The sequence below is a fragment of the Poeciliopsis prolifica genome, unplaced genomic scaffold, assembly GCF_027474105.1.
Source record: "Poeciliopsis prolifica strain line A6 unplaced genomic scaffold, Auburn_PproV2 SCAFFOLD010, whole genome shotgun sequence".
Taxonomy (NCBI): domain Eukaryota; kingdom Metazoa; phylum Chordata; class Actinopteri; order Cyprinodontiformes; family Poeciliidae; genus Poeciliopsis; species Poeciliopsis prolifica.
The window spans coordinates 12,467,513-12,611,691 of NW_026562385.1; the positions used below are offsets into that span (position 1 = coordinate 12,467,513).

The 144,179-nt window shown below is 39.6% G+C and overlaps 4 protein-coding genes and 1 long non-coding RNA gene across 7 annotated transcripts in view; 1 reads left to right on the top strand and 4 right to left on the bottom strand.

Moving 5' to 3' along the window:
* Positions 1-2,177: 2,177 nt before the first annotated feature.
* Positions 2,178-39,339, bottom strand: LOC129363584 (uncharacterized). The gene is made up of 12 exons (XM_055035774.1): positions 39,210-39,339; positions 16,275-16,333; positions 15,517-15,582; positions 13,868-13,921; positions 13,674-13,751; positions 13,438-13,567; positions 11,921-11,944; positions 11,621-11,668; positions 6,365-6,388; positions 5,851-5,886; positions 5,644-5,756; positions 2,178-4,604 (listed from the first exon to the last, which is right to left on the bottom strand). The coding sequence occupies exons 2-12, from the start codon at positions 16,302-16,304 to the stop codon at positions 4,512-4,514; spliced, it is 696 nt and encodes a 231-aa protein (XP_054891749.1). The 5' UTR covers positions 16,305-16,333; positions 39,210-39,339; the 3' UTR covers positions 2,178-4,511.
* A 1,542-nt stretch (positions 39,340-40,881) lies between these two features.
* LOC129363585 (uncharacterized) lies at positions 40,882-46,411 on the bottom strand. Its single transcript, XR_008606326.1, has 3 exons — positions 46,321-46,411; positions 46,047-46,183; positions 40,882-44,867 (listed from the first exon to the last, which is right to left on the bottom strand). It is a non-coding gene; the product is annotated as an uncharacterized LOC129363585 (long non-coding RNA).
* Positions 46,412-79,728: 33,317 nt separating this feature from the next.
* Positions 79,729-92,957, top strand: LOC129363516 (sterile alpha motif domain-containing protein 9). Its single transcript, XM_055035638.1, has 5 exons — positions 79,729-79,736; positions 84,395-84,463; positions 85,207-85,861; positions 86,272-86,551; positions 88,447-92,957. The coding sequence occupies exons 1-5, from the start codon at positions 79,729-79,731 to the stop codon at positions 92,064-92,066; spliced, it is 4,632 nt and encodes a 1,543-aa protein (XP_054891613.1). The 3' UTR covers positions 92,067-92,957.
* Positions 92,958-95,408: 2,451 nt separating this feature from the next.
* On the bottom strand, positions 95,409-117,371 carry cpt1a2b (carnitine palmitoyltransferase 1A2b). Its single transcript, XM_055035052.1, has 19 exons — positions 117,263-117,371; positions 113,512-113,654; positions 111,228-111,367; positions 110,381-110,558; positions 110,125-110,226; positions 109,547-109,684; positions 109,173-109,250; positions 108,538-108,645; positions 107,931-108,018; positions 107,649-107,844; positions 106,616-106,804; positions 106,025-106,130; positions 105,607-105,723; positions 103,624-103,788; positions 102,523-102,651; positions 102,030-102,185; positions 101,421-101,534; positions 99,703-99,795; positions 95,409-99,297 (listed from the first exon to the last, which is right to left on the bottom strand). Exons 2-19 carry the CDS (start codon positions 113,650-113,652, stop codon positions 99,169-99,171), a joined length of 2,367 nt encoding a protein of 788 aa, XP_054891027.1. The 5' UTR covers positions 113,653-113,654; positions 117,263-117,371; the 3' UTR covers positions 95,409-99,168.
* A 2,175-nt stretch (positions 117,372-119,546) lies between these two features.
* LOC129363156 (serine/threonine-protein kinase BRSK2-like) overlaps positions 119,547-144,179 on the bottom strand; it is a 30,067-nt gene continuing 5,434 nt past the window's right edge. Inside the window, exons 3-20 of one of the 3 annotated variants that reach the window (XM_055035049.1) lie at positions 143,245-143,330; positions 142,959-143,099; positions 141,999-142,115; positions 141,515-141,548; positions 141,345-141,413; positions 138,130-138,276; positions 134,664-134,695; positions 133,686-133,850; positions 133,074-133,171; positions 131,997-132,147; positions 131,846-131,906; positions 130,081-130,681; positions 129,436-129,484; positions 128,544-128,667; positions 128,350-128,451; positions 128,104-128,212; positions 126,337-126,426; positions 119,547-126,080 (exon numbers count right to left, since the gene is read on the bottom strand). In XM_055035049.1, the coding sequence (XP_054891024.1) occupies positions 125,848-126,080; positions 126,337-126,426; positions 128,104-128,212; positions 128,350-128,451; positions 128,544-128,667; positions 129,436-129,484; positions 130,081-130,681; positions 131,846-131,906; positions 131,997-132,147; positions 133,074-133,171; positions 133,686-133,850; positions 134,664-134,695; positions 138,130-138,276; positions 141,345-141,413; positions 141,515-141,548; positions 141,999-142,115; positions 142,959-143,099; positions 143,245-143,330 (2,409 nt within the window). In that variant the 3' untranslated portion in view covers positions 119,547-125,847. The remainder of the gene's footprint in view (positions 126,081-126,336; positions 126,427-128,103; positions 128,213-128,349; positions 128,452-128,543; positions 128,668-129,435; positions 129,485-130,080; positions 130,682-131,845; positions 131,907-131,996; positions 132,148-133,073; positions 133,172-133,685; positions 133,851-134,663; positions 134,696-138,129; positions 138,277-141,344; positions 141,414-141,514; positions 141,549-141,998; positions 142,116-142,958; positions 143,100-143,244; positions 143,331-144,179) is intronic. The other 2 variants (XM_055035050.1, XM_055035051.1) reach the window with 2 other exon arrangements.

The following is a 144,179-nucleotide window of genomic DNA, read 5'->3' on the forward strand; positions in this document are numbered from 1 at the left end:
AGTGATAGGACGACACAAGTGGAGTGGAATAAATCTTTCACAAATAAAAAGCGACTTGAGCCACAGAAATTGTCTGACACAACTCCCAGGACCATTTCGAGTTTCCCCATCAGAGACTTGAAAGCTGACTGTAAAGACAGATGGATGCAAATAGAGTTTTCCCTCTGCATCCCGAAGGAACAGATAAAGCATCCTGAGCCGTGGATGTGCAGAGCAGCAACTTGAGAGGTACGCAAAATTAGAATGATAGATTCGTTCTGTAATTTGAACGGGACTTTTTCACAGATTTTGTTTGAAATTCCATCTGATCGACACACACAAGTATTTCTCTTTGTTGAAATACAACGAAGAGAAGTTGTGATGGAGTCAAATGTAAGATAAATCAACGCGCAGCGGCACACTAACTTGGAAACACGATGAAGTGCGATCAGAACAGCTGCAGTCGTGGATCAGTCTAAAGGTTTGTTCCTGTCTCTGGTGTTTTTATTTATTACACTGAAGATGTTACTGTTAGGTTCAATTGTACGTATTATTATCAAATATTTGTTGTTTCATGTACCTTTACAATGTTTTTTGCCTCATGCTTTTATTTGCTTTGTTTCATCTTAGCATTAAGAATGTTTCTGTGCTGGTGAATTACTCTGATTCCTTTCTCTGAAGGCCTCTCTGAAGAAGAGCAGCTTCCTGCAGGGCTATCGCTCAGCAGAAAGCTCTGCATCCTTGACCTGCTAGATAGCTATAGAAACATCACCGTGAAGATGCACAAGTTGCTCTGTTTAACCCTGTGTCTGGAACAGGATAATCTAGTGCAAGATACCTTGTGAAGGAGTTTCTTAAAGAGACAGAGGCCCAATTTCAAGACGTCAGTTTGTGAAGTCAAATTTTAGCATTTTCCTAACAATCGAAGGTAACATTGTTACGCAATATTTCTCTAAAATTTCACCATGTGCCTGGAAAATACATAAAACTGACAATAACAAAATTGGTGTTTTTTTTCACAAGTTAGAGTGATTTGTTTTTAAGGGCTTTAACCAATTCAAATCAGTTTTGTTACTTTAAAAGGAGAAGATTTGTTTGCAGTACGAGCAGTCTGACAGAAGAGCTCGGACACAGAGCAAATTAAACTCACTTCTCCAGCTTCTACTGGAGGCAGAGGCGTCAAGACCTTTTAGAATAGAATACAATAGAATAGAATTCAACTTTATTGTCATTGCACTGTCACATGTACAAAGCAACGAAATTTCCACAAACTAATAATTCCTTGAGTGCGGAATTTTGAGAAAAAAACGATTTCGGAATGAGAAAGAAACATGAAAAGGTGTAAAGAGTGGAGCACTATGAATGTCTTATTCATGAATAAGAGTGGAGCACTATGAATAAGAGTGCTCCACTCTGCATGCAGACTGGGAGTGCATTGAGCACTCCCAGTCTGCATGCAGAGTCATGTTAAAATACTTGAGTCGAAAACATGTTCTTCTGTTGTAAAAAACAACCAAAAAAAAAAAAAAAGGAAAGAAGAAACCCAATAAACCCAGACGCTGAACAGACAGACGATGACAACATGGTTTGTTTGTATTTTATCGATTCTTTATGCTTATAAGATCATTCCTTGTTACAAACAAAAAACAAACATTGATCACACAAATACTGTTGCGCTGGAAGCATGGTTGCTCTACTTTCTAATATAACCATTTCGAAACAACAAAACATCTTTAAAACATTGCACTGAAATTATAATCTGAAGTTGTTTTAATGCACATATGCACAGTTGATATGCTATACAATTTGTTCTCACAGCTGAGCTGTCACACAGTAGCTTCACTTTTTTTTTGCAAACCAGCTTGAGGCACATACCGAGTTAAACGTTGCGCTTGGAATCGAGAGTCGGCATTTCAGACATTCACATTCAGCAATGAAAACAGTTTAAATCTCCAATACAAATAAGAGCTGCAGAAACAGGCTGCCACTGTGCAGCATCCAGAAACCTTTATGTGTTTTGTGTTTCGATTTTTATTTGATCGACTGACACAAAAGCATTTTATTTTAATTTAATATTTCAAAAATAGGAACCTGGGATGTTTGCCGTTTATTTGACACAAACTGGTGAAACCAACTACCTTCAAAAGTTGTGTGATCGCAGAATATAATCCCAGCTTTACGTAGCTGCAACAACTGGGTTGTTGTTTCAAAATGCTAAGCTACAGTACAAAACGCTTCTGATTTTTAAAGAATAATAATAAAAACGTACACTTTATTGTAAATTACTTTAACAGTTGGTATACAGATGGAAACGATGAGTATTTTATTTTATTACCTTTACCGGCTGTCTTTACCAGGTCAGCCGGTAAAGACTGACCTGAAGAAACGTAAAGCTGAGATCCTATTGAAGGCTGGTGCTATGAAAACAATGATTCAAATGGTTAAACTTTGCAGTTTTAATTTGTAAAAAACCCCCAAAATAAACAACAACAAAAAGAACAGAAAAAAACCAACCACATTTCTGTTTTGTTTTTTTCACTTTACCGGTATAAATTCCTTTAGGTTGATCTATCACATTGAGTTCCCATAAAACAAAACAAAACACGTGGTTGTAGCTTTAAATAATAGTGCTAATAGTGCAATGTCTGATAACTAACCAAAACCTAATTAGTGCACGGTCACTGGTTGTCCAACTGAATTCAGTAAATCTGTTTTTAGTCCTACTGTTTCAAAAAGCTGCATGACTCAGACTGCAGCTGCGCCAACATGGAAAATTATGTTTCTTAATATGCAGAAAGCAATAAATAAGGTCACAAAATATATACACATAAGCTTTCTTTTCTTTTCCCTTTCTTCCTTGTTTTACATGTTTGACCACATCACAACCAACCATTTTAGTATTTTCATATTCTATATCCCCTGTGACAACGCAAGCGGAAGGGTTGCAAAGACACTTTGAGTTGACACACTTTTCACAAAATATGTAATAAAAAAATAAAACAACAACAATGGCAATAGCAATACAGTATAGCAGTATATAACTTTTCAAATAGATCATTTGAACCGTATACATAAAATACTTAATATACTGACTTTAAAGATAAAAAAAAGTATTTTTTTTAATAGCTTAACCTTATCTACTTTGGACACATTTACAAACTTCTTTTGCTGTATTTGACATCCACACTTTAAACCAGTAGTAAACACACTCATGACAAGTTGGCTAGAAAAGCATTGGCTCTTTCAAAAGGTTCAACGATACATCAATATTGTGGGAACAATGATGTCACAGTTTTGAGCTGTTTTAGAATTGTGGCACTGGAGGAAGTCAACAAAATCGTTCAGTCTGGGTCATCAGATAAGGCTTCTGCATGTTGGTGTGTAAGCTAAAGCCTGGTTTACATGGCACAATTTCAGTTTTTGCCCTGGTTTCTCTGACTGGGAGCGAGAACGCAGCCTGTCGAATGTGACAGGTAGCCAATCAGAAAACGTGGAGGGGAATCCCAAACAGTTGACGTGGCGGAACCGAGAGTCCAGTGGACATCAGAGATGATATGTGGAAACTATCATGTGCTTCATAAACATGGATGTTTATTAAAAAAATGTGAACTACGAAAAAACACAACTCACCTCCAAATCACAGTACAGCAAATAGAGCGGCTGTTCCTTTCATCCAACGCCTTTTCTTTTTGTTTCGTCTTTTATCACTACTACTGCTTCTACATCGTTATTGAGTTTGTTTATTCTAATTTCACGTATGGTATGTTGGGGCTTTTTCTGGATTTTCATCTGGAATCGGGGAGTTCGTGACTGGAATTGGTTCTTGTGGCGTGTTGCTCCTGGACAAACGAACCGATCGTGAAAACTTTAGTGAAAATTTTTACTCACGATAATGACTTGTTTCTCTGCAACAAGACAGTCCCATCTGGGGGACAATGACACCCACAATGTTGCTTTTGCACAGACCTACTTGGTCTGTGCAGTTTGAAGAATGAGCTTGGAATGGGGGAATCACCTACCGGTCCGGGATAAATCCATTCTCCTTCCTCTAAAACAAATGAATACTTTTCTGTGCTGATGTAAAAGATAAAAGCCCACTAAAATACTAAACGGTTTGTGGTAGTTTTGCAAAACAACATCGGGGAAAACGTTCCAACTGGTATGAATACTTTCACCGGGTACTGTACGGTGAATGCATTACAGTTCAGTGCACTCAAACATTATAAGCAGTTATTGGTTATTCTTCCTGTGACCATTTCAGTTCAAATAATTGAGCATCATGGGAGGTAGAGGAGCAGCATTCAGTCAATTGGAGTGACGTGACCTTTGCTGCTGGAGTTCAGCCTCCGATTGAAGACTCAGTGACCAACGCAGCTTCCTGCAACATCTTCTTTCATGTCTTGTTTTTCTTTTTTTGTTAGTTTGTTTGTGGTGGACAAAATGATTCAGAGGCTCATATCTTCATCCAGGAAAAGGGTTCCCTCCCAAAAGCGAGTGAAGAGTTTGACGAAATGAGGTCATGAGTTTGGTCCTCAATACACAGTTTCATTCGAGTAAGTTACGCTTTCCTCTGGGCTTTTTTCTGCCGCCGTTGCGTCTTCATTTAGGGAGATGCATTCAGTATTCTGCACAAGAAGATAAGAGAAAAAAACAGGAAGTGTCAGTATGTCAAAAGCGACAGGTTTATACACTTTCTCTATAGTCTGCCATGTAAAAACTTCAATAAGATGCAGCAAGCTTTGTTGATGAAATGTGTAACAGTTCAAATTAGATCAGCCACTGTGGATATATTTCACCAAAGTCCAAAAGAGAAAAAGTCTATGATGAACTTGAATCATTTTCATTGAAATTTGTTTTAATAACATTGTTTTTGTACATTAAATATCATCATAGATAAAACCGTGCTTTACTCCAACTCTGTTTAGATATGCTTGTTTTGGAAATATATCCCTCTCAGTTACATAATTTTGTACGCCAAAAAAATGTGCAGTTTGAAAGAAAAACAAGTACCGTAAGAGCCACAGTAGTTAACCATAATTTATTCCTGTGTGCATCAAGAAGTTTCAGTTCTTCATTCAATCCAATTTTGATGAAAGAAACTCCTTGTGACTCTGCAAGCCACAAGGAGTAAAAGCTCGGATTGCTACATAAAGCAGCTGTGTTGCAAGGGGAATGCGTTTCCTTTGCTCTGGGTGGTATTGCCATACATAGCAAATGTCTGGCCAAGCAGGCAGCCCCGTCTGCTGAGTGAACCTGACATCCCACCCATGTCAAAAAATCCAACCGATAGTCTGAGTGGTTAGTGGTCTCTTTGTGCAGGTTTGTGCAGCTTTGGTTTCTGAGATATTGAAAATAATTTTTTGGTCACGCCCCCGCTCCCCCATATGTTGCTCCAAAACAAACCAAAGTGGGCTACATAGTTAGTGCTTAAAGTTTAGTTTGGCTAAAACCAATTAAATCTTTCTGTACAGTAATATGTCTTTTACTCCTTAAAAAAGAAATATATATAACCATTTAACTCTCCGAGATATTCATTTTTAAATGAAGATAGGGAAATAATTCAAAGTATTTTTAGGGATTGTTAATTTTTGGGTCGCAGGCTGAAGCGTTTGGGAACTCCTGCATGAATGTGTGTTTTTGCTGGTGATCGGTGCTCAGGCTCACCATTGCCTTCTGCTTCACGTTGAGTCTCCGTTTCTGCTGGAAAGAGTTGAGCCACTGCATGATGTTAACCACGACGGACAGTAACAGCAACACCAGGACGAAGGCGGTTGGCCCTGGTTTCATGAATAGATGGGAGAGAGGTTATCACGCAAATCGACTCCGATCTGTATTTGTAGATGTAGCAACAGCAGCAACAAAAACACTTACATGTGATCGGTGGGTCTGGTGTTTGTGATGGCGAGTCTGAGGAGACAGAGATTTTGAATGATGAGCACGACTAGGCTACGAAGGAATTCATTGAATGTTTGACTTTCCCTGGGAACAAATCATGCAATGCTTTTTGAAATAAAATTCAGCAAATTGTAAGAAAAAGATACCTCAGTTTTATTGACATTGCTTAACTTTGCTTTCATTTTTCTTTCCAAAAATACTTTTTTTCACAAGCTATCAGTAATGGAGAATTAGCAGTGAGAAAATATTTTGTTCTGTTAGGCTTTTGAACTAAAATTAGTTTAATTTTCACCACAATTGTGAATTGTGTATAAATTCACAGAACATAAACAACTATTTGACTTTCCCCAGACAGAAAACATACAATATGTTTTCTTTTAAAAAAAATGAAAGTTACTGAAAAGGAAAGAAAAAAGCCCGTAGCAGTTCTAGGGATGTTTAAATTTGTTCTTTCCTTTTTATTTTCTTTGCAAAAACACTGAGAGCTTACTTGTTATCTGATCCGCATGAGACGCTGGAAATGACAAAAACAGAAAACAATCATGTTAAAATTTTAAACAAGCTTATTACAGTAATGAGATTATTAAACTGTTAATAAATAATATGTAATCAGTGGAAAAATAAGTAATAAAAAAATGCAGAATCATCTCTTCTATTGGGCATTTTCAGTAAAATTAGGGTATGGTTCACAACAAATGTGCAAAGTGGAGCTAATGCAGCATGAATATGGACATATGTGACTATATGTCGGAAAACCATATAGTCATGTTCTCTTTGCAAACTTGAAAATTATTTTCAAGTGCCTACTTGAAAATAATTATGGCCACAAAGTAATATACAAAACTGAGCACATTTTAAGAACTTCAGCTAAAAGTACGAATTATTAATTTAGCTATGTTTGTATAGCAGAAGTTTATGGCAATTTCTTATTTAATGGAAGAACCACAATTGTGAAATTGTGTTTTTTCAACCTCAGCTGGATAATATGACAAAGTATTTTGCACAATTGTTATAAAATTGCGCAAATGACAAAATCGCAATGACAGAAATACATTTGCTGATTGGGATTAAGCCAATTTTTGCAATAAAACATCTTTGCGCTATGAATAGCGCAAAGACGCTATTCATAGCAGCTGTATCAAAATAGATATATTTTGCCAAACTGCACTTCTTTCTTTTTTTTTTTTTGCATTGTTCTAGTGTAGTGACCAAAAACAATTTCTTTAATGACTACAGCAGAATATCAACTCATTTATATATATATATATATATATCAACTCAAGAACAGCACAGAGGCCCTCATCCTGGCCGCCCAGGAACAGGCCCTAAACACCAGGTGCAAGGAGGCCCCTGAGACAGTCCAGCACATCACAGCAGGGTGCAAGATACTGGCAGGGAAAGCATACATGGAACGACATAACCAAGTGGCAGGCATAGTGTACAGAAACATCTGTGAAGAATATGGACTGGAAACCCCAAGATCAAAGTGGGAAACACCCCCAAAGGTGTTGGAGAACGCCAGAGCTAAGATCCTGTGGGACTTCCAGATCCAGACAGACAGAATGGTAATGGCGAACCAACCAGACATTGTCGTAGTGGACAAACAACAGAGGAAAGCCGTTTGGTAGATGTAGCAATACCAAGTGATTGCAACATCAGGAAAAAGGAGCACGAGATTGGGTGGGAGCATCTCCAAAACCTCCACTCTCCTGAGGAGTTCCTTCCCTGCAGTGGTCACTATCTATCAAAACTGTTCCAAGAAAAGAACAAATGCTGCCCATTGGCCCATACATATTGCTGAAGGAGTTAATTCTGATCCGGATAGAAAGGTGTCAGAATACCCAGTGTCAGTAGCGTATGCGGCTGCACACAGTTGGACTGCCAGTGCTGGTTATAAGGTAAAGGCAGAGTTTGCAAGCAGAAGTGCAGTTATTAAAAATCATCAAATAATCTTTTCCAGCAATGAAATGACCAAATAAAGTGGATAATCTTACCACTATTGGAAGGGGATGCCACAGAAAGGTTAAGGTCCTTTGGTGTTGCTGTATTTTACAATTGTGTTTTTCCTGTAGACTGTGTTGTTAAAGATGATCTTGACGTAGTTGTCTGAAATTTTGTTGATGTAGTTTCCTGAGGTGACGTTAACTTAGTTGTCTGAGAGCTTGTTGACGTAGTTATACTATGTGACTTTAACATAGGTTTTGCTGACATTGACGAAGATTGGCTGGATCTTGTAAATGTAGTTTTCCAACTTGAATTCGACGTAGTCATTGAAGATGGTGTCGATGGAGTTGTCGGAGATGATGTGTTTGACATAGTTTTTGGAGATATTGATGTGGTTTCTGCAGATGCTCCATCTAAAATTACAAACATTTCAATAAGTTCTAAGATATGAACGGAGAATAAATGATAAAGATTCACATAGAAAATGTGTCTAAAAAGTGAAGGTACAATGAACTGCATAAAAGCCAGGATTAACTTTGACAAATGGCTTAGCTGTAACAAACTCTTAACACACTGACAGCCGGAGACGGCATTGTTTTTACTGATGATGAAAGTAGCCCAGACAACATGACCTTGTCAACCACAAACATCACAGTTTGATGTTCTGGGGTTTGAAAGTTTCTTCCTTAGTCCTCTAAAAGTGAAGGCAAAAGAGTGACCTCCTGGGATTCTCTGTGGGTTCAGTGACCACAGTCTTCAAGACGTCATGTGTTTCTAAATCCTTTTTCTCCAGTTAATCTACAGACAAGCCTCTCTGTGAGTCATTCAGGCCTCCTGGTTGTTCTCCAGGTGAAGCTTTACGTTAGCTCCTGCAGTCTTGTGCCAGCCTCCAGCGCTCTCACACTGCCACTGGTCTTCTGGACTTCTTCACCACTACTGTACTGGTTGCCTCCCACAATTGAGCCACTGAAAATTAGAGTCTTAGTCTCCTTTGCTCTATCCAGCCTCATCTGAGGCATGGTTCTAGGAATGACCTCTGAGTTTACTCAGTTTTTTTCTGGGGTATTTTTGGTTTCCGGCCATCCTGCCAAGACCCTTCCCATATTGGTAATTCTCTGATATTATTTAGCCTTCAGCTCCCTCTGCGTTCTGTGAGTATTTTGTCTCCTTCCCTCAGTTTGCCAACTTGCACTTCAACATTCGATTGATTATTGTCACCTGGTTCCTTGGTCACTAAACTGACTGGTCTCTGTAGTTCATTCTTTATTGCTGATTCCTTTTTTTTTTTTTTTACGTCAAGTCTGATCCAAGTCCTGCTCTCCTTTTGTCCTCCTGTCAGTTTGTTTAGGTCCATCTGCATTTTAGTTCTGCTTCAGCCACACAATGCATCACAACCAGTTGATCTATCGTTAGCTAACAAGGCTTTGAAACCATCACCAGGGCTTGGGCAAATAGCTTAAAGGCATCATAACTTCACAGTGCATTCACATCAGCCATGTGTAGTCTGCTTTTCTGGAACTGTAGTTTGAGTCCCTTTAAAGTGTGGTTCATCTGGGGAGGTGTGAATGCTAACGTGAACCCTGGTCCACTGAAAAGTCTTGGTCACGGTTCACTTGAAGTGAAATCTGGACTGCAGATGTGAACAGCAAGTCGTTTGGAGGCCTCTCCAAACGCAGGAAGCTGACTTAAATGCAGTGGAATTTGGGAAAATGAAAACCAAAAGCAACATATCTGGCCAGCATTAGCAGGTGAAATGACTTGTGCTATACTCATAGCTGAAGAGTGTATGTTTGGCCTCATTTCAAAGACAAAGGAGAAATCCTGCAACCGCTAAAATCTTACGCCACTCCGTTTTTGATTGCATTTTGCGAAGACAGAAGTCTTCTTCAGAGGTGTTCATGTAGTTTCCTTCAGTGATTCTTGGTACAGCGTCACCGCAGGCGAGGAGAGGAAGTTTTTCAAAGGATTTGGTTTGTTTGACATTGTGCAGTGTGAAAGAGATTCACAGCAGCTGAAAATGTAACATGCTGTAATTTGGACCACTTGATGGGGACTAAGCACCATAAATGTAGGTAAACTTGAAAAAATAAGTTAGTTCTCGGATATGTTTATTTTAAATGAGTCAACATCTCCACTGAGTGACCAATAAAGGCCCAAGAAACAAAATGTACAGTAAAACATGAAAACCAGGATTAGGAAAAGAAAATCACATTATAGTTCTGATAAACTCTTGACAGCAAGTTTTACAACACTGACATGAATAATTGTATGATAGTATTAGTATTATTTTACACCTAATGACTGTAAAGAATTTCAAGAACAATAATTAGGTAGAGGTTTGAATTTATTGTGGACTTTTTGTTTTTCAAACCACGCATATTCAGAAATAATATATACAAGGAAACGTAAGATGCTTTTCTCTGATTCACCCAGGCCTTTGGAAAATGGCTTGAATAATCCTGGAAAGTGAAGGATGAATTTGGGATGATTAAGTTCAGCTTCATTTACTGCTAAATTTCACAGACGTTTGATGCAGTCTTCAGTGGAAAAATGAGACAACTTGATTACGTCAAAGGATGTAAAATAGTGGCCAGAAATTGAAGACCCAGAGGAGGAGCTCTTTTCAACAAGCAGTTAGCAGTGCCTCTGGCCACGTCTGTTTTATTGTCTTCCGTCCAGAAAACATGTTCAATTAATGGACTGCTGCAGAGCTGGATGCCCTTATTAAAGTGAGCAGGTGGTTTTTTGCTCCCCCTAAGATTATTCAACCCCATAAAATGTCCTGGTGCTTCCAAACTGCCTCCATTTACCGAAGAAAGAAATAACAGAAATCAATATCTTGGGTCTGATTCGTGCTTTGAGCCAATCCTGCCTCTCACCTCCTTTGGCTTGGCAGCTTGTCCAGCTGTGGCTCTTTTCAAAACCCTTGTCCATAGCTGGATTCCGAATGAACAGTAGAAAAATGACAACTCAGTGGAAACAGGGAACAACTGAGTTTTTGAGCTTCAAGAAAAAAATGTCAATACTTGACTTCCTACTTTATTTTTTAATTCTATAAACATTTGCAGAAATGTAAGAAAAGGGCAGAAAAAAAGCTATTATTTTTCATGTGTTTTTTGTGTGATCGAGCTCGTAGAGTTTTCAGAGACTCGAAACAAAAGTTGGGTTTTCACAATGTCCACATTTCCTTTGGTGAGCAAGTTCAAATTTATTTTAAAAAAACATTTTAGGGGCTCTGATAGCGTTAGCAAGCTGACTTTGATGTAAATTTTTAATAGAGATTTTCCCTGGCACAACATTTTGTCAGAAGAGACGCAGAGTAATTCCTAATAACCAACAACGATAATATTGTTATGCCTGATCAGTGTTTCAGTGACTATTGAAGGGTCAGGTGCATATTTAATGCTTGAAAAAAACCCCAGGAAGAAACATCAACAAATGAGGAAAAATTAAACAGTCAGTTTACAAATAGAGGACAAATGAATTAATGTAATGAAAAATTTGTGAAACGTTTTTTTTTTGCATGAAATGATCCACAGTTAAATATTAAATACAATTTCTAAAATCAATGAGATACAGTTTGTAAAGTAGTCATGAGTGAAGAGCTTCATTGCTGACTTTCTAACATTGCAATTACAATTTAGATTTAGTTGTGTTCAAATGAATGAATGAATTTATTTACTGCACCAGGTTAGAGCCTAACATGCTCATTTGCACATGCAGTTCCCCAAAACCCACAGTGATATTAAAATCCAAGCACAGAAGGTAAAACTCTGAACTACATCAAGATGCGAAAACTTACTATTATCTGAAGTGTTCCACAGACGCCTTATAGTGTCGATCCCAGAAACTGAAACGTACAGCATGGTTAGTTTATTTAGAAAAACTCCAGAAAAAAAAAAAAAAAAAAAAAAAAAAAAAAAATATATATATATATATATATATATATATATATATATATATATATATATATATATATATATATATATATATATATATACACAATTGTCAAAGAACAGAAGACAACACAAAACTCAGGAGGAAAAACAATAAAAGCTTAAGTGTGCACTGTGGTGCACTAATACCATAGTGAAGTACTCACTGAAGTGCTGACAATCTTCAAAGACTGAAAATGAGAAATATGAATATTAACGATATTACAATTAAAAATCATTGATTTACACTGAAAGCAATGATTGTCTTTAAATATTTGCTGTAATGCACTGTGACCAACAGGCTCCATTCTGCAGGTACCCCACTTATATACAAAGTCACATTTAAATCATTGTTGCATATACCTTCTTAGCAAACATATGTTTGAAAGCAGGGGCCGACTGTCAGCAGCTTTCTCATGACAATGAAATAGTCAGGGACAAATGCTGCCCAACTACCACGAGGCAAAACCTTCCCATTTTGTGTTAGAACCACAAACATCAGTGTGTTTTATTGGAGTTTTATGAGCCGAACTGGCACAAGGTTCTTCATGAGAAATAAATGAATAAAAACCACAAACAAAGGAAATGCTGTAATGCGGTGCTAAACATAGGACCCAAATACAGAGATGGAGACGGAAATTGAATTTTGATTGAATTGTGATTCAAAGAAAAAAAAAAAAGGTTGAATATAGAAACTTACAAGACAAAAAAAAACCCACAAAAAACACAGGAGCAAGGGCAAAAGACAAATAATGACAAATAATGAATCCAAAGAACATCCAAAGGAAACTCACAAACAACATGAGGTGGAACCAGGAAGTGACGGACGTAGACAAAAGGAACCGGCGAGGAGTGACCGAGAATGAAGTGCTCGAATGCAAGTTCTTGCAAGGTGTGAGTGGAAAGCAGAAGACAGACTGAGAGGGACTCAGCGAGTGGCACAGGGGGCGAGGGAGAGTACACAGGGGAACAGGAAATGAATCTAACACTAAAGACACATCATAAAACTAGAGGAGCAAAGAATAACTAGAACCAAGAAACAAGCACAACTAGAAACATAGAGAAGAACTGAACTGAAGGAAAATGGGGAAAAGACAGATCTAACCAAGATAAAAACACAAAATAATCATGAAGGCAGAATTCAATCAAACTACCAAAACAACTCAACAACCTGGGATCCTAACACTTTCAAATGTTTTCTTGCTCTGTATTTACTTCCATCCATCTTCAGTTCTTCATCTGAAATCAGTTCTGATCGGTGCACCTTTTTCCACATAAACACTGTTTCTCCTATATGACACAATAACTGTTTTTTTTCCTATCAGAGCTGCTGAAATCTCCACAGACGATCCAATTAAAGCATCGAATCAATTAATTTGTTCTGAATAGATAACAACAGGTTGGAAGATCTACTTCTTCTCTCCCCCATTCACAGATTCTCTTGGAGACCTGCAACGAAACTTTGGCTTCACTATTCGAAAACATAAATTTCACTTCTATTCTGGAGAGATAGATGTAAAATGAAAAGAACAGAGGTGCGAATAATTCTGGGCTTAATGGTTATGGTCTGGACTGGCCTTCGCATGAACACTGTGTTAATGCCACAACCTGATCTCTCTCTGTTTTGATCTCACGCTGCGTCTCAAATGATAAGGCACAATTGTTAGGTGTCATTATTTCTTACCGCTTTTTATGGCTTCGTCACTGTACTTTACGTTGCGTACTTTGGCAAACAAACACCTGAAGTGGAGCATATATATTTTGTCACTCTCTGCAGTTATGTTTGGACACTTTTTCTTCAAGTCAGAATCCTCCTAGAAACAAAGAAAAACACGATCAAAAAACATTAACAGGCGGAGAAACAAGACAAGAACAAGACACTGCCATTGAAATTCTGAGTTGTGAAAGAAATGCACTCACCTCGTCAAAGCATTCTGATTTGACATTTTTAAAAAAGTCTCGGTCTTTGTTTATCCATACAGTGCATTTTAGGGTTTCCTGCAAAAAAGAACAGATCAATGCACAGTCTTTCAAACGTAGGTAAATGTGTGACTCATTGAGACGTACAGAATGGCTCAAGATTCTCAAAGGTAATTATTGAATCATTAAGTTACCTCAAGGCTGCTGCAATTTGCTAGCGAAATAAGCTCTGTCATGCTTTTGGCGATCTAAAATAAGCACAAAACAAGACAGAGACAATATTTACAGTTAATTCTTTCAAATACATTATGAGCAGAAATATCAAGGTAAAGAAAACTCAGTAGCAGCTGATAGGGGGCCCCAGACATCCGGGGGCCCTTATAAATGGTTGAATTGTAAAACAGACCATAGATCTAAACCTGAAGCATTTATTTATTGAGAATGGCAGTGCTATTAAATATTATTTAATGCATTCAGCAGAAAATAAACGAAAAAGAAAACAACAAATAAATGATGCATTTAGGATTTAATTAGGAAGTATACTTTGTAAAAGTGCAAAGAATCATCTTGATAGTTTGACTGCTGTGTTACCATGGTTACAGTATGGCGTAGTCCTCACTAAATCTACATTTAAACACTGTTAGTGATGCTGATGCTCTTAGTAGGAGGGGCATGAGGAGCCTAAATCATGATTCTGTCTAGGGCCCCAATTTACCTTGGGCCGGCCCTGCGTGAAGAGCCGCTGAGCATCTCTGCTGTAATCTACCTGGAAGCTCCCAGGGGCCCCTTATGCCAGCCCACTGATGCTTTTGGGACATTTTGGTTCATTTAATTGTAGCACGATTGACTTTTTTAATTATTGCTACAGTATTTTTGCTGCTGTTTATGGGATATTTTGTGAACTCCAGATGCTATGGGCTCAATCTTTCTTCTGTTCACAGCCATGAACCTCCAGCCCAGATCCCACCAGCGGTGCGAACCGCCTGGTGGTAACATCAAGGTGAAACAGAGAGCCAACAGAGCGCAAACTGTGAGCAGGCGGTACTGAGCTCTGAGCTGCTTCGCAGTGACAGTCGGTACCGTTTCTTTATATCATGATATCTGGTTCTGACCCGCAGTGCTGGGACCGACTCAGGCTGGATTTAGTCCAGCACTCAGGCAGCCTGAGAAAGTTAAAGTCAGATGTTTTCTCTGCAGCTGAAGCATTTCTGTGTTTAGGGCCAAGGAGGCTTTTCCTGTTGTGACATGGACAATCACAAAACAGAGACAGTGTCCTCCAACATCAGACCGACGTTTTTAGCCACTCATTTATTTTACTGAATTATTATAGATGGCTAAATGTTACTGTTGAGAGGCACAAGCAGGCCTTCTGACACACAACTTTCAAAACAACAACAACAAAAATAATAATAATAAAAAAAAATTCATAAAGGTCACTCGGGGCATCAGGAAGAAAAGGGGCGGGGTTCCCCCCTGCACATGTCTGACAAGAAAGTTAAACGTTAATGAAATTTAATAAGATGCAAACACTTGCATCAATTTGACTGACGGGCTACACATTCAACTTTAACTTCTGGACGATTACTTTTTTGTATGTGATGAACTGGAAGCCAAAACATCTGAAATAAACAATAGAAAGCAAAACAAAACCTAAAATTGACCAAAATGCTTGTGAACACCTAATGCTACTGATCCAGACTGAGTATAAATGAACACTCGTCTGTTGTGAGTTTTACACACATCACAGATAGAAAGGATTTTAGCTATATCGTACAATTGACGGCATTTGCCTAAAAAATTTTAAAAAAAAACAACAACAACAAAAAAACAGAAAAGGACATACCTCGTCATCTATGACGAATTGATCATTACAGTCCTGCTCTGAAAGGATGATGAATCTTAAAAAAACCTACAAAAATGTAAAACAAAGTTATTATTTTCACGATAAAATCTTTGTTTCTTGGTTCTATAACAACGGTGATATAATGAATAGCTGTATTTATGTTCACGTGTGTTAAACTGAGGTAGAAGCACAAACTGGGCACTTGACAGTCAAAGATGGTTCCTATTTTTCAAGACGGCCGTCAAAACAACCTCAGAGTTGAATTTTTCTATTTGTATTAAGAATTTTGGTCTAGTTTATCGCTTAGTGACATTTTGTTTTTGAGTTCTTTTTGCGTCTACATCTTCTTAGTAGTCATTCCCCGTCCACTTTATTAGGTACAGGTGTCCAATAATTTGCCAACACAAATAGTGAATAAGCCAAAGGCCATTTGGGTTGACTTAGTAGACAGCATCACCTTCTACCAAACTGGCTTTAGCTCGCTTTATTACGTATCAGTAAAAATGACGATGATCGAATAAAACGTACAAATAAAAAAAAACAAAAATTATGAACATTATAAAAACATTGCACATGTTGAGGCCTTTTATCATTTTTGGATGCTTACCAGCTTGGAGCAGCCTTGGTTTCAGAACATTGACTGATTTCAAAATACCAACATGCATACGACGAAGTTAAAGGAAAAGGAGGAAAGTAAAACAATCTGACATCATCTTTGAAGACAGTCAGGGTTGTGTGACTAAACAAGCAATACTTACAAAGAACAAGAAAGCAGCGCAGGAACCCATTCTGTTCCGGTGACAATCCAGGTTTTACTCTGCGATGAGAGAAGACACAAATGGAGAAAACTTTAGGAACCGATGCCAAGGTGGAACCAAGTAATAGGGTGAAATAAGAAGTTCCTTTTTCTGTATTCGATGTCACGAACAACATCTGTGCTCAGCAGTGCTTCCTCAAATCTTTAATAAAAACCAGGAATATCTGCACACACTTGAGACCCCAAAAAAAGATAGTCAGTTTGTGACTGAGCTTCGCCAGAAGTTGATGAAAAACAAAAGCAATGACAAAAAAAGCTTCATCTGGATGCCGGACACACATATGACAGGAAGCTGTTTGGAGGTTTTCTGATGATCTGATCAACCTTCGACTGAATTCTCCTTTTTCTGTGACAAGCCAACATGCACACATAAAACACATATGAAAGTGCTTTCAAAACTATTGCTGCTCATTTTTATTTGTGTGTTATTTATTTATTTATTTTTTATGAAGGTGTAAAAAGGCCTTTCCAGATAGAAAAAAAAGGAAAAGCATATTTCTGGCAGCCCTTCTGCAAAGAAACATGCAGAAGGGCAATCCTTCTGTTTAGCATAGAAGGTTTTGAAATAGAAAACAGTTTCATTTCCAGTCAACCATAACTGTCAGGGTCTTGGATTGTCTTTGCTTCAGTTTGGCTTTTTGTTCCAGCATCCTTTCGTCCTGCAGTGGCATCTCCATTACAGCTCTGCACAGAGTTTTGTCAATATTCTTTTAATGTACAACTCCCCCCCCCCAGAAAATCGCAATTTCAAAATTGCTTGTTTGTTTTAAATGACACGGACAATCAAAATCATGAGTAAACAAATGCTGCGCCTTCATCCTCCAACTACTTCCTGTTTTGTTCGTAGTCTGTGCCAGTGGTAACGACCGGTTGTTGGTCACTAGACTCCTGTGATGTGGAGAAAAAGTTTCCACTGCAGTTTTGCAAAATAAACCAATTTCATCATGACCAAAAATAAAATGAAATACAAAAGAAAATTAATAATAATTTAAAAAATAAAAATAAATAACGCCTCATACCAGCAGCAAATTTTTGATAAAGAAAACAAAACCTTTTTTTTTTTCAAAATTTCCACTCAGCGAATTTATTTTCAAAGGGTCAAATTGAGCAACTCTATGGTGCAAAACGCAACTAATATTTACACACCTTTTCTCCTCCACTGCCTTTGCAGCCGATTCCTGTGTTTTTGTGCACTCGCTCCACTCAACAACCTGCATCTGTTGAATGTGGGTCCACTCATCACTCCACCAATAACCAACTATGACAATAACTGTCTCAATCTGAACATCTCATGGTTCGTGTCTCCCTGAGATTAAAGGAGGTTTTCTTTTGGACAAAAAAAAAAGTCAACAGTGCAACAAAGCAGAACCCAGAGTTGAGAGATAAAGCCTGGGTTGGCATGGCGCCGTCGACTCATCAACACCAAACCAGACTGAAGTAATCCCACGGTTTTTTTTCAAGAGACCTTGAGATCAATTGGTAGCTAAACTGCGTACTCCATAAATCACACCGAACACAGTTGTTTTGATGGGGGATAATAACTTCACAGAACCATGTATTAAAGCTCCCAAACATTCCTTTTACTGTTTTGAAGTGGGAATGAAGCTCGAGGGCACATGCTATTGAGCTGCATCAAGTATGCTGCCGTTGTTGCGATTCCCACGGCATCTGGTAGCGCCTCAGCAATTCAACGGTCAAAGTTGACGACATAATTCTGTAACTATCGCGGCTCAAGTGTGAACCAGAACCAAAGTTGAGCTGAGTTTCTCCACCTGCGACTGCAGTGCCTTGATGGCTTCCAGTCATCTAAGCATGTTGATTCTCACAAATACGCATCAAAACAAATGTTCATGCAAAACAGCCCGAGGCGAGTCATGCTTACGCCATTCAAGATTCGCAGAGCCTACAGAAAGTATTCAAACCCCTTGACAGTTTTCTGTTGCAGCCATTTGATCAAATCAAAAAAGTTAATATTATTTATCATAAATGTACACTCAGCATCCCATCTTGATAGAAAAACAGAAATGTAGAAACATTTGCACATTTAGTAAAAACGAAAAACTGAAATATCCCCCAGTCACAAGGATTCAGACCCTTTGCTCAGTGTTGAGTAGAAGCACCTTTAGAGCTGGTACAGCCACAAGTCTCGTTGGGAATGATGCAATAAGTTTTCCACATGGAGGCCACTGTGCTCTTCGCATCCTGGAGTTCTGCAGAAGTTCTTGTGGACCCTTGTCCAGATCTTTTGCCACAGTTCTGTCTCTGAGTCACTGGGCAGTTCCTTCCACCTCATGATTTACTCTGATATGAACTGTGACGTCTACAGATGGGTGTGTGTGTTTCCTAATCAAGTCCAATCAGATTAATTAAAATAGAATCATCTCAGTGAGGATCAGAAGAAATGGACAGCATGTGAGTTAAATATGAGTTTCACAGCAAAGAGTCTGAATACTTATGACCGTGTAACATTGTGGTTTTTCCTTTTTCCAGTAAATGTGCAAAGATTTCTACATTTCTGTTTTTTCGGGATGCTGACTGTACATCCATGAAAAATAACAGGAACCTTTTTATTGACTTTAGCAAACAGCTGCAATGAAAGCAAGAGTGAACGATGTAATATCTGAATACTTTCCGCATTGTAACTATCCTGCTAGCGCTTTCTAGACGACCGACTGATTCGAAAGGCCACAGAGAGAAGTGAGCAACTTCACCACAACGAGTCTTTCCACAAAGCCCTTGTTAGCGTAGCCACCGACGACGGCGGATAAGCAGATTTCCTGTAACTATTAGATCGCTTCTCCGCACATCTAGAAGCATTGATTGTCGTTGCTAAGACCCGCCTCCTGGCTCTAATTGGTTGCTTTAGTCTGAGCGGTGGAGTGATAGTTTTTAACAAATTGGCAAAAAAGAAAAAGACATACTACTGAAGCTTTGACTGAAATGTAACTGGCTTCCACTGTACTGAGAAAACTGTGGAATCCAGTTTGAATAAGTGATGCTCTGGATGTCTCCCTTCTTTTTGTTGGCCCATTGAGAGATGGAGAAAATATGACAAATGGTCATTGAACAGAAGAGCATCGTATGTGAGGTCAGATCCGAAACAAAATCAAACAGGTCTGCGTGTAACACACAGCGCCTTCCTTCCCCATCATCCCCATCAAACATCAGTTGGGAGTTCTGTAAGTGGAGAACTGAGGAGATGACATATTCATCTCATTATTTTTAATCATCAATGTTTAATGACGCCCTGCATGGAGCAGCTGAGCCCCCTCTTTAGTCCAGTTCTGCATAATGACGTCAATTTGACATTCTGCTAAAAGCTCCGGGAGGTCCAACGGAAATTCAATCCAGTAAACAAACAAAGAAAAAGTGTTTATGAGACTATTTTCAGGAGTTTGCCTCAAACTCTGGGGTCGCATCAAGGGAACATTTTCTGTATTTTCTTTTAAATGACAAAAAAAAAAGAAAAAAAGATTTTGACAGTAATATTTTGCACTCATTAAGTCTGGACACTGGCAGGCATTTTGACTTTACACACAGACTTCATTGCAGAGGCAGCTAAAATAAGTCAATACAAATTCCTTTATGGATATCATTTATTAGAAACTGAACTAAATTCGTCTTGCTGACTCGGAGCTGACAGCTTGTTGAAAGGTTATGGTTATGTTATGGTTATGTGATTCAGAAGTGCATTCCAAACCTTTGGTTGAAATGACACATTTAATTTCTGTCAAACATACAGAACAGGGAAATCTAAAGAGGATGCAGTGTTGTGTTAATTGACTCATAGTCTAAACAGAGGAGCTGCCAGATTATCTTGAGGAAATAAATAACAGTGCAGAAGTGAATAAGACCATAACAAGCGCAATGCTGCATAAACAATGCGGTCAGTCAAAACGAAGGACAAGAGAGAAAGTTGAGCATGACCTCTGCTCAAAACTGCTAAAAATGTTCAATCGGGTTTGTCAATAGAGCTCATTTCAGGAGAGTTCAAAGTGCTTCACAATGTGAAAACATAGAAAAACAATAATCAACTCATACAGTCAACAGCTGTGAAAACCAATAACAGACACATTGTGTCGTTAAAGTCATCAGAGCGTGTCATCCATTTTTGGCAATCTTCCAATCAGCACTTCAGTTTTCTAAATTGTTGCTTTGCTAAGATGGAACAAAAAACATCACTAACAAGGAGCTACGTGAATTCCTCACACTGCAAACGAGCAGGTCAAAGGTCGAACAATGACAACAAACCCCCCCAGAACTCTGGAAAATCTGGAAAAACGTTCCCTGATGTTCAACAGACTTTGGTAGTTAATGTGATTTTAGTTTCTCTAGAAAAAGAGGCGGCGACGTTGTGGCTGCTGTGTGCAAACCTCCATGCAAAGTACGCAACTCTGAGTTAATTCACTTTCAATGGAACAAAGACCATCAAACATCACAAAATTACTGTGGCAGAATCATTATGACTTTGAGTGAGCGGTGCGGTGCGATACAGCACCAACATGTGTTTCACTGTATAGAGAGTCAATTTGTTCAATTAGTTCAGTTTTGAACCGCAGAGGGGAAAGTTGATACATATATATATATATACCTGGGTGGTATATTGGCCCCAAAAATGGGGCCAACATCAGTCACCTTCTCTACATGGATGACATCAAGCTGTATGCCAAGAGTGAGCGAGACATCGACTCACTGATCCACACCACCAGGATCTACAGCACTGACATTGGGATGTCATTCGGACTAGAGAAGTGTGGGCGGCTGATCACAAAGAGGGGGAAGGTGATCCGCACAGAAGGAGTCTCACTCCCACAAGGAACAATAGCAGACATAGAGGACAGTTACAAGTACCTAGGTATACCACAAGCAAATGGCAACCTCGATGAGGCCACAAGGAAAGGAGCCACAGCTAAATACCTCCAACGAATAAGGCAAGTCCTGAGAAGCCAGCTCAATGGCAAGAACAAAATCCGTGCGATAAACAGCTATGCCCTGCCAGTAATCAGATACCCTGCTGGAATAATTAGCTGGCCAAAGGAGAGATAAAAGCCACAGATATTAAGACTAGAAAGCTACTAACCATCCCAAATCCAGCACCCTGAGACTGTACACGAGCCGCAAGGAAGGAGGCAGAGGACTGGTGAGTGTGAGAACCACTGTCCAGGACGAAACAACTAAGATCCATAAATACATCAGGGACAAAGCCTCAACAGACAATGTGCTCAGTGAATGTCTCAGACAACAGGGAACGGAGGTCGAGGTGCCGGAGATACCATCATGGGGAGGACAAGCCCCTACATGGGATGTACCACCAGCAAATAACCCAAGTGGCTGATATCAGTAAATCCTACCAATGGCTGGAAAAAGCTGGACGCAAGGACAGCACAGAGGCCCTCATCCTGGCCGCCCAGGAACAGGCCCTAAACACCAGAGCAATAGAGGCCCAGATCTACCACACCAGACAAGACCCAAGGTGTAGGTTGTGCAAGGAGGCCCCTGAGACAGTCCAGCACATAACAGCAGGGTGCAAGATACTGGCAGGGAAAGCGTACATGGAACGACATAACCAAGTGGCAGGCATAGTGTACAGAAACATCTGTGCAGAATATGGACTGGAAACCCCGAGATCAAAGTGGGAAACACCCCCAAAGGTGTTGGAGAACGCCAGAGCTAAGATCCTGTGGGACTTCAGATCCAGACATACAGAATGGTAATGGCGAACCAACCAGACATTGTCGTAGTGGACAAACAACAGAGGAAAGCCGTTTGGTAGATGTAGCAATACCAAGTGATTGCAACATCAGGAAAAAGGAGCACGAGAAACTGGAGAATACCAGGGCCTCAGGGAAGAACTGGAGAGGGCCTGGAAGGTGAAGACCACAGTGGTGCCTGTGGTCATCGGGGCCCTCGGGGCAGTAACCCCCAAACTGGAGCAGTGGCTACAACAGATCCCAGGAACAACATCAGACATCTCAGTCCAGAAATGTGCAGTCCTTTGCACAGCCAAGATACTGCAGGACCCTCAAGCTCCCAGGCCTCTGGTAGAGGACCCGAGCTCAGAGGATAAGAACCACCCGCGGTGGGTGAGAAGGGAATTTTTTTTTTATATATATATATATATGTAAAATCTTGGTATTTACTCAGATTGCAATCATACTTTTACCATGATGAAAAATCAATGGAGCAAAATTGTGAAGCAAAACGCTTAAATTAAAAATATAAGACTTTTTTTCAAATCAATATCATGAAAGATCTGTGTGGAATTAGTCAGTTTTACTAAGATTAAACTACTGAGTTGTAATTCGGACTTATTAACAGGAGTTTTCACATACAGCAAATAACATGACGTCTGACTCTGTCGTGTGCCTCAGGCCTCCATTCTTGGACCAGTTTTATTTTTGTTACTCATTCTGTCCGAAGGAAAACTCACACAGCAGACTGCCGCTGCCTCTCGTTACGTGTCTGCAGTCGTTACTCAAACAGGTTGCCGCTTGAAGGTCCCTGAGGTTCATAACTTGACACCGTTGATATATGAACCAAAGGTTGAGTGTTAATTGTATATTACGTTTTGGGCAAAACGCAGGCGATGAGTTTATAGAGGAGTAATTTATTCAACATGTTGGAACGACGTTTGCTTTTTTATGACGAACAGCTTTTTTATGCATGGCTACAATATGGTGTTATCTTTGTAGATTGTACATATACATATTTTATTTGCGAACAATACAATGTGTATTGCTCACAAATACACATTGTGAATATGTGAACAAATATGTGAACAATACATATTTGTGATGTATTGTTCACAAATACATCACAGCAAATAACCAATAATCAGTGACTGATTTCAAACTTGAGCAATAAACATGGTCTTCCTCTGACAGATTCACCTTATCGATATTTAAACATGTTAGTGATGCTGAGGTACTAAGTAGGACAGGTTTCGGGGGGTTCTGTCTAAGGCCCCATGTTACCTTGGGCCAGGCATCTCTGGAATCTACCTGGAATCAAACAGGTAGATTGTTTGATTCCAGCTGCTGGTAACGGGGCTGCTACAACAATTTCATGTTGTTTTGATGCATTTCTTAAATGTCTTTATATTTCTACAGTCTGTAAAAAGCAGTACGTTTTTCTGCTCTGGCTTTGTGAGCGAGCGCTGCCTGAGAGCAGTGCTACGTGAGCAAAAGTCACTTATTGTTTTACAAATTTCACCTCGGTTTAAATCCAGTCGTTTTCTGAAGGCCCTCAGAGAACTAAACAGACACAAAGGTCGATCGAAATTATGTTTCGGAAGTCAACGTTGCTGTCACATATTTCGGGTGAGTGTGTGTTCTTCTTTCTCCTCTCTCGTTCTCTGTGTGTGTGTGGGTGTGTGTGTGCCTGGGTGTGTGTGTGCACGTGCGTGTGTGTGTGTGTACAGAGACTCTCAAGGTGGACTACGGTGACCAGCTGCAGGTTTGTCACTTCGCCATGGAGTTTGATTTGTTTTCATCTTGAATGAGCAACTGATCCCAGATAGTACAATGAACCTCATTTAGAAACGCGTTAATCATGAGTTGGGAAAAAAAAAAGAAAGAACAACATCCACTATGAAGAGGAGAGCGTATTTCAGCAGCATGAGGCTAAACGACATCATAACTGGAATGGAACCTTGTGAGGTCTGGTGGAATGTTATTTCCATCTGAGCTGCCAGGTTCTGTCTGCTATGTCCCAACTTCACAAACTGCTCCTGTTTCCTCTCAGAAACTGCAGAAACTGCTGAGCTTTTTGAGATTGTTTCTTTTTTTTGTTGCTACTGTTTTTAACGTGCATTTAAAAGAGTTTCCCCAGAAGGGATCCATAAAGAATTATTACGTCCCATTTTTCGACAGGAGTTTTCAGCAGCCTGTCTCCACTGGAACCGACAGCAGAGAAGCGCCGCCTGCTCACAGATTCAGCTATTCCTGGATTTTCCTGTGGAACGTAACGCCAAGGATATTTGCTCAAAACTGGCCTGCTGACGTATTTCTTGATAGAGCATATTTAAAAATATTTGATCTAAAAATACTAACTGCTGATCCAGCAGTTAGCTTTCGATCAGCTAACTGCTGATCCAAAACATCAGCAGTTAGCAAACATCTGGCAAGGCTGCTGCTCTGCTGAAGCTCAAAAAGAACAATTGTATACAGTGGCTGGAGTCCATGGAGTCAAAAAATGTCTTCCGCAATCAAAGAAGCCAACATAAGTACTTACATGTTTTTTTCCAAAAAGACGGCAGTCGTGCTTTCTCTGTACTTTGAGGTTCTGTCCTGAACTCTTAGTGTCAAATATTAAGTTTCCTTCTAAAGGGGTGGGACAAACTACAAATATCACAGTGGGGTAGAGTCCAGGCTATTAAAATGATTATTACACCAAAATTGAATTACTTTTTTGATTCATTACCCCTCAAAATAGCACACTCCATATTTAAGACCCTGGACAAAATCATGAACAACTTTATCTGGGAGGGGAAAAAGCCTAAAATGTCACTAAAAACGTTTGGCACCATTTACATAAAAAAGCAAATAATTGTCCCTTCACTCAAGGAACAGCCTCAGTGTGGAAAGACCCAAAAATAAAAATAGAGGGGGAAATGATCTTTTGGAGGAGATGGCATACGAAAGGGATTGACAATATAAACTGCTTCTTCCAAAATGGCGACTTACTGTCTTTTCAACAATTTTGAGAATTATTCGATCTACACAAACAAGATTTTTAGAAGTTCTTACAAATAAGTGACTGCCTCACCAAATTCTAGAAACCTGAGGAAATCATACCCACGGAATCACCAATATACAATATCTTTAATAAATTGAAAGACTCCCCAAGACGAGTAAGTCGTATTTACAACTACCTGCTTGAGAACGTTTGCGTTTTTAATACAGGACTTAAAAAGGTATGGGAATCAGAATTAAACAAAAAGTTCACAGAGGAACAGTGGGGTATAATAGTCAAACAAATGCTGAAGCCCATGAGAGATGCGCGTTCCAAATTGATACAATTCAAAATTCTGAATCGTTTATATTGGACACCAGTTAAATTATTCAGAGCTAGGATAAGTAACGCAGATATTTGCTGGCGATGTAAACAAAGCCCTGGAAATTCACTACACATGTTCCTCATGTGCCCGAGTCTAACTACTTACTGGCAGGAGGTTATGGATAAAATCAACAGCACCCTAAAGTCAAAGTTACTCTTGACACCTACATTGGGACTTCTTAATTTCATAGATTACAAAGTCCAAATTGAAAGGAGAAAAACACAATGGTTAAAAATAGCCCTCGCCACGGCAAGGCGAATTATATTAAGACATTGGAAAGGACAAAATACCCCTACCTATACAGAATGGTATGCGGCACTCTTTACGAAAGTCCTGTTACGAAAGACTCATCCACAAAATAAATGACCAATTTGAGGTATATCAGAATGTGTGGGGACCGTTCTTAAAACCAGAGAGGAAAGGCCCAAATATTATTGGTTCAAAATAAAGACACCGTGTGTGTGAACCGTATATTTTTATTTAATTTTATTTTTATTTATTTTCTTTTGCTTTAGTTTTTTCTGTTGGCTGAGAGTGGGGGAGTAGGGGAAGATTGGGAGGGGTTCAGGGGAGAAAATGTTAAAACTAAGTTCTATTTTGTATAAGTAATTAATGCTATATACTTTAAAGTACTGATATTGTCAATATTGTCTTCATTGTAAATTTCACTGTTGAAGGACTCAATAAACACAGAAAAAATAAAAAAAAATAAATTAAGTTTCATTGCTGAATCAGTGTTGAGTCATGTCAGAAATCATGCTTTGTGGTTTTGCAAATCCAGTTTTGCCTTCTGGTCAAACTGAGGCTTTTAGTTAATGGAGCAGGCCTGGTGGGTTTCTGTCATCACTCACACAAACTCGGCTGCATTACCATGTTTGTTTTTCCTCCATATCTCCTCTGAGGGCGGCAACCAAACCATGCTGGGGTGAAGTTGTCTCGCTCCATTTCTTTTACACAAATATATTCATGACCTTTTTAATCAGGTGGGTGTATTTTGTTCAATCTCTGCATCTGAGAAATGTTGAAATTCTTTGCCAGAATCCTCACACTGCTTTTTAAAAAACATCTGATATCATTTCTGATTCACTTTCTAAGACATTTGTTTCACTGTCTTGATTTTTTTTTAAAACTATTTCTATCCACTGTAATTGCTTGTCTTGTCGTTATCTCTCCTCTGAAATCCTGACCGCTATTTATTCCAGACAACTCGAGCTCATGAAACCAAACTGTTCTTTTAAGGGTTTTAACGGCAACATTTGTTCCCATTTCCAGCTGGTGTCAAACAACCCAAAACCTTTGAGCCGCCTGATTTCCTCCTCGCCTGTGGTGGCGCTGCACTGAGAAACACAGGAGGAAACAGCATGAAAACCTCTGAAGAAGACACAGAGCACAACGTCCTTCTTCACGAAATGTAAAGAAAAACGGAGAGTTGGAGGATTTCTCTTTTGTCTTTGGCTGGAGGCCACGAGTCACTTCTCCTGTTAGTTCCGGAAACACAGACTTTTGTTTTGTTTGTGGTTCCCCAGAATGCTCTGTGCTTTAGTCCGCTTGCCGTTCAGACCGCACCAGAGTTCGCTTCAACCGAACCGTACTGAGGTTTGTAGACCAGAGTTCTTCTCTGGTTCTCCTCTGACCAAACAGAGACTACAGCTCCCCAAAACGACCGCCGGGGATGTGATGTGCCATCGCAATGAAACGAAACCATGTTTATCCTCAATGAAGAAAGTAAAACCTCTCTCCAATGTAAATTATACATTTCATCAGTTTTTGCCACATGAGGAAGCAACGCTCTGCTGTTCAGACATGTTTCGATCTCTTTACTTTCTCTTCTATTTGAATTTTTTGATTTTTCGTGTGGTGACCTTCTGCACACCTTTCAAATAAAATACACAATAACTATTACAAATACTTGTATCGATGCAAGCAAGGCCTGTTGCCATGGTATTTATGCTAATCTAAAAAAAAAAAAACTTATTCTTGCAGCAAAACTTTTTAACTTTTAGAAATTGCGGGGTGTCCGTGAAGCGGATCCGTTTTGAAAATATCAATTATAAGTTTACTGAAAAACAAACGAGGTCCGTTAAATAAACAGCTTAAAAACTGTAGATCTGTATCCATCAGTAAAATCTTCCACAGACTCAGTTAAATGTTGGGAAAAAAACCAAAAAATGTCATTCAAGTAGGGTGACCAAACATTTACTATTCTTTTTTTTCCCCAAAAAGATATTTTTAGCAAACACATTTGATCCCATACAAGAAAAAGCCACAAATTAAATAAATAAATAAATCACCAAAAACTCTGTTACTCATTCGTAGAGCAATCCTGCGTCCTCGTGGTTGTATTTGAGTCTACTGGCGTTCTGCCTGCAGAAATGTTTCCCGAGAAACATTTATAATAGGAAGTTGATGGGGGTGGGGGGAACATCACAATGTTGTGAACAAACCACAGTGGTGGCCTGGGGTGAATGGAATATCTTGTGTTTAATGAGCTAAATCACATCAGATCAGGCTTTAATCTGTTCCGAATAGTTTGCTCTTATTTTTTCCCTCTTCCTTCATAATTCTACCACTAGTTGTTTACCTGAATTCTTTCAGGCAAACTAGGTAAACTAGGTGTAAGATGGGCACAATGGTCATTGCCGCTCACAGCTCCCTTGGAGTGGAAGCTGTTTATTTTACCACAGAGTGGTTGACTTTCCATTATTCCTATCTCAATTTGATACAGTAGAAACTGCCCTCAGCTGTGCCCTCTGCCACCAGCACTCACCCCCCCCCAGCTTTAGTGATTAAAACATGATTAACGTGCCGTAACGCGTTTCTCGCAGTCGCCTTTCGGCGACAGAGACCGGTCTGTGTTAGAATCATGGCAGCAAAACTCAAAACAACCTTTCACAGTTTCCCCCCCCAAACCAGAAGTGAGTTGATTAATAAAGAGCCCCCTAGTGGACATGGGGAATAGATGTTTCTTTTGCTTTGTTCAAGGTTCAAGTCCGAGTCCATCACTACTCCCAGGTTTCGGACCTGATCGCTAGTTTTTAGTTGTAATAACTGAAGCTGTGCATTGACTCTAGATGGTTCCTCTTTAGGTCCAAATATAATGACGTCAGTTTTGTTTCTGTTCAGCTGTTCAGTTTTGGCACATCCACCCATTTATCTGTTCTAAACATTTATTCAGTGATTGGATGGGTTCAGAGTCACCTGGTGAATAAAGTTGGAGCATTGTTAATGTTTTTGGTTATGACATCTGCAAAGAAAGCCTCCCTTGTCAATGTTCTTCTTAGGCCTCTAATGAGCCATCATAACCCTAACCCGTTAAATCAGGGAGAGAACTAAAACATGCAGGATGCTGACCCTTGAGGACCGACTTTGGGGACCCCTGCTTTAGCGTTTCCTCGCGCTCTGAAGGTTTTCTTGCGTTAGCCACTGTAATTTCTGCCGTAACATAAGGGTTTCATAAGGTACGTTAATATCTCGTTGATGAGAGATGTGAGGATTTACAACCTTTTCTTTAGGACAGAAATGCATCACCGACCTACAGTATGTGCAAAATGCTAAAGCAAAACAGGTCAACCGTGGACTTTCCATCTTCCTTCTAAGATGTAAAAATGTAAGAAAGAAAAAATGCGTCCAAACAATCTGGACTTTTTGGGAAAAAAGGTATTGATACTTATTTGAGTGGATTAATTTAGCATTTAAACAAACAGACTCCAGAGATCGGAAACTAGATTCTCAGATTTCTGTAGCATGCGAGCGGAAGCTCATGCAAATTTGCGCCTAATCACTCCACATTTTACACATGTCACCGTTTATAGTTTACTTTGTCTCAATAAATAGTTTTGTTTTATCCAAAAAAATGTCTAAAGGTTTGTTGATGTATTATCTGTAAAGTAAAAGCTCATACGGTCAAGAACAATGTCAACTTACCGGCACAGAGGGTGCAGCTCCTATCTGTAGATTAAGATCAGAAAATGAGAACGCTGAGCTGAACGTGTTTGCGTGTTGAGATCAAAGTACCACAGTCACTGTGAACAATGTTGCTGCCGCTATCACTGCTCCCAGCATGATTAGGAAGTGTTTATTTACATCAACGGTGTTTGCAGTCATTTCCTCTGTTTTCACTCATTTCTGAATAACATTGCTGCTGTTATTGGACTTGTGCTTTTCCTGCACCGCGCTGATATACTTCACTGAAAATGTCTTTTTGATCTTCACATGCACATTATCGACAGTTTTTTTTAAAAAATTACATTAAAATCTTGTACAGTGTGCTACTATTGTTATAGTTTGTCTACTGCGACAGACTGGCGACCTGTCCAGGGTGACCCCGCCTGGAAGGTCAGCAGGAGAAAAGCACCAGCACCTCCTGACCCCGCCAGGGATCAGGAAGGGTATTAGAAAATGGATGACTGAAGATTTGTCCAGCTTTTTGAAAATGCATTTTCAACACTTTTGGAACTTTTTTGCAAAGCGCCACGTCCTGATGCTGCTGTTGCACCTGAATGTCCACTCTGACACAGCAAAGGCTGTTCCTATTCTATTACTCTTAAGAGCAGTTTGTTTCTTTAAGTTTGAAATGTACATTTTACAAAGAAAGAGAAAACATAAATCAACGCCCTAGTTTTGATTAGTGATACTTTTAGGGAGACACTGAACAGGAAACACATTTCTCTGCCTGCAGCATGTACACCGAGTGTACATGCTGCAATGCTAAGGCCCAGCTTGATTTTCTTTCACAGGCAATCTGTCTCATATTATGCTGTCACAACAGGTTATCCATGGTATTAACAATATTATTTTTGTAAAAGTTACATTCAGCAGCTTTTAAAGACCGCGGGGGACGGAAATCCGCAGACCGCATGACCTGGAAAGCTCTGATTTCTCGCTGTGTGCTCTAACAAAGAAATGTTCTGGACAAAGATCCACTCAAGGGGGAGGAAAAAAACCCAGATCAGTTACCTGTGCTTTCTAAAAACAAAACCGCAGAACAGCAGAGAAAACATCTGCGTTGGAGCCGCGCAGCAGAGGAAACAGACTCTTAACAGCCAAAAACAAGACTCACTGATCATGGGACGTACATGTGGTGTTCTTACCGACCAGCATGTGTCAGCATTGCAAGAAAAGGTTTGTACCTTATATGACTGCTGCGTATTGGTCAGCACCAAAGGTTGGTTACAAACATGTACAGTTAGCCGACTTGCCTGACAGCAATGTTCCCTCTAAGCTGCGCAATCGCGCACTCCTCACATATTCTCAGCGCACAAGAAAATCTATGCAACGCATAAAATAAAGTCCAACGTAAACTTGACATTGAGCTCAGACATCAGTTTTGATTATGGACCAATAACATTTTTGTTTGTACTACTTTGCGATCAAACTCAGTGAGTGGCAGGAATCCAGCCAATGATACGATACGGTTCACTTGTACAGTGGAGTGACTGTGTCACCGTTGAGATCATTCTTTTTATTAGTAAGCTCTGTGATCACATTGATGTTCGTTTTTCAGAGCATAAATTAAAGGAATGGTCTGCATTTGATATTGAAGCGTCGAGTTCAGACTTTTGACTATGAGGCCACAGATTATGGAGGCCATTAACAGTCAATATGCTGAATTCAAGTACATAAAGTAAGAAGCACACTGAGCCATCAACCTGGGCAAAGTGTACAACCACTGGAGAAGTGAGAAGGGCAGACATGAAAAAAACTGTCATTTAATATTTTACAAGAATTTATACTCTATCACAAGCTACAGAAAAGATTTCATTATGCAAAACGTGAATATTTTAATATGAACAAACAGTTATGCCTTAAAGGTGTAATGTCTCATTTCTCACCTTGGCTAAAGCAGAACTCTTACTTATAACATAGTATGCATTTCATGAACAGCAATGTCTTCTTTTCTTCGTTTTTTTTTTTATTTTAATTGGGCAAATCACTTAAACTAAAAGCAAACAAATGAAAATTGATGATGTAATTTGATGCTTTTAATAAGCCATGCAACTTTCCATGATCCCAGATTTATAATATTTGTGCGTGGCCACGCCGAGCTCACTGATGATGCTCACAGTGGTCCTCAGTGTGCCCAGGAAGCTTGTGTGTACGCCCAGACACATGAAGACACATGAACAATTAGAGGGAACATTGTCTCACACATCCATCTCCTGGTGACAGAGATCACTGTTCCCTCGTGGGCAACACAGATCACCATCAGATACCTAGAGTCATCCGTCATTTCTGCAGTGAAGCCACAACAAGCTGGAGACAGACAGTGTCGTTGACAGAATTGCTGGTGCAGTGGTTGTATAAATGCACCACTAAGTGCTATCCTTGTTAAGAATAGTACAAAGATCCATTCAAGGGAAGGAAAAAAAAACCCAGATCAGTGGTTTCTAGAAATAAAACAGCAAAACAGCAGAGAAAACATAAAACCACGTAAAACAACTTTCATAAAACACGTAAAACAAGGATAGTACTGATTGCAAGGAGAAGAAGAAGAAAAACAGCTAAGATGTAGGAAAGGATCACTTGACGTTGCTGTACTTTCTGTAAGTCAAGAATAAACGCTGTTAAAAAGAGTTCTTTGTCTTCTCATGCTTCTACCTCATCCATAATATTCCAGACATAACTGCTGACCGTTTGTCTGTCAGCGACGACGGCTAGAATGTTTAGTTCTCGCTTGGAAATGGAAATTAATGACAGAGGAGTTTTTATGCCTACCAGAAATTCCTGACCATTTCCTGGAAACACGACCTATAAAAGCAGCACTCATGCCAAATGCTGAGATGTTTATATAGAGTTATGTTTGCATGGAACACCTGACTGAAAGATATAACCTCGCCATGGTGTCGAAGTGGTTTTCACTTGGTTGTTGTTTCATGCGGTTCTTTTCAGTTTCTATTTGATCTGTCTGAATCCTAATTCAGCTGAAATTGACTCTTAGTTTATATTCATATTATGTTCTGCAGGTTAAGTGTTGCATATGTTTGACAGAATTGCTTTATTTAAATGAATCCAACATATTAAATCCCAGATATACAGAGGATAGTCATTCATAAATTAAAGTCATTTTATAAATTACTCAGTATCATTGACTTCAATCTTAATGTATAGACTAGGTCATCAAATCAGTCTGTCAACTATGTTGCCTGTAGGGATTTTTAATGTCCAGCAGGTGTCAGTATTCAGTGACATGGTATCAATACAGTTTCGCTTTGTGTCAAAACGCTTCATGACCCCTCATTTATCCATCACTAATGGTGAGGATGACACGGTGGACCCGGGCTGTTGGAGCAAATGATGATGGTTTTAGTGAAGAATTTACAAAACACAAATTTTGGGCAGCACAGGTGAGCAACAAGGCAAAGAGCTCAGACAAAGTAGAGTGAACAAGAGCAGGCCAGACGACTTACGATGTTAGAGTAGGATGACAGACAGGTGGGATTAAATGCACTGGGACATAATCAGAGGAAACAAAGGACAGGCGTGAACTATGAAAGGGAACCCCTTCATAGTTTTCTATGAATTGGTAGAAAACCCCTTTATATTCATAGTTTTCTACGAAGGGGTTTTCTACCCCTTCATTATGCAGCTCAGCATGCAGTAACACTTTATCTACTTTATTATCTCACCCCCGTTCCACTCATTGTTTCTATATCAACATATCCACATGCCATTTCACTTGGACTTTCCATGAAGCACTGCAGGTCCGATTGTCATACCCGGCTGCTAGAAGAACTCAGAACAACAGAAAACTGGGCTCTGTGTGTCTGAGTCCTGAGCTGGTCCTCATATCAGGCCTTCATGATTTATTGTAAAATTGCATTTTCTTTTTCAACATTTGTACTTGAATCGCAGCCACTGATACCACAGGTGTTTTCATTTCACTTTGGGATCAATAAAGTAATTTTGAATTTTAATACGTTCCATGTTGTATTGTGTATATAGATATGTTTTTGCCTTAAAAAGGAAAAACCTTAAAACGCAAGCATTTGGTTAAAAAAAATCATCAAGTATTTTTGCAGTAAAATCAAAATAAGTAGCATAAATCTGTGTTTCTGCATCATGGATATCATAAAGCAGTAATATTTCATTTTTATCTGCTCTGACTGTCACACATGGACTTCAGACTCAGAATATCTTCTGTGCTAAATTACATCTATTTTCTGTATAAATTAATGCAGAAAAACATTGTTGGAGAAATTGTGATATTATACATCAAATATTCGTTATTCTCATATAATCTTATAGTATTATCTTTCTTTTATGCCTTTATTAATTGATCTCATTATAGGATTAAGAATGTTTCTGTATTATTGATTTGCTCTGATTCATTTCTCAGAAGGCCTCACTGATGGAAAGCAGAGACAACCGTCTTCCTGCAGGTTTATCTCTTGATGAAGAGCTCTGCTTCGTTGAGTTACTGGATTGCTATAAAACTGCCACTGTGAAGATTCACTACACATTCTGTTAGACTTTGTGTCTGGAACGAGATTATCTAATGCAGGATAATTTGTGTCTTAGTAAATGATAACTGGCGCTGTAGCTATGTGATGAGTTGTTTCCCCTCCCTTTGTGATTAGGGAGTTGGATCCCTAATCACAGTGTCCTTGTGATTAGGGATCCTGAAAGCAATAAAAGGAGAGGAGCGGACAAATGTGCTTCAGAGCGGTAGGAGATTGTAACTGAAAGCACATCTCTGTCCGTTCTCCTCGCAAGCAAGAAAGAATCTAACTCTTTAGTCTTTCCTGTCTTTATTAATATGTGTTTTGTAGGTGTTTAACCTTAACATTTTGGTCCTTATGAGCCGGATGTCATAAACTGGACAGACTCCGGCAGGTGTGGCGGACCCCAGTGCGCACGGCAAGAGAACCTGTTAAAGGACTGGGCTCAGCCTGCCTGCTGGGATCTGAAGGTTGACGACACTCCAGGGAAAGACAAGAGAGGGTGAGTGATTCTTCTTTAAAAAGTGGCGAGTGACTTTTTAGAGAGGAAATCATTCTTCTGTGTGAGAGAAGAGTGACTTCTTCTTTGACTGAGGGTCGTTGCGCGCACAAGTGAAAAACCCTGTCAATTCTAGACTCTAACAGGTAAAAGTAGTTGCACAAAATCCGTGGACAGGTGGACGGAGCCTGGTGCTGCAAGGCTGGAGGCCTTGTCCTGTTGTGGGCAGTAACAGCGGCCCAACTAATATCTGCAGGCTAAACGGACGCGTGGGGCCAGACGAATACCCGTGGTCAAACAAATGGGCCGGCGAAACAGGCGCTTGACAAAAAAAAAGTGTGTGTATGTGAGTGTGATTGGAGGTATAAATACCACTTGGTATTTTATCTCATATAAAACAGTAGGGTTGTGAGCAGCAAACCTCTTGTGGATCCACAGGCAAGAACTCTCCACTCGAAAGAGTTGAAGTGAGAAATTACCACAACAGGTTCTTTCAATTGCTGCCCTACTGAATCAGATCTCCAGTTTCTAGGACTCCCCAGGAGTCGACAAAACTGGTCCAAATTTTTACAAAAAAAAATGGGGAAAGGGATAAGTAAAACTAACCCAATAGACAGTCTAAAATGAAACAACTGGAAGTTTATTAAAGATCAGGATCGGTGAAAAATAAAACACTTAGGTAAATGGATAACAAAGTATAATTTTGATGGCAGTCTGAACATACAGAAATTAATTCTACTGCAAGATAAAATAAAACAAAAAACAAATTCAAATTAAAAAAAAATGTACGAGGAAGGGTATGATGATGTACAATTTTGGTTAGAAGTAGCACAAAAACGAGAAAGTGGGGAGAAAGAAATTACAAAAGAAAAGAAAAAGGTTCCAGGAGCCTTTTTCCAGGATGAGGAACAAGTGATCTATCAGGAGAGGAGAGGAAGAGAAGGCTTTAGGGGCAGAGGTCAGAACCTTAGAGGTTTAAAAGGGAGAAGGGGGAGAGGAAACTACAGGCAAAGCTACTCAGGGTGCTGGTGTTGCGGGCAGGAAGGACATTTAGCCAGAGATTGCCCGGACAAAAACACAGGACAGTCAGCATTATTAAGATCAGAGAAGTTGGGGAGTGAAGAGGTCCAGTTAAATCTTCAGGATTTACTTTCTATGGACAGACCTGAAATAACCCTAATAAATGGCAAACCTGTAAATTTCCTCTGTGACATGGGTGCATGTAGAACAACATGTAGAGAAAACATTCCTGGGGTAAAAAGAATGTTTACCCCATTCATGGGGTAAACATCTTATGACACTAGTCATAAGATCAGCTGTGGGAAAATTGACCCAATTTAATGAATTAAAGTCAGTGTGGCTTAGAGATCCACAGGGTCAGGAATGTCAGCTATCCATCGTAATGTTTCCAGAATGCCTAGTAAACTTATTGGGGAGAGATGGATTCTTGCAGCTGGGGTTCTTGCAGCTATGTGCCCATCCCAACCCCTGATGGGCACATAGCAGTCAGAAATAAAAGAGGGGGATTTCTTTGTTGTCCAGGGACATGGGGAACCGCATTGCTTTTATTCATAGGACGTGCCCAAAAAACCCCCCACACAACACAGCACAAACACTTCTGGCAGGGGGGCGTAAAGCTATTTCTGCCCCACAGGATCAAATGTCTCCTAATTATCTGCACGTCACACTTTGGTTCAAAACAGTTCCTGGGCCTGATAGGAACTATGAAGCGAGACTCAACAAGGTCACCCCAGCCAAGATAACTGTGACCTATCTGTACACAGACACAAAACATGTGCCTGATCCACACACATTGTTGAATTCTCTTAGATCAGATGCAAAAGTATTCACGGTTGTAGACATCAGTAATGCCTTTTTCTCAATACCAATTGAGAAAAAGAGTCTTGCTGACAAGTTGTCAAAACTGGGTTCCTAATTATATGGAAATTGTGACACCTCTGAATAAATTAATGTATGAAAAAGACATTAATGTCTGGTGGTGCGGTGATGACAAAATTTTTGATAGATTACCTCGGAAGGTAACAGAGATGTGTGCATTAATTTCTTTATTATTGCCTGTTTCTGTTTATCCAATGACTGCTGATAATCTAATTTATGCTTTAATTGATGTTGTGCCTCAGCAGTGGCGTCAGTTGCAGAAGCGAGACCTGACCTGGAGGAATAATGATCCTACATACATCGTTGCCATTGGTGTTCCCCGTGGTGTACCAGATGAGTATAAATTGGCCGACCAAATTGCAGCAGGTTTTGAATCCACAATTTGTTGGTGGTGCACATTAAACAAAAACGCTGACAGAATCAACTACATCCATTTCAATGTACAAAAACTGGGCAACTGGACACAGGCAGGCTTCGAGGCGATGCACGAGCAGCTGGCCGCTACATCACTGATGGCTTTACAGAACCGCATGGCACTGGACACGGTGCTGGCTGAACGAGGGGGAGTGTGAGCGATCTTTGGTGAAGGATGCTGCACTTTTCTACCCAACAACACAGCAGCTGATGGCGGCCTGACGAAGGCCATTGAGGGGCTCCGTACCCTTACTGTGTCGATGGCTGTCTTTGCTGCCATTCTAACCTTGTGTGGATGCTGTTGTATTCCTTGCCTGCATTCTTTGTTTAATCGTCTCATCACTACAGCAATTTAGCCCATGGGGAACCAGATGACACTGATGTATCCTTTACTGGCAAAAGATCCTGAGTCTAACAGAGAAAGCTCTGATGAGGATTCTTTTGAGGTGTATCCTGATTCTAAGTTTTGGACTGAGTATAAACCTTGAGTGTAAACATGTTTGCTTTCTTAGAAATGGACTCCCAGCTGAAAACCGTTTGAAGTGGCTGTTTAGGAGGGATATGAAAATTAGAACAAATATGTGATAAACAGGGGGGGAATGTTGGAGAAATTGTGGTGTTTAACCCTAACAAAAATAAAATAAAATTGTAAAGTTGATGGAAAAGCTTGTAGACTTAAAATATCGCCTTTTCAGGAAACTGGTGTCAATTTTCAAGAGACAAATTCAGGCCAGCCATCCAGCCGAAACCTCTTGTCTCACCATCAGCAAACAAATCCAACTATTTGCCACCAACTCATCTTTACACCAACATCCAAGCCTTTCGTCACGTTTATATTCACAACCCAGATTCCAGTTCAGAACACAAGTGGGTAACTTCAGCACTTTTTGGCGAGCATGAGGAACGTGTCCTGATGCACAAGCTTTAAGTTTAAAAAAGAGAGAGAAAAATGACAAGACTCGTCTCAAGGTGACATGGGAAAAAACAGCATGAAGGGAAAAACTCAGAAATGCTGAGATCTGAGCTCAAAAAAGTTTCTAGAAAAAAACCCCACTTTTTTTCCAATTCAAATTTCTGTTTTTTTTTTTTTATTTTCTTCTTCTTATTTATTTATTTATTTATTTAAATCGACTCGTCCACAACGGCACCAAACTCGGCGTTGTAGTGAACGCCGTCAGTAACAGTTTGTTACTCCTTTGAACACAAGAGGTGGTTACGGCACGAAGAACTGAACTAAACAAACGACAGAAAGCAAAACTTTAAACTCGTTTTGGTTTTCTTTCAAAACACAAAAGAAAACCACGGGGAAACTTGATGTTTTATGTTTTCTATTAATTTACTTGAATATGCATCCACCATTATCTAAGCAGTCATGCGGCCAGAGGGGAGGGTCACTGAATATTTTAATAATCACCTCTTCGCTATTCATGTTTTTCACGTGACCCATTGTTGTTCATATTTATTATTTATTATTTTTCTCATTAATATGACTCAAGTGGCACATGAGGCATTGAGAACATGCGCACACAGTACGAATGCTCTTATTGAGCAGAACGTCTCAATGCTCTGCCCAAACTGAGCAACTTCAATAAATACTTTAGTCATAAACCAGAAACAAACAGTTTGTTGGATTGAAAAATATTATTATTCTTTTTTATTTTAGAATTATTTATTTGGCAGGATTTTTTAAAATGTTTTTTTTAAGCACCAGAATTTGAAAATAAAATAAAATTTTTCTCCATCTGATGATCTGGGTCTGTCTGAGTGGCTCTCCCTGACCCCCTTCTTTTTTTTTTTTTCACAGAATACTTTTACTTTTACTTGATTACAACTTTTGTCCTTTCACTTTTAATTCCTGGTGTTCTTCACTCTCCTTCCCCTCCTCTAATGTTAATGAAGCATCCAGGCCTTTAAAAGTCCCTGTTTCTTTTACTCTACTGGCTCATTTTCATATTACAAAAAAAAAAAAACAATATGAAGAACACCAGGATTTGAACCTGAGACCAGCAGCACAGTCATTTTAGATTTGTTTTTTGTTTTTTTTAGACACATGAAAAAAAAAAATTGTTCCAGTAACTGAAAAACTGCATAAAATTGCCTCCCTGTTCATCCCCTCTCCAAAAAAGAAATAAGTCTGTATATTCAGAAAGAGAGAAGAAATTTTGATTTCCATAAAAAAAAAAAGATTTCCATGATCCCGTTTTTCTGCAATGGAAATTGAAGAGAGAGAATGATGCCTTTGTTTCAGGAAGTGAAACATGGAAACGATCAACGTGTGGAGCAGATGTTTGTGATTTCCTGACTGTTCCCTGACCGTTTCCCCGCTCCTCTCTGCAGAGGAGCAACAAGTCCAAAGTCCCTCTGTGTGTCTGACTGGACAGAAGAGCGTTTCTGCAGTTCCATGCAAAAAACAAATAAAATTATTTTTTAAAAAAATCAACTGAACTCGCATATACTAGACACAGGCATCTATCTATCCTCGTTTCTCCAAGTTTGTTATAATTATTACTCTGCATCCGATCCTACGGAGAGCATTCAGAAACTCTCCAGAACAGAACCATCACTTACCGCAGATGAAGAAGCGGTTTGGTTCCGTAAAGCTTCTCTGCTGCCAGACTTTCTGATCAAACTGTCTCCCGTTTCATAGAAAACGTTAATGATCCAGTGGAGCCGTTGTGCTGCATGCCTCACTGCAGCTCCTCACTGAGCCTCTCACTGAGCCCTGCACGCCTCCTGCTCTTGTAAATCACAGCTTTACTTTCACTTTCGATGCGAAGCCTGTCCTCCTCCAAGCATGATGTCATCCTGGACTTTCCAGACGGGGTGAAGCCTACTGCGTCCCTAATAGAGGCAAACACAATGAGCTGAAGGCATCTGGAAGGGGGAAAATCTAGGGGCCTCATCCCAGGGGTCATGACCTACAGGGCTGGGGGGTCGTAGACTGAAAAAACACAACAGGTCTGATGAGAAGAGGAAGAAAAGATGTGTGTCTGGTAAATTTCCCGAAGCGTGTTTGTTCTTCATTCTGAAATTTTACTCAAGTTACAGGCGAGAATAAAATCATAGTTTTTATTTATTTATTTTTTACCAGGGTACTATTAAAATTACACAAAGTCTCAAAGGGCTTTATTCTGATTATAGAGTCGTTTCCGATTTTGTCAAGAAATCTTTTATACAATCAACAAAATTCATGTGGTCATTTTGTTCACTTAAAGTCATAAAGAGGGCCGATGGCGACACCAAAACCACAGAGGGATAAAACCAGCCAGGAAACATGAGGAGAACTGAAACAAGTTCTGGAAAAGTTTTAAATAATGGATCTGGGCTGATGGAGCCACTGGTTGCAGGATTGAGGGGATGAAAAATAAATCCAACACTAAAGAGGAACTAAACCCAAGAAACAACTGCATCAAGAAATAGACATAATGAACTAAAATGACTAAGACAAGGTCCTCTTCCAAAAGCAGGAAGAGGAAGAAGCAGAAATAGAACCACAAAGCAACATGCTGATCATGTAAATCTGGTTTTAATTCCCTTGCAGAAGCAACATAATTAATTACTCCCCTTTTTCAGCGTTATGTAACTCATGGAATTATAAAAACTGAGTTTGGAATAAAAAGAAAATAAATTGAACCTGGACTTTTTACTGGTTTTGATGTTGCTTTATCTCGCAGCACCTTAAGTTTTACTGATTTATATTGTAAAAAAAAAAAAGAAGAAAAAATTAAAAGAAAAAAAAATTGTGTTTCAGAGCTCTCAAGCTGACATGGTAGATATAAGAATCTGCTTTAAATAACTTGAAAACTGAAACAAACTCAATCCGAAGCGTCTCCCCTCCCTCTCAAACAATGTGGATTTTCCCACTTAGGCCGATTAAAAACACATGCGCACAAGTCGTAAAACATGCACAAAAATGAATGTGGTATCGAAGTGTGCGTTCACATTACGCACACATTTTAAAATGTGCAGCAGCCAGGCAAACTTTTTCAGTGGACAATATCAAAGCACAAAGCGTCAAAACTCACACAAATACAGTAAAATCTGACGACATTCAGTGTTATTCACATCAAGAAGCATCGAGTCCGATGTTTTTTATGATTTTAATATTTTATTGTTTAAACTGAAGCGCATTTATCCTCAGACAATAAGCCAACACGCGCATAAAATAAAGAAAAGAAAATAAAAGCATGTGGAAACCAAAATCCAATCTGAATAGAACTTTTCTTCTTTGTGTCTCATCATTTGTAACGCAGATTCATCTCTTTGCTCCGTGCGTCAAAGCGCATAAAATCCATTTCCATTTCATTCTCACTAAAATTGGATCAGCAGATTAACTCAAACCTGCTGATCACAAATAATCAACAGGTTTGATTGTTTTTAAGGTGATCGAGGTGTGTATAATCAAACATCACCTTGATGGAGAACATCAGGGACTAATGGAGGGATTCAGAGGGAGTGATTGATCAGAGATCATATTGATCTGCTGGTAGATGATGATGATGTATCAGTGGTCAGATCACCCAGACTGGATCTCTGAGCAGAACTCTAGAAGCACCCATGTGGCACCGGAGCAACTGCAGTCATCCACTTCATCAATGTGTCTTTAAGGACAGAAATCATCTCTATTCTGTAAATGTACAACTTATGAACATGTTTCCTCTATTTAGAATAAACGTCCACATTCCCACTCAGTGACTCTCTGACATGCTGTGTGTCTTTAAGCCCTGGCTGAATGCTCTGCTGTGCAAACAGGCTTCAGTCTCTTTTTTAATTAGGTTTTTTTAAATTTATTTTTCTTTTTCTTTTTGTGAACTGCCCTTATTAGCCCTGAAAGCACAATCCTTATGTAAGATTATTATCTTTAGACCAGTTCTGTGTCTGGTCCTGCTGGTGTTCAGTTCCTCTGAGCTTCCTGCCAACATTTCTGCTCTAACTACGACACTAGAGAGAAAGAGAGAAACTATTTGTATTTTATTAGGAATAGGAACTGTCCCAACATTTTTCTATCCATCTGTTCTCTCAAATCATTTGGGAAGTTCCCAGGCTTTCCCAAACAGCCAGAGCATTTCACAGAACGACTTGTTCAAGTGGCAAAACATGAGACAACGTCTCTCCTGCAGCACCCTCAGTTCATCTCTCAGGACTAAATCAGTGAACATGTCAGCGCCTCAAAATGACCCATCCTGGTTTCCTGGTGTTTGGATAAGTCGGTCAAATTGATGAGTTGTGTTTCCTACATTATTCTGCTGATGTTCTGTCGTAAAATAAAGTTTTTATGACAAGGCCTGTCAATTAGAATTATGGGAAATCAGTGGCAACAGACTGGATCAGATTCACATGAACGCATTTTACTGTCATTTGCAAAATTCCAGACTAAAGAAAAATAGGTAGAAATGGGAACAGAACTAAGAGAATCTGCTTGAGGAAAACGCAGGGAGAGGAACTCCATCAGCATCTAGTTGTGTGCTGTAAATCATTTCGATGACAGAAATGAGCGTTTTATCCTAAGCCTCTTCCTGTTTGAACTCTCAACTCCTCTGCCAAAGCCTCACTCCTCTTCTTCCTCCTCTCCTCTCTGGCCAAATCCTCGTCCTTCTGTTGTTAGAAACATGAAACATTGTTTTGTGGTCTGGCTGCTTGCGCTGCACACATCCCAGTTTGATATGACCCACCTTTGATCCTGCAACGAGAATAAAGTCGACTGACAACGTTTGTCATCACATTTGTCATTGGGTTTCCCAATAACTTCATCCATTCGTCAATCCAATGACATTCGACCCGAATCCAAACACCACTTCAGGCAGGCAAACCAGCGTGAAACACTGCAAATGTTCCCCGCAGAATAATTACATGTAATCTCCTATCTCATATATATAGGATCACACTCCAAGCAGGATCAGGTTGCAGATATTTAAGACTAACAGCAACCTGGATACATGGGTAATCCGGCTTCCTCGGTCCAAAAAAACAAAAAAAGACATGACTGTCGGGTTCATTGGTTTCTCTAAATTCTTCCTATATGTGAGTGTGTGTGCACGGTTGTGTGTCCTGTCTGTTTCTGTGTTGCACCTGTCCAGGGTGACCCCGCCTCTCGCCCGGAGCGTCCCTGGTCCCTCATAGGCATCTGACCCCACGAGGGACCAGAATGTGAAAAGATGGATAGATGGAAAGCTTATGACATGGGAAGTGACCCGAAACGAAACATGAGATGTACAAACTTAGAAAAAAAAACAAAGGAAAAATAATCCGCCCTCACACATAAAGCAACACAATCCGAAAGCTGGCCGGTGTTGAAATAGAATTTTAAAGTAGCACAATAGTACATAAGTTAACTTTTAGGTTAAGATAAACTTAGATACAAATCCAAACTGGGACAGCTGGTGACTCTCAGAACTTACATAAATTCCTAATCAGAAAGCAGTCTTATACTCCTTAAGGAACATTTCAGACAGGGAGTGTATTGGCTATCAGGGCAATAAAAAAAACACCAACTACTTTCTTGTGAAAGCATCTTGAGGCAGAGATAACGTTCCAGCTCCACGCTGTAAATCAGGTCGGAGCCTGGTACAAGAAGAGCTGGGGGTTTGGGTCTAAGAGGTGATAAAATTAACATTGAGACAGCCCACACAAAGGAAAAGAACACACCTCCTAATGCATATATTTAAATGAGGAGAATACGCAGTCTATAAAATGATTTTGTTTTACAGCAGAAGTTCGAATCGCTTGGTGATGAGTGAGTGGTTCCCAAAAATGCATTTTTGAATCAGGTAATATTCTGTTTTGTCATTGGGTGTTGACTTCATGATAATCTGGGTGTAAATGGTGTTCTGTTATTCTGTATGTATTTGTATTCACTTTTGGATAAAACTCTGGATATCTGAAATCTGACGTCGTATGATTGCTCTTTTCTGTCTGCACACTTACACAGACACAAGAATTCGGGACAAAGAATTAATTAACGAGCTAAATCAAGTTATTTCTCTTTTTAATTCTTAACACCGGACAACAGAAAGACCCAGGAAACTCAGGGAACAATGATAGAACTGCAAAAACACAAAGAGCAAAAATAATGACTAGTTGCTTATAATAAACACTTTCATCAATTAAATCTCTGCAACAAACGAAAAACACTGCAGACCTGCATCAAATATGCTCAAACTCAAATCCAAAGAATCTGGCAAAACCAACAATATAAAAAAACCGAAACATACAACATGACCTGATGCAGAACAAATGAATGAAGCCTAAATGCAGAGCCAAAAACCCCAACGCCCAGAAACAAGGCTGCACACCGAAACGCCACTGACAGTGTGACATAAAACAACAACAATATGATTTTAAATTAATTTAAAAGTTTCCCTCCAAACCTGACACGACTGCCAAGCAATGGGGCCATGTGGGACCAACACCCACAGCACCTGTTGGAACCCACCTGACATTTTGAACCCATCATAGTGGTTCCTTTGTATCCTTATCCAGTGAATCATGCGATTCCCTCCTGCCTGGGATTAGAGTGCAGGCGACTATTTGCAAGAGTTTAAAATGTGAAAAAAAGGCCATCATTAATCTGGGTTTGTTTTTCACCGAATCGATAAAGTGCTTCCACTCCTGGCCTTAAACCAAGCGGCAAACAGGAAGGCAAATAAGATGAACTCACATTCCTCAAGGAATTAAAAAGTCAATGCAAATGTGTTCAAACAAATCAAATCAGTGGCAGTAAAAGTTGGGCAAAAATCAAATCTCAGTCTGGCTGAAGGGCGATCTGTAAAATCGATACTTTTTAGATGAGTTTTAAAAGTTACCTGTGAACCTTAGAGGAGGCGTTGTTCCCCCATACGCTTCCATTTAGAGCTGGGAGGAACAGAAGCAGCTGAACAGTAAGGAGTTGGTTCAGTCTATTACATAAACGGTTGCTATCCCACTTTCCAGTTTCCCTTAATGAAATGTGCTTTCTGAGAAGTGAAATCTTTGCACTTTATAACTTTGTTTCTGGTTAAATTATAATTTTTTTTTTCTCCAAGTTGGTCTGCAGATTCCAGTTGAGGGAAAAGTCAGCATCTGTGTCCTTCTTGGCATATTAGGAACAGGTAAGGCTGATTAACCATCTGATTGGTTCGCGGTCCTCTGCTGGTCCAATGGTGGGGGAGTTCCTGCAGCTTCCAGGCAGCCAATCAGAAGAGGAGCTGTCACAGCTGAACCTGCATAGAAGAAAAGAGCCTGCACCGCCTCCAGAGGACGGAACAGTTACCAGCAACAGAAACAGCAGCTGTTTTTCCTTTAATGCAGAAAAGTTTAATGCATAGTAGAGCCATTCCTTGAACTGACTCACTTCATGCCTTTATATGAAACAGGAAGAGAAGCTACTGTGCAAAACTCTAGAGCTTTAAATCAAATCAAATCAAATTTTATTTGTATAGCACATTTCAGCAGCAAGGCATTTCAAAGAGCTTTACATCATAAACACAAAAACACAAAGTCATGCATCATGGAATCAACAATACATTGTTACATATTACATTTCAAAATCAACTCTAAACAGGTGTGTTTTTAGTTGCAATTTAAAGGAAGTCAGGGTTTCTGCTGTTTTACAGTTTTCTGGAAGTTTGTTCCAAATTTTTGGTCCATAGATGCTGAAAGCTGCTTCTCCTCTCTTGGTTCTGGTTCTGGAGATGCAGAGCAGAACCAGAACCAGAAGACCTGAGAGTCTGGATGGTTGATACAACAACAGCAGATCTTTGATGTATTGTGTTGCTAAACCGTTCAGTGATTTATAAACTAACAACAGTATTTTAAAATCTATTCTTTGAGCCACAGGGAGCCAGTGGAGGGACTTTAAAACTGCTGTTATGTCTCTATCTTTAGAGCAAGTCTGGTTATGTACACCAACGTATTTTGACCTCTGGCTAAGTGAGCTAGCCCACACAACTTAGCTCGACTTGAACAAGCAGAAGCCAGAAAGCCTGGGGAAACAACACCCAAGATGCGATCGGGTGATGTGGTTGCAAATGGTCGATAGTCGTTATGTGATGATAAACTACCCTACAAGTAACTGTTTACTGAGCAGGCACGTTCAGCCTGATTTATTCCAAAACAGGAAACAGAGCCACTTAGCTAAAACAAATCTAAACGTCCTGCTGGAAGATCTCGCTGGTTCTCGTTTGATCCTTATTTGCAACACAAGTACAATCCTGCTGGCAAAAGGTAAGGATCCACAAAGTTGGGATGAAAACACTGAGAGCTGGAGGTGACCTCTGGGACGACCTCTGAAAGATGGCGCTCGACACGCTCAGGTCTGTTCATTCATAACAGAACCTACATGTGATCCGTGAAGCTCCATGTGATGTTTGTCAATTCAGAACTAAGAAAAGGATATTTATCGGAACGTTGCGGTCAGGATTTACTTACCAATGATTTGAGTGACATTGAACCTCAGGTCTCTCCTCACCGCATCGGTAATCGAAACCTTTGACAGCAGTCGACTCTAAGGCATTGAGTCGCAATGCCAGAAATATGCGGAGGAAGATTATTCATGCTTCTTTAAACTGTTAGAAAAAAAACACACACACATTCGTTTCCTTCTCATTGCTGCTTACTGTCTTTAAATTGGCAAGTTACTAAAATTCCAGCAGTGCACAAAAGCTTGTGGATGTAATGTGATCAAATGAAGGGGCATGGATACCTTTTAAATGGTTTCCAAATCTTTCTTATTAACAGAGTAGTCCGTTGTCAGTCGTTCAAACACAAATGTGCTGCAGCAGAGGCAAAGCGCCTCGGGGAGGTAGGCGGGCTCCAACTCCTGAATCAGCCGCAGATGTCTCCTCTGATTGGCTGCTGGACGATGAGCGCCACGGCTGACTTCTGAATATTTTTCATGCAGCTGCTCATGTCCGTCACTGCCATGACTTATCCTGTGAACAAACTTGTTCATGTGTGAATTTCATCTCATTTCTTATTTCATGGAAATGCCTCAACTGTGATATTGTTTATTTATTTATTTATTCTTACATTAGCAGGAAAATAGGCAAAGATTTCCGCAAAATATTAATGGAAACTTATTTTTGCACTATTGTCATGATTTTTCTAGGAATCTACACAAATAAAAGAATTCTCCAAGCCTTTCTTGCTAGGAAATGGAACGCATGCTCCTCTTCCTCAAAGTTAGAACATCAAAGTTTACACACAGTCACAAAAGTCCTCTGAGGAGCGTCATTTAACTTTCATAACACCTTCCATAAAATAACGTCTCATGTTCTCTTGGCTGCTGCTGCGACTTTCACAGCTGCTTAAACCATTTCAGAGCTGAAGGAGACGGGACCCTCCAGTCAGTGTCCAGTAACTGTGGTTTTAATTAGAGCTTTTTGAAGAAAGGTGCTGTTATTTCCACCCTTTGAGACCATAATTTTACAGGTTACTGTGGGAACCCACTCTTGGGAAGTGGTATGAATGAATGAATGAAAAAAACAACAACATAAAAACAGATATACAAAAGCGTTTCACTGTAAAGATAGTTTGTAGTTCTGGTGCAACCTGAAGCAGAGTATTCAGGTTTATGTCTGGTTGAACGATGTGTGTGCCCGGTAGATTTTTTTTTTCTTTTTGGGCGGGGGCGATTTTGTTGTAATCCAGAGTGGGGCCCAGAAGGAAATCTTTGGGAACCACTGAACTATGCCATCCTGGATAAGATCCCACCGGCACTCAAAGTTCCCCTGCTAGAGGCCCGTCTGACGCTCCCCGATCTTCATCTGGATGATCCAGAGGAGCCATGGGAGAAGGTCATGAGGTCAGATGACACTTAAACAGAAGAACACAGGGGGGAGACCGGAGTTTTTGGGGGGCAATTTTCTGCAAAGTGGACAGAAGAACCGCACTTCACTGAGAAGAGGATGGATGGAGCCGGAAGCCAGGGTTTTGGTCAACAGCCTCTTTCAGGTTGAAGAGGGGTCACGTCTGCCAGCAGGATGAGGATCTGAAAACACACAGCCAAGGCAGATGAGGACTCTCTACAGAAAAATGTTGACACAGGAAGAAAATTGACAGACCACCCTCCTGTACGTCACAGTGTGGTGTCTCTTGAAAACTCTCCAAACCATCTGGCAGAAAATTCTTCTGCCCACCACAACTTTCCACAACAGATGCTTATAGCTTTGCTCGTCACTTGCACTCTTAAAGAGCCTTAAAACCTGTTAGCCATGAAGTGTTTGGTCAAGGCCTCACACAAAGCAAAGGGCAGTATTTTTTAAGAGAAAATAAACCAGATCTTTTTTTTTTTTTTTTTTTAACTTGCTCTTGCACGGGGAATGTTGGCAGAAATATTTCTTTCTCTTGGACGCTGAACACAAGCTATGAAAGACATTGAAACGTGGCGTTGTAGTTTGCATGTTGTGTTTCCCATTGCTGCTACCTGAACTTTAAGGCAAAAAAAACCCAATGTTTGCATTCCTTCAGTAGAATCAGCTCCCTCGTCTTCATCACTCCATCTCGCTTTGTCCTACAAAACAGCAGATAAGTCGCTCAAGTATTGGCTGAAATCACTCAGCCAAGACTTGAGTTCCAGATCATGCCTCCGCCGCTGTGAGCTCAGCGTTGTGTTTTCACTTGCCCTCATTGGGTAACAAGGCAGCGCTGGTGTTTGGACCAAATATTACAGACAGAAACTGCAACACTCTGCTGTACCATGGTGCCTGTGGTAATCTGTGTGATCACAGAATAAAAGCACAACAATTACGTTGATGTTTTAACATGTTTCAGATTTATATGTGTGTCCCACACACATATAAATCTGAAACATTTATATGTTACTGGCTCCAGTAACATATTCTGGGATAACTGGCTCCAGATCATTCCTCTTTTTAGGTGCAGAGATTAGTTTCTGTTCAGCTGGAGAAAGTTTTGGCACATCCACACATTCAACTGATCTGTTAGGTGGTTGGATGGGTCCAGAGTCGCCTGGTGACGTCGTAATGTAGAGGATCAGAGAAAACTTCAGCCAAGAGTTTAAGGAAATAATAGAAAATAACAACTTCTTATCGACGTAATTGTTGACTGAAAATGCAAACCATATTCCTCAGATTAGGGTGATGACCCACAGAAACCAAGAGGATCCACTAAACCGAAGATGGAATTTGACTTTCGTCCAAGTTAAGACATGAATCCACAATCAGATCTATTGATTTATTTTTTGGGTAGGTCATTTGGGTGTCAGCAGAATACGGCTATTTAGTTTGTAGGCGTGGATGCCTGATTTTCATCTTCATCGGACAGAAAAGAAATGTTATGAACCGCAGCAGGAACACCTGCTAGACAAAGAGCTACAAGCCCAACATTCACCCCAACACATAGAGAGGTCCTTCAAACCAGCTGCTGCATAAAAACACATACGAGAGCAGAGCCAGAGCAGGATCTTAATGTAAAATATGACATTAAGATCATATTTTAATGTGATCTTAATGTCACATTAAAACCTTACACAATGAAACCTTTGCTCACGAAGCTATTATCCCAAACAAGAAAATGGCTTTAAAATAGAACCCGAGGTTTTACGGCACTCCGGCTGAAAACCAAGGCAGCTTTCGATGAATTGTTTTCACATAATCCTGTGGAAGCAGTTTGGCAGAAGTGAAAACAGGAATGGAACCAAAGTTAATCAATAAGTGTGCTTTTTTTTTTTTTAATTCTGTCACGCCCAGGCACGGATGGACACAGGGACTGAACAGTGAATACCAAACCAGACGTTTATTGGGAAATTGCTTATTCTTGGTCAGACAGGCCAGGGTCAGAACCGGGAATCCAAATCGGGATCAGGCAGTCTCAGGGTCAGACAGACAGGGGGTTGAAGCCAGGAGGTCCTTATCCAGCGGGGAGAGTCAGGGATCGGGGACAGGAGAGGAATCGCTGAGGGTTTCACAACAATCTGACGCCGTGCAGGAGGAGTTCCGTCCTAATATGGCAGCAGCTGAGGATCAGGCGGATGCCGATCAGGTGCGAGTGGTCACAGCTCAGCGGCAGCTGTGACAGGTCCCCCCCCCTCAAGGCGCCCCTCAGGACAGCCGACGGTCTCCCCGACGACGGTAGAAATCCCGGACGAGCTGGGGGTCCAGGATAGCAGAACGCGCCACCCAGCTTCGCTCTTCAGGACCATAACCTTCCAGTCCACCAGGAACTGGAGACCACGCCCCCGACGGCGCACATCCAGGAGACGGCGAACAGTGTAAGCAGGACCACCATCAACAATCCTAGGAGGAGGGGGCGAGGGTACGGGAGGACACAGGCGACTAGAGACGACAGGTTTAATCTGAGACACATGGAACGAGGGGTGGACCTTCATAGTGCGAGGCAGGGCAAGGCGAACAGTGACTGGATTGATGACCCTAGTAATGGTGAACGGGCCAATAAAACGAGGCGAGAGTTTCTTACAGTCTGTTTTTAGAGGTATGTCCCTTGTGGACAACCAAACCTCCTGACCCGGTTGGTAACTGGGAGCGGAGGCTCTGCGACGATTGGCCAGGAGGCGATTGCGTTCAGCTGTCCGGGAGAGGGCCGCACGGGTCTGTCGCCACAAACGATGACACCGGCGAAGGTGATGCCGCACAGCTGGTACTGAGAGTTCCGATTCCTGAGAGGGAAACAGAGATGGCTGATAGCCCAAGGACACCTCAAAAGGGGACATACCTGTGGCTGTACTGGTCAGGGAGTTGTGGGTACTCCACCCAAGGTAGAAACCGAGACCAAGAGGCAGGATCGTTACAGACAACACAGCGAAGGGCCGCCTCCAATTCCTGGTTAACCCTCTCAGTCTGGCCATTGGTTTGAGGGTGGAACCCTGATGAAAGGCTCACTGTGGCTCCTAAGGCTCGACAAAAGGCATGCCAGACCCGGGATGTGAATTGGGGCCCCCGGTCCGTAACAATGTCCACAGGGATGCCATGAAGACGAACCACATGGTGCACCAGGAGATTGGCTGTTTCCATGGCAGAAGGCAACTTGGGCAGTGCTACAAAATGGGCAGACTTGGAAAACCGGTCAACAATGGTTAAAATAACAGAGTTACCTTCAGATGGGGGAAGCCCCGTAACAAAATCCATTGAAATGTGTGACCAGGGTCGGGACCGGCAGAGGGCACAAGTAACCAGCGGGTTGTTTGTTGCTGGACTTACCCCGATTACAAATGGTGCAGGCGGAAACGTACTGGTGTCTTGAGCCATAGAGGACCACCAGAAATGACTCTGCAATAAGGTAAGTGTTCGATGGACCCCAGGATGGCAGGCAAACTTGGAAGCATGGATCCACTGGAGGACCTCAGGACGAACACTTTCAGGGACAAACAAACGGTTCGGGGGACAGTCCGCTGGAGCGGGTTGGACCTGCTGAGCTTTCCTCACCAACTGTTCAATTTCCCAGGAGAGAGTAGCCACCACACATGAAGCCGGTAAGACACTTTCTGGTGCACTTTCCAGAGCCTCAAGTTCAAATTGACGAGAAAGTGCATCGGGTTTGCAGTTCTTGGAACCAGGTCTGTATGTTAAGACAAAGTTGAACCTTGAGAAAAACAATGACCATCTGGCATGGCGTGGAGTTAACCTTTTAGCAGACTGAATGTAAGATAGATTTTTGTGATCAGTCCAGACAATAAACGGTTGTGAGGACCCCTCCAGCCAGTGGCGCCACTCTTCCAGAGCCAGCTTAACAGCTAGCAGCTCTCTGTCCCCCACGCTGTAGTTGAGTTCAGGAGGGCTGAGTCTCCTAGAAAAAAAGCACAAGGTAGCAGCTTGTGAGCAGAGCCAGAATGCTGGGACAGAACTGCCCCTACCCCAGTGGCCGATGCATCCACTTCCACGACAAACTGTTTCTCAGGATCCGGGTGAATGAGGACTGGTGGGGAGGAAAACAGTTGTTTGAGTTCCTTGAAGGCCATTGCTGCTTCTTGGCCATGTGAAGGGCTGCTTAGTTGAGGTGAGGCGAGTCAGTGGCTGGGCAACAACGCTGTAGTTCTTAATGAACTTACGATAGAAGTTCGAAAAACCCAGGAAGCGCTGGAGTTGTTTACGAGTATTGGGTTCTGGCCACTCCACAACTGCTTTGGTTTTGGCAGGATCAGCTCTGATCTGTCCCTCCTCAATGACAAACCCCAGGAAGGTGATGGAGGAAAAATGAAAACTGCATTTCTCAGCTTTAACAAACAATTTGTTCTCCAGCAGCCTCTGGAGGACCTGACGAACATGACCAACATGCTCCTCCTTCGTCCTAGAGAAGATAAGTATGTCATCCAAATAGACGAACACAAAATGATTAAGGAAATCCCTCAGTACGTCATTAACAAAGGCCTGGAAGACAGCAGGGGCATTAGTTAGGCCAAAAGGCATCACCAAGTATTCAAAATGCCCTATGGAAGTTTTAAAAGCGGTCTTCCATTCATCTCCCTCACGTATCCTGACTAGATGGTAGGCATTACGTAAATCCAATTTGGAGAAGATGCTTGCCCCCTGCAGCAATTCGAATGCCGTGGACATAAGAGGTAATGGGTATTTGTTCCTAACCGTGATCTTATTTAATCCCCGATAGTCAATGCAAGGGCGTAATGTTCCATCTTTCTTCCCTACAAAAAAGAAGCTGGCACTCAGTGGGGATGACGAGCGGCGGATGACACCAGCAGCCACTGAGTCATTGATATAGGTCTCCATGGCTTCCTGTTCCTGCCTGGACAGACTGTACAAGCGACTGTTAGGCAGCGGAGCATCAGGCAGGAGCTCTATCGCGCAGTCATATGGTCGGTGAGGGGGGAGCGAGAGGGCTCGGGACTTACTGAAAACGGCAGCTAGGTTGTGATACTCGGGAGGAACCAATGACAGGTCGAGGGGATCTGGACTGTCACAAAAACTCCCACAATCAGGCTGAGCAGCACGAAGACAATTATCAGAACAGGACAGGCTCCAACTAACTATCCTACCTGCGACCCAATCAATATGGGGATTATGAAGTCTCAGCCATGGATGACCCAGCACCATGGGAAAACCGGAGGAAGGGATTACTTTAAATCTGAGAACCTCCCTGTGGTTCCCTGATGTTATCAACAGGGGGAGTGTCTGACATGTGACAGAAAACAAGAGAGAACCATTCAGACCCTTAGCAGATAATGGTGAACTGAGGGGTTCAATGGGGATGTTAAGTTTCTTAGATAAGTCTTCGTCAATAAAGTTATCCTCAGCTCCAGAATCAATTAAGGCTGTTAATGAGTGGGAAGTTGACTGGTGGCAAAGCTTAACATCAATAAGCAGGCGGCTGGTAGAGAGTTGGGGTTTGCCCGTGCTGCTCACTAGAGTCCCCACCTCTAATGAGCCTTGTCTTTTGGCCGTACAGGGCAGCTGGAAATTCTGTGCCCAGGTTTACCACAGTAGAGGCAGTCTCCTGTTTGAAGACGCCTCTGTCTTTCTGTGGCTGTCAGGTGCGTTCTACCTATTTGCATGGGTTCGTCGTCAGGGGGCGCTGGAGCCTGTGACTGGGCTGGCGGGAAAACAGGGGTGGCGCTGTTGCGCTCCACCGCAGGTGGAAACAGCCGAGGAAGCGCTGAGGCAGACTGGCCGGGTCGCTCCCGGCGTCGCTCACGAAGCCTGTTGTCCAACGGATAGACATTGTGATTAGTGAGTTCAAGTCTTTGGCCTCATCACTGACGGACAAACCGTCTTTTAAGGCCTCAGTTAAGGCTTGATAATATACTCCTTTGAGCGCCTCATCGTTCCATTTAGTGTCAGCAGCCAGTGTGCGAAACTCCAGAGAACTCGGCTGCACTACGGGAGCCTTGGCGCAGCTTCAGCAAGCGTTTTGAGGCATCCCCAACATGATCCGGGTGATCAAACACCGTGCTGAGTTCTTCTTCAGTGAACTGTTTAAAGGTAAGGGAGGTTAACGGTGTGGTGGAGTCAAACGCTAGCGCCCAGGCTAAAGCCTGATCCCTCAGGAGTCCCATGACATAATATATTTTGGATAAATCGGAGGCAAAGGCCATTGGTTGCTGATTAAAAACCATCCGACATTGTAACAGAAAACCCCGACATTTTGACAGTTCACCTGAGAATGGCGGGATCGGGAACATACGGACCCCGTGAACTTGCCGGAGTGGGGAGCGCAGGAGGATCGGCCGGTAAGGAGGCGGGTGGAGGAGCAGCTGCAGCTGACGCGCCTGACGGTCCTGGACTTGAGGAAAGCGCAGAGGTTAGTTTTTCTACCTGTGAGGCCAGCTGAACGATTTCCTGATGGAGAGATTGGCTGGCCGCTTCTAGTCCAGCGAGCCGATGAACGCTTTGCCCAAGCACGACTCCTTGTCGGCTTATGATGTCCCTCAGGGCGGCAGGGGGTTGCTGTTCAGTCTGGTCCATGTGTTTAATTGGTCAGATTGTTCTGTCACGCCCAGGCACGGATGGACACAGGGACTGAACAGTGAATACCAAACCAGACGTTTATTGGGAAATTGCTTATTCTTGGTCAGACAGGCCAGGGTCAGAACCGGGAATCCAAATCGGGATCAGGCAGTCTCAGGGTCAGACAGACAGGGGGTTGAAGCCAGGAGGTCCTTATCCAGCGGGGAGAGTCAGGGATCGGGGACAGGAGAGGAATCGCTGAGGGTTTCACAACAATCTGACGCCGTGCAGGAGGAGTTCCGTCCTAATATGGCAGCAGCTGAGGATCAGGCGGATGCCGATCAGGTGCGAGTGGTCACAGCTCAGCGGCAGCTGTGACAAATACTCAGAAAACAGAACCCCAAACTTTACGCCAAACATGCAGAATGGTCAGACAAAAAAACAAGCAAACACACAAATTGCTTTGAAAGCTTTTTTTTTTTGTCTCTGTGCTGTAACAGTTTATTGAAAACTGCAAACGTTAAAGATGAACAACCTTGAGGCCGGGTGACTTCAGAAACTTTCTCATGATACCAACAGGAATGTGGGTTCGACTTCTGTCTTTTGTGGTTCTGATTATTCTTTTGTCTTCCGAATAAAAACGCTCCTCCAGCTCATTGTGTGGGAGCGGTTCAGAGAAATGCCGCATTTCTCTGAATTGTAACATCTTGTGATATGAGATATAATAAGATATAAATAATAATGACAGTGAATGTTTGATGATTTTGACCATGACATTCATTAAAATGTAATGTTAATGATTTTTTTTTTAATTGTTGACTGTAAAGTGTCTTTTATGACCTTATATTGTTGTATTTTTATGACTTTGAGCGGCCTTGTTGCTGACATGTGCTGTGCAAATACACCTGGCTGATTGATTTATTGATTGATACGTCCTAGTAAAAGTCTTTATTGCAAAGTGCTGCCCTGTTGACGTCTGATGATCTGACAAGCTTCGTTCTTAAATCTTAAAATTCCGTTTTAAACTCTTAACATTGGTTGTTTCTGGAGAGACAGAGAGCTTGAATTTTTTTGTCAAGTTACACACAGTCATGATTTAGTGACCGCTTTGACAAATATGTAAAAAAAAACACATTTTCTCTGAAATGTAATAAGGAGCAAGAAGGAAGAGGTATGTAAAAGATCAGAGCAGAAGGTAAATACAGCAAAAACAAACCTGTATGAAATACAAGTACGTGAAGTTTATTCATAAAGCACTTTTCACTGACATAAAATCACAAAGAAACCAAGCATTAAATCATAAAAAGCATAAAACCAACACATGAAACAGTAAAATCAAGACATTAAAGCCTGGAAAAAGTGTTTAAACGTGTTCTTGGAACAACCAAGAGATTCAACACTTGAGAACGAAGCCCAAACACAGCAGAGTATTTCCTTAAAAGCTGAGAAAGATACACAGGAGCCTGCATGCTCTGTATGTCAGCATAAATCATTTAAACAAACTCTAAAATCAACAGGCATTGACAGTACATTAACATTCACTTTGTTTCAGCTGCTGGAAACACATTAACACTTTAACACTGGACAGTATTGATATTGCGTTTCAGCTCCCTGGTTATATTTTCTTGGCTCATACTTTTTCTATAAAACTGTTGAGTAATGGAGAGTGACTACTGTTGGGCTGATTTGATAAATGTGCTAAGCCAAGCAGCACGCCCTGCATCCAGACCACAAAGTTGTTTAACACAGCATGAGTTGTGTGATGTTGTTGAGTTGGAAAGAATCGACAGAGGAAATGTGGATACGATGATTTTAATATGAAATGGCAGGAACACAAACAGCCACTCCAGCTACTGATTTCAGCTAACACATTCTGATAAGTTGGCCTACTAGGAACCGGTATGTCGGTATTTCTTACCACTAGGGGGCAACAACCACTCTATAGCGTTCCTCCCCTTTTAGATTTCTACTGCAACTAATAAGTAGAAAAGAAAAGGCAATATCCTGCTGCCTTCACTAAAAATTTAACAATGGAGGCTTCACTTAATGCTTTATCACCTCAAAAATCAACTAGCAGTAAACTAGTTTTTCAAATTTTCAAAGATTCAGTCTCTTTGGAGGAACTCACAGGGTATCAGCGCTCCGCTGAAGGGCTTTGGGTTGTTTTAGGGGTAGATACCGATGGTTCTTCTGTTGTCTGCCCAGGTGATTCAGCAGGCAGCCGTGATGCTGTTAGGGTTCCTCTCACACTTCCTGGAACAACACAGTCTCTGATCTCTTTGGGTCCCTCCACGAACACCGGGGAAGATATAGCTGGAGATTTCTCCACGGCTTGTTTCCATGGTAAATATGTATGGTGCAGGTTCTCTGTCCGTCTTGTGATTTGCAGGAACAGCTGTGTGACGGATCCTATTTAACTCCAAAAACTGGATGGATTCTTGTGACACCAGCTGAGGTCCATTGTCTGAAACAAGTTCTGCTGGAAGTCCATGTGAAGAGAGTGACCTTCTCAAGATTTCAGTGGTATAGTGTGATGTGATGGATGTCATCGGAAAAACTTCCAACCATTTTGAATGACCGTCAGTGACCACTAAGAAAGAGTGTTTGTCTCTTTCAGCAAAGTCAAGGTGAATTTGTTGCCACGCTCTTTCAGGCCAGTTCCACGGGTGGAGTGATGCGACATCTGGCAACTTCTGCACAGCTTGACAGATTGGACAACTTTGGACCAATTCTTGTATGTCACCATCACACCCTGGCCACCACAGGTACCTGCGGGCGAGAGCTTTCATACGACATATGCCTGGATGTTCGTGATGCAGGACTTTCAGCACTCTGTCGATAACTTGGTGGGATGACAACACGTTGTCCCCAAAGTACACATCCCTGTTCTGCTGACAGTTCATGCCTGCGAATGAAATAGAGTTTAAGTGTTGGATCCTGTACATAACTTGGCCACCCATACATGATGCAGCTTCTTCTTTTTGCATCTTCAAATGCTTGTGTTCATTTGATTGTTCCAGGATGTTTGCGGCGTTCCTTTAAAAACTGCGCAGCAAAATCGGAGCTCACGTCTCAGTTCTCTGATGTTTTGAAACAAACGAGAGATTTCACTTTGACATTAAGTGGACCTGCTGGTGACAAAGATGTTCGCAAGAAATTGAACATCTTGCTTGAGTCTGTTTCTCTGCTGTGGGGAAAAGCTGGTTTCCTGCCACAGCTCACTGTAGGAGCAGCATTCAATCTGCAGAAACCACCCAACATTCAGCTGTCTTGTTGTTAGAAAGCAACAAGACATGTAGCCACCTGGCAGTTAACTGATGTTCAGAAACGTGTCAGGACTTGAACTCTGCTCACTGCTGTGAAAAATCAGAAATGGAAGTAAATGCTAGGTTGACATCTAGGAATCGACAGATAAGAATATCAGATAGAGGCAGAGAATAATGTTCCCTCTAATTGTTCATGTGTCTTCATGTGTCTGGGCGTACACACAAGCTTCCTGGGCACACTGAGGACCACTGTGAGCATCATCAGTGAGCTCGGCGTGGCCACGCACAAATATTATAAATCTGGGATCATGGAAAGTTACATGGCTTATTAAAAGCATCAAATTACATCATCAATTTTCATTTGTTTGCTTTTAGTTTAAGTGATTTGCCCAATTAAAATGAAAAAAAAAAAAACGAAGAAAAGAAAACATTGCTGTTCATGAAATGCATACTATGCATTTCATGTCTGCCCTTCTCACTTCTCCAGTGGTTGTACACTTAGCCCAGGTTGATGGCTCAGTGTGCTTCTTGCTTTATGTACTTGAATTCAGCATATTGACTGTTAATGGCCTCAGTGAATGTCTCAGACAACAGGGAACAGAGGTTGAGGTGCCAGAGATACCATCATGGGAGGACAAGCCCCTACATGGGATGTACCACCAGCAAATAACCCAAGTGGCTGATATCAGTAAATCCTACCAATGGCTGGAAAAAGCTGCACTCAAGGACAGCACAGAGGCCCTCATCCTGGCCGCCCAGGAACAGGCCCTAAACACCAGAGCAATAGAGGCCCAGATCTACCACACCAGACAAGACCCAAGGTGTAGTTTGTGCAAGGAGGCCCCTGAGACAGTCCAGCACATCACAGCAGGGTGCAAGATACTGGCAGGGAAAGTGTACATGGAACGACATAACCAAGTGGCAGGCATAGTGTACAGAAACATCTGTGAAGAATATGGACTGGAAACCCCGAGATCAAAGTGGGAAACACCCCCAAAGGTGTTGGAGAACGCCAGAGCTAAGATCCTGTGGGACTTCCAGATCCAGACATACAGAATGGTAATGGCGAACCAACCAGACATTGTCGTAGTGGACAAACAACAGAGGAAAGCCGTTGTGGTAGATGTAGCAATACCAAGTGATTGCAACATCAGGAAAAAGGAGCACGAGAAACTGGAGAAATACCAGGGCCTCAGGGAAGAACTGGAGAGGGCCTGGAAGGTGAAGACCACAGTGGTGCCTGTGGTCATCGGGGCCCTCGGGCAGTAACCCCCAAACTGGAGCAGTGGCTACAACAGATCCCAGGAACAACATCAGACATCTCAGTCCAGAAATGTGCAGTCCTTGGCACAGCCAAGATACTGCAGGATCCTCAAGCTCCCAGGCGTCTGGTAGAGGACCCGAGCTCAGAGGATAAGAACCACCTGCGGTGGGTGAGAAGGGAATTTTTTATATATATATAGGCTATATGTAGTTTTCACATATTTGTTAAAACTGTCATGTTGGGACAGTATGTTATGAGAGATAATTTGTGAAAAATCTGTTTCATGTGCTGCTCATCCTTCCTCCCCTTTGCCTGTGCTATGCTGCAGCTAGCATAGCCGGTTGTAAATGCTTATGCTGGTTAGCATAAGCATTTCAATGGCGGCAGATTTTCCAGTAATGATATGTTGTTTTTCCACCATTAGCACATTTAGCAGTGACTGAATGAGGTTAATTGACAGCGCTAAGACCCTCCTACTGGTTCTGATTGGTTGTTTTGGCTGGAATGTTGCATTACTTTAGCCAATAATAGTAATTCAGGAGGCATGTGGAGGAGATTGACTGTTTTCACAGATTATCTGTCTCAGAAACTGTCACATCATGACAGCTTTAACAAATATGGAGAAAACATATTTTTTACTAAAGTTATATACTGCAGTTTTAATAAAATACAACTACATAGCATTTTTTGAAAAGTCTGGAGAGCTCTATGTGTATTTTGCACGTTGCTTTTGACTGAGAGACATTTCAGTAATCTAAAACTAATAAAAAAATTTTTAAGTAACCTACTTGCATACTGTATGAAGACTGTTGCATGTAAAATGAGCAGTAAATATTGTGCAAGTATCAGTATTGGACCAAAGAAAGCAAGTCATTTGCAAGCCTTTAAAATTGTGACACTTTTTATGGACCAAATAGACTAAAAAAAAGACTCAAAACATTGTTACAGCAGCTGCATGGGGGCCCCAATCTTATTTTCTGTCCTGGGGCCCAAGATTCCTGGCGGCGGCCCTGCCTGTTGCTACTGAAAATAAATGTATCAAATTCGAGCCCAAAACAAACTGATGATTAGATCTTCATTACATCTCAAAACTGCTAAATCTGCCACAGCATGTGAGGGCTGTTGTTGAAGAATTAAAATTTGTTAAGTTTGGTGAGTTTTTGAATATGATAAAGCCTCCAAAAAGCCTTTTTATTTGGAGGGAGAATTGTAATAATAAGAAACAGTATAAAAACAATAGGCCTTCACAGCTCTTTGCTGCTCGGGCCTAAAAATATTTTTAAAGGGTTAGTAGAGGAGCCACGTTGTCATGACTTCCTGAAAGTTTCAGAAAGAGCAAGAGTTTTTAAAGAGACAGAGGCCCAGTGCCAAATCAGGATGGAAAACACAAACATTACAAGCCACAAACAGTAACAGTGAATCGTGATTGTAGCTAATGGTGTCCAGGATTTTTACCTAATGGTGATTTTCACCATATCAGGAAACCTGCTGATATGCTTCTTTTAGGTCTTTATTTCCTTTGAAATGGATTTATTGTAGAAGTGGTCTAATGTCTGAGGTTTTTAATGGGCCCGGTTTAGGATCATGCAGCAGCCAGAGTCTTCTGAGGAACTATAAAATCCATCTTAATACCGTAGTGGCTCATCTCTGCGGATACAGTAACGCAAACATCCAGTTTCAAATAAATAACAGCCGAGATGAAAAGCCGCCTCTGAGGTGCAGTAACCAGAGGCTGCGGTTTGTGTGCGGAGAGAAGTGGTCCGTGAAGATAGACTGAAGATGTTTCAGCTGGCAGCAGCATGAGGCCGACTGGGTCCAGGAAACGGCGCAGGTAGAAAGGGTTGTTTGGAACCGCACTTGTTAATGTTTCACACCTACTGCCCGACACGAGCGCTGCGAAGCTCAATGGAGCGTTCAGAACACGTCCAACAGGCACTCAGGCCTCAAAGGCGTTTTGAAGTTTCCCACAACAATTAAAAGAAGCGGAGCGGAAAATGAGTATAATTTTCTACATTACCGTACTTTGCAGAAGTATTTGCAATTTAGCATCGTTTTTCTCCATTTCTTTCTGTGATAAACAGTTGAGTTGCATGTTAGATTTCAATCAATCAATCAATCAATCAATCAATCAAGTTCAGTTGTGTCGCACATTTCAGCAACAAGGCGGTTCAACGAGATTTGTGTCGTAAAAACACAAGAACAAGGAATCATAATGCAGAGAGGAACCAGTGACGATCATTACATTTTGACAAGAGCCATCATCAAGGCCACCTGCACACGTCAAATATGTTGGTCAATGTTCCATTTATTATGGTTCAGAGCCATGATTTAGCTCTGAACTTTGACTGGGCCATTTCTAAACATGAATATGCCTCCATCTAAACCGGTCTGCTGTAGCTCTGGCTTTACGTTAAGGTTTGTTTTTGTTTGTTTTTGTGTTTTGCATTCTCCAACAGGCTTTCTTCCAGGATGTGACCTGTACTCAGGTCCATTCATCTCCTCATCATATTCTCTTGGCTGAAGACAATCATGACCCCAGTATGATGATGGTTCAACACAATAATAAAAAAAAAAAAATATATTGAAACTGGACAAGAACTGATGCAACCTCTAGAAAAGAGAAAAATAATTTCAACATAGAGATGAGAATTAGCAATACATTATGTCTTCAAGCTTATAATCCAATTTAAATAGTTACTGTGCCGTTTGGTGTGAACCGCAGGAAGTGAAGGAGAGTTGTCTCGAGGGGTTAAAGGTGAAGGCTACAGGGTCATCTCCAACCAGCTTTGATGCTGTAGTCAAAACTGATCACAAACTGAAGACAGAGATAAGATGAATGATAATCGAAAGCACCCAGAATGCACGCACGCACGCACACACACACACACACACACACACACACACACACACACACACACACACACACGCACACACACCCTATAAATTACTCATGCAATTGGACCAAAGTAACCAAGCAAACTCCACTGTGAATAATTTGGATACATGCTCGCAAAAACATCTCAAAGGAAGTGGCTTGTTATGGAAGTCCACCCTTCATGTATAACCATGGACACCGCAACTATAAAGATAGCACCTTGCCCTTAATCTAACAACATGACCTCACCACCATGTGAGTCAGTTTCATGGAAGTGTATCAGTTGTGGTAATCTTTAACCTGTTCATAAGCATGTAATCTGGACTGAGAGGGCGGTTCCACTGGCAACAGCGTTGCAAGTGTTAAACGCGTGGAAAATGTTTGGACTTCATCGGAATTTATTTATTATGCAAAAACTGCAATAGAAGCACTTTTTTACGCATCTCATGAGTCATGCGATCAGCAACAGGATGTTGCCACTGGCGCAAACCACAAAAAAGTCAACAGGAAGTTGTTGGAGGATTGTGGCTAATTATGGTTTTTCATTGTTAGCGGAATAGAGACAAAATTTTGTGCTAATTTCTAACATAAAACTATTTCCCATCTACACGCATTTAGGAAGTTATGTTTCCTCTGGGGATTGTTAAGAATTAAAAAGAGAAATAACTTGATTTAGCTCGTTAATTAATTCTTTGTCCCGAATTCTTGTGTCTGTGTAAGTGTGCAGAGAGAAAAGAGCAATCATATGACGTCAGATCTCCAAATGTCCAGTTTGTTGACTTGCGTAGTTCAGGCGACGTTGTGAAGAGTCAGACTTTGAACGCCTCATATGTCGGTTAATGTTTGACCCGTTCAGGTGAATAAGTTTCTCTTTTTAATTTGTTTCTGTTTAATATTTAATGTCTCCACTCAGAGGTTCTGTTTCTGGGCTCATGTTTCTCCACATCCTCCCTGTCATGGTTTTCTCGTCACGCTGGAGAAGTGAGTCTTGGCCAAAGGACTTTATAACACAACAATTTTTCCTCATAATTATGTTTTCTTTGATTATGACCACTTATGAAGTGAAGCATTCATGAGCGAGCCATGAATGCTTCACTTCAGAGAATCCATTAAAGCCTGTTGAGTGAAAGGTCAGTGTTATTTTAGACACGCTTTATTGCCTGTTATAATCATAAGTTATTTTAATCAGCTCCTTGAAATGTTTTCTGCTTGGACTAATTTCTTGGACTTGATATTATTGACATAAAATTTGGTGTAACTTGTCTTTTTGACAGGTTTAAAAAGACAAAAGACAAGACATAACCTAGACATGAAATCATAAAAGTTAGAGAAAACACTTCTACACCACGTCCTCATTGAGTCCTGTACGGTTTACAGTATTTTTTGTATTTATTTATAAAGTAACAGTGTTTTAAAGTCTACAGTACTGGGTGATGTGTTCTGTCTTCCTGGTTTTAGTCAGACCACCAGCAGCAGCGTTCTGGACTCTGAACTGTGGTCATCTGACAGATTTTTTTTTTAGGCAGACCGGTGAAGACACTATTGGAGTTATCAATGTGACTAGAGATAATCACATGGATGAATTTCTCTAGATCTTGCTGGAACATTAGTCCTTTGCTTGAAAGCCAACTCAAGACAGGCGTAGAGAGGCATCCAGGGCGTAATAAGACTGATGAATACCTTTTTCCACCGAATGCCATCACAAATGCTAAAAGCCAAGAGCCACGGGATTCATTTGGCACCCACTCCATAAAAAATCGGGGTTGGATGATGTACACAGGAATTAGAACATATTAAAGTCAACAGGGCCTCCCGGACTGCCGGCAACTCCCTGCGACTGCGGCTGTCCAACCCAGATGGACCTGGAGTCTACTGGGTTCAGTCACGCAGCGCTCTAGACTTCTTGTGGGTCACAGCGGCAAAGTAAAACGCTCCCACTTTGAAAATGCAAACCTGGCTTTCACTTGCAACCAGAGACGCCATCACCCTTCACGTGAATCTGCAGACGCAGCGTTGAGTCAGCGCTTGAGAGTCGAGTTAAAGAAAACATGAGGAGACTCTGGAGTCCTATTCAGGCATTGAAGTATATCACTTGTACTTGGAAGGAGGGTTTTTGGGAAATTGTTGTTGGCAGTTTCGCACATTTCAATATGTGCGAAACCACCGACTTTTGAATGACAAACTCAACTTTGGATGAACTGTGACGTCTCTTGCGAAGGCAGCTGTGCATCATTCCAGGAAACCATTACTTGCAAAAAAGTGTGTTGATGCTGCATACAATGCATACACTGCAGCAACTGATGGTGAAATCACACCAGTAATGTCTGAGCATTGCTGGTGTGATGGTCAGAAATCTTCTTGAAAAAAACAAGCAAAAAAAAAAACTCAGAAATTTCTGAGCTCCAAAAGTAAAAAATATTCTGGATAAACAAAAACGAGAAAGGAAAAAAAAACAAAGACACATATATATATATATATATATATATATATATATATATATATATAGAGAGAGAGAGAGAGAGAGAGAGAGAGAGAGAGAGAGAGAGAGAGAGAGAGAGAGAGAGAGAGAGAGAGAGAGTTACAAACATAAAAAGAAAAAAATCTTGAAAATTTCTGAGATTAATTAAAAAACATTTTCAAACTCAAATTTTAAAGAATTTCTGAGGTGTTTTTTTGTTTTTGTTTTGTCGCCAGAAATCTACTCCTTTTTAATTATTATTTTCTGCAATGGCCCTGACGTAATTGGCGTAGCATATTTTTCTTAATCGTTCACAGAAATACACCAGGCTCGTTTCCATGTGCCTCAGATAAGGCGAAGTTACGACGTCAGGCAAACTGCTCCACATGATGCAGCTGAAATGGCAGAGTGTGGAAAATCCCAGAACAATTTGGGCCTGGACCCCAAAACGCTTCAGCAAAATAACCAACATGTGACGTTTGAGAAATAGTAGAAAATAACTGACAACAGCTGCTCTAAGAGACACTACCCCATCTCAGTAATAAGGAAACCAAAACATCAGTCGTTTTTCTAAAAGCACAAAGGGAGACGGTGGAGTTGAGCCGGCTGGTGTGTGTGTGTGTGTGTGTGGGGGGGGGGGGGGGGGGGGGGGGGGGGGGGGGGGGGGGGGGGGGGGGGGGGGGGGACTTTACTTAAGTATATTTTGGAGTACTTCATACTTTCCTAGAGTAATACAATTTTTGACAACTTTCACTTTTACTTCACTACATTTCCGAACTTAATTTCATACTTTTACTCTGATACATTTTCAATGTGTGGTTTAGTTACTCGTTACAAAAAAGTGAGAGAGAAACGCAAATGTTTTGACCAACCTACTGACCGACTGCAACAAAGCCTGGTTGCCTGGGCTTGTTCATCACCACCAATAGGATACACAGGTTTCACCTCCCCATCTACGTCAGAAAGTCCAGCAAACAGTCTGATTGGTTAGTTCTCCGTTTGTGTAGGTTTGTGCCGTTAAAATGTTCATTTCCGAGATATTAAAATGATTTTTTAGGCCATCCAGAGTTCACCATCCCCGCATTTTGCTCCAAAACAAACCAAAGTGGGCTGGTTTGTTAATGCTCCGTTTGTGCAGGTTTGTGCCGTTAAAACAAACGCAGCAAAGTTGTTTTCAATTTGGATTTTGGCTTTTCCGATATCCGGTGTGAGCGGCGCCTAACTCAAGGTTGTCGGAGTTTCACTCAGGGAGAGTCAACAAATTTCACATCCAAACTCTCCTGAGAAACTAATGGAAATAGATTTCTTGCCTTGTGACCAACTGACACAAAATTCATGACACAAAATATTGAGTATGAAGTAGTCATACTCAATATTTTCAGTAATTATAATCTTAAAAAGTATATATTTTGGATGGCCTAAAAAATCATTTTTAATATCTCGGAAACCAAAGCTGCACAAACCAACATTTTAACGGCACAAATGGAGCACAAACGGAGCACTAACCAATCAGACTATTTGCTGGATTATTTGAGTAGGTGGGGTGTCAGCTTCACAGAGGTCTGTTTCGCTTCTCCCATTAAACACCAAGTTAACTAAAAGCTCTCCCTCTTCAGATGTCAATAAGCTGCATTTTCCTCCCAATTCTTTTTTTCTTTTGCATAATGACCAGTTGGTGCACCTATAGTGTGTGAAGTAGAGTGATTGTAACGGGTTTTTTTCTTCATGTTGGCTGCATTTTCTGTACTGACTATTTATTTTTCTCATTTTCAGCACTGACCTTACTGAAAGGGAAAACTTGAGGCTTATAGAAACTTTGTATTTTCTGTCCTGGAGGGTTTGCTAAGAAGCTGGTTCAGTTGTAAAGCAGGTTAAGTTAACCTAAAGCAGGTCAAGTTAACCTAAAGCAGGTCAAGTTAACCTTTTGGTGTAGGTAAAGCACCTACTTTTCTTAACTAAATGATGCTGTAGGTTTATCTATTAGTAGGTTTTATTTTGCCTGCACTTGGTTGTGTACATTATTTTAAGTGTATTTGCCAAGTTTACCAAAATATAAAAAATGTCATTCAAACTGCATTTGCCTTGTTTTACTTTTTACTTGTACTTTTCATTACATTACTTGAGTACATCCATTGTTACAGTAATTTCCATACTTAAGTACAAGACATTTCAGATACTTTAATACTTTAACTCAAGTAACATTTCAATCAGTGACTTTTACTTTTACCAAAGTCATATTTTGGAGTGGTACCTATACTTTTACTTGACTCCGAGATTTCAGTACTTTGTACAACACTGCGTGTGTGTATGCGTGTGTGTGTGTGTGTGTTTGTGTGTGTGTGTGTGCATCTCTGTGATCTGGTCACGAGTCAAAAAGTTTTCAAAAACAGAGGCAGAATCTGCTGTGGTATTAAGTAAACATTACCAACATAATTTATCACATAAAACAGAAAAACCTTTAACAGAGGGACTGAGATCTGTTCAGGAAGTCCACGCGATTTGAACTTCAGATGTTGTGTTGAGGCTTAAAACAGCAAAATGAATGGCAACAATGTTTAATAGTCAGGTCATGGAATGCTGGTGACGGTGGTTTCCACACGTTAATAGTTAAATATGACCAGATTGCCTCAATATTTCGAATTGAGGCTGCATGGTAAAAAATATGACAGAAAATAGCAGAGAGCCACGGCATCAATAAATATTTTCTTGTGATAAAAGATCAAATGCCACATTTGACTCACACATTTGACTCACTTTCCGCAGCGGAGCGACATCTTATCGGGAAAGGTGGAGGTTCAGCATCCTTCAATTGTTTCTGCTGACCCTCCAGTTTTCACTTCTCGATCCAAGTTGCAGTTTCCTGCGGACACAGGAAACTTTTCAAATTTGAATTTGTGCCCTTTGGCTCTCTCCTTCCTCCGTCACGTCTTTAGAAAGCCGTTCTTTGGCGAGCCTTGAATGTAAACTGCAGGTGTGCCTGATTGTGGTGAAGGTCAGCAGTAAGTGACACTGGTGAAACGTGGGCATCTCAATAGCTCTGTGTTATTGAATGGACGTCCTCCTTCTTCTTGCAAAGTTTCTTTTTCTTAATTCATAAGTTGCTTGGTGCGGATGAAGTCACCATGGATTCTAATTGATAGAGAATAAAAAGTAAAGTGCTGCAGACGTGCTCAGATAGGTACTTTGAGATACATCGATGAAAGGATGTAAAGTCTTTCAGGGAGTAAAACACTCAGGCTTTGGGTAAGAGAGGACGGTTCATTTCGCCGAGATAAATAAGTGGGAGCAACACAACTTTGACCAAAATTAATGCCAGAAGACTCGTTATTGCTAAGCTCAAATAACCGACTCAACAGATGTCTCCCGACAGAGACACTCAACCTTTGTATGAACTGTTTCAGTGCTTTAAATAGAGAAACAAAAAAGAAACATACAAATATGGAAGAGAAACGTGGAGGACGTTTGTCATAGAGCTGCCCGTCATTCTGCAGATCAGAAGTCTTATTGTACAGAAACTACAAAGAACTAGAAACCACATCCAGTTCTTTTTTCAAATCCACGTGGGCCAAATTCAAACCGTGCCAGGAAGACATTTTCATAGGTGCACTTATTAACCCTCGATATCTTTTGGTTGGTTCTGGCACATTAGTTGAATCCGTGAGTAATTCCACTGGCTCTGCCAGCCAGAGATTACATGTAAGTTTATACAATGACTGAAAAAACAAGGTTCAAGCAAAGTTTCCTTCCCACTGTGGGAAACAAGCTTCCAGCCTCGTACATGTCACCCAAAGAGTTCTTTTGGCGATAGTCCACAAACATTTCATACTACATGACTAGAAGATGTGACCAAATTGTAAAATTGTAATATTTTCCCTGTGGAGAAAAATAAAATAAATGTGAAGACATCCTGCCAGAATGTGTTTACGTTGCATAAGCTGTTCTTCTCTGTGGAGGAAATGCTTCTGATCTGTATTCTGCGAGGAAACGTTAACAGAGCGGGGATTTCAGCCTTTCCTTTTCATTTTCAGAATTCTCAGAATTGGTTTTCTAACTTAGCATTTCTACATTGTACTGCTGTAATTCAGAGGATTTGATTAGAATGGATTCAGTGGATTACTTAGAGAGGGGCTTTTTTTGTTTGTTTGTTTTTCCACAGAAGTGAATGATGATGTTAATAACTTATTGTTTATGTCAATGTGTAAACCTCCTGTGGGTTACACAGTGTTCTAGTATTCAGACTTCTGTTGTTCTGTTCTGTCAATTTTATGTTATAGAGCAAACTCATGGTCCTTTTGGACCATATCCAGATCATAAATGCTCTTAAAGGGCCGGTTGAGCCAGAGTATTTTGGTAAAGCTCACAAACTGCTCAAATTAAAAAGAGATGCCTGTGCATTTGATAAGTATGTAGTTAAAAAACACTGATCAGTCCCTCCATGATTTGGTGATTTATTTTAATAACAAAAATAAATAAAAGAATTCTCTCAAAAACAAATGCTAATTTCAAGATCCTCGCAAGGAATTTTGTAATTGTTTGCGCTTTTTTTAATGGCGTAAACGTGACTTTTTGTTACGTGCCGTATCGATCACAGGCTACAGCCTGACATCTCCACCTGCTGAGGATTTTGACCAATCTTGGGGGAAATTTCACAATAATTTTGCAATAAACTTATGTGTGAACGCAAAAAAGCAAAAAAAAAAAAAAGAAGTACTGGGCTCTAGTGTAAATTTTCATGATTTGGGAATCATAAAAAACTGGAGGGATTGACTGATGTAATTTAGCAGTAAACCGGTAAAAAAAAAAAGACTTTGGTTTTATTAATATTTAAATACAAAAGTCCACATGTAACCAATAGGTTATTCTGCAGCTGCATCAAAGTCTTTATGTGCATGTGTTTGTTTTTTTTTTCCTTTTTAATAATTTTGAGATATTTATAAAAACGAAAAGCGCTTCTTTCATTATGGGATAATGGTGTAAAAGTTTGAGGTAAAAAAACGTGTTGCATTAACTTTAGATAAAGAATATTTTTATCTTTCCTCCCCTGATTTCACAATCAATTTTCCTTCTCTTGTCCAAAATCTCAAGTTCTACATCTCACAAATTACATCATGACATAAAAAGCTCATCTCAGAAAGTTAAACTCATCATACAGAATCACCACACAAAGAGAGAAATGTTCTTGTTTCTTGTAATTTTGCACACACTTTTCAGAAGCCATTTGTGGAAAAAAAACAAAAAAAAACCAACACAAAATGGTAGTTTTTAGACTGTTTTTGAACAATCTAATTCAATATTGTATTTTTCTGAGGTGTGTATTTCTTTTGTCACCTGTAAGCTGTAACCATAAAAAAAAAAAATAATAATAATAATAATAATGTTTCACTTTCTGGGGATGTCTGACAAGAAATATCACACTTTCACACAACATTCAGATTTTTTGCTAGCATATTTTCTTTAGACTTGCTTGTTTGTTTGTTTTCATCAGTTGTCATGGTTATTTTTGATTCCTATTTATTTGAAGCACATCGAGTTTTCTAGAAAGTTCTCAATGAGTAAAAGCGTCTTGACAAATAACTCAATCATGTCAAGACACATTACAGTAAATTAGCACCACCTGCTGGTGAAGTGAGAAACTCAGCTTGAATTTGGATTCATGTTCCTGAAATTCATTTCCACTCTGTGCACAAAACATTCCCAGACTTTTCTTAAAGGTTGATTAACCAAAGATTAACAGAAAACCGTCTCAAAAGTGTAAAGTTAAACTTTACACTATTAAAGCAACAAGACGGCACCTGAACAGAAAGCATTCAAACAGCTGCAGCAGTACTGACCGCCGGATCAGACAGTCCAACTGGACTGGACTGACGTATAGGGCAGACATTGCATTGAACAACGTGACAATATTTTATTAAAATTTACAGAAACTAAACAACCTACAGTATTATTTTTGACATATTTCAATTTATTTCAAATTCAGAATATTGCTTTGAACGCCTCACTCTTCTTCTGTTCATCACTGAACCTCCTCATCCTGCACCATGCGTGGTTCTTTACTGATTTCCTGCAGCAGTTTTTAGAGTTCTTAGCAGATTTCATTCCTAATTGTTGTGAAGGCTCAAGGCTTCGGAGTAGGGAACTCTAATTCTACAGACTTTTCACAATTTACTTTTATTCTCCTCTGTTAAATATTTATTTATAAATTTGTAACTGGTTCTGCTGTTCACACCAAGTGGCTTGCTGTCCAAAAAGAGCTGTATCCACAAGAGAAGCCTAGGGAACTCCAGAGACTAATAGATGTTAAGTGGGCATGTAGATACCTGGCATGTCGCAATGTGAGAGACAGGCTTCCAGCGGTTTTGAGGCTTCTGCAAGATATTTCCCTTGAAAATAACAGTGGGGATAGAAAAGTGGAAGCAAAGGGTCTTTTGGCACAGATTGATTTTCAGTTTATAGCACTTTTAGTTACTTTTTGTAAAGTGCTCGGGGATATCAAAATCCTGTCTGACATGCTTCAATCTAGCAATCTTGATTTATCAAAAGCCGTAGATTTAGTCGGCTCCCTGACAGACACATTGAAAAGCTACAGAAGTGTAACTTGCTTTGGTGAACTACTGAGGGACACTCAAGAACTAGTAGAATGCTGCACAATCAGCACCCTGCCATTCAGTAAGAGACAGCCTAAGACCAGTTCCAGGTTTTTGGACTCACTGGTAATGACTACTGTAGGACAGAGGCACAGTGACCAAAGTAATGAGGATTTTAACAGAGGTATCTTTTATCAGATACTTGACTGTCTCACAGCTGAGCTTGAGAGGCGTTTTTCACAGAAGAATTGTGAGATAATGCTAGGGGTTCAGTCTCTAGTCCCAAAAAGCCCATCATTCTTGAAAGAAGAAACACTGTATGCTTTTGGACAGACATTTGAGTCAGATCTAGAAGATCTTAAACATGAGGTTCACCAAACCAGACGGCTTCTTCTGAGAAAAGAATAAGGTGGGTTAGAGAGACCCTCTACTTTACTTGACTTTGTTGTGTTCCTGGAACCTTATAAAGAGGTTTTTCATGAGCTTTTTAGACTTTGTAAGATTTCAGTTGTTATCCCAGTCAGTACTGCGTCCTGTGAGCGAACTTTTTCTTCTCTAAAACTGATCAAAAACCACCTTAGAACAACTGTGGCTGATGACAGGTTAAGTCATCTTGGCATTCTCAGTGTTGAGTCAAGGAGGGCACATACCCTCAACATGGATGATTTTGTGAAAACATTTTGCTTCTTCCCACCAAAATTGGAGAATTATGCTCTGTTGAACGTATCCTGGCTTTGAGTTTCCAGTATGTTGTTCCCATTCAAAGCTTATTTGACCATAGCAGTGTTTCTCAAATGTTTATAAATACCACCAGGGTAATGCTGGTCAGCTATAGTGGTATTGTCTTGCAGTTTATTATTTGGAGCCAGTTTTATTCATTTATTTATTTTTGAGGATTTGTTTTTTATCATATTGTGGGCTCTGAGTTTACATATGCATGTTCACTGTTCCATAGTGCCGTTTAATGTCTTGTTTGGTCATGGTAAATCTTTGTTAAATAAACCATTTTAGTTTAAGTGTGTGTGAGAAAATATTTGTTTCCTTTCGTTCATCATTTTTATGTGGACCCCTCTGATAAAGCCTTGCTCACCCTTTGGCCACCCCTTGAAAAAAAGTCTAGCTCCGCCACTGCTTTGGTGTGAGTCATGACTTCTGGAGGACGTCATCTTCTGAGTTTGTTTCCTGTCCTTTCATTTTTAGAACACTAATCATTTTGTGGTTTTGTAGACGCCTTTCTGATCTTCAAACAAAAGTTGATTCAATATGTCTTGCTGTTTCCACACAGCTTAAAACTATTAGATATTTTAGATCTTTTAGGCCTGAAGGAACCTTAAAATAATGTCTTCTACATCACTGACAATCCTACAGTTAACCCCCCACCTCCAAATAGGGAGTCTTTTCTGAACACTACAAGATGACGCCACACCTCACACTGTTTTAGGACACGGCCAAGGACACCACTGCCAAGTGACTTACTAAAAGTGTTGATCTCAATGTGAAAATTGATTTAAGTCAACCTACTATTTTCAGTTCAATACCATGTTTGCATTTACAGTGTGTACGCTTTAAATTACACTCCCATTCGGTCTTCAAATTCAATCAAATTAGTTGACCAGAGACACACAACAGTGGTTGGTCTGATTCAGTGCTTCTCAAATAGTGGGGCGGGCCCCCTTTGGGGGGCGCGGTGCGATAGCTGGGGGGGCGCGTGTGATCCTGGGGAACAGGCTTTTTTTTTTTTTTTGGCCGAACTAGTATAAAGTGTAATTGCGCACAGTAGGTGGCAGTGGCGCTCTCATTGTTACTTCTGTCACGTTTGCGACAGTGCAACATTTTACGACTTACAAGACAACAGGTTTGCCTTGGTTAGCAGTGTTAAGTCAACAAAAAGCTCCGACTGCGTTCTGTCTCTGGCCTCCGTTATTCAACAACCCCCAACATGAAAAAGTTTTTCACAGGATGAAAAGAAAAGCGGAGAGAGACAAAGATAATGAGACAACAGAAAGTCAACCGAAAGCTAAGAAGAAGAAATACGACGAAGCGTATTTAGCGCTTGGCTTCACTGTGACTACAGTTGGAGAAGAGGAAAGACCGTGTGTTTGCTGTGTCTAAAAATGCTCGCAGCGGACAGCATGAAGCCAAATAAATTAGCGCGTCACTTAAACACGTTACATCCCAATCACGCGGATAAGCCGCCAGAGTTTTTTCAGCGAAAAAAAAAATGTTAAGGAAAAAATGTTATGCAGAGATGGATAGTCACGGTGGGGAGTGGGGGGCGCGAATAGTTTTCTTCTTGCTAGGGGGGCGTAACGGAAAATAATTGAGAAGCACTGCACTAGATTGTTAAGTGGGAGGGTGTTCCAATGGGAAATTCTGAGCACCGGCAGCTTTATTTTGAAAGGACGACAGATCCATTGTAATCCAGCGGGTAACTTCCTGTCTCCAAATTATTATTTTTATTAAACTTTCATGTGTTGTAAATAGAAATGGGAATTATTATTGTTGCTGTTGAACATATTTAGTTCATGGGTCATTATATCTAGTATCAGTTTGGAGTTTAAAAATATAAATTAGTGGATCATACCATTGTAGGCCGTGAAAGGTTTTCCCACACTCTCGGTCGCGCTCTTTCTGTTCGGATTCCGTGGGAGAAGTTATGAAGTTTCGTTTTTGTGTTTAATAAGTGTATGTTAGTGTATTAAGTGATGGTTTTATCACAGTTTTTTTGTAAAATAATGTGTATTGTTATTGTAGTATAAATTAACCTTTGTTAAATTAAGGCTAGTAGCTAACAGTTAGCTAGCTGTTTTATACATGAAACATTGCTAACAAATCGTATGTGCATGTGCTGAAGATAGTATTGTTCATGGTTGAACAGGCGCTGTGCGGGACTTAAAAGTACACTGTTCTGATTGATACTATTTTCTGCCATTTGAATGCAGGTATGTGATGTTTCATTACTATTTATGGTATTTTATTTGGTTTTCATTAATGTACTGTTTAAGGTTAATATGTCCATGTTTGGGCTCAGTTACTTATTAATGCAACTGTTTTTATTTCATAAAGTAAATGTGTTACTTTACTTAAGTCACACGCACTTGCGCTCTTTCTGTTCGGATTCCGTGGGAGAAGGCGCTGTGCGGGACTGAAAAGTACACTGTTCTGATTGATACTATTTTCTGCCATTTGAATGCAGGTGCATTAAAATCATCTGCACATCAGCTGTTGTTTGGCTTTTCTTGCCTCAAAAAGACACAATGCAGGATTAACTACGCTACACGTGCTGTATGAAAGAGCGGAGGCATACAAAGGAAAAAAAAACATTTATGCACGCTATGCGCACCATTTCTTTTTCTATCACGGTCCTGAATCATGTGTAACTCATTTTATTTATGATTTTAACTAAAGTGGCAACATTACTGTTCAGCTCACCTTCGTTTTAGTGGGAACATTTTGATGCGCAAATCCGGTTAATACGGGGTTGCGCTGTGGAGCGGTATAACCGCAGATCATCTTCAACCAGCAGCCCTGACCGGGATTTGCTTTTCATCTCTGCGAGAGCGGAAAACCCACATTCACAGAGATAGGTTGAAGTGAAGGGAATGAGCAGGTTTACTAAAAATTTGTCAATTTTTTTCCTCTCACATCAGTAGACAGCAAGCGGATAGCTTCTTCTTCGGTTTATTTTTTCCCTTGCACCGCGCCTCCCCTAAAGTGCTCTGGCGCCCCACAGGGGAGGCGCGCCTCACACTTTGAAAACCGCCGATATAAAGGGGATTTTATTTGGCTTTGCCATTTGATTGGTTATTAATACAGTCCGACTGGGGCGTGACTCCTGATTGGTGGAGAGAAGGGAAGGGTGGAGAGAGAAGGAGAGGAGTGAGGAGAAGAAAAATGGTGAATAGCGGAGGGTGAGGCGAACCGATCAGAAAGGAAGAAGAAAACAGATTTGAGCGATAGAGAACGGGAGAAAAAAACACACTGGAGAAGACGAAGTTCGGAAGAAGTTTGAGGGACTTAGGTCGCCGCGAGAGGGACTGAACAAGAGGAGATAGACGGGAGTAGTCCGGACGAGTTCGGCTAAGCTAAAGGAGCTAGCCACTTCAAGCTAAAGAAGCTAGCCGCTTTGGACAAGGGACTTCAATCCACTAAACACAGTCCAGTGGATTTGCAGCGCTCTCAATGTTTTTGTGAAGTGCAACGCTCTCAATGTTTTGGTTTTTTCTTCGGGACTTCAACTCTTTGTTTTGTAACAGGCCTGCAACGTTTTTTCACACTCTCCTGGAGGTCGTGAGTAACCCAACTGCCAGGGTTACATTTGTTTAAGATTGTTGTGTTCTGGTTCATTGGAATCAAAAGGTGGACATTAATGTCTTCATATTTTTTGCCTTATTTTTATGTTTTGTAAATATTATTGAATGGTTGTTCAACTTTGAAGTTATAGGGGTGACTAACTAATAGGTTTCCTGTCACTTTAGTTTAATAAAGTTAGGCTGAACCATTTCGCCTAAAATTCTAAACTTTCTCTGGGTCATATTTGTCATAAATTAGGTAATCGGTGCCGCCCAACAATTGGGGTACGGGAGGTACATGGAACCCAGCACCCTCCATTTTAGTTTCTTTACATAGAATGGAAGAAGGTGTTACACCTGTTTTATCAAAGATACAACAACTTTGGGCTTCTTCACGGTCCAGATTATTAAATTATGATTACAATTATCATCTAATTCCATGTACAGATTTAACTCTAATCTTAATTTAACTGGAACCTGAAAAAGTCTAAACGTGTTAAATCACGTTTTTCATGTTTGGTATGAAAACTAGTGATGGTGAGATGAAGCCTCATGAGGCATTGAACCACTTGATCCAAATGGTTCGAGAAAGGGTTCATTTCTTGAAGCTTCATGTGCTCACGAAACCACCTACTGGCCAGGTGTATAATCACAGCCAGCTGTATCTCAACACGTGTGATGCATGAATATTTGTCTATTATGGCTCTTGGGAATGACGTCACAAAAGGTGTAGGACGAAATAATTTGTCTACATAAATTATGTACATACATATATGTACAATAAAATATTGTTGAATGTATTCTCTGTGTAATTTTTCTCCAAATAGTCGTGTCATGTGATATGGCATGTTGTGTAATAATGTTTATCTGTGGCTCTAGAAAAATGGCTTAATCAGGCAGAGGACAGTGAAAGTGCTTGTGGAACTAGGGAGGGGGCAGTGAATAGGCTAATGCTTGTGTAACTTGGATGATTTCATGCATTTTATTAAGAAACAACAATTTCTCCACAGTTTTTGGTTTCAAACTATTCCTCTTTTTTGACACTACTTCTCCAGCCTTTGAAAAGACACGCTCCTAAATCTCCGATCTCTCTCTCTTTCTCCTAAACTCTCCAAACACCAAACTAACTGTCTCAAACTAAATAACCACTATCCAAACTCTGCTATCCAAACTATCAAACCTCTATCCACTCTCTCAACTGACCCCTGGAAAATGGAGGGAAAATGCCAATTAATTTCACAAGTTTAACAATAAAACTGAACATTGTTGGAGTTTATAAACTGTTTTGGGGACGATTTGCAGTGACCAACTGACCTGACCTGCATGTTTTAGAGGGTGTGGGGGAACCGGAGCGCCCGGGGAAAACCCACGCAAACACGGGGAGACCATGCAAACTCCACACAGATGGTCTCTGTGAAGACGCAGCGCTAACCGCTGCGCCACCGTGCTGCCACCATTTTTCTGTTGGGTTGGGAGGATCTATTGTCAATCGGGGAAAAACTGTCTTTTTAAAGACAAAGTTCTGTCTTTAAAACTTTGTTTTAAAACTTTAAAGTTTTAAAACTTTAAAACCATAAAGTTTTAGAACTTTAAAACTTTAAAACTATAAAGTTTTAGAACCATAAAGTTTTAAAACCATAAAGTTTTAAAACTTTGAAACTATAAAGTTTTTGATAAATACCAAATTAATATCCTTATTCTAATTCTTTTTTTTCTTTGATTTAAAACCTAGAAATCTTTTTATTCTTTTCCAGATAGTTTTTTTCGGTTTCTTTTTACCATCTATATCCTGAAAATCACTTTCTTCTTGAGTCACGATTTTCTCAATGGTGTCAGAGTCCTTAGAACAACCTGGTTCTGATTCTGGTTCTTGTTCTGGTTGTGGTTCTTGTTCTGGTTTTGGTTCTGGTTCTTGTTCCGGTTCTGGTTCTTGTTCTGGTTTTGGTTTTGGTTCTTGTTCTGGTTCTGGTTCCGGTTCCTGTTCCGGTTCTGGTGCTGGTTCTGGTACTGGTTCTTGTTCTGGTTTTGGTTCTTGTTGTGGTTTTGGTTCTTGTTCTGGTTCTGGTTCGTGTTCTGGTTCTGGTTCTTGTTCCGGTTCCTGTTGTGGTTCTGGTTCTGGTTTTGGTTCTTGTTCTGGTTCTGGTTCTGCTTCTGGTTCTTGTTCTGGGTCTGGTTCTTGTTCTGGTTCTGGTTCTTGCTCCGGTTCCTGTTCTGGTTTTGGTTCTTGTTCTGGTTCTGGTTCTGGTTTGTTTCTTGTTGTGGTTCTGGTTCTTGTTCTTGTTCTTGTTCTGGTTCTGGTTCTTGTTCTGGGTCTGGTTCTGGTTCTGGTTCTGGTTCTAGTTGTGGTTCAGGTTGTCCAGGTTGTTCCTCGTCTGAATCCATGTTGTCATTTGATTCATCAATCGGGTCAACATGGCCGACTGATGTTTCCTCTTCTTCTTGAGGACTCGCCATGTTGGTTGACGGTAAATCGTTCGAAGATTCAACAATATTTTGCACAGAAAAACTTTTAAATTTTCGTTCAGCTGATTTTTTAAGTGAACTGATTTCTCTTTCATATCTGATTGGTCTTCATACAAAATGTCCACTTTTTACTTCTTCCATGACGTTGCTCAGTTTGTCCTGCAGGCATTTTATCTCAACTTTTGATGTTTTTTGCAGGACAGTGTTTTTCATTTCCAGTATGTCGATGAGCTTCTTTTTCTCCTCTGTGTCCTCTAGATATAATCTCCTGTCTTCTGTTATTTGCTTTCTCTGGATTTCTGCACTTTGTCTCTCGGCTTTAAGTTCGTCGGTCAGCTCCTTAATTTTTAAGAGGTTTTCTAAATTATTTTCTTTTTCTTGCCTTAGCTCCTGTTGGCATCGCTCCAGGTCTTGTTTCAGGATTGCGATTTCTTCCTCTAGGGCCTTTTTCTTCTTTCTCTTGATGAAGTTCATCCATAAAAGCTTCAGCTGTGTGAGAGCAGGAGACCCTCACTTTTCATATTTTTGCTGTATTTCTTCCTTCTCCAAATCTTTCACTTCAATCTGAGCCTGAGAAGCGATCTCATCAAATTTCAGGACTTCCACGTCTCTGAACTTCTGCAGGCTTTCCAGTTCGGCCTTCGCTCTGCAGGCCTGATCAAAATAGCCAACTTTCAGTTCCTCCTGCTTCTTGACTTGGAACTCCATCCCTTGGAGCTCTTCCTCCAGTTTCTCTCTCACTGAAAGCCTTTTGGCCTTTTCCTTGTTCAAAAGGCCGTTAAGTCGATGGATCTCTCTTTCCATATTATCGGGGTTGGCAGTAGAGCTCCTGCCTTGGGGGTGTTGGTGGTTTCCCCTCCTTGGATTAAATCCCATCATCGTTGATCTTGCACTTTTCTGAGACATTTTCTCAAACACTATCAATGAAATCGTCAATAAAATATCTCAGAGTTTGCGAGCGTCTGAACTGGTCAGTAGTATTGCGAGCAATGACAAATATGCAGAATTGTGTTACATACAATTCTGCAGTTGATGACATCACAGACGGCATCGCCAGTGACATCACAGAATCTCCCTTTGCTGGCGGTGTGACATCATTCCACCTCCAAATATCTTGTTTACAGTCAAAATAGTCCATGATTCTCTTGTCTTATGTCAGGGACATCAAACTCATTTCCATTTGGGCCCAGATCAAAAATCTGAATGTTGTGCCAGGTTGCATTGATAAAAACCAATTCAATTGTTAAAATATCAATGAATCGGTGTTTCAGCATTCAATAAGTGTTTAAAATAAAATAATATTGAACATCTTTTCACACTAATCAGTCCGTTTGCGATTGTTCAAACTTTTGCAGCACCACTCTTTGTAGATAAAAATGAACTAAAATAATCAAATGTATCTTTTAAGACTCCCAGTGATCTTGGGGTTTCCCAACAAGACAATGTTGACTGTTTTAACCTTTCACCTCCTCGCCTGCTTTGGTCACATGAGCTGCAGACTAGCAGACAAACTTTAATAAAACTTTCAATGGCGGGTAAAGTAGCAGGTCAATGGTGGAGAAACCAAAAACAACTCTGTTTCCACTGTTTGCTGAAAGAACATGGAAGATGGCGAGGAATATTTTAGTAGAGAGCATCCATCCTCACTTTTCATCAGTTTGAACCTCTGAGCTGATAAAGGTGTTATTGTTGCTCTGGCAACTGACAACATGCATTAGAAGTCATTTATTGATAGTACGATAATTATTCTTAACCAAATTAAATAACATTTACCTTAGTATGTATGCTAAGTGTATTTCTCGATGCACAAATTGTTGATATTGTTCAGGGATTAAAGGATTTTTATTGTCATATCACCCACTGGCCACCAGGGGCTCCCAAAGCGCCCCAGCCTGGCTCCAGGGTGTACGGTGGCCCTGAGGTTCAAATTGAAACCACATTTACAAAAGCTCTATAACATGAACGAAAGCACAACAACATTAATGAAAGCGTTTTAATATCACCGAGAACGTTCATGTTTATTAATAAAAACACGTTAAAGACAGAATAACTTCCGATTCAAAGTAAAAACGAGCCGCAGAGCAATCAGCCATTTCTTAGGTCTCCCACTGGGACATACCTGATCCATTTCGTCAACGTTTTAGTGCCTTCATTCATGTTTTGGCGCTTATGTAATTTGTAATCATGCTTTCAATATGCTGAAGTGGTTTGCACCTCAGGGCCTCCGTAAGGGTAGGATCTCCTGTATGGTTGAGTACAACCTGTTTCCAATGGTTATTGATCATATGGCATCTTTGGGCTGCGCTTGGTCTGGTGCCTCACTTGGACCCGTCCGCATCGGGTGGCCCAACCAGAGGCATGAAGCCCCGACAGCATAACTGCTTGGATCACTGGGACACTCAAACCCACAACGATAAGATAGCAGCCATGGAGGGGACGTGTAAATGTGTGTGTGTGTGTGTATTAAATAACCTGTTAATTATGTAGGAAAAGAGAAAATGGAAGAAAGTTGTTAACATGAGGAAACGAGCACAATGTGGAGGTAATCATATTCTGACTTTTGGTCCATTTGTTTAGTTTGTAAAAAGTTTTATAGGCTCTAATAAAGTTTTAGACTCTAGTAGCCATTATTTTACAGTGATTGAACAGGAAATTGGGAGGATAAAGGAGGGAATGACATGCAGCAGATTCCCCAGGACTGGGAATTAAACCCAGGTTGACAAACAAAGCCTATAAGTAATGTCCTAAACAAACATAATTTGCAGTCTGACTATAAAGCTGGTTAAAAAACTGATGTAGGCATTTCTAAGCCTCTTTTTCTCTTTTATACAAGCAGACAACTATAAGCTCAACAACATAAAAGCTTCATATTTATTACAATTTATTTATCTAAGAATTGATTTCTTCCTGTAACGCAGTGCTTCTCAAATAGTGGGGCGGGCCCCCTTTGGGGGGCGCGGTGCGATACCTGGGGGGGCGTGTGATCCTGGGGAACAGGCTTTTTTTTGGCCGTACTAGTATAAAGTGTAATTGCGCACAGTAGGCGGCAGTGGCGCTCTCATTGTTACTTCTGTCACGTTTGCGACAGTGCAACATTTTACGACTTACAAGACAACAGGTTTGCCTTGGTTAGCAGTGTTAAGTCAACAAAAAGCTCCGACTGCGTTCTGTCTCTGGCCTCCGTTATTCAACAACCCCCAACATGAAAAAGTTTTTCACAGGGATGAAAAGAAAAGCGGAGAGAGACAAAGATAATGAGACAACAGAAAGTCAACCGAAAGCTAAGAAGAGGAAATACGACGAAGCGTATTTAGCGCTTGGCTTCACTGTGACTACAGTTGGAGAAGAGGAAAGACCGCTGTGTTTGCTGTGTCTAAAAATGCTCGCAGCGGACAGCATAAAGCCAAATAAATTAGCGCGTCACTTAAATACGTTACATCCCAATCACCGATAAGCCGCTAGTTTTTTCAGCGAAAAAAATGTTAAGGAAAAAATGTTATGCAGAGATGGATAGTCACGGTGGGGAATGGGGGGCGCGAATAGTTTTCTTCTTGCTAGGGGGGGCGTAACGGAAAATAATTGAGAAGCACTGCTGTAACGGAAATGATTTCTGATTAAGTTCTCTGTTTTCATACTTTCATGGATTGTTCTTGTTTTTTCCCTTTTCTACACAGTTTTCATGTTGAATTGCACTTTTTTTGTTCAGTTCATCTTGAATTTGTTAGTAAATTAAGACTAAGAGAAAGATCACACAGTAACTTTTATCTTTGATAAAACCTTTGTATCCCAGTGTTATACGGAGGTTACTAACTATATGTTCGGATTAATAAAAGTTTTAATAGGTCACTACAAAACTTGAGGTAAATGTTTATTTACTAAAAATAACCCTTTTGATAACCAGGGACTACATAATCTTGTTTTGACAGAAATATATTAGTATTCTTCTTTAATATTTAAATAATATAAAGCAGGGGTTTTCAAAGTATGAAAGGGTGAGCCCCCCCTCCAAGGAACACAATGTCAGCCTCCCCCCCCCATAATCAACCCACACACAAACAACTGCCACTACAAAACACCTTCTAATTACTTTTAAAATGACACTTTATCTGAATGAAATTTAACACATGAACATTTTAAAACATTTCCTCCCATTTTAATTATTTATCAAGGCCTCTGTATGGCAAATATGCCCTTTAAAAAAAATAAATAAAAATAATTTAATTATAAGAATAACCCCAAACTCATTTTTCATCCGTTTTCTCAAACAAACGTTACATCTGAGATTCTGAGTTTAATGTTTGAGATACCAACACTGTTTTCACATCTTAACAAAAACATTTTGATCAGATCTTTGGAACACATCTGTAAATGTTGCACATTTCCTTGAAATTAAAAAAATAAACCAAAAACCATAAAAGTTGCAAAATTGTGGAGCTCTTTTTGTGGCTCATCTAAACAATTTATCTCGAGCTAAAAGAGCGTGTGTAGCGATGTGATGTTACACTAGATCAGTGCTTCTCAAATAGTGGGGCGGGCCCCCTTTGGGGGGCGCGGTGCGATAGCTGGGGGGGCGCGTGTGATCCTGGGGAACAGGCTTTTTTTTTTTTTTTGGCCGAACTAGTATAAAGTGTAATTGCGCACAGTAGGTGGCAGTGGCGCTCTCATTGTTACTTCTGTCACGTTTGCGACAGTGCAACATTTTACGACTTACAAGACAACAGGTTTGCCTTGGTTAGCAGTGTTAAGTCAACAAAAAGCTCCGACTGCGTTCTGTCTCTGGCCTCCGTTATTCAACAACCCCCAACATGAAAAAGTTTTTCACAGGGATGAAAAGAAAAGCGGAGAGAGACAAAGATAATGAGACAACAGAAAGTCAACCGAAAGCTAAGAAGAAGAAATACGACGAAGCGTATTTAGCGCTTGGCTTCACTGTGACTACAGTTGGAGAAGAGGAAAGACCGCTGTGTTTGCTGTGTCTAAAAATGCTCGCAGCGGACAGCATGAAGCCAAATAAATTAGCGCGTCACTTAAACACGTTACATCCCAATCACGCGGATAAGCCGCCAGAGTTTTTTCAGCGAAAAAAAAAAAATGTTAAGGAAAAAATTTTATGCAGAGATGGATAGTCACGGTGGGGAGTGGGGGGCGCGAATAGTTTTCTTCTTGCTAGGGGGGGCGTAACGGAAAATAATTGAGAAGCACTGGTCTGATTAGAGACAGTGCTGACTCAGCCTGGAGAGATGAAGTTCATGATGCTCCTCATCATGTTGCTTAATGCTTTTAAAGCAAAAGAACTGGTAGCTGATTTTAGGAATCCCCATCCTTTGGTGATCAGTAATGTCTGTGTGGAGATGCTGCACTCATTTCAATTTCTTGGGATGCACATATTTCACTATCTCTCCTATTGTGTCTTTCATCATTAAACCATCATTTCACGTCAAACTGGGCCACCATGTTTGCCTCACCATCATCCTTAATGTTCATTTCCAACATTCAGTCTAAATACTATATTGTCATCTGTTGAGACAGAAATGTACCGTGATTTTTAGTTTATAGCCAAAAATAACATCAAATTAATGTTCCAATCTCTGAACATGAGCTTTACAAAGAATACAGTCTGTCAGGTTCAAACAACTCAAAAAATTTAAACGCCACACAAAAAGGAGGAAGACAAGAGTTTAGATTTTACTTGCAATATTCTTACTTGCAAGGAGAGACAGACAGAAATGTTTATCTGTTACAATTTCTTGCTGCTCTGAAGCACATTCTGCCATATTCTCCCTTTTTATTTCCTTAGGGGCGGTCCCTGGTTACAAAGATCATTTTTGGTATCTCAAGTCAGTTACGTAGCACTGCTATTTCTTGAGTTATTTCTTCTGTTATCTTGAGTGCAGACATGTTACACCTATGGATTGACAGTGAGTTCAGTAATTGCAACTGCAAGGCAGGAACCGAAAAACTTCCAGCTCTGATTGAAGCATGAAGTGTCATACAGGCTGAAGTAATTTTAATTTTTGGTCTCAAAGGACTTTGAACACTGACTTTCTACTTTAATTCATGCTATTTAATCATTTAACTTCACACAACAAATACAGTGAACATAAGAACACAGCAAACATAAGATAATATACTAAATATTTCTAACACAGTCAACACTATCCAACTGGCAATTATCATTAGAATTATTTTCACTGGTAATATTCCAGTGGTGAAAGAAGGAAGTCCTAAAAACCTGCTTAATATGGGATTCAAATGGTATATGTTGATCAAACATCGCTCCGCAAACAAATTCAACATCCAAAACAGATAAACAGGAAGTAATATGAATCAGTGTTTCATTTCATGGAAGTTTATAAAAGTAGTTGTTCGCAGGTCAGTTTTACAGAGTCAAAACTTTAAAAAGTGTGCTTCAGCAATGGTATCTTTTCATACTGAAGATTTGACTGTCAGACTTGTTCTGTGCTTCAAGAGGAAGAAGACAGGCAAGTGATTCAGGTGGGTTAAGCTAAGCCTTTAAAAAAATAAATAATAATAATAAGTATGTTATAACAAGAGATTTTGTCTAATTCACATTTTGGACCACTTTATTTTATTGTCTAAAAAAAGAATATTCACTTGTGTGGTATACTTTGATGAGATCTGGATATATTCCTTCACATGCAAATGATTATTATTGTTTTCAATGTAAATTTGGTGCGTTTGATCAGGAAACGACACACAACCTAATTTTTTTTTTACAAACATCTGCGTTGAGGACCCCGTTTGACTGTCACTGTTAATCCAGGTCTTAATGCGGCTCGTTTTGTTTTTAAGTTTATTTTCCTTCGTCCCATCAGCAAACAGAGAACAGGCCTGTGTTACTGTAATCCTGCAATGTACAGGTGTAAAAGTCACAAATGTGCTTTTTTTAAAAGCACATTTTAAAAAAAATTGCTTTTTAAAGCACATTTAATAGAGTATAATATTACTCTATTATACCTATTTGGACAATATTTGCCATGTATGAATTTATTTTCTAGCAAAAAAAAAGGTCAAAAAGCACATTTTAAAAATATGTGCTTTTTTTAAAAGCACATTTGTAGCTAATTCATTTCATATTGAGAATTTGTGAATTTTATCTTATTCAATTATTTTTATTTGTTGTTTTATTGTTTTTGTCTGCGGGGGTCGCCTTCATCTGTATCTCCTGGGCTTCCGTAGTTCGTTCCAGCCCTTGTTGCTCTTCCGGTTTCCCCATTTTCCTCTCAGCTTTGTTACGAGCTGCTGTGGGTAAGTTAGAGGAAAGTTCGCTGCTGCGATATGTTTGTTTTCTGTATGGATGTTGTTGTTCATGTTGAGGCCTCTACCATGTATGGATTATTATTGTTTGTTAGTGTGTTATTTTGTAGTTCTGGCCGTCATTGTGGGCTTTTATAAACAGTTTTTTTATAATTTCATTTATTTATAGATTGTGTGGGCGTGACTTTTTAGGACCGCTTTACCGAACCAGGAAGTAAACAATGCGATAAGCTAAAAACTACAATTTTTTGCAAAAATACTGTCCAGTGGACCTGTGGTCTTCCCCTTGGACTGTGTCGATTAGTGCACCATTTCTCCCGGCTTGTCACCAACACTGATTTTTTACTTTAATTCATGCTATTTAATCATTTCATTTTATTTGTTGGAGTTTTGCATTACACCCCTCTAGCTTTTATTCCGAACTTCAGACATTGTATTTAATAATTATTTAAGATGATATATTTAAGTAATTTTAGCAAAGTTTAATTTTTGCTAGGTGAAGTTAGTTTTAATCATTTTCTATAATGCTCCCGTTGCTTTTATTTCCTGGGAAATCAATAAGCAGTACATGGTCCTCTTTGTGCCACTTGTGATTGCTTTCCTTTTTACAGCATCTTCTGCTTGGCAGTGTAGCAATCATAGAACCACAACAAATTTATGTAAACAATTTCCTCTTTTTTGTTCCTTGCACATTTGAATATCTGTTTCTTTGTCTGTCATAAATTTCTTCTCAGGTTCAAAATGAGCCAATCAGAAATTGAGGCCTGGAGCCAGGAAGATGTTCATCGCTGGCTTATAAAAGAAGTCAAAGTTTCTCAGAGTTGCGCTGATACATTCCTTAAAGAAGAGGTTTCAGGAGAATATTTAGTCCACTTTGGAAAGACAGACATTCTGGAGTTAGGGCTCAAGCATGGTCCTGCTGTGAAGATCTCTTGTTATGTGGCAAGTCTGATTGAAGGATCAGGTCATAAGTCAGAATATCCTGCATATGTAAGCACATGGACCAAGGAGCAGGTGAGTCAGTGGTTCCTTCAACACGTGAAGCTTTACAGAAAATACGTAGAACAACTTCTGGAGGAAGATGTTTCTGGGGATTGTCTGGTTTGTTTCAAGAAGCAGGACTTTCTGGATCTAAACATTAAAGCTGGTCCCGCTGTGAAGATTCTAGCAGAACTGAAAAAGCTCAATGACAGACCAGAACCAAGCCTTGAGCCACTAATGGACCATAGAGAGGGAGACGATGTTACCCTGCCTCAAACTCGAGAAAATACACAATCTGACTCAAAGAAGAAAACTGAATCAGAGCCTCAGTCTGAAAAAACTTTGACAGAAAAAGAAGTGGAGACAACAAAATGCAACACTGTAGGAGGAACACACAAAGCTGCAGAGGTAAAGTTACAAATGATTCATATTTTCTGTTATGCTCTGCTAAACATAACATGAAATCAACATGCATAAAATGCTAGCTCAGACACAATATAAGATGCGATGAGTTGTGGTTTTGTGGTTGGACCAAAATACAGTCTGGAGTTGGAATGAACTTAAGAGCTTTTTAAACCAAAAAAGAAAACTGAACAAGCTACTTATTTCTGTCTTACCATCAATGAATGAGAACGGACACAAAATCAGAAGCATATTTGTCTTGGCTTTTACTCTATTATACGTATTCATACAATATTTGCCATGTATGAATTTATTTTCTAGCAAAAATGATGATTGAGCTGGTTCACAATTTCAATTATGGCTGGGCTGTGTACAACATTTTACTCAACTTATGGTGACTCTTTCTTCCTAACCAGGTGAAACTCCAGCCAGAGTCATCAAAGAGCACTGTGATTAAGGACTACTTGGATAACCTAAGGGGAGACGACTTTAAAAACTTTCAATTCCATTTATTAGAATACAAAAACGTTGAAAATAACTCTATTCCCCTGGGGGCTCTTGAGAACAAAGACAGAGTAGACACTGCCCAGTTATTGACCAGCCATTTTGGGAATCAGGAGGCTTTACGTGTCACAATACAGCTTCTGAAAAAGATTGGGCAGCGTCAACTTGCTCTTCAGCTGGAAACAGACACAGGTAGGTAACTTATGGACAACTTACATAAGCCTTGTACATGTTTTATAAACAAAATTTAAAGATTCACACAAAGTATAAAATATTTTACATTTCTGTTTTTAAATATTTTGTAATCAACTGTTTTAACAAGGAAAAAAAAAGTGATAAGTGTCAGTCAACACAGGTTTCTTGTGGGGGAAAAAAAATCTATTGCTGGAAACACTTCTAAATGTACTATTTGGCCTAAGTTTTATACTTTTTTTTATTCTTTTCAATGTGCGATCTGATCTTTAAATTATGCCCCACCTCTCCTGTGACAACTCTCTGTGAGAGACACATATAAAAATTTTTCTCTTACACAAAAAAGTCTTATCCCCATTCATTCATTCATCCATTCATTCATTCAAGTTAGTTCACACACATACATTTTTGACCTATCATTCAGAATAGTACGTATGCTTTGTGTGTGTGATATTTTAGTTGTTTCAGTGTATATGTGCACACCTAGTCTTTTATGTGTGCATGTGAGAGAAAAATTGTATGCATGTGATATTTTAATAGTGAATATGCACAATTTTAATATTTTGTGTGTGCGTGTGTGTATGAGTCTTTAGTAGTTTGTGAGACAAAATATAGTTTTGTCCTAAATTGCCCCTCAGAAAATGAGAGGCTTAAATACATGGAAGTTTTATTGCTAATGATAAAAATGTCTGGAAACGGCATAGCTGTGAATGAAGGCAAACAGGCACTCAGAGAATATAAATAATAAAATGCAGGAGCTGAAAAGGGAATAAAAAGTCTGACAAATAATCTAGGAGAAATAAATACAAAAATACTAGAAATAGAAGACTGATACATTATGGCATATGTTCAGAAGAAAGCTTTTCTCATTGTGTGAAACGTTGCAGTGTGTTGAGCTGTAAATATTGTCAGTTTTAAAAGCAGAAGGTCTATAGATAAGGATTGAAGGTTTGAATCTTGTTCAACGACAAGTTGGTAGGGATTGATATACATTGTGCACATACTTCATTTTCTTCAAATCCACACCCATTTTCTAGTCAGACTTGTCTCTAGGAAACTTTGTTTATATAGCACTTTCATCCAAAGGCAATTAAATTTCTTGCTTGTACAAGGAAGTTAAAAACAACATAGTAGTTTACTGAATATTTGACAGGTTTTTTCAGAAAGTCATTGCTCTATGATCTGTCTATGTAATGGTTTTAATCTGAATGCTAAAATGTTCAGCTATGTCTTATTTTTTTATTGTTTAATTCACTTGTCTGGTCACTTAATAATCTGTGTGGTGGACCATGTATCCTGATTTGTGGTGAAGATAAAGCGCTAATCTGCAGACATCCACAAAAGTGAGGCACAACTCAAGATTGTAATGATAAAGACAAAACTTTAAAAAAAATGCAGGAATAGAAATGTGAAACAGCAAAAATTGGAACATGGAGCAGAGCTCGGAACATGACAGGGAACAAAGTGTGAAACAGGGCATGAAAGCAGACTAGGAGCTTTGAGTGCTGGATCAGATGACATATATAGGGATGATGAGGCAGTGCAGATGAGTGAATTGTATTATTATTAGTGGTCAGTGTGAATATAAGAATGGGAAGCAGACTCAATATGAGGAATCTGAAGTGGACATAAACAGTAAACCTAGAGAAAGAGTATCACTAAGGAAAAAATGGACAAAGAACAAAATCCAAGAATAAGATAACGGACTAAATGAAAGGAGTGAACTGATATGGCTCTTCAGTTGCACTTGGTCCAGGCTGATGAGATCATTTGAATAGAGTAACCGCCATACTGCAGTACACCAGATATCCAAGTAAATTTTGCTTCTTGATTTATTTTTTGTATTTGTATGGCCCTTTGCACTGTTTAAGAATCACTTTTCACTTTGTTTTCAGGTCCACCAGAGCAGTGTCTTTCCAGAAATTACACGAAGACAGAAGCTAACCAAGGAGAGAAACTAAAGATGTTATTAACTTGTGGTGGAAATTCACTAGACAATTATGCCAGATTTGTTGTTGTTGTAAACAAAAGCAGACAAGAACAAATTCAGTACCTCAACTTTCTGAGTAAGCTGAAACTGTTTTGTGTCTTGGACTTTGACCCAAACTCGCTCTCTTCTGGTGGATTGTGTAATTCATACAGAGAGTCAAGGGTGGCTAATCTGCATCTGCCAGTACAATTTCAGGGACAAATAGAGTCTGTAAAAAAAGACCTTAACCTCAACCTCCAGACCAGCTGGGTCTTCTGTAATGGAAGAAATGACCTCGAAGGAGACAAAGAACTAGAGTATAGAGAGTGGTTGAGGAAATCTTGCAAAGATGTTGACCATTTAGTTTCCTTTATTTGCAACCCTGACGTTTTTCTTGAAGGCAGATGGCTGATCATATTCCTCCTCCTTTCCCCTGTGTCCACTGAGAAAGATCCAGTATTTGACACCTACAAATCTTTTATCAAACACACAGATGAGAAAAACATTATCTGTATTTGTGAATCTCAAGATACATATTGTAAATGGAGGAAACTTATTCAAGAAAAGTGTGACTTTGACATTGAGCATTTGTCCATAAATGAACTAACTCTGAGTGAGATCAATGGGACCATAATGGGCCTGGGACCAGTTACCCAGTCATGTACACGTCTGCTTCCTTCTTCTGGTTCCAGTGATGTTGTCCTAAAACAGAAAGACGAAGATCTACTGACAGCTCTGAAAGTTCTTGCCTCAAATGAGTGTGAAAATGTCTTTGATGAAAGCAGTCCAGAATTTGATCAATTCAGAATCAAGGTTGAGGAGGAGTTCTATAGAGGAGCCAAAGTGAGTTGGTGGAACTTTTACTTCTGTGACAAAGACAAAGAGAAGCCATTTATAAAGAGAGAAAAGCATGACAATGTGAAGAAAATGATTAGATCACAAAAGGCACATTCAAGAAAGGCCTGTGTTCTGCTGAATCTATTTCATGACCCAGGATGTGGTGGTACCACCTTAGCAATGCATGCAATGTGGGAGCTGCGTAAGGAGTTCAGATGTGCAATTCTGAAAGACAACATGTTGCCAAAAACTGAGGTGGCCAACCAGATCCAACATCTGATGAAACTGGAAAGTGAGAAACTGTCACCAGTTTTACTTCTGATTGATGAATCAAAAGAAACAGAAACACCTTCTGATCTAGTCAACTGCATCCGTCTGGCAGTTGAAGATTTATTGGACTTTAATCTGGATGAGGGTCAACATTGCAAAGTTGTCATCCTCAATTGTGTTCGTTCACATAATCCTAAAGAGCAATACAGGCAGCACAATCAAACCCAAAACCAGTACATAACTGCAAAACTGACACCAGAAGAACAGAAGGAGTTTGAAAAGAAACTCAAAGATCTCCAAGAAACCCATGAGAAACCAGAAAACTTTTACAGCTTCATGTTCATGAAGAACAATTTTGACAAGACATACACAGAAAATCTTGCTTTTAACACCCTGAATCACTTTGACTTTAGCACCAAAGCGGCTCAGCTCTTTTCCTTTCTGGCCTTACTCAAAACATATGCTGAAAAATCAGAAATCGCTCTGTCACTCTGTGAGGATTTCCTTCAGATGAAGATGATTCGCTGGGAAGAAGACTGTGTTTTAGACAGAATGAACCCATATTCCAACTTCCTCATCGTAGACTCGATGAATGATTGGGATGAATACAAAGGAATTCGAATTCTTCATCATGCAATAGCTTCTGCCTGTCTGGATGAGTTGGAGAGGAGTCATAATCTGAAAGTCAGTGATATTGTTAAGGAGATTCTTCACTGCGATCTGTTTTTCAGTGCTGGCGTGAAACACAAATTCATGCTCTTTATTATACAAATGCTGATAAAAAGACGAAAGCGAAAGAAAGATGGAGAGGAGAGGGAACCATTTTCTCCTCTGATAGAAAAAATCCACAGCCAGGAGGGGAGACAAACTGTCCAAGAGATCTTTGAGACTGCATCATCCAGATTTGAGAAGCTTTCATCTATTCCTCAGGCATTGGCAAGATATCTGTACATCAATGTGCGTGACTTTCCAGAAGCCTTAATATGGGCAGAGAAAGCTAAGAACATTAAAAATAATCCCTTCACTTTTGATACAATCGGACAAATCCACAAAAGCAATCTGAAGTCTAACATTGAAAGAGAAAAGCAAGAGAACACACGCAACCCAGAAAATTTGCACAAAAATATTGAAATAGCCATTAATGGCTGGAAGGCTTTCCAAAGAGCTCAGGAACTGTCAGACTTTGAGAATGAAAGAGAAGAAGAAACAGCTGATGATGAGTCAGAGGACTATCCCAGAAAATGGTACAATGTTTACGGTCACATCAGCATGTTGGAAATCTCTTTTCTGATCTTTGACATACTGAGCAGATTACCTTTCTTTGAAAAAGATGATCCTCTTAAAAAACAGTACTTGCGAAGTTTTCTTAACAAATCAATGCCAATCAACAGTGTTCACAGAGAAAACACTGACATCAACAACAGATATGTTGAAATCATCAGTGAACATGAGCCATTTCTCACCAAACTTAAAACTGATGTCAAAGAAAGGTTTGATTTTCTAGATTCCTACTTTGTCTACATCAAACAGAACTCTGAGTATGACAAAACCAACCACAGGACAGTAAGTGAACTTTTTAAAAAGTATGTAGACCTTTTCTGTGCCACTCCAGATGAAAGGAGAAAAGAACAAAAAGTCAAAACCAACCTCAACCAGAAATTGAATATTGAAGAACGTAAAAGATTTTTGGAGACGTGTCAAGCAGATACTTTCTCTGGAGTACTTCAGTGTATGGATAAGCCTGCTGAAGAGACAGAGCAGATCACAGAATGCTATGCATTTTTACTACAAAACACTGTCCATGAGAGAAATCATTCAAAAATAAAAATCAATTACATTATGTCAAACATAAATCTTTACCACCTGAATGCAAAATCTAAGCATGTAAAGAAATACAGTGACCTCTGTACTCTTCTTCGAGAAATTCTGCAAGACGTAGGACTTCAACATCCTTTCCCAGATCCATATTTTCTGGCTCTGTTGTTATTCTGGCCAAGTCCTTCAGAAGAAAATACAGATATAGCAAATTATCTAACTGCAATTCGGCAGTCTTCTCGTAAGCACTTGTCCAAGTTACTTCAAAAGAGGAGCACCATTGCTTACTTTTACTTGGGTAAAGGAGAAGGATTGAAGAGGCTGGTTTCAAAACCCTCACTGGATGAGAGTTTTCTAAGGAAGATGACTCGAGATGCCTTAGCACAACTTTGGAGAGATGGAGACATATTTAAAGAAAATGCAATCATCAACCGACTTTACAGAGTGAATGGAACCATTCAGCATGGGGAGGTTTACGCTAACTATGGCAAACAAAAAATCCCAGTACGTCCAGCACGGATCAGTCCTGGACTAATAAGTGGTTTCAGTACAGAAAAGGTTTCTTTCTACATTGGGTTTGCCATCAACGGACCCCTTGCATATGACATCAAATATGAAAACTAGAAACACAGAAAGACCCTGCAGACTGAACCTGGATAAGCAGCTAAGAATCAAGGCTAATGCTTTAAGAATGTTAGGAACATAAATTAGAAATTATTGCAAATCATTCTGGCTTTTTAGATCTAGCTTCACGACATTTGATTGAGCAAATATTGAGTAATTAGTGAAGGTATTACCCATTACTCTGAATATGAGGTCAGACATTTGGTCTAAAAAAACATGAAATTATGTACTTGCCCATTCTACTGTAGAAGACCAAATAGAATGGTCTTGAGTTATGTCTCAGAATAACCTACTCTTCATTTTATTGTGTACATAATTGTTTATCATCATGTTCAGTACATGTCTCAGAACATGTTTTTGTAATGTTTCATTTTAAGATTTAATTATGTACTTTTATGTTTCGAAAACATGTTAACTCTTGTTTTGTTTTATGAAGATGTTCAACTTCTCAAATGTTATAACTCAGTTAATGTCTACAGTTCTCTTCAGAATCATATAAGATTTAATACCTATTTTTCTGTTATTTCTGAGCATATGTCTGAGATGTTTAAATAAATTGGGTTTTTTTCTCTAAAGAACCAGTCTTACATAGCAATATGTTTATTGTACATTTTATCTATACAATTATTGGAAAATATGGTTAACATTTTAGTTAAATGTATTTTTATCCTTTTTAACAAAAATATTTTCACAGTATTTCTGTAACATCTTCTGTTAAATCTCAACTAAAAACACACTTGTTTAGAATTGCATTTGAAATGTAATATGTAACAATGTTGTTTATTCTATGTTGCATAACTTTGTGTTTTTGTGTTTATGATGTAAAGCACTTTGAAATGCCCTGCTGCTGAAATGTGCTATACAAATAAAATTTGATTGATTGATATGAAAGCTTTGAATTTAGATCTTCGATTCATGTTCTGTTAATCATATCTACTTCTGCTTCCACTGGAAAAATGTTATCATTTTACAATTACATATTAACTCATTGCATTATTCCATTTATATTCATTATTTAATACTTATTTATTCATATTTTCATTTACCCATTTTGCTCATTATCTTACAAATAATTTTGCATTTAATGATTACATTATTTTTTGCTATTTTTCTACAATATGTTGCTTTGACATTTTATTTCCAGACTTAAGTCTGTTTTCTGACTGCATATTTGATGATTGATGTAAAACCAGACTGTAACATTTACAGTGTTTAGAAAACGAAGTTCTTAAGTTAATTTCCTGCTTATGAGGTGATGACTGTCAGTGAGATGAGGAACCATCTCTTCCAAGTGTTTTTGCAGGGCAGCAAGGAGTATGCTGACCTACACTCTGTAACTCTTTGTACTTTTTCTTGATTACGTAAAAATCCATGAAACAAACATTTGTGAGTATCTGTCTCTGACTGAGTGATTTTTATTTTAACAATGCTTGAATATTGTTTTCCATTACAAGTTGGTGCTGTGATCCAGATGCTTCAACTGAATGTCCAAGGATGTTGATGACCACATTAGCCATATTTTCAATACAGATACCTTATCTGTCAGTACTCTGTAAATGTTGAAAAAATACAATTCCACAATTGCAGTTATTCCATTAAAATCACAAGTGAGTAAGCTTGTCCACATGATAACTCATGTACAGCCAAAGGCGTCTTTTTAGGCATTGGGGCCCCTTATCCTCGGGAGCGGCTACATTCGCAGAGTTTCGGGAAAACTGTCGAGATTTTACAGAAGAGATATGGATACAACACATTGGAATGTCACAAAATTTTAAGACGTGTATGATGCTGTGAGAACTCTGGTGCAGCCAGCTGCATATTGCCCAGAAAAAAAACCAACACAAACCATCATTCTCCTACAACTTCCTGCTGTCTTTGGAAATTGCCAGTATAATATCTGGCTGTTGATCAGGTGAATCCTGCAATGCGAAAGTGACAAGTTTATTTGTGGAGCACATTTCAGCAATATGGTGGTTCAAAGGTCCTTATATGATAAAACTGTAAACAGTTATAAAACAAGCAATAAACATTACATTTTGTCAAATTCCATAGATAAGGAGAATTTGACAAAAGGGGGAATCCATGAGGAAACAAGGAAACAGAACAAAAATCAAATCTACAAAATAAGGAAACCAGCAAGGACAAACAAAAGGGAGGATCGAGGAGTAGATGAAAGGATCAGGCAGGCAGGGAGTGAGAATGAGAGGCTTAAATACTGGGGAGTGAAGGTATTACCCATTACTCTGAATATGAGGTCAGACATTTGGTCTAAAAAACATAAAATTATCTACTTGCCCATTCTACTGCAGAAGACCAAAGAAAATAAAATGATCTTGAGTTATGTCTCAGAATAACCTGGTTGATCCTGTCAGTAGCATGCTTGTCTCAAAGATTAAGCCATGCAAGTCTAAGTACACACGGCCGGTACAGTGAAACTGCGAATGGCTCATTAAATCAGTTGGGAGTGGAGGGAGTAAGAGGCAGGCTGAGGAGAGGGAAAGAGATAGGCATAGGGGGTAACTGAAAGTGCACCGGGGACTAGAAAATAAATTAAATTCTACAGAATTATGCACACAAGAAATAATTAAACTGTAGTAACTAAGAATAATTAGAAGAATTAAACAAAACTAGAACCACTAAGAAGAATTGAACTAAAGTAAAACCAAAACATAGCTGATCTAAATAATAAAGGAAAACAAATAAAACAGAACCCAAAACCCAACTAAACAACCTGATATGACATTATACACTGCAGAACAAATAAGAAGGAAAAGTACAAACCTTAGAACACGCTGTAGTTGTTTCTACTGCTGGAAATACACTAGTAAGTTCAAAATAACTGACCAGTGGGAAACTTGAGTAGGTTCAAAAGTCAATGTTCCCCTACACCCTTCTGCATTGGACCTCATAAATTTTTTACATGCACCTTTAAAAGTCTTTTATTTGTGTGGTTTCAGGGAACTGAAAGGACACATTCACATTGTCTGACCATGACATCCTCACACGTTTTCTAAGCATTGCAATAAGAATTCAAGGGATCTGAGGAGTAGATAGTAGACAAACAAACCAGAGTGAACTGGAATCAGACTGCTTTCCATAATTTATTCACCCTTTACTTTACTACTTTACTACTGAAAGCAGTATTTCAATAGTAAAGTAGTGATTTATAATACAAATCACTGACAAACTTCTCCTGTGTTAGTAATAACCAAATGTACAGTGGAACTGGTGATTTAGAATAGGATTTAGAATAGTTCAAGAAAAACTTGAAAAAAATATTCCTCACAATTTGACAGAATTCCCTCTAAATGTTGTTCATTTAATGTTGTACAGTTTACCAAAAAAAGACAAAAGACACAGAACTTTGTCAGTAAACAATTTATTTTAACACAAACCAAAAACCATCACAAAGTTCCAAACAGATGTTTCAATACGGTTTAGAAATAAAAGTACGAAATCATATTCAACAAATCTGCTTTTGTCAGGGGACACAGAGAAAAATAAAAACAATATCAGATGGTAGAAAACAAACAGCTTTTTGCACCGTATGAATAAAAAATATTTGACAAAAATATGTGCTGGACTATGAGGGATGCGCGTTTGTTTGTTGAAGATCTTGATTTAACGGAGACTGAAACCACAACACGGTAACAATTGTGTCAGCGTTATAAGAAACTCTTCCAGATGAGATTATTCGTTTGAAGAGTCATCAAGTATATCTTCAGCAAAATTTGAAAGGCAAAGTCTTTTGTGTTCTCAGCTTTTCAAGCCGTCTGACACATGAATGGTGTTTTGTTGAGCAGAGCTGTAGCTTGGTAAAGAAGCAGCAGTACGAGTAAAAGAACGCGAGTATAGACAAACACAACAACTAAAGGTAGCCAGTGGGATTCCTCAGGGTTTCACAGAGAAAATCTTTTCAAGCTTCTGAGAAGTAATGTGCTGAGGCGGCAGTTTTAGAATATTTTCAACATCAGTTTTGGTGGGAAATGAAATGGTCTGGATTACAGACATTTCAACCATCTGTGGTTTTTCCACCTCCAGAATACAGAAACATTCCTTACCACATGGACACACAGACACCTCATAGAAGGTATTTATGTGACTGACACTAGCTGTGTTTCTATTAGTAATGACACTGTGCAAATTGAAATTGTGAAAATAAAATTGCTTAATGAAGCACAAGTTTTTCTCGGCTGTGTCAAAATTGGTTTATTCTGTAAAACTGCAATAGAAACAAATTTTTTGCATCATCCGAGTCACATGATCAACATTGAGGTATTACTACTAGCATAAACGACAGGAAGTGGTCAGAGGATGGTTTTCACTGACTCATAAATGAACAAACTGATTCACATGTGATTTTAATTAATTTCTTATTTAATAAAAACACAGCAATTATGAAATTGTTTTTTTTTTAATATTGTCTAAGTTTTGTGCACATTTATAATGGAAACAAAGCTAATGACGAGCTGTTTTATCACTTCCTGGAAGGATAATCTAAGAGAAAAAGAACTGCATGTGTCCAATGTTTGTTTAGTTACTAAATATTTCATGTGTCAACAAAATGTTTCAGGCTAACACATTAAGCAGACTTATGTAGCTGGGATGAAGCAGTTTTCCCACCACTTTACAAGACGGGTTACAAATTCTGACGGTACAAACAGCAGCAAACTGGCCAAACTGTAGCACGTTCTCATTAAAACATAACCGCTGAGCATTTTATTGTAAGAGGTTTCCCGCTGGTTTTGCATTGATTCTTTCATTTGCATTGATACTGTTGAGCAGAGTAAACATTTTCACACACGCACAGGGCTTTGCCTCTGCAGGCAGCAGGCTTATGGCCAGGGCTGAAACCCCTGGCATGTTTATACACCGTCTTGTGCTCAAGACTATTAAAGAGTAAGTTTCTTTTGGCGAAGCAAGCTGCCTGTGGTTAAAAGGAAGCTGAGAGTAAGGATGACTACTACTGCACTATGAGAGCAACGATTCATGTGGAGCTGAAGCCGGAGTCTTGTTCAAAGTTACATTTGTAAACCAAAAAGGCAGTATGGACATTCGTGGGCCCTTACGCAACACCCTCTTACCTCCTCCCCAAATACAAACCATTAAATGAGCAATATAAATCTGTACTAGATCATCTACTTCTAGTACTGACACATCTCCTTCACATTATATCTACATCTTTATAATACAAATCACTGACAAAACACGTTTGAAAAAGTGCTTCTCTTTCCCTTCTTGCTAACCTTTATGCCATAAACAGCTCAGTATAAATGGTAATGTACTCAGACACCACCTGTTTGGTTTTACTAAAGGCTGGATTGCAGCACATAAAATATTTTGGGGTTTTTTACATTTATTTATTATGGGTTCCAACAAATTTCTCCTCATCTGTTTATGATTTGATATATACAATATTTACATTTTGTGGATTAAGAGCTCTGGTTCCACACATTGGGGTTGAGGCCCTCGAAGAGGGATTCAAACCCTTAACTGATTACATGTCAGTGGCTTCTCACCCTGGTAGAGATCTGATCGTACTTCATAATGGAACAATGGCAGCTACAAACACCATGGTGAGGTAAGCTAGCAGTGTCTATGTCATTAATATGCTTTCAACTGCTGCTTTATTAGCCACACCTGTTCAGATGTGTGTTAACAGACATGCATTTCTGTCTGATTAACTAATTATTGAAATAATCGTCAAATTATTTAGTAAATGAACAAAACAGAACTTAAAAAAGGCTTAAAGAACAACGCTTAAAGCATTCATTAAGCCAAAATTGTACAAAAATATGCATACACTTTGCATTTAAGGTAAAAAAACAAAACAAACAAAAACAATTTTGTCTGTAAATCTGCTCCATACAGAGTTCCTCAAGGGGCAGTGTTAGCTTCACCTGATTCAAATTCGGAAAAACATAAATCTCCAATTAAGCACCTTTTGATATCCAATTATTTATCGAAAAAAAAAAGTCAACAAATCAGTCCAACACTGTGTTACGTCAAGCAAGCATGTGTTGTTAGAAGGATAATTTAGCTGCAGATGCTTCCTTTACTACACATGGTCAAGCATTCACTGGAGTTATGCTGGTATTGTGTTTTAGGTCATAAAAAGTTTATTTTCTTAATTACAAAAATATTTATTTATTTGTTTAATTGCACCTTTTAATGTATTTCTAATATTACAGAAAACCGACTTAAATGAAAGTGCTGAATGTGCATGTTTTCTTTTAGCCAATTGATCAATTGATCATCAGAATAATTGATAGATTAATCTGTAACTAAATTATTATCAGTTGCAGCCCTACACAAACAGTAAATAAGCCAATCACAAGGAATATATTTATCCATCTAGAAGAGAATAGGATGACTTGTTGAAACACTATTGGAGTGTAAGAAGGAGGAAGAACAGAGATTTCAGTAACTAAATGTAGCATGGCTGTTTCAAAATGAGAAAACTCCATTATCAGATAGACACTTTGGATCAAGATGAAATAAAACCAACAGAAGCTAAGGTAACCGCTTGCTAGAAAAGGTCTAAGCTGCTATAACCAAGGAACACCTAATAAGGCAGCAGGTGAGTCTATTGTTCCCTGATTAGCTCTTGTGAAGACGTACCAGCACCGCCTGCGGTGTCATTCTTACTTTGATTTCTCCCTGGTGAAATTTCTCTTTGTGGATCTGACTCTTGCTTGGACTTACTGAAAACGTTGTCATATCATAGCTTCACCAGGTTTAGAAATTAAAGGCAGAAAAGGCAAGAATCCTGAGCAGTTAGCATAGCTAACATAAGAGCCAACATTAGCTTGATGTTTCTAATATTAAAGAAAGGAGAGGCCTTTCTGCTCTTACCAAGTAGTTGTTTAGACATACATTTAAAATAAAATAATAATAAAAAAACAGCCTGTTAGCCTGTCATTTGTTCTTTCAGAGTTATACAGGAGAAAAATAATCTTTTTATTAGCTGAAATCTAATGTTTTGTCAAAAACAACACCTCATTTCTGTGGTATTGTTTATCACCAGGATGTGATGCCTGATATTACCTTGATCCTGTCCCATCACAGCTCTTGGACTGTGAGGTAACAAGGATAACATGCTTTAGATGAGCTTCTTGGACTGCGGCTGGTTGGAGCCTTTGGAGGAGGAAGAGCTTTTAGCATCAGCTGACAGCAGAGCCATTATGTCCTGAAGGGCTTTTTGGATCTGAGCTCCAAACCTGTGGGAGTCCTAAAGAAGCAAAGATAAAGAAAAGAGGGAAGGGGAAAATGATAAAGAGTAAATACTGTAAATATTCATGTCCTAAAACTCTTTTTCACATGTTGTTGCATTACAACCACAGACTTCAATGTGTTTTATTCAGTTAATTTATTAGAATTACTGTCAGCACATTTTCAGACTGGAAAAATAACGTTTAACAGTTTCATTACCATGAAATTATTGTTATTTCACGGTAATAAAACATGTGACATGTGGGAATGAGGAAGTGAAAACAGGGAAGGAGTCCTGACTCTGTTTGTGTTTTGTGGTTGGGAAGCTGAAATGACAGGATGAAGAGCGCTCCAACTCTCCTGACTGTGGAGTAAATGAGGACCAAATCTGAACACCAATCAGAAGTGAAGAGACTTTACTTACAGTCTCACTGCAGGAGTGCTTTGACGACACGTGGAAGTTTATGAGGTCCTCGCCGACAATGATGTATGAAACCCCATAACCATCATCTGCAACCTGGTGGGATACAAATCCTGCATTAGTGTGTTTTTGTTCCACGGTTTTTCAGTGTTTTTCACTCTTCCTACTTGTCTGGAAGCACAAAGTACAGTGTTGTCTTTATGCAGTTTATTCTTTTTTGCTGTTTCTTAAAAACAAACAGTATCAATCCATAGTGGAGGTAGAAAAGATGCCTGAGCTGGATTCAGGCATTTTCGATAAATGCCTGAATCCATCCATAGATAAAAATGCCTGATCTTTCTTATGTTTAAATACATATTTTGACACTTTTATGATCTTGTCATTGTTGCTCTGGACTATTTCTAAGCTGTTGACCCTTATGGGTGAAGTCTATTTCTATGTCACATTTCAGCAGCGAGGCAGTTCAAAAATGTTTTACATCATAAAAAATGTTTATTGCTTGAGAAACAAGCAATAAACATTTGAATGTCTGCAGGAATCATCACATGATCTAAATGGTCATTTTGTTGAGCATATGCTGGTCCATGTTTTATTTATTATGGTTCATAAGCAGCTCTAAACAGCTGGGTTTTTAGCATGATTTAAAGAAGCTCAGTGTTTCAGCTGTTTCTCAGTTTTCTGGAAGTTAGTCCCAGATTTGTGGTGCATAAAAGCTGAATGCTGGTTCTGCATCTTTGGTTCAGGTTCTGGATGCAGATCAGAACCAGAAGACCTGCAAGGTCTTTTATGATCTTTAATGTATTGTGATTTTAAGTCTTTCAGTAATTTATACACTGACAGTATCTTAAAGTCTTTTTCTCTCGGTGAAAGGACTGTAGAACTGGATGATGTGCTGTAGCTTAATGATTTTAGTCAGAACACCAGCAGCAGCGTTCTGGATCAGCTGCAACTGGAGGATTGATTTTTTTTTTATTCAGACCAGTGAAGATGCTGCTGCAGGAATTAATGCGACTAAAGATAAAACCATGAATGAGTGTCTAAATCTTGCTGAGACATTAGTTTTCTAATCCTGGAAATGTTCTTCAGGCAACAGAGGGGCGACTTTGTAAATGTCTTTATGTGGCTCTGAAGGTTCAGGTCAGAGTTTTGCTAGTTTCCAGTTGTAATAACTGAAGCTGTGTGTCGACTCTGGGTCGCTCCTCTTTAGGTACAAAGATAATAACTTCAGTATTCTGTTGGGGAAGGTTATGGCACATCCATATATTTATCTGTTGTAAGCATCTGTTCAGTGATTGGATGTTTCTGAGTCACCTGCTGACATCAGAATGTGTAGCATCTGCGTAATTATGGTAGCTAATCATATTTTCTATTAGAACCAGAACTAGCGGGAGCATATAGATATTGAATAAGAGGGGCCCGAGAATTGAACCTGGTGGTGCCCCACATGCGACTTTGTCCACTTCTTTAAGAAGTTCTCTGTTGACACAAAGACTGTAAGACTAGAAGAAACTGAGTGCTGGACCAGAGAGTCCTACTCAACTCTCCAGTTGTTTCAATAATATGCAATGATCCACAGTGCCAAATGCTGTGCTGAGGTCCAACAGAACCAGCATGGTGGCTCTACCACAAATAACTGTATTCATGTGGTTCTATACTGGAGCTAAATAGAGTATCTGCAGACATTCAAACTGAAGGTTAGTTTAAGGAGTGTGTGTGCTTACAGGTCCAAATCCTCCTCCAAGTGAAATGTAATCTGGGTTGTTCTTCAAATCAAACAGCTCCAGTTGCTGGACCGGGGTCTGACTGGTGGAGAGGCGCCAAGGCTCTGACAGAACCTGGACCGTAGACATGGTGGGAGAAATGCTTTATTGTTTGGTGAGGCACACAATCATGGAAAATTAAATCCGGTCCATGGATATTTCCAGAATGCTGGCGCTTTTACGTAAAAATCCAGTTTGAAGTAAAATTAAAAAAATCAAGTGAAACGTGTTTTCACTCGAAGTAATAATAATAAATTTTAAAATTGTTGAAAAAATAAAATCATCCATTTTCAAAATGTACAAAATGCTTTTAAAACATAGGTATTCGTGGTTTTGTGTCTGAAATTTCACGAACATGAGGAGGTCAAAGGTTTGACATGATGGAAGATCCTTTTTTAAATCACACTACAACCACCAACCTCAACGTATTTCATTGAGATTTTATGAAATAAAAACCAACAGAAAGTTATGTTAAACTAGAAGGAGAATGAGACATAATTAATGAAAAATGTCTAATATTTAACAAATGGTTAAAACATGCAAGAAATATTGATTGTAACAAATAAGTACCTTGTGCAAAAATGGCGAATCTACTCCTAAGTATTTGGAGACGACATAGAGGCAGAAGAGGTGTCTGTCTATCCCAGCGCCGGTCATCGCCATTCGATAAAGGTTCTGGTGTTTCTCTGAAGCCAATCTGAAAAGACGTCTGCACTCCTCCTCCGTCTGTTCAAACATTTAGCATTTTGTCATTAAAAGGATAAGAAAAGTTTTACAGTCGAAAGACAATTTTAATTAGTACAGAAGAAGATTAGGGCCATTGAAAAAAAAGAATTCAAACTTCGGAGAAAATAAGGTAAACCCTTTTCTCCGAATTCTGAATATAATGTCTGAATTCTGAGGAAACGAGTCAGAATTCTAACTTCAAACTTTTGAGATCAGAAGCCAGAATTCTAAGAAAATTTTTTTCCAGTAGTTCTAATCCTCTTCTTTGAATCAGCAGCTACTGACATAAACTGCTTAAAAAGTTTGCATGCAAGCTGTAGGAAGTGAAAATGCTTACTTGTCCACTCTCCAGAGCTCGGACAAAGGCACAGCTGTCTTTGGAGCAGGACCTCACCGTTTCCGTGCGGCCCTCTCTGAACAGACGGGTCATGGACGCCTCGTATGTCAGGCAGAAACCACCACGGTCCTGGAGACAAGAGTTAGATGTGGTTTAAGTAAACGGTCTGAAGCACAATCCATATATACAACTAAGTTATAGCTCCATTAAATGTATCTGGGATGCAAAATTCTGGTGAATGTTTTTGTTGGATTTTAGTTTTACCCAATTAGTCTCTAATTTTCTGGGAGACACATTGGCGTGTATGTGCTCTTTGCACATACAGCACCGATGTCACATCTGCATGAACAAATGCAGCTTTCTGCTTTGAGTTACCATTACAGCTAGAAAAGACAAAGACGCATTTCAGAAACAAATAAAGCAATTCCAAGATCAATGTTGTCTTCCTAATGTAATAGGCCTTTAAGTTCCCATGGATTTCCAAGCAATCCTGAATTAGTGGGTTTGTAAATATTTGTCGCTACCAATTAAAGCTAACACCGCACAGCAAAGTTTGCAACCTTCATTTCACTCAGCTTCTTCAGTCTAAAGAAGGTAAATAAACGAGCTGAGTTATGGCTCGTTTATTTACTTGTCTGAATACAGACACAGGCTGTATTCATAAGAAGCATGCAAAAGTAACAGGTTGCCAGTCTTTCACAGGGCATCTTGCCTACTAGCATAAGCTAAAGTTAATGTTAGCCACAAAGTTCAAAGAAAGTAAAATGCACCTTCAGACCTGTGAATGTATGAGTCGTAAATCTTAAAACCTTTCTCCAGCTTATTTGTTAGAGCTTCGGATCAATGCACATCATTAATTGTTACCTTGGGCAAGCCTGGCAAGCACCAGGTGTAAAATGCCATTTTCAATAGAATGAAAATGACTGAGCCGCTTTTTCCTGAATGCAGAAGCTGACATGCAAAGAGCCCATTAGTGAAGGATCTGGATATTAATGTTCTATTTTCATTTGAACATTAATATTTAGCCAATTAAGTAATTGGCTAAATTTCTGAATTTAGCTGCAGAACATGAATTTCAAATGAAGTGTTTTTGATGGTTACCCTGTAGTAGGCCAGCTGCAGGCTGATCTGGATGAATGCATCGGGGCTGACCCGGCACTTCTTGATGCGACCCTTTCCAAAATCCCTAAAGGGGAAGACGTGGCAGTCCACATCGTCAGCTAAAGCCTGGGCCACCACCAGGGAGCTGCAGACCTGAGCCTGGACCTGACAGATGGAAGGAAAATGATGAAGTCTTCAGTGCTGACAGAACTGTAAGGGAATGAAGTTGACATGTTCAATTGTGAGAGCACAGAGATGTGAGAAGCAATATGTACCGTAATTTCCAGACTGTAAGCTGTGATTTTTGTCACATGCTTTCATTATGCAATGACGCGGCTAATTTATGCATTTTTTCTAACAGCCGCCAGGGGCGCTCGAGCAGAAAAGGTAAGAGTGAGAATATATGTGCAGGAAGACGCAAGTTTAATGTAACTTTGTGCTTTGTGCATGAATAAAATGGAAAATGCAAGAAGAAATGCATATGACGCAGCTTTCAAGTCAAAAGCAATCGAGCTGACCAATAAAGAACAACAAAAGAGAAACTGTGAGAGTATGTGGCGAAGAATATCTGATGCTATTTCAATCCGACACTGAGGAAGAAGACTTCCATGGTTTCAGTGCACAGGAGGAAGATGAAGATGGCTCTCAGTCCTGTTAGTGCTGTGTTATTACCATATTGCTGCTGTGTTACAGCCTGTCACAGGCACTGTTTGGAAAGAAAAGCTAAGGTATATTATTAAAGCTTTGAAAACTCTTTCTGTGTACCGTATTTCTTTGTAAATATATCATGTTTCCATGTAGGCACATAGAGAAGTGTGGCTTATGTATGTACAAAATATTTTTTCCTTTAAAAATATACTTAAAGCTTATGATCAGGTGCGCTTTATACCCTGTAGTCCGGAAATTACAGTATCTGCTTTTTCTATAAAAACATTTATGTCCTGTTAAAGTTAAAGTAAATACATATCAATTCCCTTCATGCACACTTAGCTTAAAAGGACTTTCTTAAAGTTGTTCTTGGACTTTAGAAGCAGAACCTTAAATTGAAACTGACAGGGACCTTTTGGCAGACTGACAAAGACTGACATAGGATTTCAACCACTAGCAGACTTGAAGTGGCACATTTTCTTTCTACATTTTCACTGCAAAAACACACAAAGTCTTACCAAGTATTTTTGGTCTAATTTCTAGTGTAAATATCTTGGTATACTTGAAATATGACAAAACCAGCTTAGAAATAACTTTTCAGCAAGCTTAGAATAAACTCCCAAATCTTAAAATAAAATTAGGAGCTTGTTCCACTGGCAGATTATTTCACTTATAACAATGGAACTCGAAAGTTTTAATCAGATTCAAGGATTTATTGATTTAAAACACGCTTCTAAATCTTGCTGATAAGTTCCTTGTAAGTTAGTTTTGTCTCATTTCGAGTGTACTGAGATACTTTCACTACAAACTACACCAAAAACACTTGATGCGATTTTGTGCTTTTGCAGTATTATTCTGGAAACCAAAAATCCAGTTGCTTAGAGATCAGTTAATAAAATGTTCCCGTTTTGAATTTCTGAATGAGTTTGCTTTTAATCAGTAAGTAGAAAGGTAAAAAAGCCAACATGTTCTGATGAGTAACATGTTGAAATTAACGTGATTTGGCAAATTATGACACAAATCATGACCACCTGGAAAATCAAGATTGTTTTACATTCCCAATTTTATTAATACGTATCTAAACTTCTGGACAAAACCAAATTTTGTACTTTTTAAGAGACATTTTAAATTTGTTTAATGTCAGAAGCTGAAAATTGCACTTTAGGGAAATATGGTAATTCCTGTTTTTAGTTTCCCATAAGCCATGCAGAAGACATAGACAGCACATATGTATATGTTTTATATTGACATTACAACAATGTGCTACTTGGTTGTGTTTCTGTGCCACATAAAATGATGGTATGTAACAGTAAGTCTGACACAAAGAGCAGATACCTCTGGAGAGATATCCCACGCCAGCCTCTGAGGCGGCGGCAGCGACAGATCCACCTCTCCTTTACAGTGTCCTTCTTCAGTGTAGCCCAGCTGGAAGGCATCTGTAGCCAGAGTGTACTGGGAAAGAAAAACACAAAAACAGTGACATCTAGATGAGCGGAGTAGCTTTCATCCGGAGACGTGGCAGTTTTGACTCTCAGCATCAAACTACATCCTACAAAATCAACACACTGCCGGTGGGTTTACTCTCAACAAAACACACAATGACAATGTTAAAAATGTAGCTTCTTGTTGCCTTACTGTTTAAGACAAGTGAGCTTTTTTCTGTTTTTTTTTTTTACATAGCTCACATCATCTTAAACCACTCCCATAAAGAAAAACATTCCCAGCATGCCACAGCTGTAACAGACGTGTGTACCTCCCACAGATGGGCCACTGTCGGCGCATCGGCCCAGGAATGCTCTGCATTCAGGCCGTTCTTCCCGTTTTTGTAGATCACGATGGAGAAGGATTTATCAAACCACCTAACAGAAGAAAGGAAAAAGTAACAGAGAAAAATGCTACAGTAAGAGATGATTCTGGATGACTAACAGTGACATGAACGACTGGAGAAATCAATACGGAATTTGCTGTGATGTATAGAACGGATCACATAACAACAAACTGCTGTGGAATATATAGCTCAAAAAAACCCAGCCCCAGACTGAAATCTCCAATGAAATTCAATAAAACTACAGATTTCTTGACCAAGTTATTGTAATAAAAAAAAATGCCATCATTCATGAAAATGATTTTACTTTGAAAAACTGTGAGATTCACTTTGAAATGTTGAGCTGCAATCTTGATTTTGTAAGTATTACTATGACTGTTGATCAAATCCTTAGAAATTTAAGTATCCACTTCCTGAGATATATGGACAAACCTAAGCTCTTTAATGTGAATTACTATTATTGTTATTATGCTTTAAAAAGAATGTTGGCTCGATGGTTATTTCCCCGTTGGGTCTCACCTGTCGTAACATTTGCCATGGAGCAAAGATTTGGCGTAGCGATCTAGATTCCCTGCCGGGTCGTCTCCCTTCATGCCCTGCTCTTCGTCGTCCAGCGTGATGAAGAACGCCGCCTTCTCGATGGCATCCAGAGACTTCTTATTGAGGCCCGATGTGAAGAACTGTTGCCGCATCTGAGCCCAGGGGATCCTTGGAGCGGAGACACACACCTTATAATCACTGAGATGTTGTTTAAATCCTCAGTTCACACACATTAGACTCATAAATACAAAGGGTACAAATAGGGCTGAAACAATTAATCGTGAGGAATTGATTATTGAAATAATCACCTTCGAGTTTAGTAATCGATTAATTGTTAACTGGATTGTAAAGACTTAAAATAGGTCACATGTTAAAAAACAATACGCTCAGAGCAGTCATTAAGTCAAAACAGTGCAAAAAAAATAAAACTTTTGCCTTTAAGACAAAAATTTTGTTCAAATTCTGTAAACAAGTCTTTCATTAAAAACCTTTTGATATCCAATTATTAACCTATTAATCCAAAACTAGTCAACAGAACAGCTACACCGTACTGATGATTTTCTCATGTTGATGTTTTAAGCTGAAGATTCCTCCTCTGTTACAAATAATCAAGCATTCACTAAAAGACTGCTGTCATTGAATATTAAGCAATAAAATCTTCATTTAAAAAATTCATTTATTTGTTGATTTACAACTGTTAATGCATTTCTAATATTGTATAAAGAAGGCTTAAATGCAGAGCGTGCAATTTCTTTTGTCCAATTAATCGTCAGAATAATTCATAACCAAACTAATTGTCTGTTGCAGCACTAGAACTCAATGCAGTCACATAAGTGCAATTGAGTTCTAAAAAAAATAATGATAAAAGTTCCCAAATGCATTGTCAAAACATGAAGACAAAATAAAAAGGAAGTATTCTGTGTATTCTTTATAACTTGATAGTGGAGTTAATAAAACCCAGATCAATGAAACAAGTGGTTAAACTGAGACAGATGTTGCAGATAGCAGCTACCTGTCTCCAGCTGTCAGAGCACCCAGTTTCTCCTCTCCAGGAAACGGTGGTGAAGAGTCGTCCAGGATTCTCTGTATCTGATATTCGATCTCTCTGGGAGACAGCAGCCGGCCTGCCCGGTACACCCACAGCCGGAAATAACGCCCCCTGTGGTACACTGCCACAAACTCGCTGTCTTGCCAATGTTGGAGCACATCTGGAAAAATGAAGAAAATGATTCAGTTCCTGATTTTTTTCCCCTCTGTCCGTAGCAGGGAGGGCTCTGCATGCAGAGTTTCCTACCAGTCTCGACTCCTGGTGTTCGTGTGGTGTTGAACATCCGCTCACATTGAGCTGCACACAGAGGGATCACGGTGCCCGGAACGCGACTCTGAAACAGAATCACACAAACATTCTTTATAATTGATACATCTCTATGCTTCTCTAGCTTTAAGTGACATTTCCCGAAGCCCGCAATAAGAGTAAGCGCACAATGAAATTGCACATCTTAAAAGTCTCAAGTAAACTCGAATGTTGGAAGCGGTCAAATGTCTCACCTGTCTCACAAGTGTACTTAGGTACTGATAACAGACTAAAGATTAGCTACTTTCAGTAAAAGTAAGTTTTAAAAAATGAAGTATCAGAAAAAAACAAAGAAAATACAAAAAAAGAAATTTGACTCAAAAAACCTCACACATGTGAAAGCTTTATATAAGTCCCACAAATGGGCATGCTGTGGTGGTGTGCTGCAAAGCTGCTGTCTTCAGCCCTCTTTCCTGTCCGCCTACTATCACAAATATGAGCCACTGGCGCCGCAAAAACTTTTCGGAGAAAAAAAATGATAAAAAAAAAAATAAAATAAAAATTCTACAAAAAAATCCACTCCCTGCAGCAGTGTGTAGGTCCTCACCGGTGTGAGCTCCTCTCTGTTTACTTTGCGTCGGTAGAGCATGAGAGCAGTGATAGTGTTTCCAGCTCGCGCTGCCTGAACTGATGTTGGCGTCACATACAGGAAGTCCTGCAGCGAACAAGCAAGAAAGATTACAATTTACTTAATTCAATTTAAAATAAACATGTCACATGTGGATACAAACGATGGTTTTGAATAAAAAGTTTGCCTCTTTGCTATAACATAAGCAACTAAGCATAATCAACCTTCCATACACATAACTATACACTTTAGGACACAACACAGTCAATGCAGAAAAAAATTAAATAACAAAAAGAAGATTATATATTGTTTTTCTAATGATACATCACGCTATTTTCTCAATATCCTTCATCCCAACTTGGCAATATATAAAATATTACTTTTGTAAAAGAAAAAATTTATTTTAATTTTTTTTAGACAGATTGTTCTGTAAACAGAAAAATATTGTTCAATTTCTTTAGTTCTGACTTCAGCTGTTTGTTTTTTTTAAATCTCTGATGCTATCAAATTAGAAATGCCATATCTTTGAAAATGTACTGGTGATATACACCTACTATAAACATACCTTACAGAATGTAGTAGCTTAAAGTGGAAACAGAAACACAATTTCTTACCATGCCATAGTAATTACTGTTGACCATTATTGGCCCTCGGCCCCTCAAGTAGACGTATTCCTCCCACCAGTCGCTCACCTGGAACCCAAACAGAAGACCTGCTAATTTTCTTCTTTCCAGTTCCCACAGAACAAAACAAACCAAGAATGCTCTTTGTTTGACTTAGCCAACTACTTCTAATGCTTTTCATATATTTGCTTATAATTTATTAGCAAACTTAGTAATAAAAAATTAAATAGACAGTTTAGATTGTGATAAATGTCTCAAACTGTCACGCACACACAAAGAAAAAAATGGGCAAGAAATGACCAGCAAATGAAACAAAGTTATTAATCTTTATTTTTTATATTTGATCAGTGAAGGAATACACTTACATAGTTGGTAGCCCATAGAGCTTTGAGTTTTAGGTAGCGCTGCAGCCGGTGTCCAAGGGTCGATTCAAACTCATTGGCCAACTTAGTCATTTGATGGAACTCTGAATCCGTCAGCAGAGGGCGCACTGACTCTAGATGCTAGAGAAACAGGGAGTTACAAGAGGAAGGTAAAGAGGGGTAATTGAGATGTGTATGTGGGTATTAGAGCTGTTTTATTATACATATATCTATCCCTTAAACCTTTTCAGGTTTTTAATAGTTTCAATGTATTTCTTGAGATTTTTAGTGGTACAGAAACAAAAAGTGAAAGGAAAGTGATGAGACTTTTTTTTACTGTTTGAAAATTCAAACATAAAAAGCGTGTATTTCCTTCAGAAGTTACCTAATATATAAATATAATGTGGTTCATATGTTCTGTGAAAGTTTGTCAGAGAACAGTAATAAACAAACAGCTTGATGAAATCTGAACGGTGGGACAAATGTAACAAATGCAAATCCTACACAGACATGGCTGTTCACAGAAACTCACAGGAGAGCGCTATGCAGAGAAGAAGAGAGACCAGATGAAGAAGAATTACCCTGCTCAGAGTGTCTTGTATGGCAGGAACGGGGAGGTGAGGAAGGGAGGTTTGATAGCTGTAGAGCAAAGGCTTCTTTCTTGAAAATAACCTCATCAGACTCTGAGAAAAACAAAAAAAATTATCTCTGTGTCACTTTCAGAAAGTTAACAGATGATAATAACAGTTCTATAAAACAGATTTTAAATGAAAATCCACTCAGATGTAGCAATAAATGACAATCACTGGTAAGGGCAGGAAATAGCTTGGCTCTTACCACCCAGACTTTGGTGGTGTTGGAGACTCTCCCATGCTGCTCAAACATCCAGTGGTGGTAGGAGAGCAGCAGCTTGAGGCAGAAGCGCAGGGCGAGGATGAGGGAGAGCCACAGCAGGGTGCTGAAGACCAGAGCTGACACCATGGTTTGACCCTGACTGCTCAGAGAAACATGCAGTCTGCGCAGAAAGATGGGAACAAACATTATCACAAAGGAAAATATAAATATTAACATGATCTTCAATTAATTCTGATGAATAAAATGGGAAAAAGCATTTATGTTTACAGATAAAATGTGTCTGGAGAACTAAGACTAGGAAAGAGCAACAGCACCATCTACTGGTAAAAGGAAGCAGTCGACTTTCAATGTTCAAGACAGAATCATACGTGATTAAAATAAAGTGCATGGAAAAATATGCTATATAAGATAATATTCAGAGTAAAAAAGCAACATCAGCACTGATTTTTTAAATAATCAGTGCTGATGCTACAACTGGGAAAGTAGCTGCTTCCTTCCAAATGTATTCTGTTTTGGTTTGTTTCAAAGCAAACACATTAAAACATTTAAAACAAAGACCGTGAATATATTTTCACACAGGATCAGGTAGGATTGAGTAAATACCTACCTGAATTAAGAACATTTAAAAAAAATTCTCATATGAACATTTGAAAAATGTTTGTATTTACCCTACTTATATCTCTGTCTTAAAATGTGATTGAAAAACTAAAACACATGTAACTTTTTTCTTTAAAAATCTAGTATTTCCACATCAACACTTAATAGTGTTTCCTTTCTCTTATGTCTTTATTGGTGGTTTTTAAAGCCAGCTCATCCAGACTCTGTTTACCTCAGAGGAAGATGCTGCTGTATCTTTGCGATGAGCCCCATGCTGGGATCAGACTGCATATACATGGTAGCCAGGATCCCTATGGCAACAAAGAGCCAGGACGACGGGCTAGCAGGATACACTCCCTTTATCACTCTGTTCTGTGATGGCAGAAAAGAAAAGCAAAACGTGATTTTAAAATCTGTATTTTTCTTTGCTTTTAGAACAAATGTACATAAATATTTGTTTCTTCATTTAAAATTGATTATACTTGATTTTCTCCAGATCAAGGGCTTTTAGTGTTAATGTAATCTGTAAACCATCTCAGCTTCTAGTATTTTTTTTTATAAAATACTTTTTTTTTAACAATAAATAAAAATAATTAATTTTTTACTGACTCGCCTAATTTATATTTCTCAATCTTTTTTAGATCAATTCTCAGATGAATAAATCTGAGTGATTTAACTCAGCTTTCCAAAGTAAAATATGATCAGAAATGCTTTTTTTTCCCCGTTTTTCACTGTTGCTTCGGATCTGACTGAACTTGAGCTATTTTGCAGAAAGAAAATGGAAAAATATTTTTAAGACTAGCATATTTTTAGAATCACTGGCCCACAAGACTTCCAGCTGTAACTGCAGGAAAAGATGGTTTTAATCTTTTAAAACTGTGTAGCATGCAATTCTGAAGAGAATTACACTCTAAATTTCACAAATTAGATTTTAATTTGTGAAATGAATATGTAGAAAACACCAAATACCTTTTACTGCACTGTTTGGGTCTATTTATTTTATAAAATCCTATGAAAACTCCTGGAAGTTTGTGAATGTAACATGACAAATTGTGGAGTTAAAAGAAAGTCATTTGGAAGGTATTGTAGCAAGAAGAAAACAGAGACAACTCTCTGGGCGATTCCACTCCCTGAACCGGGTTGTGTGTGCGTGGGTGTGTGTATGTGGGTGTGCATGCGTATATGGTGGCGGTTGAAGAAATACTCATGTTTTCAATGAATGACTAATCGTTTATAGACTACTAACTAAAACTGTTGAACCTTACAAAACTGCTTTCCAACAGATTAGCCAGTATAAATTTATGGCATAACAAAATATTTAACACCTGCTTTTTGTGATTTGTATATAATTATGATTGTAATCTGACGCCATTAATTAGAGGCCTCTGGATTCTTTTTCTTCCTGGTTATAAACAACATTTCAGCATACTATCGCAACACTTGACACACCCGCACATGTCGTGGCAAGTTGCTATTAAGTCTTGGCGACTAAAGAATTTTTACCTATTCAGGTATGAAAATTCACTGGAGATAAAACTCACAATAAGTTACACAGGTTTGTACTGTCTCTGTCAGTTTCTAAATGATTTCTAGAGACATTTGTAAATCCAGTCGACAGGGTTCTATCGCACAATATTTTCCGTGTATCATCATGTTGGAGGGCTTGCGTTGCTCTAAACTCCAGAGTTTAGAAACATAATAAAACAGTTTGAAGATTTATCTAAAGCAATATATTACTTTAACTCAACATTATTCAAGACAAGTCAAGACAGTGACCAAACACTTTGATCTACTTCGGGATGTAAAGTTGGAAAACAATGTAGTAAAACTAAGTGAAATAATTTTAGACACATAATTTGATGTGCCCTGATTGAGGTTTTTGGATTGATCACTGATTTTTAAAAAGCCTTCTAAAACTTTTTTGGTATGAAAAGTCATTAAATACACAATTGCTAACTGGGCATGTGCAGACCAGATCTGCTGGGCGGGTCTGTCTGTCATTTCTGTCTCACTGAAGACCAAAAAGGGGACAGTGGCTGTTGTTCAGAACAAAAACAAGCTCAAACTAATGTTCTCAGCATGACTTTAGCAAAGAACACAGCCAACTCTATCCAAAGCCTGTTCACTGATAGGTTAAACTAAATATATAGTCAAGGTTTGTCAAAACATCATCACTCAACTTTTTTCACTTCTTTTTAAATGAATTTAAACCATAGCAACAGCATGAGAGAAAATTGTAGCTTATAGTGTTGATGGCATGGCATTAAAACCTTAATATGCTATAACACTGGCATGTATTTCAGGTATGTTGCCTTAAATGAAGAACAATATGTTGCTTTTTGTTATATCTTGTCCCAACTCCAAGCATAAAATTAGTTCATCCAGTTATCCAATGGGGTATTGATGCAAACTGAAAGACATTTCATGAAAGGCATTCAGGAGGAATTTTGGTTCACAAGAATGATGTGGACAAGCATGTGAGGCGTAATGACGCTGATGTGACAGATGAACTCTACCTTCATGCGGCTGACTCGCTTCTTCCAGGACCGGACCCCCGACAGGTAGATCTGGTTCAGGGCCTGGTAGGACAGCTGCAGGTCGATGCCTTCTGGTGTGATGGTGAACTGGAACGCTACTGCCTGATGAGCCTCTGCCATCGCTGTCACATACAAAATATGACTGTGAACGCTTAATCCATTTAATAAAATGATTTCTTAGCAAACATTGCTAAGATGATTGTAATTTTTTGTGGTTCTACACCTAATATTATTAGGTACCCTTTGTATCACTGTCCCAGCAATTCTCGTCATTTTGCACACAGTAATTACATTCATATTGTCAAATTAATTGATAAATATATTTTGGAGAAAATAGCAAAACTAAGAATCCTAACAATATGAACAGTTTGGGAGAATTAAACAATATTAATTGGCATTTATCATGACAACAATAAATCAGAATTTATTTTATACTGAGGAATTTATCACAATAAATGATAAACAATATAATAAATGCCCGTTTCTGCGCTTTTTGGCCAGGAACTGGCTGAAAAGCGCAGAAAATAAATTGAAAAAGTTCTAGTCTCATGTTAGAAAGCTTCTCTGAGAGCCAGAAGGCATCACAGTGTGCAAATCAATGTGAAAACACTCAAGTTATTCAGTGTGGAAGGAATGTTGTTTTTACATGTGCAATACCAACTGCACAGTGTATTCTGCTGCCAGTTCACTCTGGTTATTTTATGCAGTTTGTTAAAAAAAATAAATAAATAATCGCTGAAAAATCAGACAATTACTCCTGAAGTGTTTGGTGAGTATTGGAGCTAATTTGACAAACAAAATGTAAAAACTTCAGACTTTGTTAACTTTTCACATTTTGTCACATTATAGCCACAAACATCAATGTGGCTTTTTGGGGTGGGGATATCCTGTGATAAACCAACACAAGATGCTAAGTGGTTGTGAAGTGGAACAAACACGATGACTGACATTTTAAACGTTGTTCCAAATAAACAGTAGCAGGTAAACTTGTTATGCAGGTTTGTTCTTCACTGCTTCTCGATGTTACTAGATAACCTGATAGAAGGAATTGTCTGTTCTTTCTTCCTGTGTAGTAATGAGACTGATTGCCACCCATCTCCCACACATCACAGTCTCTGCACTGTGGGTATGTGAATGTGGGAGGGGCATGGTGCCCAAGTTCACTCTGGCAGATTTTATAAGTGCTCTGCCTCTAGAACACAGTGATCTCAGGAAGACTGGATAAGGAGTTAATTTCCTCTCGGAGGAGCCTATCCTTCAGGAATTGCACAAACATACCTCAGGCGTCACAATATCACTGTCAAGTGTATTTCTGTAGCACATTAAAAAAGAACATCACTTGGCTAAAGTGTTTCACAATAATATAGAGGTACACTAATCCACCATCTTTTACCGGCTCAATAAAATCACATTAAACTAGAGATGCACCGATTCGTTATTCATATCTGTCACGGTGCAAATATTGAAAAAAATAAATAAATAAATCTGTGACAATGTGTCTGATCCATATGGGCAGATTTATTCAGTCAAATTCTATGCTTTGTGCTCTGCACAACATCATGCTTTATTATTACTTATTTTACATTACATTTAATAGCACTTTTTGAGCCATTTGAAATAAGGTTTGTTTTTTATGTTTGACCAACATAGTCAACCTATTGTTTCATCACTCTCAGTTTGAAACAGCAGGTTTCAAACTGAGAATTTGAAACCTATTGTTGGCTGTTCTATTTCTAATTGCACTGACTGAACAAATTAAAGTTGTACTGGTTTTACATGTGTAACCAAAGCTATCGGTGTATGTAAGTGTAATGTACTGATGCAGAGTCATTAAATAAACACAATTTAGTACATTTATGGCTGTATTACAAAAAATAAAATAAAAAATTTGAATTCCATTCAGCACTATTTTTTTGCATCACATCAGTCGATACTAAACCTCAGATATCTGTATCGGTATTGGAAGTGAGTCAGTGCATCCCTGGTTTCAACCTAAACTTTGGATTAGATTAGGTTGACAGCCATCTGCAGGTGGGTTTGAAGTGAATTGAACAGCACTCTATGAGTTGTCAAAGCTCATACAACTCCTCCCCTTCTACTGTTATTGTGTACTTTTTCTTGGTCGACCACATAAAGTACCAGTAAACTACATTGAAGTTTGTTGTAACAGAATGTGAAAAGGCACTGCTGTTAGTTAGCATGGTAGTACATAACCCCTGTGTTGTGAGCGCAACTATAATTGTCCCTATTGTCTCTGGTCATGTGTAACTGTCCAACATCGAGTCTGTTCACCTAGACTTGAACCCTGTGTGACAAGAAAGGATTTTCTACACCTCTGGACTAGAATAATATATTTTTTTGTCATTTCTGCTAAGTCGCTTATTGCTCTCCTTGAGTTAGATCAATATTTTTTCTTTCAGTTGTGCTTTGCTACAATTGTCAAGTCTTTTTAATCCTGTTTTGTCCACTTTGCTTCATCCACGTAGGAGGAATTCACAGAACAGCGTGGAAACAACTCAGACGCAGTCAATTTACTAGTGCTAATGCTGAGTCACTTTTGAAGGGTTTTTTTTTTTTTTTTTTTTAAACTAGTTTTAATTTCTGAGATGAAAGTAAACAAAGCCTAATACTGATTTCAGATATTCATTTGTGAATTTTTTTGTAATCATCATATAATTTTTCTTTTTAGGTTTGTCTGCCAGATAACAAACCAAAACATTATTGGGAAGTTGGTAGTTTAGAAAGTCATGATATGTAACATATTGATTTGGTGTGCTTTCCTCCCCCTCTTCCTCGTTGTTTTTAAAAGAAAATGTAATTGTTCAGGAAAAAAATATACTAACATCTCTATGTAAATGATTTGAGCAGCAGAATGAAAACGAAAATAACAGTAACTCATTGCACCGACATATTCTACAGTAAATTAGCAAAACATTAATTACCACTGGGATGCAAATCAGTCATCCGCGCGTGTTATTGTTAAAGCTATGACGCGAAACCAGTTGAACAGGCTCCAGCAAACAGGAGGGTCAGACAAGCGCAGTGATGGGGAAGGAACTCACGTGCACGAGAGAGTCCCCACTTTGTAATGCTAACAAATGACTAGAGGCTTTATTTTAAAAGACTAAAGTGGCTCTATTAGTCTCCAAAAGGCGCTTGAGTAGTTCACTCACTTCCTGTCACTCGTTGCCATGTTCTAAAGTTATTGTGAGAGTTCGTAGTTAACACCTCTTAAATATTTAAGTCATTTGTCTTTACATTTAGACTGACGAAACAGTCGACAAACTGCCATAAACGACGCTCGCTTACCTTCAATACTTCCCTTCAGGAGCAAAAGCGACACAAAGAGACCGTTTATTTGTCGAAGCCACGCGCGTACTTTGAATACAACAGTCTTTCACCAGAGGACAGATATCTCAATTGTCAACTGACATCGTTTGTGGGTGGACAGACATACCAACATCTCCCACAAGAAGAGAAGACGAACTTCCATGTAATCACATGAAAAAACAATTCAGGGAGCGTCTCGCGCTCCGACCGCAAAGCAAGGATATAATTTAGTAGTAAGGTCGGAAAAGTGCTACACAGCACAACACGCACAGATCCACCCAGCACCAACCGCTCGCGGAGCGACGCACAACTGACCAAAACGACAAGGACAAAAATACACAATTAGGTGAAAACCACGAGTGGTTTCGACGAGAGACGACAAAACGAAGATAAAACTTACCTGCTTCGTCTTTTTTCAGAGGATTTTGAACGATGAAAACAGATGTAGAAAACGTCTGCTGGCGCCCCTCCCTTCACGAGCCCGTTACACGTGAGCGCCCCATTACAAGCATTCATAGCCAATGGCTGCAAAGCAGTGGTACGTCATTTGCTTCCTTTTTTGGGAGCATCACACCCATTTTTGATTCACAACCTACAGAGAACGCCCAGGCGGCAAATTGGAAGTTAAAAACGGCACTTGTTTCGCATTTCAAACAAATATTTATTATTATTATTATTATTAATTGCCATTGCAAAATGGCTGGAGATATTTGTTGGAAATTCACACTGTAGGACATGGAGTCGTTATAAAAATTCTTCACATTTTTGTAGAAATTAATTTATCAGGAGTTTTTTTTATTAACCTCACAAAACCTGGCATTGGTAGATAAACTTTTTTCCACCTATGTAAATACAAATTTTACATAGTAATAACAAAAGTAAGAGTTTTTTTGTGTCAAATTAGTGCTGCAAAATTAAAATGTAGCAATGTGCACAAATTAATTTTGTTTATTGGCTATTTTCAGTACTGCCCCAAACTGTCTTGTGTTGTCTGATAAGAGTTCATTTTAGAGCCTGAGCATTATAACGGTGTTAAAAACTGAGGGCAAGTGACATTCAAACTTTTACTGTTTTGTGGTAACTGTATTATTTACATAGTTTTATTTAAAAGTGCATGCAAAATCTGTATTGATATGGGACATATTTTTTGCAATTTGCATGATTATGATCATAACTAGCATATTATTTCTAAACCATCCCTATCCAGGTTCCACAATTTTGGATTACAGATTATTTCAACAAAATACTTTTTTAGTATTACAAAACCTCAACAATAGTATGCGAGTTCACTGCTGCGATGAAGTATGAAATTATAGGAAAGTTGAGTGTAAATACAGCTTGCAGATTTAGGATGAAAAATATTTTCTTTTAGTCATAAACTTTCCTTCTAAAAGAAAAGATGACCAGAATCGAGTCTTTGTCTCCACCTCAGATTTTTTGTTATCATTTTTTTAGGAATACTATGCTGGTGCATGAGGCCTTGTAAGTATCATTTTAGACAGATTGTTGATGTAAACAAGTGGCTCAGCTATTGGGTTAATTGCACACAATGTTCTGGGTCAGGTAATTTGCAAGTTCTGGGTCAAACACAGCTATTCACCTCCCTCCTAAAAAAGATCATTTTGTTTTCCTTCGAACATGTCCTTCCCAAGATTTTAATATTTACCTCGCTAAACAGATTCTTTGTCAGACTTTAGTTGGGACTGGTCGCAAAGTGGAAACATTACTTGAATTCAGATGTTGGTCAAATTCAAAGATTAGTTGAAGTGTAAATCTGCCAGACCTAGCAAACATTTTGACATTAAATCCAAGTTTTGCAGACCATTAAACTATTTTTAATTTGACAAATATAACTGACTGCATGGTGGTAGAGTTGTTAGCACTGTTGTTTTTGTAACAAGACGATTGTAGGTTCGAATCCCAGCCTGGAGCCTGGTTCTTTGGAGTTACTCTGCTGTCCACAGTCCAAAATTCAGCAATTTTGAATTTTGGACTGATATTTTAGCAAGATATTTTAACTGGTATCTCCCTCTTAACTGAAAATATGTTTGCCCCTATTGTAAAACCATCACCTGATCTCATAACTTCTACTCCACCACAGATGACTAAATCCCAGCTAAGGTCCGTACTTAACAAAACCAAAAGTATGTAAAAGTTGTTTCAGTGGGAGCGATTCAAGGCCAAAATTAAAGACTAAACATCTTTTCAGAAACAAACATTGTGCAAACACTCAGAAGTGGTCGTGGCAGGATGGTGGTCTGGGGCTTCTTCCGAACCTGGACCATTTGATGTAATTGATTGTATCAATCAATCAGTTGATACAATCTCAAATAGAACTTTGTTGAGTTTCGGTTCGGACTGGGCTTGTCAAAGTCCATGCTTAAATCTGGTAGTGACCATTGGCAGTCTAGTTGGATGCCAGATGGTTTGTCAAGACCAAAGATGGCAATGCCAATTAGAAGGTTTAGGACCAATTACCTTTAACATAGGGTCAGTTTACTTCACCAACTGTCAGTTACCAAAACTAAAACAACCCCCAAAACCTCATAAAAGCCCAAAGGTAGGGTATGAGGTGTGACCCTGCTGGACTGCATACAGGGTGAAAAGCTTGCTGGATCAAACAGACCCAGTGGGAAGGTTAAACCGTAGCAATTATTCAACAAAACAAAACCCAAACTCCAACATACATTTCCATTGTTTATTGAACAGCATTTCTCACAGGCAATAATAATCATAGTCATAATAGTGCACTTTTCCTTTTGAATAATTGTACTACAGACATTTCTCTTTGTCGTCATCATCATCATTAATCGCGTTAGCTCCTCTCTCGACCGCCTGTGACACCTACTCCCTCTTTGACTCCCCTTTGTTCAAGAATTTTTTTAGAGTGAAAAGTCGTTCTTTTTTTTTGTCTACTGAGTGAATCGGTGTGGAGGAGTGAGGGTTGTGAAACGGAAGCGAGGGTGGAGGGAATTTGAAGTTGGAAAGAGGGTGGAAGGTCTGCAGATATTGTAGTTGTATTTCTCTTATGACTGCAGAAGAAGAATGAGTAATAATGATGAGAAGAAGAGCTGTATGATGACTACAGAGTCATTAAAACATAGTGAATGCTACATAGCTATGAATGGCATACAATGGCGACAGAGACAGGCACACAGTGTATACAAACGTATACAGCATCTGCATCAAAGTATATAGTGTAGAAAATGTATACAAGAAAGGTGATTATATAAGAGGGTGTGTTATGTGCATTTAGGAGGAAAGTGGGGATTGAAATACAAAGAGACGGAATGGGAAGATGTACAAGATATAAGGTAAGTAAGTTCTGTCACTGATTAGCTACCTTCTATAGCTTCAGTTGGGTTTGCTCTTTCTTCTGAATTACATTCTAAGTTGGCGTTTTAAAATAGGTACGGAAATCTGTAACTTGGGACTTGTTTGACCTCTGCCCTTTGGACAGGGGCCTTGTGCTCCGGGGTCACCACAGGCGTCAAATGCGCATGCATTCACCAGAAGACTAAAACGCACGTCCACCATATAGCTAACATCGCTACCAAGCGCCGGCTTACCGCAAGAACTTACAATTCCTCCCCGAAGCTGTTTTGAAACTACACAGCTTCACCTGAGTCTATGGTGCATCCATCGCAGCAGACATTCACAAAGGGTTTAGTTTGCCTCTAGGTTTGAAGCTCTCGAAACCAGATGTGTTGAAGGGCAACGTTGACAAAAGTCAAGAGAATGAGTGAAATTTAAGAGATTTTGAAGACTAAGCAAAAAGTACACAAAACTATGAACATGACAACTCTGCCCTCACCATGTCAGCTTATTAATAAAAAACGGTTATGTTTAGCATGATAGCATGCTAATGTGTCAATTGGCTCTAAATGCAGAGCACAGCCAGCTATTTGTGGAAAAGAATTTAGCGGCAATTTGAGGCCCTGTAAAGATCGATTTCTTCTTTTATTTACTTAAAAATGTTTTTAATTGAACACAACAGAAAATAATGTAGTTGGTATGCCGGGCCATTTGGTGGCACTGTAACGCTGCCAGCTTATGGCGCAAAAAACAGAATGTGGTAAGTTTTATATTTGCGACAATGAGGCGCATGCGGGGTAAAGAGAGCTGGAGTTGTGACATCATAGTTAATGCCATGTGGCCGCATGGCCACACAGAGTCATGACATCAGCGTTTTCAAAATTTCTCGTTTCTGGTCCCCCAAACGCCAAATTTTTATGACGGCGTATTTGGGCATACTGTAGGTAGGGGGGGGGGGGGGTAAAATAGAGGAAGAAAAAAAAACTAGTTTAGTTTTTTTCATGCAAATTTTGACTTTTGAAACTGAGAAATGTCCAAATTTTCTCTAGAATTTTTTTAGGTTTTCAATTTCACAAATTTCCATGTGTTTTCTAGGACATTTTTGATATTATCTTTAAATTTTGGAGTTTATTTTGGCATAAATTTACTACTCATTTAAAAAAATTTACCTACAAGGGCCATGATACGCTGTTGCAAATTTGTGGGGAGCCACTGCCTCAAAGACCAAAACAGCTGTTCAACAGAACCGACATTAAGTGGAGGCAAAACCTTATGAAAGGGAAAGAGCGTCTGTATCTGTGGATCTGCATAGTCGTGAAAATGCTTTTCTTTTTGTTGTGTAGTCAGATCCTGTTGTAGTTACGAAGTTGTATTAGATCAACAATTTTTATTTATTTTTTTATCTTGAAAACGAGATCAGACAAATAAAATAAATGGCTTCCTCTGTGGACATCATGCATAGCTGTGAATATGTTATTCTTTATGTCACGAGAGCCGTAGCACCTAATGAATAATCTGCTTTGGGACTCGTTCCACAATGAACAAAATGTCTAAAACTTCCTCTGTGTCCCGGCAGAACGACAAAGGAATTCTTTAAAGTAGCCATACAACATTCTAGTAACCTGTTATCTCCGTTTCGTCTGAGGCGGTGATAAAAATCAAACACGGCAAACTAAAATGAAGCCTCGGATAATTACCTACCTATCACTAAAGCTCCTTTAAGACATACAAGTAAGTCCTCTTAAAATGTCAGAGTGTAGATGAACTTTTGGTTTAGCTTTGTAAAAGGTGAATATCTATGGTGACACACACAGATGATGATAAATAAATACCAAACTCAACAGAAGATACAGAAATATACATTGGAGACAAAAGCATATTTTGGCATAAAATATCTCAGTGTCAAATTAAGTTATTTTTCAGTTACAGACGTTGGTTTAGTCTTAAAATCCCTGCATGGGGGGGTGGAGGGGGCACTACTTTCAAACAATACAAAGCAAATAAAAATGAAAATAAAAGTACAACTTCAATACTTCAAACGTCAATAAATACATATGGATCAAAATCTGGTGCAGTGATTTTAAGAACTTTTTTTTTTTTTTTACATTCAAATAATTAGTTCCACGCTCATTTATGCTTGCGTTAAATACATCGATGAAAAACACCTACATATATAGAGAGACCGGTGCAATAAAAGGGAGGAGATGGTAAAAATTTTTTAAAAAAAGACCAGGAACATTTCATTCTTCGGTTTGGCTTCATTTTTCCTACCCAGGCAGCATGAGTACAGAGTGACGACAGACACACCTGAGCATGTTGGATCTTTCACCTCAGCTTTCTTGTAAACATTCCCAACCTTCATTCTTTTTCAGTGAGACGTAAAACATCTAGACTTTGGGAATAGGAATGGTTTAAAAAAAAAAAACTGTTGAAATTTTAAATCACTTTTTGAATTTTTTTATTCACATTTCCACTTCATAACGCTCAACTGAGCCTCTTGGAGTCATTATTTACTGACTCAAGAAGCCAGTAATGGACAATTATTTACTTATTAATGTCTAAGATAAATTATAACTTCGGCTTTAGCCGTTGTAGCAAGACCAGAATTGTGTTTTCCTCCTTTGTTGAAGGCTAGTTATTTCAATGCAAGCAAAAAATTGATTGTAGTGGACCTTTGGTTAAAGTTATGTTAAAAACACAAAAATGTCAGCCGGGTTTTACATAACGTGGCCATCAATTCCATGACACCGCAATGTAGCAAAAGCTGGTAAATTAGCCGCTTTAGCCTTCCAAAGACGGGACGTCCACAGACATCTTATAGTCGTTTCAGGTCCGTTAGATATTTTTGTAAACAAAGTGGACACACGTCATGTCCAAATTTGCCAAAACATGAGGCTCGGTTATCAAGCATCCCATCCTTACAACGCTAAAGGTTCTTTTCAGTCTTTTCTTTGCATTTTAATATTGAAAAAAAAATCAAACAAAGTCATTTTATTTGAGTCGACATATGAGGAAACAAAGCAGGTTTTTGTGAAGTACCAAACCTCGTCACATTTTGTGTGGCTTTTCTTGTGCTTTGTTAGGACTAGTGAAGGTGCATTGGGATCAAGGATGTGGCATTTATATTGTTCTGCTGTATCACGATGGGGTACGTTTCTTTTGTGATTATTACTTTTTGCATACATGTATGATCCAACTGAGCTCTGGGGTACATTTGGACCCGTGTTGGTCAAAAAAGAAAGGCCAAACCTAAAGTTTTCTTCTTGTTTTATGCATGTCAGTGGACTAAATTTTCACCAGGGAGGACATAATAGAGTGAGATTGAGTAAGGTTGGTATTTGACTGATGTTGCAATGTCCTTACTACTATTGCATTGATTCTATAGATATAATTTCAGCATTTTTATTTATTTTTTTCATTTTGAGACAATCTACTCTAGTGGATTGGCGGTGGGGGCTGAGATTTACGACTCCTGATGTTATGAAGAAATTTAGGAGTGGATTCTCTGTGTGGTTGTTTTCAAATGGAAACTAAAAACCTGAAAAGTGTGGAAGAAAATCCATCATTAACTTTCCAGAGTAAAGCCCGATCTTTGGACCTGGCAATAGTAAACTTATTTGATGACATCAAACCTCCTTTTTTCTGAGGCAAAATCAAGAAATGCAGAGGAACTGTGGAATGTACTCCAAACCATTAACAAGCTGACATACCTGTTAATAGGTGCCAGATGTCGGCTGATGTAATTCAATGCAGATGTGAGGCAATTTTCAGATTTAATAGTTATACACGTAAATATCTGTTAGGCCCTTTACAGGAAAGCTGAATCTGCCAGTATTTGTTTTCAGTTATTATTTTTAATTCCCCCATTTTTCTCACCTTGTTGTGTAAACAAATGCCAGACAGTTTTCTCCCACTTTGGCATGGAATGGGCAGCATTCGCAATTCTTTTGCGTGTACAGAAATAGAAGCTGCAATCAGATTTTCCTCGCTGCTGCTATTTGGGACGCAGCTTTACGCTTTATTGTTCTGCCATTAACAATATCAAGTATAAAAAGACGCAAACTATGTAGAGAGAAGAAGGGCCATCGAGCATCTGGCAAGAGGAAAGTGAATTCGGTGCAAACAGAATACGAGCGGCATACAGCAGTTACTGAGATGACTGAAATATATCACTGTCATTATGAGTCAGATGTACAACTTTCTCTGGTCAGATTCAAAGAGAATCTCTGAATCTTTTCCACTAAATTGTGGTTTAGGTTCAAGAAAAGCCATTTCTGAAAATGCGCTAATGCTAAGCTAATGCCGACCGGGGTGAGGTAAAACTTGACGACTTGTTGAATTGTTTAAAAGCTTACAGGTCCATCAGTTATGCACTTGGTACTTCCTGTGTGATGACGAGGGATTTGAAAGTGAGCGTACTGCGCCGGGGTATGAGTGAACGACCACATATGAAGTGGAACCAGCTCATATTAGCGCTAGAGTGTGTTTTAGATTAGAAGTTGTTCTAAGGCTCAGAAAGACCAACTTAAAAAAGGAACAACTAAAATTTCTAAAACAGGAGAAACTAGAAAAAAACAAAAACAATTTCTCCATTTATATAGATTACGTATGGTGTAAAAGAAAGGCTCTAAAAGTCATTCACATAAAAACTGCTTTTCATTTCTAAATAAGCCAAAGAGAAGGTTGTTGGCTTCCTAGTTTGTTTTTTTTTTGTGTGTGTCCACTGCATTTAAATTAAGGGAAATCTCCTTCTATGTTTGGCCTCTTCATCTTTTCGTCCAGCATGCTTTTAGACTAGTAGGGGACCCTCCTTGCTGCATGACTCCTTTCTTTGAAATGTGGCTAAACTCTTACCGTTGTCCACATTTGTCTTCTCTTGTAAAGGCAATATGGTATCATAGCTTCATATCGTTGTATTTCAGAAATAACTTGGGACGGGGCTCCATACGTTTGAGGAAAAGTTACATCACTCCGACGCACGGTGTCCACATTACCGCCGATCCGTTCCGTGGCGATATTTGCTCCTCTGCTCTATTCCTGTTTGATTGTGAAAACGTGTCGTTAGGGTTTGCTGAGCCTTTAGGGACACAAACCACTTCAAACAATCACCGAGCTCATCTGATTCTTGGCCAGCTTTCCTTCGTGTTTTCGGCCTGCTTGGAGAAAACACATTTGTTCGCCCCTAGAAAGGTGAGGAAAAAAAGTGATGCGGATGATAAATCTGGATGGGCAGGAAGTGATGAGAGGGAATGCTTCGGTGCACTCAGCCGTTGGCCGGTGTCACAGTGAACCAACCTGACCAAATGACCAGGAGGTTTTCCTGCAAAGTCTGAAGCAACTGCTGATTGTGGTAGTTTGTTGGAAATGTCCTGTGCTTTGTCGATCTGCTGTAGGAGGTGGACGACTCGTTTCCCTGGTTGTGAGCTTTCTCAGTTCTACATTCCCACTACGCCTTCCTACTACAGACAGACACTTTGGGGGAATTCTCTGGATCTCTAAACGATCTTTGACTAAACTCCTTCTCGCCTCCCGTTCCTTTAAATGGGATTAAAGGTCAGAAGCCCGGAAGGAAGTAAGGAAAAGGCTAAGGGAAGAAAGCAGGAAGGACTGAGAGGAGGAAGAGAGGCAAGCCAGGCGGTCAACCCTCTCTTCCCGTTTGCAACATTCTTTTCACGGGTGAGACTGTGTCCCATTGGACGATGAAAGGAGTCTGGTCTTGTCTCTCCCCGACTCTCGCCGTTGTAAGGTCGTCCCGCCGCTGTTGCTGCTGCTGCTGCTGCTGCCACCGCTCACCCCGTCCACCGTGGGCTCCCGCTCCACTCGATCCGATCCGCTTTCGAAATTCCGGGAGTTCTGATGAGAAGGAGCGCTGGGCGGACGGGAGAGCTGACCGTTCTTCTCATCTGAGAGGCAAGGAACACAACACCAGATAGGAGCCGTTATTCAAATCGCTTTACAAAGAAATGATGCATAAGAAGGCTTGTAGAGCTTTCTTAAATTGTCAAAGTTTATTTGTATTCAATCCCCTTCACTCTAGACATCTTGCCTTCATGGAAGAGTTGCTCCTATTGACGGTCCTCGACATGGCCAAATGCTATAAAAGGATCAGGGCACATGAATACTTTTACGAGGTTTTGTATATGAATGTTTGGAACTCACCTGCCAGAGCCTGAACGGATGGCTGATCGTGAGTGCTGAGAAGCTGAGCCTGAATAGTTTCTACAACTCTTTTAAACCTGCGACTGGGACCTAAAGGGGAAAGAAGAGTCAAGAGTCGGTTATGAGGCAGTTTTACTCCACATTTTACTGTCCTTACTCATCAAGCGATGTCAGAGACTTTACCGCAAATCTGGAACAAACTTCCAGAAAACTGCAAATCAGCTGAAACACTGAGTTCCTTTAAATCAAGATGAAAACCCCACCTGCTTAGAGTTTCTTTTAAATGGAACATTGACCAACATATTGGATGTGTAATGATGATTTCAACAAAGTCACTTCACAAAATGCATATTTTTATGTTTTCATGATGTAAAGCACTTTGAACTGCCTTAGTACAGAAGCAAAAATCCTTGATTGATTTACCAGTTTTAAAACCAAATGAAAGTCTGATTCAAGCTCTTCAAAAGCCGGGTAAAAAACAATTTTACAAAGTATTTACAGTACGCTCTGGTATGTAGGAGTCTTTACTGGAAATTACTTGCTCTGTAAACTTAAACATTTCTGTTACTCCGGCTTTTGATTGTTCAGAATTTGGAAGCGTGACGGAGAAAGACTGAACGGCTTCCTTCACTTCCTCCACTGCCGTCGCTAAAACTACACACTGCACTTCTAAAGCAGAGCAGAAAATCAACGTCATTGTTCACAGCTTAGTCTGTCACTGAAATTCTACTGCAGGAATCCATCTCAATGGGAGAAACCCCAGACAGAGCAGTGAAGGGGGAATTCTCAAGAAATCTCCGGTTGCAGTTCTAATACAGTAAGAGCCATTAAGCTTCTTGAATGGCATAATATTTGAGACCTTTTCTGTTTACTCCAGCTTGTCACCCTTCTTCCTTACCGCTGTAATGAAAGCAAATACCAACAGCCTTTTGCACATTTTAAAGCACAGCAGAAACACTCATTTGGATCTGTTGACTGCCAGACCCAACAGATCCAACAGATCCAGGATATCAGCAGCGATCACCGCATCAGCAGCTTGGAATATGGACGGTCTGATAAGCTCTGCCTGCTTACAGATGATAACAGGGAGGGGTGATCCTCTTTCATGATAAATAAAAAAAGCCCTTTATGTCACCCAGCTGTTAAAAATAAACTCCGAAAGAAGGATATGCCATGTACGTTTGTGGAGCATCACATGAAAGTGTTCATTATCTCTTTAACTTTTTACATTAATAATAAGGGCAAAGGGCACCAAACACCAAAAGGTGTTTATCGTTCATCAAACCTTTCAAACAAAAAAAAAGAGAAAAAAAACATTTACAGCCAATTATCATTTTAGACAAACTTCCTTGTTTTGATAAATTTGACGCGGTCTGTATAAACCATAAATGATATGAAATCACATCAAAAACATTGCAAAATCTGTAGAAAAAAATTTAAGTTTAGTGGCATGAATTCTTTTGCAAGAAAATGTATTACCCCAGAGGCTCATGGTAAATGTGGATCACATTCCATAAACAATAGTCAAAAACAGACAGTTTCCTTTTATTTCTTTGTTCACAAATTAGCCGGCATCACGTACGACTTTAACAGATCTGCTTTTACTTCAGAAGAAAGATTCTGAAAACAGGAGTTTTTTTCAGGCTAAAACTTTCAAAAGCTCAATTTATTTTGACTTGTTCCATTAGCTGCTCACTAGTAAGTGAAGTGGCCAGGTCATATGTTGATGCCAGAGGCGGACAGGGCCTCCATCATTCAGCCGCTCACCTGCTAATAACGTGAAGGTGACGCTGTAGATGCCCATCTCTCTTCGTCCTTCCCTCTCCGCTCGTTCCCTCTCTCGTTCCCTCTCTCCCTCAGAGAAAGCGATGTCCACCTGCAAAAAACGAGGGCAAAGAACAGGCCTTTAAGCTCCACTTTTTGAACCTTTTGAAGCCCTGTGTGACCTAATTTCTGTTGATGCTGGCTGGATAAAAAAAAACTAAAGTCAAGGTGCAATAAAGGAAATCTGACCTGGAACTTGACAGGTTTCTGGAAGACAGAGGGGCCACCCGAGGACTTGTATTCCGCCCGAAAACTATTCTGAGACACCACGCTGTGGCTGAGGGAGGGGATCTGCGGAGACGACGGATGGAGACTTTTAAGACCGAAAAGACAAAGAAGACGATACCGATGCATGAAGCTGGTTGATGGCTGATGGCACTCACTGAGAGGAAGGCGTGGACGATGTCCGCCTTGATGGAGCTGAGCGGCTTGTCTCTGATCAGAACAAAGATCTGCTCCTCCTTCTCCAGACTGATGAAGTTACCAAACCACGACCGCTTAGCCAGCCTGGAAACAATAGAAAGAAAAAATAAAAATGACAATCATTTTGAACCAATTTAAAATTACTTTTATTGTGCGTCAGACTTTAGAAAGGGCTTAAACGGGCTGTCGCCCAGGGCTTCAATTTTTTGGGGGGACCATTGAGTTTTTATCTCCTTTTTTAAATTTTTTTTTATAAATGCATGTTTTGCATTGTATGTTACATAAACCATGCCAGGTAAATTTCACAATATTTTGAAATAGAGATGAAAAATGTCTGTCAACCGACGACATTTTCATTTCCCTTCAGTGCTCCTTCTAGGATTTCTTCCATTTACTTGGATTCCTCCAGTAGATTTTTAAACTGGGCCGATCAGTTTACAAAAGGAGAAGTTGTGAACAATTTTGATTTTCTGTGCTGTTTTACAATTGTATTCTGCCTGTAGTGTTGGCAATGGAGGAAGTGAACAAGGTCGTTCGGTTCACATTGGTCACACCTCCAAATACTGTATTGACATTAACAGGCGCCTCATTGGGCTCGGCACTTCTCTCTTTGCAGTGGAGGATGGTTGTTTACAGCCTGGGCAATTTCAGGTAAGCTATGTAGCATCGAGCTGATGCATTCAACGTTAGCGACTGGATAAAATTTAAAACTTCATCGGAGCCCACACCTCCAGGAAATAATCTTTTTTCAATAGCCGTGAGCCGAGACCATTAGTACAAGGAGCTGGTTTTCACCAGGCTACCAAACACATTAAAACAAATAAAATAAATACCAAACACGAGCGCACTTACTCTGGACTGGACTCTGGAGTCAGACTGGACATGTCCTCTGATGTCGGGACTAAAACAAACACAGACAGAGAGATGGGTTGAAAGATGCGGAAAGATAAGTCCAGCGATTCTTGATGACAGACTCTAATTTAATTGTTCTAATTACATCTTATCACAGCAGCAGCATTACTCAACACAGCTGAAGCCTGAAGCACACGCTCCTTAGATAGGAAGAGATGCTACCACAGACTCTTTCCACCGTTCTGCTGCTACGAAGCTCATTGTGATGGAATTTAAAGTGACGTCAGCCCTCAGGTGAGGCACTAATTTAAAGAATACAACAGGTTCTTTTTTCACCCCCTAAGCCAAAGTCTGCTTTATTGTCATCATATGTCGAAGGACGTACAAGGAATCAACATGACGTTTCTGGCCATTCCTCCAGTGAAACAAAAAATGTATACCAATACATCATATACTAATAAATAAGTTTAAGAGTAATAGAAAAGTAACACAACAATATGACTTTGAACTATTTTAATGGGTATTTTTATTTTCCCGAAAAGACAAAGCGACATTACAACAATAAAAAAATTTCCAAAGTAAATATGAGTGTGACAATAACAAAAACAAACAAACAAAAAAAAACTTTTTCAAATCTCTGCTCACCTTGCAGTTTGCGCCGATGGAACCGCGGCGAGCCCAGCAGATTGTTTTTGAATGAGTTGAGCCTCGTCCTCCAGTGGGTGGAGCTCGAGGCGGCCAAGTTGCCACTCCCTCCAGGACTGGAGGGCGGGGTCAGCGAGGCCCCGCCCGCCCCGTCCACTCTGGAGGAAGAGGACGAGGAGGAGGAGGAGGGAGGAGTGGTGGAGGAAGGGTGTTGGATTTGGTGGACGGGCGTGCCGAGCGGGGTGGGCAGGGGCGAGCCCTGCGGCGTGACCTGTGACACAGGGGAAGGGGTGGCAGAGGAGTTAGAGGACGAGTGGATGTTCTTGGACCTGAAGACGGACGGAGAGGGGAAGTTGAAGAACCGCGGGATTGGAGAGAGGATGGGGGAAGGGGAGGGGGAAGGAGAGCGTGGAGTCTGGAGAGGGAGTGACTTCATGGAGTGGAGCTGGGGCCGGTCAGCTGGACCCTTCGAGGGCAAGGTCTGGGTTTTTGGGTCGGGCATCGGGCGGACGGGCCGAGGAGTGGTGCCACTTCCTGCTTTGGGGTCTTTGGAGGAGGAAGTGGAGGTGACCTCTGATTGGCTAAAGGTGAAGACCGGGCTCTGATGGGCAGACAGAGAAAGATGCAAAAAAAAAAAAAAAAAAAAATCGAGGGAAAGGGATGTGGGCAGATGAGACAGGAAGCAATGGTTGTGAAATATGATTCATGGACAGAAAATATCAACAAGATATGTGAAAGCTGTTTTTTTCTTGCCTATTTTGAGAAATGGACAGCATGATGTGTTTGAAATGAAGATGTGATAGGAAGGCAGAAGAACATGGCTAGCACAAACAGACTGAGCAAGCATTGCTAAGGCAAAGGTCACATCACAATAAATTAATCCTAGAAAACAAAACTGATAGTTGCATGCCAAAGTTGTTAATAATACATAAGGAAGGAAAGACTTGGTTCTTTCAAAGTCAGGTTCTGATGAGCCGCTAGCGTAAATCCAGACAGGAAAGTCTGGGATAAAGTGATATGAAGGACTCAAGCTAACACCTTCTCACAATAGGGAATATTTTAGAGTAAATTTCCACCATCCAACCATTAAACCACCATCAAAGTAAATGTTTCTACACGTTCAAGCTGAACCTTAATTAACACTTTTTAAATTTCATTAATGTTGCAGATCAGAATATTGGAACTATGTACTGATCCACCTTTGTTCTTGCTGTGCTAACTGTGAAGCTGTTAAAACTGTCCTGCCACTAATCTCCACATGGCATTGGTTTCAGAAGGTTTTCATCTGCACCAACCCGCAAAAATACTCCTCTGAGCGTGCTATCAAACATGCCAAACCCATAGGGGGCAGTGTAGTGCAAAGCTAAAACGGATGTCGTCCAATCAGATTGTTACACGACAACCACAACTTCCTGGCAGGAATCAAAAATGGCGCCAGGAGGTTCATTTGTGTGTACAAATATACAGGTTGATCTGCTTTTAAATAATTTCCTGAGGGAGTCTTCCCAAGGGATCAATAAAGTCAAGTCTAAGTCTAAGTCTAAGTCTAAATACCGTTTTACAATATAAAGTTATTAACACACAATTGGGAATCATGTCAAATGGTGCAATATTTGTGAAGAGTGTGATGCGCTGGACACTACATTTCTGCAAACACAATCATGGCATTTTCCTCAAAGTTTTTAGAAATAATTGTGTTCAGTGACAGTAAATAAAGTTTTATTTCAAGGTGGAACCACAGAGCAGTGTTATGTCAAGTTCTTACCCTGGGACTGCTGAGAGGACTGGAGGACAGACCCGTGGACGCACCGCTGACCGAACGAGACCTTTGGAAGAGTAACGCAAAGAGTCAGAGGTGAAGCAATGCAGACGTGTTCTGTTGGCTTCTGAAACAGTGGCAGTAAATCCGTTCAGACCTCTGGCTGTGAGCGTTTGTGTCCAGAGCCCTGCGAGGTGGGGTGGGAGACCCCTGTTCTGTGACGCTGAGGACCTCCAAGCTCTTTCTCTCTGGACGACACCGACCGTGACGCGTCAACATCGGGGAATCCACACGCTTCCTGGGTGGGTCTTGGACAACAATACCAACAACACAGAAACAGAATTTGAACTTTCTGCTTCAGTACATCGAATCAAACACATCATCTAGATTCAGCTGATTTTCAGCTTCAGGAGCTCTAGCTGGTCAGTGGCCGGTCAGACAGCATATCCTGTGGAAGCACAACTTCCACGTACAACTGCAGGAAGACCACTCAAAGTTAGAAAGTGCATCTATTCTATTTTCAAATTTAAGATAAAGAGATTAACAATTAGCAAAACACATGCCACTGTTTAGGAAAAATCTCTATTTTTGTTTTCCTTTTTTGCAACATTTTAAAAGTTTCACAAGTCATGGGACAGCAGAATAGAAACATGTATTGTAGGCACAGATAGAAAAAAAAAGATTAAAAAAAGTATGTGGACATTGGGAACATATTTATCAGTAGTAGACAACAGCAGCAGGACTTCATCTTATTGTTTTATTTCTTCTCAATGTATCAAAAACAGCCATCTATATCAGAAAGTTAATTTTAGTTTTCCCTCTTCCTTTTTTTTTTCTTTTTGTAATTTAATTTCAACCCACTTTCAGTATGTTTTGTCAAACAAGCAAAAGAATGTACTGACCTCGGCCCAAACTCAGAAAGCAACAGAAAGAATAACATTTTTAACAAAGTTGCTTTATCCTTTTAAACTTTGTCCAATCTGTTCTGGGACATTCTTCCAGTCATCTAAAGTTTAGATTTAGTCTGAGAGTCTGCATTGGTCAATTATAACTGCTTTTGAGTGAAATAAATCTACCAAAGTTGGCTTTGGCAGGACAACATTGGAGGAAATGAACCATAAATCTCTGACTGTTGCATTTCTAAATCAGAGTTTAGGAAAGCTAACAGGTTCTGACAGTTTTTGCATGTTTCCCTCACGAGACCAGAAGGAGACGAAAGACAAACTTCTCTTACCAAGGTCGTTTCTGGGTGGCAGGTCCTCATCTTCGCAGCTTGGGTATCGCTCTTTTCTGTCCAGGAGGAGGTAGTAGATCATTTTCTCCTGGTTCTCCCTGCAGACCAGAGAGCAGTGAGATTAAGGCAACAAGCTGGCAAAAACTATTTTAGCAAATATGGTGAAACACCGGCAGTTTAGGTTGCCAGAATTTTATTGTGCAAAGACGGTAACGTCCTGGCAACACAGCCGCCAGTATTTAACCGCAAATTAGAGCCTTTTTTTGTTTTTACAGGGCAGCTTTTCAAACGGAAGTGAGTGGAAATCCACAAACAGAGGAAAAAAGGAACGTGGACAGATGGACAAAGAGGGAGACACTAGCAGTGTTGTTACTGTCCACTCAGGCAGGTAATGAAGCACAAAGCTGCCCGACTGCATCGAAACAAATGGGATAACGAGTGAACAGAGAGACAACGAACAGAACACATGAACACACAGTCAGGAGAAAACCGACAGGGAGGCGACTCGAGTCAAGGCTTTAGAGGATTCTCTCTCGCCTCACAACTCCTGCTGCTGCGTGTCGCCAGTGAGTCGGAGTGGAAAAAGAAGCTGAACGGGTCGCATGTACTCACTCCTCACTCGTAAGGTCCCGTGTGAGCTTCACTCGGTCTCTGAAGCAGCCTAAAGAGTACATGCTCTCCAGGACGTCTGGGTCCAGGTCCGACAGGGACAGGATCCTCTTCACGCACACCCGGCGAGGCGGCGGCTGCTCCGGGCAAGGCTCGTTTCGGCCACCCCTGGCAGGAAACAAGTGTCTGTGGTGCTAATTTGGAAATATTTGCAATATCTCCGCTTGTTTATGATGGTAAATGTGACTTTTATTACATGCTGTATAGATCATGAACTATAATCTGACATCAATTAAGGCTGAGGCAGCTGTTCAGTTCGATTAAGAAAGTTCCAATAAATTTCTAATAAATCTAGAATTATGCATTAGTGCAAAAAGGCAGGGATTGGTTGATTTTCTGTGAATTTTCATGATGATTTGCATAAAACTGGACAGAGAAATTGATATAATTTGTCAGTAAACAGATTCAAACTGAACTGATTTGATTGACACTATAATATTTAAGCACACTCAGTGATTAGTGTAGAATTTAGAGGGCCACATAGAAATTTCAGGCGGGCCAGATTTGGCCCAGGGGCCTCAGGTTTGACACATGTGACTTAAAACAAGCTCCTTTATCTTGAAAAGTTACTTGAAAGTTAGTTTTGAATTATTTCACGTGTATCAAGATGTTTGCACAGGCAACTAGACCAAAAGCACTTGGTAAGATTTTTCTGCAGTGCAGAATTCCAAGCGTTTCAAGTTCCAGATGCTGACAATAAGAGCTGGTTTAACAAACTCTTCTATGTTTTTTATGTTTCTTAAACATTGAACCAGAGACATCTGAAACATGGCGCTGCAACTCAAGTCCAGACAGACGATGTTTTCAAGTATTGGTAAAATAAATAAAGGACAGAGATTGGAAAAAAGGAAAAGGAAGAAAAAGAATAACAACAGAAAAGTGTTACAATGACAAGACTGAAGACAAAGTGAATGTACTTACAGGTACCAGTTGTGTTTTTGTATTGCTTCAAGCTGGAGGAAGAGAGAATGAACAATGTTAGAATGTGGACAAAACTGTTTCATTGGCGTAAAACGCTTTCAACATATATTTTTACTTTAAAAATTAAAAGTTCTTGCCATGCTAATATTAGTTGCTCTAGTTTAAAGTCAAGCAGCCACTGAAAGAAACCACAAGACTGTTCCAACGAAATGCTAAATGAACTAAATGATAATGTCACAGCCACCAGATTCAGGTTGCAATAAACAAACAGAGCAACACATTTAAATATTAAGTCAACTAAAAACCACAAAGTTGAATCTATTTTATAGGGTTTTAATATGATAGACCATGTTCAAGAGATATTAGAAGCTGCCCTGCTTTGCAACGTCCTGCTGTGTTGCTCGGTTTGTTCACTAATATTCTCTTGAAAAAAAACAAAACATCACAGAACAAATCATTTCATTTACTGATGTCGCAGCAAAGGGGTCTGAAAAGGAAAGACATTTCAAATCTTTAATGTTTGCTATCCACTCCATGCTTGCGTGACCTCCAGGAAAGTTTTTTCCTCCAACTGTCCCGCATCAGCCCTCATACATTATACACCCTGCAGCAGGAGCTGCACACGGCGGAGAGCGTTGCGTCAGCGGCGCGCTGCGTCTCCGGGGGCAGACACAGACACAGGGCAGCAGGTCTGCCAGCATCCTGCGACCTGCACACATTACGTTCCCTTCGCCAGCAACATCCCCTGGTTGCTGACTGGTAGGCGGTTCAGTGAGACCCAGTGCAGGCTGAGCTGCTGTGGTTGTGGTGGAGGAGCAGGGCAGACAGACGGAGGCGCGGAGAGACAGGCTGACCTGGTTTCAGGCTCCATTAATCAACAGCTCATCAGACCAACTCACAGCTTTGATTAAATCTGTTGTCGCTGAATGAACCAGATTCTTATCTCTCAGTTGTTTTACAGACTCCTCCTCCTTCTCCTCCTCCAAAGAAGCAAATGATTAAAACATCTTCTGCTCCATGAACGTAATTTATTTAATTTTTCTCTTTTCCATCCTTCAGTTCAAAACAAGTTTGGATTTTAAAAGGCTCTCATGTATTTTACAGCTGCTCCGCCTCTGGAGGTCGCCACTGCTGCCATATTGTGTGTTCATGACGCTCACTCCTGACTTTGGAAAAGAAGCCCCTCTAAACTGAAAGCAGCGACAGGGAAAGAAGCTACAGATTCCTGCTGACACACAGCAGCAGTATCAACAAAAGGTTGAGTGGAAGAAAAAAGTGTGGTAGAAGCAGCAGCAGGTTTAAGCAGGTTCTGCCTTAAAAGTAATGTTAAATAGGTTTGATGTCAAGTTCAAATTAGGGAGGCACCAATCCACTTTTTTCCCTTCCGATACCAATATCAGAGGCTTAGTATCGGCCAATACCGATCCGATACAGAAAAACAGCTGAACATTTCAAAAACAACATTTAAAATGTGTGTGGGTTTTTTTTTTAAAAACACAAATATAAATATAGTGAATTACACATTTATTTGCTGACTCTGTATCAGTACAACACACTTAAACACACCAGTGGCTTCAGAATCTTGATCAAATATGTAGGAGTAGAACAATCAATATAAAAGAACTAAATAAAGAAACTGAAATGGGCAAAAACAATAGATTGACTATGCTGGTCAAACGTAAAATAAACTGGAACAAACCTTCTTTCAGATGGTACAGAATGTTCAATTAGGAATTCTATATATAATGTAAAATAAGTGATAAAGCATGACATCAGAGCATTAGACTGAATAGATCCACCCCTATGGATCAAGCACATTGTCACCGATACCCAATCTATAGTGGTTTTCAGTATGAGAACCGATACAGACATTAATATCGGATCGGCGCGTCTCCAGTTCAACTCGAATGAGAAACTGAGTTTTGGGGTTTTCTTCAGCTGCACCTATCAAAATCAACCAACCTTCTACCCTGATTTACTGAGATGAACCTTTTAATAGAACTTCTTGTTCCAAACCACCAACATTCTTTAGCTGCCTGACATCAAACCAAAGGCCAGTCCTGTCAGGAAGGGCCGTGTTTCTGGCCTTCCGCAGCACCCGAGGTCCCTCCACTCCGCTCTATCTGTGGACCGACTTGTCTCCTCTTCTTCCTCTCTCGGTAAGGTCTCATGTCAGCTTTCATTTGCATCCCAACTCGAAGCAAAGCCTGCGGGCTGCATGTTCTCTTTTCTCTCCCTCCACCATTGAAAACGCTCCCTTTGTCCTCAACGTGCAGCATAAAGTCAACGCCCTTGTCTTTTCAGGTAACACTTTTGACTTTTCGGCAGAAGGAAAACACACTTATTCCTCGCACGCAATCTAACTGCAGTTTAAAAGAAAAAAATAATCCAGACTGTCCAGATGCTTACAGCGTCCCGTAGCCACTCTTCCAAACCACCAACATTTAGTGCACCTGCAGCTCCTCCAAAGTTACCATGACCATTTTTTTTTGCTTTTTACGTTCAGGTTAGAGATAGTTGCTGCGTTGGTTTGCCTCGCATAAAATCCCATTGAATCCACTGCAGTTTGTGCTTGAAGTGCAACAAGATTTGAAACGCCGTGAGAACACCCAGAGCAAGTCACCAGAGCAGAAACAAAGACAAAAAAGATTTAAAAAAAACTCCATTTTCTGAGAACATTGTGAAAATTATTATGATTATTATTTGCTAAATATACTAGTAGAAACCATGAAGAAAACATCCCATACTTTAAAAAGTAACTTGACATGTTTTCAAATGGTAAGATTTGTGTTTGAGGGAGTGAATACTTTTGGAAGGTGCCATGGTTCAGTAAAATGTATTTCCAAATGCTTTTATTCATTTAAATTTGGCTTAGTTTTCACCAGATTTATTGGTCTTTAAGAGAGCAAACTTGGATCAATATATCATTATCAATATATTACTTGAAAATGGTCTCAAAACATCAATTAGGTATAATAATTATTGCGATAAACATAAAATATTGTTGTTTTGTGACCTTTTTGAGCAATATATCAATAATGACATAATAATGCAAGTTCAATGCTCCATGAACATAAAAAAGAAAAAAGGGTTATATGATGTCTCTGTAAATTGCAATTCACAAAATATGAGTCGTCAAAATGAAAAATCAAATGATTGAGCTTATTTTGATTTATTATGCAATTAACAGACCTCACAGTAATATTATCGTTCATCCCAATCATTTCTGAGACAATTTATCATCCACCAAAATTTGTTATAGTGAAAGGCCTACGTATTCAATTGATTTACTAACTTTTGCAAACAATCATATAAATAAAGGATATTCTAACAATCCACTAGCTAATAATAATAATAATGAACCAAAATGAGGTCGTCGTATATCATGGCAAATTCAGATTGTTCCAGACTCAGTGCTTCGGTTTTCTTGTTTCCTGTCTGCCTGTCTCAAGTTCTGACTTCTTACCGTGAGTCGTTTGTCGGGGTTGACCTCTATCATCCCTTTCAGCAAAGCTTGGCAGTCAGGCGGTATGAAGTGGGGCATGTGGAAAACGCCGCTCTTCACCTTCTCCAGGAGCTGCCGCAGGTTGTCGTGGTCAAAAGGCAAGGCTCCCTGACGGGGTAGGACGAAAAAAAAGAGAAGATCCCATCTGATTTGGATATCACTTTGCTGTTAGTTGTTTCTGTACGGATGTAGTAGAATGTCCTGAAGCAGACTTTAGTCTGGCACAGATCTCTCACTATGAATGGCAGAAATATCCATCACATGCATTTGATTCAAATCATTTTGGCCGTGATGAAATCAGCATTTACTGCCATAAATAGAAAACAGCTTTTGGCAATCTGGCATCAATTTCTATTTGATGCCAGATTGCCAAAATGGATTAATGGAACTGGGACCGGTGACTGTGATCCAAAGTGGCTCAACTGTTAGAGAAAAAGCAGAGATAATGGATATGATGCATGTAAAGCTGGAAATTAGCACACGACCAGACTCAGAGATCCTAAAAGCTGCAGAGCCAACCGGAAATCTAAGTGTGACTATGTAGAAACTCTGTTGCAAAATTAGCCCGCAGCTAATAAAGGGGCACCAAAAAGATGCATGTTTTTCTTTTAAAGTAGGTTATTAAATTTAAGATCCATTGACTGCCTGCATTAGAACTATCCAATGAAATGCAGGTTTATTTCTCTGTATTATTGGATTCACTGTATATTTCTGTATGTAAATTGGGTCTGTTGGCACCATTCAGGATAAATGAAGTTCATTAAACTGACATGAAATAAAATCAGAAAGTTGTGACTCTACCATAACACTACCCACAGACCCTTGAGCAACACCAGTAAGTTGGAACATGTCACACCAGTTTCACACCAGTTCTTTGCATCTGAAGCGTATGTAGTTTAAAATATTATTGAGCTGTAAGACACTCAACGAAGCAACAACTTCCTGAAAATGAAACAAGCAGAAAGTGTTGGCTCCTTTGAATCGAGACTGAAATTATGATTTTGTTTCCCGAAGCTTTTCTGGTTAATTTAAAACCTTGTTTCAGCTGCTCGTCTGGATTCATTTGCTTCAAACTTGCATTTCCTTTTTAACTACTGCATCAGTTTTAATGTAATTCCTTCAACAGTTTCCTACCTTATTTTGTAATTAGCCTTTTAGTCTACAGACCTGCTTCAAGAAAGCATTTGAAATTGCCCTGTGCATGAACGGAGCTTTATAAATAAACTTGCTTTGCCTCTGCACAACAATCACTTAAGATTCCCCGACTGCTTTTATTCCTGTAGCCCTCTAACGTCTGCATTGCGGCATTGGCTCTTCATGAAATCAATCCATGATTAAGTAAAACGCGGCGGAGACGCTCGTCAACTCTGACTGGTACCATCCCATCAGCCGGTCCGATTCACAGAGCTGGCCCGAAGCTTTGAAAACAACTGCAATGCTGCGTTTTAGCTTTGCACTGGTTCAAAATTCATCCAGCTCTTCCTCAGCACATCGTCATTGTCACTGCACGTTCTAGTTGTATACAGATGCAAGAATTTTTTTAAAATGTCAAGTGGAAGATTGCTCTGGCTTTACATTCTAGTATGTCTGCCACAGCGGAATGATGATGAAATCTTTGTCAGAATAAGAAACTGTTTATTAGGATGTTGTGAACTACACCGCGTTCCAAATTATTATGCAAATTGGGTTAAAGTGTCATACAAATATATATTTTTTTGTTGTGCTATTAAATTTCTAGATGGTATTGTGTGTCAGGGCTCTTGGAATCACTATAATTAATTTCAGAGCTGGTTGATTAGTTTAGCTCAGTTAAAGGAAATCTATTTAAAAAGGATGTTCCACATTATTGAGCAGGCCACAGGTTTCAAGCAATATGAGAAAGAATCTCTGCTGATGAAAATCATCAGACAGTATAGAGCCGTATGACAAGATATGAAAACATTAGATATTTAACGAAAACTGCAGCGTTATCGTACTGTGAAGAGATTTGTGGCTGATTCAGAAGAAAGACGGTTTGTACAGATAAAGCACAATGAGGAAGGTTACTGTTAGACAAATTCATGGGATTAAGAGAGCAGCTGTTAAAATGCTCTTACAAAGCAGCAAACGGTTATTTGAAGCTGCTGGAGCCTCTGGAGCCTGAAGGTGGAGGATCCTCCAGAGGCTTGTGGTGCATGAATCAACTATTGGGCCCCTAACCAGCTAACAAGCAGAAACGATCGCACTCGGCCCAGCCGCACATAAAGATTCATTTTCAAACAGACTTGTTCACTGATGACTGCTGTGCAACCCTGGATGGTCCAGATGGACTCAGTAGTGGATTGGTGGTGGATGATCACAAGGCAGTGATATCAGCAAGGAGGTGGTGGAGTCATGCTTTGGGCCGAAATCATGGGGAGAGAGGGAGTTGGTCGGGCCCTTCAGAGGCCCGGAAGGTGTGAGAATGACCTCAGCAAAGTATTTGGACTTTCTGACTGATCATAAATACTTATATAAGTCATTAAAAACATGCCACACCATGATCCTCCAACTACTTCCTGTCGTCTTTTTTGTGGTTTGTACCAGTGGCAGCATCCACTTGTTGATCATGTGTTTCTTAAGATACAAAAAAAAGTGTTTTCATTGCAGTTTTGGGAAAGTAACCAATTTTGGTACAGTAAAAAAAACTCCCACCTCATCCTAGCACCAAATTTTTTATTGAAAAACACATTTTTTGTGTGTTTTTTTTTAAATTGGCATGTTTCCGGTAAGCAAATTGATTTTCTAAATGACAAATTGTGCAATTATATGGTCAATGGAAACGAAGAAAATGTGTTGAGACTTAATGCAACGTGTGAGAGGAACAGGTTTGAAAACAGGACAAGTTTATGATCAGCAGGATCTGACAACGACGAGCTGAAAACTGGTGGATTTAATGCAGGGAAGGTGATTAAAGGGGTGTCTGATGACAAGGAACAGCAGGAATATCACACATTTTTAAAAAAAGGAAACGTACATATAAAAATAATTAAACTCAAACTCCAGGAGATCGTGACACCAAAGACTGAAGACTGAACAACTTGCAGACTTCCAAAACATTTTTTCTAATCAGTTTCAAGAAAGACCACAAGAAAGTATTTTCACTTCAATTTAAAAATCCTGCATCTTAAGAAAAAATAAATAAAACGACTCCTTACCACAAGCAGAGCAAAGAGAATAACTCCGCAGCTCCAAACATCAGCCCTGCGACCGTCGTACCTCTCCCCCTGAAACACACAGCGGGGTAGCAATAAACATCCAAACACACACACACACACACACACTCACACCCATTCAGAAAACACACACTAGGAGAGAAATAACTTACCCTAATGACCTCTGGGCAAGCGTAATGAGGAGACCTATGAGGAGAGAACAGGGAAAAAAGTTCATGTAATTCTCCTGTTAGAGAGGTGAGACACATTCAAAGATGTTCCAAAATTATCTTGTGAACATTTTGACTTCAGGAAATAATGATAATTAAAAAAAACAAACAAACAAAAAATCATCTCATTGTTATTCAGAGAATTCAAGTGTGAAAAATATCAATGGAAAAAGCCTGAAATTTGCTGATCTAAACCAAATGCACAAGCTCAGAGCTGATCTGTCAGCTGGTCCACGTTGGAAACTGTCAGATGAAATATTGTTTTTATGAGTGAAGCACTGAAACCTGAAGAATAAGGTTCTTAGTGGAAAGTTTTTAGGTTCATCATTTTAGAACATTTCAGATGATTCCTTATTTTTCCCTGTGATTTGAAACATAGTAAATGAAGGACCTGAGTGTGAAATAGAAACCTGCCATTTGTGCTTACCCACAGCTGGTCTCCAGCAGACTGTCCCCAACCTGCAGTGAGGCCATGCCAAAGTCTGCTATCCTAATGTTGTTCTTCTCATCCAGGAGAAGATTCTCTGGCTTCAGGTCTCTGTGACTAAAAACACGCAGAAACAAAAATGACGTCATGCGGCATCATATGTCATGAGATTACATACATTTGAGCTCATAAAAGCGCCTTTGGCTCTCAAAAACTACACTAAGCATCTTCTAATTGACATATGAAACCGGCTCCTACTTGAATTGAACTACACACATTCATATATAGCTGCTGCTGATGATAAAGGTGAAAATTGTTTACATAAAATAAATGAACAAATGTCTGTGAAATCTGCATGAATGCTTACGCTACGCATGCAGAATAAATTAACAAAAATTAACATTTTAAAAAAAAAATAACAGACAGCATACACATCAAAATGCATAGGCATATGTAAGACTAAAAGTTGCTAAACAAGAAAGACTAGACATTTACATCGTTGAAGTAAAAGCAGATTTCCTGTAGATTGTGTCATATTTCTTATAAACTGCATGCAAAAACATACTGACTGTCAAAAAATATTAAATATAGGATACCAGATAAAAAAAGAAAAGAAACACAATATTACTTATTGATTAGTACATGTTTCCACCTGGTTCAGGCAGATGTTAGGGAAATCAAGCATTTTCCTAAAATGCTTGCTGCTCAAAAAATGACAAAGCACTTTTTCTGAAATTGCTTTCTCATTATGATCATTACAATATATCTAATATGACGTATGTTTCTGAAAATATTTGAACTCCAGTCTGTTTTCAGAATTTCAGGAGATTAGCTAAAAATAGATGTTATTTTCTGTTTCAGGTGTTCATGTGGCTCAGATCTCATGTGGCGTTCCTCAAGGCCGTGTTCTTAGTCCTATTACATCCAACAACAGTTTTATCAGTCAAGCTTTTTACAGACCATATGGAATGACTGTGGCAGAAATCGAGAGCGGAGATGATTTGTCTGAAGAATTTTCGGGCCTCTTTGGGAGTCAGCCTGCCTTTCTTCACCAAGTAGTCGAACAACTCTCCACCAGACACATGCTCCAACACCAGGTACCTGAGAGGATAAAATTAAAACAAGGAATTGTTTTCTGCTTTCAGACGTGGTTGTTCGTCTCGGTTTCAGATAGAAACACGGCAAAACGATGCAGCGTTGTCTTATTTTTAGAGCGCAGTAAAGATCCGGACGCAAGGATACTTACAGGTATTTGTTATTTTCATAGACATCATAGAGCTTCAGAACATGAGGGTGCTCTATTAGTTTAAGAATAGCTATCTCTCTCTCCACCTGCACAGAAGGAGGGAGGGAGAGACACGGAAAAAGGTTAGGAGAGAAAAGAGAAGGTTACAAATGATGGAGATGGAAATGTCAGACGGGAGAGAAAGGCAAACCTGACGAACAGCGAGACTTAAAGAGCAGAGAAGCAAGTCGACAGAGGAGGTAAGGCGAAAAGAAGAGCACTCTGATGCTGAACAGTGTTTAGTTAGTTCAGTCATTTTAAAATGGAGATAATTAGTGATAAGCAGTGGGGTGAGCATGAAGCTAAGACTTGTAGAGCCGAGGCTAGAGTTCACAACCGATACAGAACCCCATCCGACCAAATACTTCTTATGTCCCCTGTGCAACTCCAACTCCACCAGTGGTTTCAGTGCTTTGGGACACAAGTCTTTCCCTGTAATATTTCACAAAGAAAATGGATCTTTGAAATTTCACCACTAAAATATCCAAAGTCCTGGTACAACTTAGTCTGGCAGGAACCGTCTCTCATCTGTTTTACACTTTGCTCCGTCTCGAGGGTCTGCATCCTCCACTATTGAGAAATTTTTGCTCACTAACTCGGAGCAAAAGTTAGAGATTGTGTGATCTGATTCCACCAAATCGCCAACATTTTGTATGTATTGCATCAATTCCATGAAGTTTCCCGGAAATTGCGTTTGCCATTAACGGTGAAGTGCTTGGCGGGTGAATGCGTGCTGGTGGAGCGGAGACTCACAGCAGGCTGCGGTACCTGATGCTGTGTGTAGCTTTACAGACTCACCAGAAATGAACTATCCGACCATCGCGCTCGCAACAAATGGGTGGTGAAGCGCACTGTGGTGTGTACGGCCGGCATGTGTGACGGTTGTACACACCATG

What these genes read in the sequence shown, in the direction of transcription:
- LOC129363584 (XM_055035774.1), bottom strand. Translation starts at nt 16,304, where the DNA reads ATGGGTTCCTGCGCTGCTTTCTTGTTCTTT. An exon ending in CAAATTGCAGCAGCCTTGAG is followed by an intron (nt 13,752 to 13,867) that starts GTAACTTAATGA and finishes TCTTTTTTGCAG; the next exon opens with GAAACCCTAAAATGCACTGT. An exon ending in GTGGAACACTTCAGATAATA is followed by an intron (nt 6,389 to 11,620) that starts GTAAGTTTTCGC and finishes TGTCATTTCCAG; the next exon opens with CGTCTCATGCGGATCAGATA.
- LOC129363516 (XM_055035638.1), top strand. An exon ending in TTTGTTACGAGCTGCTGTGG is followed by an intron (nt 84,464 to 85,206) that starts GTAAGTTAGAGG and finishes ATTTCTTCTCAG; the next exon opens with GTTCAAAATGAGCCAATCAG. An exon ending in GAACACACAAAGCTGCAGAG is followed by an intron (nt 85,862 to 86,271) that starts GTAAAGTTACAA and finishes CTTCCTAACCAG; the next exon opens with GTGAAACTCCAGCCAGAGTC.
- cpt1a2b (XM_055035052.1), bottom strand. Translation starts at nt 113,652, where the DNA reads ATGGCAGAGGCTCATCAGGCAGTAGCGTTCCAGTTCACCATCACACCA. An exon ending in CAGTGGCCCATCTGTGGGAG is followed by an intron (nt 105,724 to 106,024) that starts GTACACACGTCT and finishes TTTCTTTCCCAG; the next exon opens with TACACTCTGGCTACAGATGC. An exon ending in ATTCGCCATTTTTGCACAAG is followed by an intron (nt 101,535 to 102,029) that starts GTACTTATTTGT and finishes TCTACGGTCCAG; the next exon opens with GTTCTGTCAGAGCCTTGGCG.